This window comes from Coturnix japonica, chromosome 3 (assembly GCF_054131305.1).
Source record: "Coturnix japonica strain WE chromosome 3, WE-NBRP24, whole genome shotgun sequence".
Lineage (NCBI taxonomy): Eukaryota > Metazoa > Chordata > Aves > Galliformes > Phasianidae > Coturnix > Coturnix japonica.
This window is the reverse complement of record NC_140665.1, coordinates 27,259,885-27,379,380: the sequence shown is the minus strand read 5'-3', so window position 1 is coordinate 27,379,380 and position 119,496 is coordinate 27,259,885. Positions and strand designations below refer to the sequence as shown.

Genomic DNA, 119,496 nt, shown 5'->3' with positions numbered 1-119,496 from the left:
GGACAGAGGAACTAGAACAGCCATGCAGTGATGCCAAGCCAGATCAAGGCAACAAAATTTATAGCAGCTATTATCCGCGTGAGGTATATTTATGACTCCCCTTCACATTGCTCTGATATCTCTGAATCTGACAATATTTGTATATTCATTCCCACAACATTCCTGTAGGTAAGGAATTTGCAAAACAAGGAGCCCAATACTGGAGCCTCTCCATGAAGCGTGGAACAGGATTTGGAAGGTGGAGAAACTTCATTGTCCCTTCAGCAGTTACAGATATATCCAGGAAAATTAACCAAGTAATGTGATGTAAGTGGTTGAGCTACCTACAGGGTAACTCACCAAGTCCCTCTGGGCTGGGCCATGAGAGAGTTCAGACTAGCTGATGACAGTGAGTTTTTATCACTGTAAAATATACCTCAACTTGCAACCTAAGCAGTCCTGACCTGAAATGTCTTGATGCAGAATGGTTGGAGGGAAAGGAAAAATGAAAGCATTCTAAGCCTTGAAGCTGATAATAGTAAAGTGAAATAACAAGCAAGGTTGTAAAACCACAGGTTTGATTGCTTCAGTTTTAGAATATTCCTTAAGTTCTGAACCTGATTCCACGAAACCTGGTTTATCATCCATTAGTTTTAGGAACTATTGATCTTGTAGAAGAACAACAGAAGATCTTAATGTGGGATATGGGGTGAATGAGAGGACAGCCTGTTGTTCGGAAAGTTTTCACATAGATAAAGGAAGTTCATACTTTCTTGCCATTTTTACCTGTATTTTATTTCATGAAATCAATCTCTTTGCACCCTAAAATGAAAATAATTCTGTTCTTCTGTCCTTTGAATGCTTTGACCTTCAAGGGGAAGGAGCCCCCGAGCAGAGCCCAGCAAACAGGGCTGGCTCACAGGCTGTGCTGCCCACAGGTTTGCTACTGGGGCCTGCCGCTGGAAATTGCTCTTCTTCTATAGCTGGTTGGATGCTCTTGGGCAAGCATGGCCCCAGTTTTCCATCCTGCTCAGTGATAATTATTCATACTTGCCTTGGGGGCAGGGGGGAGGTGAGCTTAATTAATACTTGTGGAGTCCTTTGAGATGCTCGGATGAAAGGCAATGTTGATAGACAAAATATTTTCACTGTGACTATCTAATGAGTGTCCTCTGCACTTCCTCAGCAGCAGAAAGGGTTAATTAGAGACAGAGGAGCCTGCCAGCCCCAGTAACTCAGGATCGTGCTGGGTCATGGAGCCCATCCCCGGATGAGGGGAACTCCTTCCACGCTCATACCTCAGCATTAGGAGATAATGTACTTGCGTCACACAGGGCTGTGTCGCAATCGTTTCCTTTTCCCCGCGCGTTTCCCACCTCCCCTGCCTGGCTGTGTTTTGTAAAGCTGTGGATCTGTGCTGTGGCTGGTGGAGACTGCGTGGCCTGTGGCTGGACGTCCCTGGTCCCCTGGGGAAGCTCTTTCCTACGTAGATAAGAAGCTCTCTATACAAAACCAAGATGTTAGTGCACTGCGACCCACAGGTGAGGGAGGTCTTCAGCTAGCACAGCACTGCTGAGCTTGCCGGCAGGAAACCAGCTGCGTTTCCTGGGCAGGTCTGAAGCACCTCGGTTTTCATGGGGGGGGAGAAGGCACCGACGAGCAAACCCTGCATTCAGCGTGTGCAGTGTGGCCTCTTTCTATAAACATTAGGAAAGTTCAGCCCACACGTGGGGACACCTTGAGCCTTTTGGTCTGGAAATCAGCACTGATGACTTCAGCTGAGTGGAGCTTGGTGATGGTTTGTTTTTTGAATGCTAGGGTTTTACCATCAAAATTGTGAGTAAAAGGTCACAGCACGTTGTGCATGCTTTACCCTTCTCCACATCACAGCAGCTAAGGGTACCCAGCTGGGGCTCACTCAACACCACATCAGCCCACAGAGATTAAACACATCCAGTACATGAGTAAAACCTCGTGCCCTGAGTTTTCACAGTGTTGTGCTCATAGTTGTTCAGCTCAGCACAAAACAAAAGCTGTTAGAACCTGCTGTCCTCACCAGCAGAAGGGGCAAGAAGAGCATCCCAGGGAGTGTCACTGCATTGGGCACCTGCGTGCCTGCAGCCTGTCTGTCTGCTGACAGGGACACTGCCTGCGTAGGGAGGTGGCAGTCAGCAAGTTTCCACTGGCTGTTGTATTTATTTACCTCCCCTGTGTACTTTTGAGCCAGATGGGGAGGTTTGGTTTGCCAGCTTCCTCTCTCAGCTCTCTGTCTCTGCACTAACACACACTGTGTGTCCGGTGTGGTCAGCCTGCCTGTGGCTCGCCTCACAGCTCTCTTCTCACAGAGTGGGTCCCTAGGCTTTGCCATACTGATTTTCGCTGTGACAGAGCATGGGGATCTGCTTGGCAGCCCTGATCCTTTCGTCTTCCTTCCTCGCAGGAAACTCACTCTCCCAACTGAGCAACACTACACCTCCAAGAGCTCTCCGAAACTGTTGGACAACAAGGCAGAAAAGGACAAACCCGATGCTTAGAGCTCTGCTTGCTTTCTGTCCAGCCTTTGCTCAGGAAAAATCCCCACCAAAATCAGTAACTTGTTTTCCCAGGGTAGGAAATACTGAAATCTGACTCACGGGATTTTATACCACACTTTCAGATGCCTCTGTGTGCTGAAAGGCAGCATCTCATGCCCCAGCTATCTGCCCTTTGAAGCAGCCTGAAGAAGGAGCGTGAGGGTTTCTTAGAACATTAAAAGTAGTAGTGAAAGTCACAGGGCTTTTTTCCTTTATACAATTGAAGCTGAATATGAGCAATAAACCTCCTGATTTCTCTGGGGGAGGAGATGTGACGTCTTGAGGTAAACCACACATCCCGTAACTACCACTGTGTCGTTTGTAAAAGCTGCCTCTCCACAGAAGTGGCAGAACTGCTTTTCAGCAAAAGTCACCAAATTTTCAAGGGGAACGATTCCAGTCAGAGAAAGACCGGGCAGCAGAAAGGAAGAAAATTCAACCACAATAAAGCTGCCATTGAACCTGAAAGGAAAAAGACGTCAGCAGCCCAGGCAGGGGCTCTCCTTTTCCTGGTACCTAGTGAGCTATAATTATGTGGAAAGAAGCCGTGGGTTGGACTATTACTTACATGCTAAATATTGTAAACCAGAGCCGTGACGTCAAGAAGGAAGAGCCCCCTTCTCTCCAGGGCTTGCTGGGACCTGGGAATTTGGGATGGTACCTCAGAGGGTGTCACAGGATGTCCCGACTCACCTATACTCTTTTGTGGTGCTTCTCATGAGATGGGAGCTGGAGCAGTGCTGAAGTTAAGGTTTTGTTGGGCAAGGACACTGCATCCCCTCGGAGGGACACTCCTCCAGAGCAGGGGTATGCTCCCAGGGAAGGGTACAGCAGGTAGACAGAGACTTTCAGTTGCCAGGAGAGGGAGGGAAGTTCAGAAGGATGTGGCCAGAAACGGCTTGGGTGCTGTGGAAGCAGAGCTCCAGCACAGCTGCTTTGCTGAGAGAGACCGATATGGGATTGAAAACCTAAGGGAAGTATAACATTGAGTGTCCAGGCTGCTCAAACACCCATGGAGGAGAGCCAAAGGGAAAGCTGGCACTATGAGCTGCAGGTAAAGACTGAGGGAGCCTTGCTGTTGAGTCTGCACCTAGTAGAATCTGGGGTGTGCAATGCATCTTGTGGAAACACCAAATCCCTTTGAGGTGCAAGGTCTGACCCCTCAGTGGGCATGGGAAGGAAGGGCCAGAGCCAGCAGGATGGAAATGGCAGCCTTGAGGAGAAGCCATGGCCTGGACATGGGGCTGCTCCAGGCCTCCTCAAACTGTGGCTGTCAGGTGGCCAGCCAGAGCCTGGTGCAGGGACAGACATTGGCAGAGCTTCTCAAGCCCATGCTAGGTCATGCTCCACCCTTCATCTGTTTAAATAAACATTAGCAGAAGAGCAAGGTGGCCAAGGAATGACTATAGGCAAGGTCTGAGGTGTGCATCTGGTCTCTCTCCAAGTCTGTGACTGAAATAGAAGGCTAAATATATCTTCAGTTGAGGACTGAGGTGTGCTGTCCAAATTAAATAAGGATATACAGCCCGGGTATGGCATGGCGAGCACTGGGTTAGGCCTCACGCTCACAGGCAGGTCTGTGCTGAGGCAGCACCTATGGCTGTTTTATGGAACTGTTGCGGAAGCATCTTCCTAATTCTCCCTTCAGCTTTATGAATTTCGGACCCTCACTCTGCCTTCTGATAACCGTTCTTTAAGCAAGCTGGGGGGAAAATGAGAACGATTGCAAATCCCATTCTTCTCACTACCCTCCTGGCAGAGAAGCACAACGACAGTCCTTCAGGTCTAAAGGCCAGATGGAATATCTTTGGGGCATCCCAGCACTGACCGCCATCTCCTGTCACTGGAGGCAAAGCCCACTTCTGCTGGTGCTCCACAAAGGGTTGGAAAGCACCTTTCAGTACTGCAGGACCTGTAGGAGCTGGCAGGATTGCCGTGGCTGGCACCAGGGCCCTTCTGCACATTCTGGAGCCATGGCCACCAGGCTGTCTTGCAGCAGGGCAAGTCACCAGTGGTGCCCACAGAGTTGAAGTGTGTACTCCTCAGCTCCCCAGCACGCAGGGATGTTAGGTGGCTGAACCTACTCGTGTTGTTTTAAGGGTTCTGGCAAATGTTCAAGAACAAAAGCTAAGACAGCCAGTTCTCATTTGTGGGCACGTCCCTACATTTCAATGTGGCAAACCTTGTGATTTAGCAAGTGAGAGCCTTCTGCCCTGGGGCTGTTAAAAGCTTTTTATTATTATTATTATTATTATTATTCTTAAAAAATAAAATAAAAAGAAGAAAACAAACCCCTCAAGACTTCCAAGGAAACACAAGCAAGACTCGGACCGGATTTCTGAATATGCCCACACGTGGGGAAAACTACAGGCTGAGAGCTGGGTCCTTTGACAGCTGCTGGGGGCTTTTCGTTTGCTTTTTGACGTGCTTGTGCTTATGAAGAAAGGAAGATTGCCAGAGGCTTTTGCTGCCATCGTGAATAATGTTTTGTTCTGATACCATTTCATTCTCTTCTCCCAAAAGTGAGCACCACGCTGTCTGAGGCGGAACACGTTGGCTCATAGGACAGCACTCATCAGTGGAAAAGGACCAATTTAGAAAACCCATTCATAACAGTTTCCACAGCGGCGGGCCATGGAGGTGCTGAGTGGCAGGGTGAGCCTGCAGGGCAGTGCACCTACCCGTCCCCACATGAGAGGGGCAGCAAGGCTCTGCAGGCCTGCGGGGGTCATGAGCCCACTCACGTCACGAGTGGCAGCGTCCTTATGTGGCAGAAGAGAGACCAGTCACTTCTCTGGGGCCCTAGTGTGTCTGTCCTTTGGAGAGCCCGGTGTCACTTTTTGGCACCCAGGCCATCTGTATGTCTCTTTTCTGCAGCTGCCACGTCCTCCCACCTCGCCTCCCCAGCATCGTGGTTGTTGCTTTTCCCAACCTGCACCAGTGTCAGTGATGGAGTGGGGGCACTTCCATGGGGCTGGGCTGGGTATGGAGCAGCCCTCAGCTATTTATTCCTGTGCAGACAGCAGCAGGGGACACTTCTTCACTTGTCCCTCATCACTCTTGCTGGTAGGGACTTTGTCCCTGGAGACCTGGCTGTGAGGGTCAAACTGGGCACCTTAGGTGAGAAACACAGCATGGGTACCGGTCTCCTTAACCCATACATATGGTGATGTCAGCAGCAGAGATCTGTGGCACACCACCCCACCGCCAAGCTGATACCCAGAAAGCCACGGAGCAATCTTCCTCTTTGTTTTACAAATAGGTACAGCCTTTTGAAGCAGGATCGGTTGTAACATATTTATTGCACGAATGAAAGACAAAAACCAGAAGTCTTTGCCAAGAGCAAGTGAAATGGGCATGCCTTTCAAACAGCTACCGCAGGACCGATTACCTTTCCAAGTAATTAAACATTGTGAAAGGTTATTAACGTGCTGATAATAGACAGCTTTGCAAACTGCCAGCACAGCACGATCTAGCAGACGGAGCTCAGCAGAGAGCTGAGCTCTCGCTCCCTGGGGGGCTTGGCAGAGCCCCAGCACCCCGAGAGCTGCGTGTAACGCAGCCAGGCCGGGTTGGACACTGCCACCCCAGGCCCACTTCTGTATGGTGGCAGGGCTCTCCCTTGCTGGCAGAGGAGCAGGGAAAGATGGTCCCTGGGCATCCTCCCAGTGCTCCTCCAGGCAAAGCAGCAGGTGTCTGCCAAAGCCTGGGCCTGCCCATGCAGGTTACCAACTATTGTTTCTCTTCAAACCAACTTGCATCCACAAACAACATCTCCTGCTGTGAATCCTCTGGTATTTTAGTGAGTGTTATTAAACCTGCTTGGAAAGCGGGCTGAGCTGTAGGGTGGGTTTGCGGCAACCAAGCAGGTGGGGATATATGTAGCGATGCAGATAGGGATGCAAGTAAGGATGCAGGAAGGAATGCAGGTGGGGATGCAGGCAGCGGTGTAAAATGCAGGCAAGGATACAGGCAGGGGTGTTAGATGCAGGCAGGGATGCAGGATGCAGGCAGGATGCAGCTGGGGATGCAGGATGCAGGCAGGGGTGCAAGCAGGATGCAGGTGGGGATGCAAGCGGGGCTGTGGGATGCAGGCAGGATGCAGGTGGGATGCAGGATGCAGGCAGGAATGCAGGACACAGGGAGGATGCAGGCAGGAATATAGGATGCAGGCACGATACAGGCAGGCATGTGGGATGGAGGCAGGATGCAAGATGCAGGCAGGACGCAGGATGGAAGGAGGATGAAGGCAGGATGCGGGCAGCACAGAGCCAGTGCCTTCAGTGAGTGCAGCAGCTGCTGGGCCGAGGAGGAGTTGAGGGAAAGGAAGAGGCAACAAGAGTGTTTTGTCTGGATCAGCTGATGGGCAGGGGGAAGGTGCGTGGGTAAACAGTGGTGCCAATAACTCCAGCATGGAGCTGCCTGACAGGGACAGCCCTTGTCCAGAGCAGCCACCTCCTGGTCATCCCCTCAGACCACAGACGGAACAGCTCTGCTCCCCGCAGTTCCATACATAGCAGCGAGGGGAAGGAGACGGAAAAAGCGCGGGTTGTGGTGGAAAGATGGAATAACATCCTGGGCGAGATCATCCTCGGAACTCTCAGTGCTGCCTGGAAGCAGCAGCGCTCAGCATGTTTTGCTGCGCTCGGTGCTGTCCGTGCGGTACGGAATTGCTTTCACGGAACTTCGGCCGCCTTTGCACGTGTGTCAGGTGCCGCAGGTCACCCCCTGCTCCCCAGAACAACGGGAGCCGGGCGGGGGGTCACTACGGGACGCGTTTACAACGGGCCGTCTGAGGAACAGCGCACAGCCACAGCCCGCACCGCCGTACCGGGGTGACGGGGGAGCTCACACGTTCCCTCCGTCTGTCTCACAGGGGGCCCCGCGGCCGGGTTTGGGGCAGGGACGGGTTGTGCGGGGGACAAGCCCTCGCTTGTTCCGTCGGGTGCAGGGAGAGCCCGTTGCACAACGGAATTCATCTTGTACGTTCGTAGGGGACGGCGCACGGCGTTGGAACCCGCGTGTTGCCGAGCGCCCGGTGCCGGTGGTCCCGCTATGTTGGAGGGCGCGCTGCCCCTTTAAATGGCGTCGGTGCGGAGCAGGGAATCCCTCTCTGGGCGCGTCATCCGCGGCAAGGAAACCCGCGCTGGCGTAGTGCGACGCAAATGCCCATTTTTGGCAACGTGCGACAGTGGACGGCACCAAGAGGCCACGGCCGGGCGGGGGGGCGAGACATCGACGGGGACCTACCGGCAGCCGGCGGGACGGAGCCGGGGGCGAGCGAGGGAACGACGCGGGACGCTCGGGCCGCCGGGGGCCGCTCGGAGCGGAGCGGAGCCGGGGCGGAGCGCGGGGAGTCACCGCCCGCCGGCCCGTCCCCACCCGCGGGGACAGGTGGGCGGCTCCGGGCCGGGGCGGGGGGGGCGGAGCGGCAGCGCCGCGGGTTTGACGTGTGCGGGTGCACATGGTGCGGCGGCGGCGGCGGCGCGGGGCCGGATAAACGGCGCGTGGGGCCGGGCGCTGCCAGTGCCCTGAGTCACGGCGGGCACCGCGCTGCTGCTGCTGCGGCTCTGAGTCACCGCGCGCGGGAGCGCCGCTTTTAGCGAGGGGCGTTCGGGGGCGGGAGCCGCTCCGCCCGCAGCCCCAGGGCCGGGGCCGCGCCGCCGGAGGGGCGAGTTCGGGCGGCGCGGACAGAGAGGACGGGACGGGACGCAGCGCACGGGGCTGCGACTGCCTGAACCCCGCTCGGCGCCCGCTCAGCGCTCCGCCGCCCGCCGTAGTTTTTGGTCGGCTTTCCGCTTTTTCTCTTTTTCTTTTTTTTTTCCTTTTATTCCCCCCTTCTTCTTCTCCCGCCGCCGACTCTCTCCCGCTGCGGGAGGCGCGAGGCAGAGCCCGAGAGGTCGGCACGGAGCGAGGGGCGGGGAGACGGCGAGGGAGCGGCGGCCGCGGCGCGGGAAGGCGGGGACGCGGCTCCCCCGGGCCGGGCTCGGACCATGTACCAGGACTATCCCGGGAGCTTCGACACCTCCTCCAGAGGCAGCAGCGGCTCCCCGGGACACCCCGAGCCCTACTCGGCCGGCGCGGCGCAGCAGGTAGGGCCGCATCCGCCGCTTCTCGTTCGGGCGGGGTGGGCGCCGTGGACTCGACTCGGCGGGTGGAGCGCGGCCGGAGCCGAGCGATCGCATCCCGGCGGTTGGGACCCACGGGGGTGCGGGGGACCGCGCCCGGAGCTCCCGGCGGGGCGGCGCCCCTGGGCAGCGCGGCGGTTCCCCGTCCTTTCCCCTTCCCTGTGCCGGGAGGTTCTCCGAGCGGTCCCGCGGCGCTCCGGGCCGTCTCCCCTACGGAGCACACGAGCGGACCGACTCTTATCCCCGCGGCTCCCGGCCGTTCTCTTTCCCTGCTCCGCCGCCCCGGCGTCACGCTCCGGCTCCGGGCGGTGCGGGGCTGCGCGCTTCCTTCGGGGCCGCTCCGCTCGGCTGCGGGGCTCGGGCGGCGAGTGGGACGGCGGGGACGGGAGCGGCTTCCTCGAAGCCGGGCCCAAAGGGCGCGACGTTCCTTTGCCCGTCTATCCATTTTTTTTCGAGAAAACGTTCAAAAATGGGTTCTTCGCCCATATAGCCCCAATCCACCACTTGGGTGGAAGGCGTTACACAACCGGGGCAGTTATACAAACCGAAGTTATTTCATAACTTGTTTACATCGACCCGCCTCTCCCCACTCTTTGGCTTTTTCGGAGTCGCGCTCCCCCTTTTCTCCCGGTATTATTCTTTCTCGGGTGGGTCTGTGCGATCGGGCTGGCGGCGGGTGCGCCTTGTTGCCTCCCATCGAGAAGCCGTAAGATCGTCAGGAAGGGGGGAAGAAGAGGGGGAAGGTAAAAAAGAAAGACCCAAAAAGAAAAAAGTCCGGTCTCAAACTTTGCCAACCGTACCAGCCCGTGACATTCCTCCCATTAAAGAAGTTTTACCAGAAATGACGCTGCGGTTCCCAGCCGCCTCCGATCGCATCTCTCGGGTGCCCTCTGCGGGCCGTGCCGAGCTCGCACATCTATCTCCGTGTCCGGCAGCGGGATCCGGCGCTCCGCATGACAGCGGCCCCTGCGCTCCGTCCTCCGGCACGTGCCCCGGAGCTCAGGCCGGCCGAGGGGTTCATAACTGTTCCTCTCCTCGTCCCTCGTGTGCTCTGGCAGTGCCCGAACTCTGGTGCGTCCCACGGCACGGCCCGGTCCCGGAGGTGATGGACCCGGAGGTGATGGACGCGGGCTCAGCTCGGGACTTGGCAGGAGCATTCGGGATTCGGAGATATCTCGAGGCGTCTTTCCCTCGGTCCCTGCAGATGTTGTAGATTAGGATCACATGCGAGTGCTGCCTTCCCCCAGGAATGGGGCCGTTCTGCTGATTCCGGGCTGGGCAGATCTGCGGGGCTTTATCGCCACAGAAAATATGCATTGCAGAAATTTTTTCTTCGGCTTTTTTTCTTTTTTTCCTCTTCCCAAAGCAAGGGAAGACGCACCAGTCACATGCTTGAGTGGAAACTGTGTCTGTGAGCCAAAACTTTGATGCTTTTTAATTATTTTTCCCATACAGCACAGCACTGGAACATTTTTCCTTTCAAGTTGCGTGCCGTGCTCTATTCCCCATCGCTGCCTTGCCATGTGGTACGCACAGCCCCTCACGGGAATAATTTGTGTGCTCTCAGACTGGGCAACTCTCCCCTGATATCCCAGCGCTGTGTCCAGTCCTTCAAGGAGGCGTTCAGTGTGGGACAACTGGTGGGGCCTTTTATTTGTTAGAGGCTTTGGCCCTATGCTCTGTACTGGATAACTGAGTGTTAGTTAAGACTCTCTAGGTGGATTTTTGGGGAGGTATTTTGGTGTGTGTTTTCCTTCCTCTGTTTCCGAGCTGGGCAAGCCCTGCAGCGTGTCACTCCCAGCAGGGCCAGGGCCTCCTCGGGGCCGGCTCTGGTGAGGCAGAGCCAGGGCTGGGCTCAGCTCTTTGCACTCCTAACAACAGGCCTCCTCCTCGCTCCTTGTTCTGCTTGTGTAATGATACCTGTGTCCGCGTGTTGCTTGGGTCGGGTGGAGAGCAGCAGCAGAGTGCGTGCTGTGCGTGCGGCCCCACAGTTTGGCTGTGGCCCAACCTGTCCCTGTAGATAAGGAGAGCTGAGAGCTGGTGGAGGGGTGCCCCTGGGAGCAGGAGCAGCGTATGAGGAGGTGGGGCAGGCACACGGGGCATGGCTGTGGTGAGGTGTCCTGGTGGGAAGGCTTGGCCATGTGGGAAGCACAGCATAGGGAAAATCCAGCAGCAACCCTGGTGTCCTTATCTGCAGGCTCAGCAATGTGCCCCCCTGCTTAGGTATCTGGGGAAAATACCACTTCTGGAGAGTACAGGATGCGGGTTTGAGGGAATTCTTAAGATACTTGGAGGGATGAAAAAGGAAACCGGTGGCAGCAATGGGGCATGGCACAGACAGGCTGCAGCCAGCATGGCCTCGTACCCTGGCCTGAAAGTGAGCAGAGAAATGTGGTTGAGCTGAGCACCTCTCTTTGCTGTCCAGGAAGCCTGTGCTGGGGGTGCAGAAACCCTCTGGGTGAAATAAAGGGGTGTTTGCCAGTGGCTTCTACAGCGTTCAGATGGTGACAGCCACTTGACTAGTAACTTGGGGCTGACTTGTGTCAGATGTTCGTATCTTACATGGCTGATCTGGTGATGGGTCTGACTCTCCTGGGCTCTGATGGGAGTTTGTAGCAGGTCAGTGGGTGGAGGCTACAGTGGTGTTACACCACCACAAAGGTCCTTATCTCTGGAACACAAATGCTGTCTTTGCATAGCAAAGCACCAAAAAATCTCAATACATTGTGCAGTCATAGCTTCTAGCATCCGTATAAAGAAGGCAGGATGTTTCTTTCTCTCTGTTGGGGTGCAGGAAAGGCTGGTGGTGGCACAAGTAGGCAAAGGTCACAGTGGAAGGCACTCGTGGAACTGGCAGCAGAACTTGCACCTCTTGATTTCCGCGCCTGTGGTTTGTCTTGCACTTTGTCCCTGCTGTGAAGTTCAGATCTTTTCATAACGATGTGATGGTTGTGGAGTCACTGAGCCATCCTCTTGCGGGCCGTGTGGTCACAGCCTACACTGGGCAGAGTATAAAGAAGGGGATTTTCACCAGTAAATTCCTTTGAGGTGTGTACAGTGCTCAGCTCTGGGCCTCCATTGCCAGTGCTCATGAGGGTAGCATTTACTGATGTGTGTGGTGCACTGAGGTTGCATTGGGCTCCAGCTGCAGGTGAGCTTCAGAGGTTCTGGTGAGGCTTCTGCCAAGTCTCAGTGCCATCCTGTTAGCATTGTTTCCCCACTCCCTTCAGTAGATGCGCTCCTGCCTTCTCTTGTCCTTTCTTGTTAGATTTAGGGCTATCCAAAGCTGTAAACTGGCATTTATCTGCGTTCAAACTGGATCTTCTGGTCTGCAGGCTTTGGCAGCTGGGTGTCTTCTGGATAAAACTAGCCCAAAGTGCTGTTGCTATCAGAATGTGGAACACTATTTGCAGTAGCCTTGCTTTAACAAAGCATTTGGGCACGGTGCTTGACTAGGCACACCCTGAAAAGGAAACCTGTGAAGTGCTGTCCCTTATCTAGGACACTTACCTGGGCTGAGGTCAAGCTGATGCAAGGGCTCTCGTGTCCCTACGAGGCTGCTGTGCTGACCTTAGAGCGGGTGTTTTCCGCACGACCATTTAAATGCTGCAGGCTGCGGGTCCTACGAGCTCCGACCCTCCGCAGTGGGTGCGGAGGCAGCTGGAGCAAGGCGTGCCTGTTTGTAAGGCCCGGTCTCACCATTGAAAGTCTCCTGATGGGAGCTCTTCATAGACAAAAGCATTCCTCCTCCCCTGCTTCCCCCTCCGGGGACAAGCAATTGTTTTCCTGGCAGTTTAGTGCCAGCGTATTATACAGATGGATTTACCTCTGTCTGAAACTAGGTGTACGCGTATTTTGGAGATCATTACCTACTGCCTTGGTTTTTACTGCTGCCTTGTTTTGTCTAGACAGTGCAGAGAGCTGCAGGGAACTTGTCCGATCTCAAACCTAAGAACTATTTTATAGGCTGCTATTAAAATACATATCCCTGCACGTAACCATCCCTGGGCTGGGCTTCTCACACTGTGTGTGGCAAGTATAGAACCTCTGAGCAAGAGGTGAGCTGCTGCTGTCGCTGTACCCAGCTTCATGCAGACCAAGCCAGGATTTTGGGGGAATCCTTTGGTAGGTGGCTTTGTTCTGTTTAGTAATGGCACTTCAGAGCCTAAGTTTCTCTTCCTTTTCTTTGGACTGACAGTGTGTTTTTCTAAAAACTCCTTAATTCCCCTTTTGCCCTGTGCTGGAAGGAGCAGTGGGGATGCTGAGGAGGTAGTGAACAAGGACAGGGCTAGGTGAGGGTGCTGCGAGAGGAAGCTTACAAAGCCAAATGCTTGGCGCAGGGCAGACTGGGATGCAGCAGGGGCCAGGGCTGGCAGTGCTGTATTTACTTCAGGCACTGCTCTGGTCCTTGCTGGGGACACTCCTGAGGTCTTGGCTAGCTTCTGTGGATATGTCATGTTCTGCTTTCACTGACAGTTTCTTCTCTCTCCCTCTCTTCTCTCCCCCACCTTTCCTTCTAGAAATTTCGAGTAGATATGCCAGGATCAGGCAGCGCTTTTATACCCACGATCAACGCCATCACAACCAGCCAAGACCTGCAGTGGATGGTGCAGCCCACTGTCATCACCTCCATGTCCAGCCCGTACTCTCGCTCGCACCCCTATAGCCACCCGCTGCCACCGCTGTCCTCTGTGGCCGGACACACAGCCCTTCAGCGACCGGGTGTCATCAAAACCATCGGCACCACAGTGGGACGGAGACGAAGGGATGAGCAGGTAACTGCGTGGGGAGGCGGATACAAGGCAATCAATGGCATGTGTACAAATTCCCCTATGCAAAGGGAGTCCCCCTGCTGCCCTCTCACACTGTCACCCAGCCCCATGGGGACAGCAGAGGTCTGCCCCACTCTCTGTACGTGTGCTGGTGTTTCTCAGGATGATGCACAGTGTGAGCTGGACTGTGGTTTTCTTGCTGCTTCCTCAGTGTGTGACACGATTCATCCGCTCTCCATCACAGGCCTTGTGACACCAGGCTGTGTTGCAGCTGGGTTTCAGGAGCAGGTGAAACTCTCAAGTTGAGCTGTGGGTTTCGGTCTGAGTGTCTCTGCTGCTCCAGGCAGAAGGAAACCCCTGAGCAACCAGAGCTTTACATAGGTATCAGTTTTAAGAATTACCTAGGTTACATCCACTGGTGTTTTCTGTTGTTCTGTGACACCTGCGCTGCTCCAGTCTCACTCTGGGTGATACCACAAGTGCCAGCCAGTGTCATGCAGGGAGGAGCAGCTCCCCAGAACACATCCAGTGTCACAAAGAACCTTTGGGATGCATTGATCTACACCCACCTCCTCACCCTGACCTTTTCAAGGCAACAAAATGGGTATCCTCCATGTGCTGCCATCCTGGTGGCATTCGCATAGTGGGGTGGGGTAGCTGGTCCCACTTCTGCCCGTGCCTTCGTCAGGCCAGTCTGAAATATCTGAAACTCCGCAAATTGCTCTTAAGCAGCAGTTCTGTGGGTTGCCACAGAGAAATGTAACAGGATGCGCTGTGCGCCCTCAGTGTATGAGCACACTGCTGCGTGAGGCCTGTTCCTAATAAGATGCAGCAGCCCTGCTGTTATTTCCATATCATCTGTTTGGATTCACACTCCAATTATCTTCTGTAGTGTGGACCTCTAAAGGACCCAGTAGGGACCTGAAGGACTCACTGCAGGCCTGTGTGCGCTGGGCAGGATAGGTGCTGTCCCTTCAGCCAGGCCCAGCCACCTACCATCCCAGCATCCAGGGCTGGTGTCCAACGCTGGGGGAAGCTCATGAGAACCAGGGGAATAATTAGCAGCGACTAATTTGTTTGACAAACGGCTGCCTCTGTGTTCACAAATTGGCCGTGAAGAGATCACCATATTCTCTGGTTTATTTGTTGTTCAGAGTTATTTGCAGAAGGATGCCTGCCAAGCAGTTCCTGGCCTGTGGCTTGTTTGCAGGCCATTTGCTATGGGTCATTCCGATCCAAGTCCCTTTGATTAGACACGTGCTATGGCAGGACCTGGACTGTGTGCAGTGACTGTTTGGCTCAGGTTTCCACTGCTGGTGCTTGCCTTTTTGGAAAATGTTGTGTAACATAGGAAAGGAGCCTGTCTCGATAAATGGTTCTGCCAGTGACTGCGTGCATGGGGTTTGGACAAGAGACAGCTATAGTTTGTGAGTGCAGTGGGGACACCGGGAGTGCCAAAGCAAACTTCTTGTAAACAAATTCAGTGCAGCTTACAGAGTATGCCATTTGAGACCTGCTTTAATGTAGAGTAGGCTCAGATTCACCTCTTCAGCCCCATCTATGAGATTTAAAACAAACAAGTAAACAAACAAAAAAAAAAAAAACAAAAAAAAAACAACATCTGAGATAGGTAACTTGCAAATGACTGAAGGTCCTGAGAAGGCTCATTTTGGTCCCAGTGTCTTTCAGTGAGATCTGTGTTCCTGAAAACTACATACACAGGCCTGGAGTCATCCCAGAGTTTGCGTGCACGTCTTATGCTTTGCCTTATGGATACAATTGCGCAAATACACTTTATCCTGCATACCTACAGGCCACAAATGGAGCAGGCAGTGCCATGCTGGGTGTGCCTGCTGGGGCTCCTTATAGGGCTGAGGGTACCAAAACCCACAGGGGGAGGTGCCCCTGTCACAGGACAGGGCATTGTTACCTGCAGGTAGAGGAGCTCTCAGGCCCCAAGTCCTCATTGCAGAGTCCCAGCTAGCACCAGAAGCTTCTCTGTCCCTTAGCGTGTGCCCAGAGGTGCGCTGCCTGCTGGTGAAATTGTTGCCACGGTGCAGAGGAGCCTGCAAAAAGCAGAACAGAGAGAGGGGAATGCCCAGCGGCTGAAGTAAACTCCCTGAAACTGCGGAGATCAAAATTAGGGAAATGAACTAAACCAAAACAAACCAAAATGAGGTTAGAATAAAACTAACGCTAAAAGGCAGCAGGAAGACAATCTCGTTTGCAGTTTTAACATCTCTGAAGATACTAAAACTGAAAGCTTCTATGAGAAGAGGGTTTTCTTTTTTTTTTCTTTTTTTTTTTTTGTTTCTTTTTCTTTTTTTTTTTTTTTTTTGTTTCTTTTCCTGTCCCTTGCCAACAAGTGCCCTGCAGAGCACTCATCTTGGTTCTGGGCTCGGTCGCAGTAATGCCAGTGTAAGGTCAGACTTAGGCAGAGCAGGACGTGGTGTGGGTGCTCTGGTTGCCACTGCTGGGGTTTATAAGAGCTCATCTCAAATCCCCAAAGCTAGGCCTGACCTCACCAGATCCTGTGGGCTCCTGCTCGCTTCCTCTGGTGTCGCAAGAGTGTAACTCTGGGTTTCTATGGAATCGCTCCTGACTTACATCAGTGGGGATGTCAGCTGGCCTCAGGAAGCCCTTGGTATCACTGGAGCCTTGCCTGCTGATGTGAAAAGCAGTCTGTTATCGCTCCAAGTGCTTGAAAATCTGAGGTCAGATTTTGGGATGGTATAAATAATTGTTGCTTCACAGACATCATGAGAGCTCTGCTGATCTCCCTCTCCCCCTACCCCATCCCCGACCTTCAAGTTAACAACTATTTTTGTGTGGGAAGCAGCAGATATTTTCTTTCAAGAAAGAGGCGCTTACAACATCACACTCTGGTTTTGCTTAATGTACCACCCAAGTTGTGAAACAATCAGAGCATCTTTTATCTGTTGGGCCTTGTTGCAGATTCACTGTCCTCTTACACAATCTCCCCCCGCTGCTCCCCACTCTGCCTTCTCCTCACCCTTCTGCTAAGACCTGGTGCTCGCAGAGATACTGGGCGCTTTCATCTTCTGCTGACATCAGTGGAGAGGGGGAGTGCTGAGCATCCTGCTGGATCAGGCCTTCTTTTCTTTGCGCTGCGGTTAAATCCTCACAAACTTCAAGGAATGCCTTGCTCAGATCTGATTGTGGGTTTTCTTGGCACTTGCCCATAGCTGTCGCCCGAGGAAGAAGAGAAGCGAAGGATCCGGAGAGAGAGGAACAAGCTGGCAGCTGCTAAATGTCGTAACAGGCGCCGAGAGCTAACAGAGAAACTCCAGGCGGTACGTGCTCTGCATGCATTTCTCCCTCCTTGCTGCCTGCCCTTTGGACCAGCTTGCAGGGTGTTGTTCTTTCTCTACCAACCTATCTGGGGCAGATGCTGTAAAATGCATGCTGCCTTCCCCCTCCAGGGCTGCCCAGTGGCGTTGCTCCTGTGTCAGCAGTGGTGAGGGCTCAGCAGCCTAATTTCTTTTCGCTGGCTGCCCAAAACATCCTAGGAGGTCTTTTCTCATAGAGCCTGCTGACCAACGTGCATCTCCCTGCTGTGAAAGCACATCGGTGAAATGTGCTGCTGACTCAAATCTGGGAGGTATTCTCAGTGCAGGGGAAGCTGGACAGTTTATAGGAAGAATGTAAGGATTCTCATGACTAAACTAATATTAAGTGAGAGGAGTACAAACTGGGAGGTCATATCCTGACAAATTGAGGGTGAGTACTTCTGCAAGCTCCTCACACAGGAAAATACTAATTGCTCGCAGATTGACTATGAGCCATCAGTGTTACGTGATCAGGGGAAAGGTAAATGGAGTAATCCTGGGATGCATCAAGGGATAATCCAGTGGAGGTGAAATTGTTAATCTTTTGCACAAGTCACAGGCAAGGCCTCATCTAGGGTATGAGATACAGAAAGAAAATGAAAACAGCTGAGAGATAGCTTTATACTATCTATATCTAGGAAATGAAAAGAACATGACTTAACCTTAATACAGAACCCAGTGGTAGAGGATCTGAGTCCTCCCTGCTAAGATGTCTCTCATGTAGGTAGCAAGGGCTATATTTCCCCAAGAGTTGTAGTAACTGTCCATGATATAACAAAGGTGGGCTCATGAGAAGACTATTTATTTCCCTTAGATTAGTGAAGTTTGGAAATAGCCTCTAGGTAAACACAGGAAGTGCATAACGCTGAACTAGCAAACACCTGGTGCTTGCTCAGCTCATGAAGAGGCTGGGGTGTATCTGCCCACACCAGCTGGAAGCTGGACTTGATGGCCATGTTCTCGGTCAGGAGCAGTGCTAGAACCTCAGATACTTACTTATTCCCTTTTTGTCTGCAGGAAACTGAGGTGCTGGAGGAGGAAAAGTCAGTCCTTCAAAAAGAGATTGCTGAGCTCCAGAAGGAGAAGGAAAAACTAGAGTTCATGCTGGTTGCTCACAGCCCTGTGTGTAAAATCAGCCCCGAGGAACGTCGGAGCCCACCAACCAGCAGCCTCCAGAGCGTTCGGACTGGAGCGAGCGGAGCAGTGGTGGTGAAGCAGGAGCCCGTGGAGGAAGAGATCCCATCTTCCTCCTTGGTCCTTGACAAAGCTCAGAGGTCTGTCATTAAGCCCATCAGCATTGCTGGAGGTTATTATGGGGAGGAGGCACTCAACACTCCCATCGTGGTGACCTCAACACCAGCCATCACTCCTGGTTCCTCCAACTTGGTGTTCACTTACCCCAACGTCTTGGATCAGGAGTCTCCTCTCTCCCCGTCTGAGTCCTGCTCCAAAGCTCACCGGAGGAGCAGCAGCAGCGGCGACCAGTCCTCGGATTCCTTGAACTCTCCCACCTTGCTGGCATTGTAATCCCCTGAGGCCCCCCATTGCCAGTGTGTTACATCCCCTGCCCAGCTCCATGGGGAGACCCCTCCATGGGATTAGAGACAGGCACAGGATCGTTCAAGCACAAGGGCAGCAAGAACAAGAATGGGGAAATGCTGCAGCTCCAGGAAAGAGAGTGAGGGCCAACGCCAGCTCTCTGGAGGCAGGAAACGGCAAGGGTGGGACTGATGCACCAGGACTGATTGTGGAGAGGGCAGTTTCTCCTCTGTAGGGTCTGCCGGTGGAAACCTCATCTTGGCACCATAGTGGACTTGGAGAGCACTGCTGGCCAGGACTGAAGGCGAGCTGCAGACAGTTGCTAGCCATCCCTTTGCTTTGTGAATTGATCTGATCAGTTATGCTCTGTGCTTAGATCTTTCTGGTTAGTTACCTTACAACTTCTTCTTTCCTCCCCTCTCTTTCTCTGCCTATAATTTCCAGTGTTGTCGATCCTATGACATTTCATCCAGTTGTTCTGAACTCTAAAGGATCTTTCTTGGGATGGGCTGTGGGAAACATGCACAATTGCCTTGTTGGGAAGGGGATGCCTGGGAGCTGGTGAGGGGGGACCAAGAGGAGCCCAAGGGCTCATTGGCAAGGGCAGAGCTCATTACCTGTGACACAGACACAGTGAATGGAGAGAACAGGAGGCTCACATGGAGGACTTTTTTTTTTTTTTTTTTTTTTTCCTCTTAACAAGTAGATATATTTATCCCCTTGGGCTCCTCAAAAGCCAAGTTAGCATCTCAGGGCCAAAGTGGCACCAGAAAAGCTGCTGAGTTGGCACTTTGTGTCTTTGGCAGGATTTTGGCTGCAGTTTGATAATACCAGATCTGCTGCTGGACTTGTTTAGTTCTTCTGGGCTGCTCGTTCTCTAGGTAGTATTTCATCTTCCTTCCCATCAGGGCCCCTGACTCAGATGCTGATCTCTTCCTGTTAGTTAAATTGTCCCCTGTCCTTTTCAGAACATACTACCGAAAGAGGTGGCACTATGGAGACTGGCAGAGGTTAGAAGGGTGAAGGGATCTTGTGCCCTTTCCTTGTTGGGAAACACAACAGCACACTTCTGCACAGTTGATACTTGCTGCTGGAGTTTACTCGGAGCTTCTCAGTTTCTGAGGCTGGAGGAAGGCAGGAGTCCAGCCTCCAGCACAGCACAGGCCTTGAGGTGCTCCTGACCAGGCGGCAGTGGTGTAGCTGAAGTTCTAATAACATCTGGTGTGACTGACAGGTTGACATTGGAGGAAAATCAGTTACCATTTTTTGCACCTTAGTCTCTGGCCTCCGTTGTTTTTTTGTATTTGCAGTGTAGTTGATCTGGTTTTGCTGGGGTTGACTGGCCTAAAGGCCAAAAGTAAATCAGAGGGCTCTTCCGCCAGCATTAAGTCCCTGTATTCTCCAGTGTGTGGGCTTGGCTTCTAGCACTGAGTGCTCACAGAGGGCACAAGTGCTGAAGTAAGTTCACTGCTGTGAACAGCAATGTGTGAAACTTTTCCTGCTTGGAGCCAAGCTCAGTTCCTGTAGGTGTCAAGGCACTGATGAACCATGACCTTGTGCACATGAGGATAGCTAAGCTGCTTAGGGGATGGCTCTTCAGTCCAGGCTGTTGAAGCTGTGATGGCAGCTATTTATTGTGAGATTTTCTTCATTATTATTGTATTTAAATTGGCTGAAACTTGGGAATTTCTTGGTCAGGCTGGACCTGGAGAAATACAAAATGTAATGACAGGGTCAGTGCTGTGAGATGCTGAACTGCTGCAGCTCCTGCCAACTCCACTGGGATTTAATAAGGCTCAGACCTTTCCTCAGCTGGTCTGGATTCCCTCAAACTCTGGTCACTGCCTATTCTTTTAATCGTTTCAAAGGGACACTATTTGGCTGTTTTTGATTTTTAAATTATTATTATTATTATTTTAAACCGGGGTATCTGTAAGAGCTGCCAGCAATAGAAAGATGAGTGATCTTTTTCCTGTGTAAAACTGATTCAGTAATGCAGGTTTTTCCTTTATTGCTTAAATATTTCCCTTGTTATACTAGTGCTAGAAGTTTCAAATCGAGCTCTTTCAATAAGTGAAGTTGATAAAGGAATTCTTCTCCCCTCACACGAGCATCAAAACTTGTTTGTTTATTTGTTTTTCCTTAAACTGACAGTTCTCATGCTAGACAGGAAGGTTCCTGACCAGGACTCGCCACTCATCCATGCCTGCTCCCCATCCCCATGGGAGAGGCATGTATCCCAAGGAAGTCAGTGATTCCTACCTTAGCTTTTTGCTCACTGAATTGTTGCCAGAAGGAGCTGCAGCTGGCCCTTGCCTACTGCACGTTGACCTGTTTTTGATCTTCTCAGAGGTAGGACAGGAACATCCCCTTTACTATCCTGTGATACTGGTGAGGAGCAATTTGAAACTGCCCAGAAAAGAGAATCATTTTCTGCTACTTGAAAGAGCCCTGAATACCTTGTGCCTGCCTGTTCTCTCCCTCAGACCTCTTAGAGGATGTCTGTGTTGGCATCGCCAGTCTTCTGCCTTTTGTATTTAGTGAATCAGCATTGCCTTTGTTTAGTTGCTGGCAGACAGGTACAGCTTGAAGTCTCCTGCTGTTTTGGTCTGGCCCTGCATAATTCCTTACAGGCTTACTGGTGTGCTTTTGGGAATCGAGTGTCTTCCTTGCTCCATAAGTGGTATTTGCCTGAGTACCTTCCCCAGTGATTCCTAAATGTACAGTGTCTCCACGTTCTTCTGCACGTACTGGGGATGTTGGGTCGGTTTCTGAGCAGAAGTTGTTGAAGTTGATAGAAAAAGGCCCTGGGAATTTCAGCTGGTATTGAACTGACCCCCTAGTGACTGGCCCAGTGAAGCATCCAGCAGCACCTGAAGTTCAGCAGTGCCCAACTGGGAGTGGCAGTAGCAGCTGCTTGAAGGAGACATTCAGCTTCTAGGCGATGCTCAGCATTCCAATTTTGCCCTTGTTCTTTCTTCCTCCCTCTCTGGTTGTGGCACTGCCTTCATCCATTCCTTTCTCGTAGGTGTGGAGACAGGGTTAGTCTCAAACTGCTTGTGGTGTGATGGTATTTGGGACCAACCTGCTGGGGACAGTAGCTCTCTGTTGTGTTTTTTTATAATTATTATTTAAATGATCTATTTAGTTCATCTGAACCTTTAATTTTGCTGCTTACTGTATGTAGGATCCACCTGGCCTTTATCCTAAATGAAAAGAAAACAAAAACAAACCTAAGACACCCCTCTCCTCCCTGGTATCTTATTATTTATTGGCAGGCAGCCGTTCTGTGCCTGCTCCAGCAGATCTGCCCGCCATTAATTTAACATCCTCCCAACTTGCATTCCTGGTGTCTGGTTGTTGCTTTTCTGCTTTTTTTTTTTTTGTTGTTGTTGATTTATTATTATTATTATTTTTTTTTTCTCATTCCAAGAAAGACTTCTGAAATGTAAGAAATCTTATTGTTATGACACTTAGAAGTTCATTTGCATTAGGAAGGCCAAGTCAAACATTTTAAGAGGTGGGGGGAACAATCTACATTTTATTTCTTATTTATTTATCATGTTTACATCTTTTTTTTTTTTTTTTTTCCTTGTTCAAGACTTGGATATAATAAAGAAAGCATTAAAAATATTCCAATTTTCTTCTTTTTTTAGGCTTTTTTTTTTCTTTAAATAAAAGATTCTGGGTTTTGCTGTCTGTATAAAATGTAAAAAAAAAAAAAAGATGTTTCTAAAGATGCATTATCATTCCTCTGTGAACAGTAGGTGGAGTTGAGGAGAAACCTCAGAATACAAGATAATAATAAAGTTCCATCCTGTTTTACTTAATTGTTCCCCTCCTATCCTGTATGATTAAAGGGTTATTCCACTTTCTTGTTTGTGGTTACTTGATATTAAAACCATATTAAAATGTGTAGAAAATAAGTATCCAATTGTTTTTGCTCAGTGAGAGGATAAAATGTTGTATATATCTTGATATACTGTGTAGTTCAAAGTAACATCAATAAGGGATAGTGCATCTTTATTAGAGCGATAGGTTACTAGTGTCACTGAAGTCTACTTTGAGATCCTCAGACAAAAAGGGCCTGATTCCGGTTCCACTTCCCTGTGGAAATGTAAAGCATCAGTAGCATTTTGCTGCTGCACAGTGTATGCCAGAGATGGAATTGAGCCTCAGCAATTAATAAGCAACCGTGAGGATTATTGAAGGTTTGGGGGCACCATCATCTTTTTTTCCTCAAAAGTTTTAGCTCATGGTTTTTCTTTTTTTTTTCCTTTTCTTTCTTTTTTCTTCTTTGTCTGCAGTGGAATAGTTTCTGCCAAGGAGGTTCTTAAAGGCGAATACTGAACTGGGACCCTTCTTTGCTCGTTGTGATCTTGGTATCGTTCTTGCAGCCCTGGAGAATCTCATCTCTGAGGTGTTCTCTCTGGTGTTGTCTCTTCTCTGCTCTTGTTACTTTACTGTAATACAGGCCTACAGTATTTGCACTAAAACAAAAAGCTTGTTAGAGAAAGCTTGCTGCTATGGAAGAAAGAACATATTAAAAATGATTTTGCTATTACAATTTTAACCGAGTAGCATTTTGTAGAATAAAATCGATTTAGACTGAAAAGAAAAATGACTTTTCTTTTTTTCCTCTGCACTCCCTCCCCCATTCTCCTTTCTTTCCTTCCTGTTACTCGGTGTGATGGTTCCCCCCCTTCTCCTTTGGTGCTCAGTTGTAATGATTGGCTGTATTGTTGACTATGCTGCTGAGAGTTATGACACTTGTAAATCTTGTTTTAATGACATTGTGGACACTTTTGTATAGCAAGAGCTAACTGGAGTTCTCTCTCTGTTAATTGAAGTCATTAAAAAGCTCCCTTTGCCATGAACAATTAAAAGCTCGCATGTTCCTTCGATATGAACAAATGGGTACAGCATTGCCAGGTGCCCGGCTGTAGTGCATTTCAGTGCTTCTTTCATTAGAGCAGCTGCAATCTAGACAGCTGTTAGCAGCAACAATGGTAAATGGGGCAGAGGCTCACAGAGCAGACCACCTGGGCTAAAAGGCAAATAATGCATTAATCCTTTCTTCTTTGCTTCAAAAAGAAAGGGATAGAGCTAGAAAATGCATGCTGAGGTGACCTTATTATTTTATTTTTTAATCCACTGCTTCAGCCAGAAAGACTCAAAGCTACTGCTCCAATAGCTTGGGGTGGGGTGGACACCATGACAGCTTCGCTGGCAGAGAGAAGGAGGTTAATACAGGATTGCCTTGCTCACCTGGGAAAAGCTGCAGTCTGGAGTGGAGGAAACCCAGACACCACAGGTTAGGAGTGGAGGATGTCATATTCAAGTAAAAATACTCTGGTGGGGAGGAGATGTTGGGTGAGTCATTGTTAGCCAACATGGCGTCAGGCCAAGCTGCTCGTTACTCATGGGTTTCCTTAGGAGTAATGTCTGCTTTGGCTTCCTGCTGGTCCCTGTCCTCTCTCTTTTTTCACGCTGTGTTCTCACAGTGCCATAGGGGAAGGTGATGAGAGATGTCGGTGCAAGTTATGTGGCTTGTATATGGAAATATTTGTGAAGTCATGGGGATTGCTGAAGGTATCAGTCACCAGAATGGAGAATACGTGCACATGCCTGTGTGAAGTGAGCTCAGCGGTCAGGCATCCATGTTGAAGGAAAGCTGACATGAAGTTGTAGGACAGCATGGGCTGTAGAGCTGGAGATGGCTTTGGGCTGCCCCATGGTGCTGAGGGTGAGGAAGAGCCTTTGGGAGGCTTCTTCCAAATTTACTTGTCCTGGTGGGGCCAAAGGAACAGTAGTTATTTTGGGGGGTGAGGAGGTGGCAATTATAAGGATATTTGCTGAAGGACCCATCTTTTAATATCAGTCTCCACAGAGCCTCAGGCGTAGGGGAGTCCCCATTTGATCTCCTACTACATGCAAGATTTCTTGAAGGGCAATGCCTGTAGCGATTCCTGCCTCACCAAGGGATTTGCCATTACACTGGTGCATACAGGCCAGCCTCAAGGTCTGTCAAACCGGCTCCTCTGGCAGCTTCCCCTGTACCGTCCCCAAAATGACAAGCAGAAGGATACATCCTTGCCTGCCTCCTGCCACCCTGAAATGCTCCCTAAGCTCCTGGTAGCTGCCAGTGACCTTCCAAAGGGGTTAATGTTGCTTGTGTGCAAATGCTATTTGCAAGACTAGGCCTCCTACCTGATTTCTTCCCAGCACCAACTGGTTGCAACTATTTTTTGTCATCATTAGCTCACAGGTGCTGGAATGTCCACACCAGGTGCCATGAATTGGTTTTGAAGGATAAATTACTCAACTGAGCAAACCATTTTCCACCAGTCTTCTGGCTTGGGGAGGCTGAATTCTACCACACTAACACAAAAGTTGTTTTTTTCTCAACACCCTCATCTTCTTTTATTTAGATCTCCACTCCATGTAGGGAATTCCCCCTCATTTGGAAACAGGTTCGACTCCCCCCACCCTGTAATGCCTGGATCTTGTTGTGCAAGTGAGGGACCTGGGTGTTATCGCGGGGCAGCTGTTTGCTCCCTGGTAGAAGAGGAGCTGGACAGGAGGGTGCCTGTTCCTTCTGCAAAGAAAGGACGCAGAAACCATGTGTGATAACAACACTTGTGTTGATGAGTTGATGGTCTGATAGTATATTTATTGTGTACGTGCATTAAGAGATGATCCCAGTTCCCTTCCTTCCCCATTGCACAAGACTTGTCCCTGAATTTTCCTCATTCACATTTTTCAGTGAAGTATCAAGAAAAAGGTTCTCTGGAAAGCATGGGAGGGCAACCTGATCTTAAAGGTTCAGAGGTTTCTTTCTACACACACCTGGTGTAGTTAAGCTTGTGCTCTCTGCTGCTCCTCAGTGGAAGAGACACCTTACCAGAGCTTTTATGGCAAAAACAAACCCAGAAGAGTGACCTGAATGTATCAAACCAGAGGTGGCAACGTGACATCAGATGAGGGGGTTTTGGTGGCAGTTTGTTTTTTCTTTTTCCTTCTTTAGCTCAGTCTAGAATCTGCAGGAGCAGTTACAGGAATACTGCAGAAATTCTGCAGCCAGTGGAAAGAATAAGCATGTGCTAAACTTTAAGCAAGCTTAATGGCAAGTAGAGCTGGAGTGGGAGTGTGGGGGAAAGGAGAGCATCCAGAATGCTGGTTTGAAGTGATGTTTCCACTGTCATGTGGGAAGGATGTGACAGAGGAAAACTGTGACACGGGTATTGCATCAGATACCCTGAAGTGGAACAAATGATGCATTTTTGAAAAGGAAAAAAAATAACTTATGTTCCTACTGATGTCTGTGACCCAATCCTCTTGAAGTTTCATGTTGTCATAACAAGTTCTTGAGTTCCACTGCAACGGCGCTGGGTTTTTTGCTGTGCCTCATGTGGCACTAGTGAGGCCATGTTCAGCAGTGTTTGACCACTGTTAGCATAAGGAGCAATACAAATAGATTATCACCTTGGGTGGAAGCTGTTGGCACGCTCCCATAAGACTGTTTAGAAGGAGGTTTTTCATATGAGGTTCCAGGGCAATGAGATCCAGAACACCTCAGGAGGCTTTTCCTTGCAGACGAGAGGGCAAGACAAGGAGAAGAGGCTGTGGGAAAAGAAAGATCAGGGAGGGTCTCACTGATGTGTGTGAGTACCTGATGGGGAGAGGGAGCAAAAAAGATGCAGTCAGACTCCCACTAGGAGTACTGATGGTCACAAATAGCTACAAAGAAATGAAAAGAGCTTTTCCATTGTGAAGGTGGTCCAACACTGGCACAGATCTTCCAGGGATCTTGTGGAATCTCAGCCCTTGGGGGTATTCAAAGCCTGAATGCAAATGACTCGGAGCAACCTGCTGAGCAGAGGGTGGACTAGGCATAGCTAATCTCCAGCACTGTGTCTGCTTTTCACCCCACATAGTGCAGAAGTAATATATCACAAGCGCATTTCTTTCTCCTTTGCACTATCACATTTGAACAGTAGAATTCCTCTGTACTAAATATCAGCTTTTTTGATGCTGGCTATGTGAGGTCAAACAGATAAGAACTAGGCTGGGAGGAAGATATCATGGCAGACAAGAATGTAAACTGTTCAGCATACCACAGCGTGAGTCTCAGATTTCTCATTTTACTTTGCATGCTCCATTCCACAGATGAGTGTGGGGGAAGACAGGGAAACAGGCCTTACATGGCTGTGATCTACAGCCTGCATCCCACAAATGACTGTTCATAGGCAGTGCCAGTAACCGCTGCCTGTTTGCCTTTTGCAGGCTTTCCTACTGTTTTTCTTCTCTTGGGAAAAGTTGTTTTTCAAGTTTCCTGGAAAGGTAAATGTGGATCTGTAGCCTGTGAGCCCAGGTGAGAGCATGGGCCAGCCAGAATTCATCAGTGCACGTGCTACCCCTGGTCCTCTCACCCTCTTTCTGTAACCCTAACTGGGCTCCCAGCAATCAGACACACTGGCGGTGGTTATAGATGTGAGCGTCCATGGCAGGGGACGATATCTTTTTTGGGCAGAGGAAAGAAATAGGTCAGTGCTTTTCCCTTGAGGGGCTCAAGTTATTCAAGTGTCGAATGCTCTAACATGGACAGAAAAGCGCATTCACTGAATTCATATTTAGCCTGTTTATGTCATATTACTACTCTGAAATGCACTTAGTTTGGAAACTGTTTATCTCATGTTAACAACAGTAGAACCAGACACCAGCCTGGGGGCTTAAAAGAAAAGATATAAGCCAGTGACCCCCCAGATGTCTCCAGTAACCTAGGGGGAAAGGTGAGCACATGGTTTCTCCATGCTTTGGATCACTCTGCCACTCATCTGGGCACAGCTCTGCTTTGACTTTCCAAGCCAAGGCTCATGAGCATCAGCCATGTGCAACAAGAGCAGGAGCCAATCGCTATAGCCTTCATTCTGGGCTTGTGAGATCTCAGATGGCTTCAATCATCTGCTCCTTTCTACCTGCTACAGGTCATGGGGGTGACGAGAGGTGTTACCTGCCTGTTGTGGCCTTGATTTGAATGTTGTTTTTATACGCCATGAGGACTGTGATTAAATCTCTACTCTGAGCAATGTTCTGAGGCCATACTGGTATCTAATTACCTTCTGCATTTCTTTCAACTGAGGAAACGGAGATCTGTCTGTGACACTGTCTGTGGAGTAAAGGAGAGAACAGGAAAGGAGAGTGACGCCTTCAGAACTTCAGCTTCAGGTGCTTCTCCTGACCTTGTGTGTACTCTCTGGTCGGCACCTGCAGCTGGGGTGGGTGCTTCTCCTGCCCTGGTGCTCCTCTTCCTTTCTGCTCCTGTCATGCTGATGTGAGAGGAGGTTTGCTGCAGAAAAGGTCGCCTCAGGCCAGACCTTCCCCAACAGCTGCAGGGATGGAGGTTGCGCTGTGGTGGCATGGAGGCAAAAGGGCTGTGAAGTAAATGTCTGGGCAGCCCACAGCCCCAGAGATGCACCTTGTCTGTAGGGTGTCTGTGACTAGATGGATCTGCTTGTCCTGGGGGTCTGAGCTCCCAGGGAATTGTTTTTCTGAGTATGGTTGAGTGCCATGGTAGGGCAACTGTTTTTTGCTTGGCTCCAACTCTTTCCCTGTGCAGCTGCTGCCCCTGCTCCAAGAGCACTTTCCTGGTGGTGGGGAGGGAGGAGAACTGTTTCCACCACAGGGCAACGTGGAGGGCTGAATCGCGTGACCCAGTGCCACGGGGGAAGAAAGCCATTACTAATCCCTACTGGGGCCTGGCTCTGCCTGCCCAGCGGGATCAATGGCGCCACCTTGGCCCCATTATGTTGACTCTGAATTAGTGAGGAACGCCAAGGAGCTGCGAGGAGGGCTCCTCCCAGTGCGGGTAATGCTGCCAGTCTGAGACAGGCTGGTCTTCCTTCCCTCATCTAGCATTTTGGAAGAGGTGGTAAAGCACTTGGCTGCACTGGGGCTGGCCCAGACCCCCAAGATGGGCAGAAACTTACACCAGACTCCCCAGCCTCAGAGCATGGGGCGTGCACAAGTGCCTTCCTGCTGGGGCCAGCCAGCTCTGTTGGCAGGTAGAGGCATGGGTGGGTCTTGGAGCCACTGCCAAACAGTAGGCTGTCCTGAAGAAGGGGCCAGGGTGATGAGGTGGAGGTGCCATTGCTTTCCTGGCCCCCACCTCCATGCCTCGCTGTGGGGTCTGGCCTTTGCAAAAAGGTCTTGACAGGCATTCAGCCATCCGTCCCCTCACTGCTTTCCGGAACAAGGAGAGCAGGCTTTGGAGCAAGACTACCATTTAAGGAGTTCCTCAGCTGAGTGAACCTCAGCTGACCTCAGGGCACTGAGTTTCCAGAGCAGCCACAGCATTTCAGTTGAAAGCACAGCTCCCAAAGCTCCCCTCTCACTTCCTGAGTTGGGCCGCAGTGATGGGCAGCAAATGGCCACTGGCAGAAGCCAACATGGCATTGAGTTTGCAACTCCAGGCCACGGCGATGCCCCATCTGAGGAAGGAGGCTGCTGTGCAGCGGGAACAGCCTGTATGAGGAACAGCTTTTGGCAGGCTCCCGGCCCCCAGAACTATTGGGTGCTGCAAGTTGGGACCCGGGAGCATCGCCCCAGTGGTGCAGTGTTTATCGAGGTGAAAAGCATTAACAACATGCACTCTGCTCCTCCTGTTGTTTCAACAAGATCAAGGTGTGTTCAGGAGAGCCTGTGTGTGTGTATACATGTGCATGCACACGCACTTGTGGCAGCTGGCGTGGGGTGCTCTGTGGTGCAGACATTTTTCCAGGCAGGCTGCAGTCAATACTGACAAATACAGAATGGGTCCCGTCTTGCCTGCAGTGGCTGGGCACTTTCCTCCCTGCTGTGATAGCCCTGGGCAGCTCTGAGTAGGGCTGCTGGTCCCAGTGGAACATGGTCCAGTCACTGCTCTGCTGCCAAATGGGTGCTTCCCCCCGGCTCAGCATGCTGCACAGGACAGAGGCTCTGTGCAAAAAAAAATAATAGAAGAAGGGGAAAAAAAATAAATAGTATGTGAGATCATATAATTAAAGATGGTATCAGAATGTCTAATTAGGATGACTGAGAGAACTTGGCTGGGAGACGCAGCCAAGAGCTGAGTTAGTGTGTTTGCCAGTCCAAAGCTCCTTAACAGTAATTAATCCTTAAATGTCCAATTGTTCAGAGTTCAAGGAAACACCTCCTACTACTGTACTTTGTGTTCCTGTTAAGCAAGGAGACACAGCAGGGCGTGTGCCCTTATTCTGTAAGAGCGACACGCCTAGGGGTGTTGTTAGGAACTAGACCGAAGGTTGAGTATAATTATTAACTACCTAAGAGTTCCCAGCATTGCACAATTACCCAGCCCGCCTTGCAGCTGTGCGTTTGCCCGATTATTATTATTATTATTATTTTTTTTCCAAAGATAAATGCTGAGCTTTAGTGATGCATATGTACAAATCATAGCAAAGTGCCGTCTGCTCCCCTTCCAACACGATGCAGTTCACACTGCTGAGGCAGGAGGCACTAATAAAGGAGCCGGGGGAAGCACATGGTGATATGTACACACTGTACATGCAGCTCTTCACTGAAATTCAACAAGCTGATTTACATCAGTTTGTAAATTTGACCCAGAGATTTTTCTTCCATTGTTTTGATGCTCTCAGTGAGCTGCATTAACATAAAAGCCCTGGTTATTTACTCTTGCGGCCTTCTTCATTCTGTTTGCATTTTTGAGGGCTGATTTCGTTGTTGTTGTTTTCTCTTTCTTTGTTGACAGTAGGAGGGGGAAAATGCTGAAGGAAAGAAACACAGGTTTGAAGCAGGAGGTGAATGAAGCTGCTTTTCCTGCTACCAGCAGTAGTCAGTGGGTGAGCAGGAGGGCTGCTCCAGGCTCTGCGGAGCTGTCGGTGTCAGCAGTACTATCACACGTTGCTGGCAGACAAAAGGGAGTCATGTTTCATTTCCTCAGATGCAGCATCATTTTTTTTTAAGTTGCCTTTCTGTGTTTTTACCCTCTCCTTTCTTTAATTCACCCTCTCTGGCGGGTGTGGCAAAGGTCCGACTGGCCAAAGTCACTTCTGCAGGGGATCATTAACTGGGGCGTCAGCCAAGGCCGCACAGTGTTTATAAAACTCAGACAATTAAATGCCGTCGCAGCCCTGAAAGGCTATAATTGGAAAGCAGTATGTGACGACGTCCACCAAGAGGGACTGGCACTGAGGCGGGCTGGGCTGCGCCATCCCGACGCTGTTTGCCCAGTGCAGGTGGCGGGAGGCCAGCCGGGCCACACCAGGATAACGCCCAGGCGGGACGGTCCCTGCCCTGCCGAGCTGACATGCTACTTACTCGGAAACAAAGGCAGGGGAGGGAAGCAGGGGTGAGAAGGGTCTAGAGTTTGGCTGAGGTATGTTGGCTGGGTGCAGGCCCCCGCCATGGCAATGTGGGTCTCCATCTCAGGCTTTGGAAATGGCCCTCAGTCTGGCCCTGCGCTGCAAGCAAGCCTTGGGTAAATACCAGCAAGGACTGGTGTGGCTCCCTGGCTGCAGAGGGAACCAGGAGCAGAACCCAAGGGCAAGAAAGGCTTTCAGTGGCAGACTCTTAGCAGTGGCCATGCCACTGTCTGCTTCTGGTGTCTCAGCCTTTTGCTGGTGCCATGCCAGTGCCGTGTGGCATGAGCCCTTGGAACTCTGTCCTTTGGGTTTATGCAGTGCTCCTTCCTCTACTCTTGGCCTGTTCTGGGGCACCCTGGTGCCAAATGCAATTGGGACATGTCCCCTGTTGTGCATTGACTGGCCTTTGGGATCAGTGTCAGGCAGCTGTTGAATGTGCTTTCTGAGCAGATTCTCATCCGTGATGTCCTATGAGTGGGGAGGATGTGGAGTAGTACCAGGCTGGGAGCACTACAGCCCTGCTCCATGCTCTGTAACTGACTCAGTGCTGCTCTGTGAATACATCCCTTCACCTTTTTGTGACTCAGAATTTTCATCTATCAATTAGGGATTTATGAGGTTTAATTAAGGCCTGTGAAGTCCTTTAAGATCCTTGCTTAAAAGATGCTGTGCAGGCATAAAGTGTTGTACGCAATGAAGAAAACAACAGAAATTAAATGCTCCAGACGAGAAAGAAGAGAGGGCAGGTTTCCCACTGCTTGGTCTCCCAATTACATTCTCTGTCTTTGGATGGCAACCTTACTTTAACCTGTGGACAAACGAACTTGTTCACCCCTTCTTGCAGCAGACAGGCGATGACGTGCAGCAGCGCCTTAGTCATTAGTTAGCCCTCAGTCATCTTTCCAGAAGTATGAGCAACTGGGGAAGGGGGAAGGGAGCGAGGGCGGGTGAAGAGTATGAATTCCAGAGAAAAGGGAAGTATCAGCAAGCAAGCTAGGATGTGCAAAGGTCTTTATCGCTGCTGCTGAGATCTAGCTCTGCATAGTAACTAACAGGAATAGATCTCATCTATCCCTAGAGGTACGTGCCCTGGAGCAGGGAAGAGCTGATGAGTTACAGCAGAGAGGAAGCAAGAGTCTTCTTATGCAAGGCATCTATTTCAGTGTCAGAGGGGTGGTAGACTCGACTTAAAGGAGCCTGAGGAAAGCATTTGAATATAGCTGGAGTGAACGATCATTTTATCTATGCGTGTATTTTAAGGCTAAGGCCTCATTTGCAGAAGCTGCTAAATATATGCTTTGTTTGAAGCTCGCGCTCAAATTTAAGCATGTGTTTAAGGTCTTGGCTGAATGCGGACATGCCCAAATTTGTTGAGGTGCTTGATGGAAACCAGGTCTGAGTGGAAGGAGTATGACAGCAGCTGTGAGTCTAGAAGGACTACAGAAGTCCTCGGGAACTACAGAAAGCAGCAATACATGTACAGCCTTGTCATGCTATTCATAAGGTCAGATTGACCTGAGGGAAGAATGGGCAAAAAGGAAGTTGCATCTCCAATCTCTATTTTCTCCTTTGCTTGCTGTACAAACAACCCAGTAGAAGCTGGCTCCAGTAGGTGTGGTCTGTATGCATTGGGTGTGCCACTTTGTTGTGTTAAAAGGACCATTCCTTCTCTTAAAGCGAGTTTCCAGCTTGTCACCATCAAATCAAAACTCATGACCCTTCCCATCCCCCACCTGTGTGTCTTCCCTCTTATGTAAGAAGAGATGCCTGTTGGGATGAAACCCTGACAGGCACTTTGCTTAGTGTCTTGTATTTGTTTTGCAATGATCTCAGCCCCTCTCTGTGTCATCTGAGTTGCTAGGTAAAAGAGACCCATGTTAATTGCCATTTACTAGAACAGCTCCCCTTATTGGGAATGGCTGTCCTCTTTCTCAGCCCCCTTCTGGAAAAGCACAATTCAGCTATCCTCATGTCCTCATGATTTCATAAGATTCCTTCTGGGCTGGTTGGTCTACTCTATCGTCCTAAAAGTGCAGTGCTCCACATTTGGTGCAGCGCTTAGCATCAGTGAGCACTCACTGGGATAAAGCATAATAATGACCTTCGGTGACATACTTATGACTCCATTAACATATCCTGAAACATTTATTTATTATTTTATTTCGCAATAGCAGTGTACCATCAACTCATATGTATTACACGATCCGCTCTCAGACACTTTTGTGTACTGCTGCTGCTTAATCCATTTTTCTTCAGTCGTTCATTTGTGTGTTTCATTTCTCCTTCCCAGTCACAGCACTTTGTTGTGTTTTTATTGAATTTTATCCAGTTGATTCCAAGCGGCTTTTGCAATTTATTGAGATCGCCTGAAATAATAACGTGCAGATTAATTGTTCAGAAAATCCTATGCACAGGTCCATGCCTGCAGCCCTAGCTGTTTCCAGAGCCCAGCCTTCATGTCTCAAAAACAAAGGCCTCTAGCGTTCGATGGCATTCTTGCAATATTCAGCTGAAATGTCACGATGAAGCCTGGCAAAGCTGTGAATTTTGAAAGGCTCTTTCAATGAAAACAGGGAATAAGAGCATCTGTTCAGCTGGCAGTGGCTTTTGGTCTCTCTGATCATCGGTTTGGTTTGAATCAGTGATATCTTCTGCGTTATTACTGGCTTTTAAAGCACACGGTCCCTGGAAATACATGATCTTGAAACTGGCTTCCAACTGTAAGGGCAGACACAGAACTATGGCTGTCGCACCAGTGGACAGCAGTGGGTTCCCAGTTCTGGGCTTCCTCTCCTGAGGGCCTGATCTACAGCTCCACTGCCAGAAGAGTTTTTCCCCATTCCCAGCCGAAGGGGCTGGGTAAGTCTTGTTTTCAGAAGTGAAAATGTAGGAATTTGGTGTCCTCTGGTGGTAACTGGGAGAGTCACAATTGGCAAAAGGAAGTGAAACCCTCGAAATGCAAATCAGGCTGAGAGCTGATAGTCCTTTCCACCCTGCACTGTAAATATTTCTATGCCTGTCTGCCATCTATTTTTTTTTCTATATGGACGCCTTTCTTATTTACTTTGCACCTGGGTAGCCACTCCCTGTTCGAGAGCACCAAGGTCTGTGTGTCTTTGGCTATAAGATAGATTTTGGTAGCATTTGCTCATTGCTTCACTGTGATTTCTTTTCCATCCAAAAGGAAATACAGCTTTTTCAAGGCCCTCTGCGCAGTCAGTGGAGGTCTTTCTGCTTGCCTTTCCATGGTCCCTAAGAAAAACAGCTGTTGCTGGTTCCAAAGGCCTTTTAACCCACTTCTCTACAGGTGCTGAAGTTTGAATCCCCAGGCTCGTCCAGATGCTTTACCACTCTCTGAGTGAAAAAAAAAACTGGCAGACAAGAAGGCACTAAGCACCTGGACAGGCCACGTTTTGCTCTTTTTTAGCCACAAAACAGGTGAGAGCAGTTCAGAACACTGTGTTGATGGTGAATACTATGGTGGGAGGATGTGTTTTGCCACAACTTGTGGTGTGTAAAGTACGTCAAGGGAGCAGGCTAAGCCTGAAGCTCCAGGTGCCTCTGCTGAATGTGTACAAAAAGACGATCATTCCATGGACCTCGGAGTTCAAAGGTCTGTGTTTGGTGCAGCTGCAGCCAGAAGGGTTAGCAAGTCTCATTGCTGATGAGGAAAAGCAACCTTACACCCTTTCCTTTCACTATCTCTTGGTAGCCTTCTCTTTTTCAAGGGCAGAACAGGCATTAATGATTCAAAAGGAATATAGTATAGCTGAGGCTGGTTCTCTGAGGTCAAAGGGATGTATTTCTGACCTGTAGAGACAGGCTGAGAAACTTCTGCAGGGGAGCCAGGTAAACAGGAAGGTGTGAGTACATGAGCCTGGAATGCAATGGGACCTATGTAGGCTTGACCCTACAGAGTCTATGTACCATACCTTCATGTGGGAAGAGCTCTAGATAGCTTTGGAGTGTTGAGAGCTTCCCACACTGCTGCAGCAATACAGCTCTGGCTGGAAACAGAGCCCCTTTGTGGTGTGAATACAAACAGCAAGACTCTGATGCTGCTCTGGGGGTTTTATAACTTAATAGAAGAGAATGGGAGAAAGGGAATGCTGGCACTTCTATTTTACAGACAATCTCAGAGCTTTGAGACTTGGGCTTAGATTCAACATTTCTTTTGGTGTGTGATTCCCATGCACATCTTTGATTATTAAGAACTTGGGATCTGAGAATGAATAGACTTATCCTGAGACTCACAGGAAGAAAATCTACATTTTCTGGTCTCTGCTGTAAAATGCCATCACTGTGCACATTGGAGTCAAATAGACTGCACCTCTTTGCTGTCTTCCCACTGGCACTGTCCTCTGGATGCTGTGCTGGTGTTGTCTGACTCTCCAAGGGCTGCAAACAGGGCTCTTCAGAAACCAGCACTATCTCATTCTGGCCTGATAATTGAGGGGCCAGCTAAAGATATTGTCATGGGAGGTATCTGGTCATCTTGCAGCCTACAGACTAAACAAATCCTTGCACTACTCTAAAATGAGCAAGGAGTGTTTTGCAGAGGCTATCCAAATCTTGAGTTGTGCTGTTAAGAGCCATTGGCCAAAGCAAGGCTTCAGCTGGCCAGCAGAAGGGCAGGGACCAGCTGAGGGACCCCTCCTCACCTCTGTGGGCCTGGGGGATAATTTTAGCCAATCAACCCAGAATCCCCCAGATCTGAATTTTAGTTTTCAGTCATATCATTAATTATTAATATAAAATTGGAGGTCCAGATGCTACTAGTAAAGGTATTGAAGGGCAGTTCCATCTTCCAGAGCAAAGGCACTCCATTTTAGCTGTGACAGACAAAGGGGTGTGAGGGACTGTACCAACTCTGCTGGCTGCAGAGGGAGGCTGGGGTGGCACCAGCCCTATGGGGAAGTGCTTTGGGTTTTCCTTCCATGCCAGTTGCTAGCGGGCTTGTGCCAAGCAATCAGACAGTTGTGGTGGGAGGTTGTCACCCCTGCAGGCTTAAGGATTAAATTCTGAGTTTCATTCATTTGTGAGGCCTGAGGTTTCATTGCAATACTGCTGCCTTGAGCTATAGCTGAGTGTTTGCAGGTGGCTGCTGCTTTGTAGCTTATCTAAAACATGGGCATAACTTCCATGGTGACCTGGCTTTTTACCTATTGCCACAGCTCAAGTTTCTGTAGCAGCTTTGCCAATCCCAGATATCCGGGTGAAGGGTCCAGGGCTCCGGCCATGTGCTCGACTTAGAAAGTTCACTTTGAAGAAAAGCATTTGAAGCTTTGTGTTTGCATTTTTATTTACAGGTATTTGCAAGCTATCTTAGAAACAACTGCAGTTCCAGAAGCTGGTGTTTTAAGAAGGGAATTTAATATTGGGAGGCCTGCTTGCTTTCAGTATCCTGACCATACACAGTGGAGCCCGAGGTGGCTCGCTCAACCTTCGGTTTCCCCTTTTCCATTTCCATTTGCACTCTCTCCAGCAGGTGGTAGCAGCCTCCTTTAAACTCTGCAGCGCTCCCGCTTGCTGCTGTGGGATCCCTGCCCTACGTCCCATGTCCTTGCTTGCTCTAGGCCTCACCTCATCCCCTGATCTCTTCTGTGGAAGAAGACCTGCTGTTTAGGTCCAGGGTGTGCGCTAAGTTTATCAGCAGTGTGAACTGCATCAAGTGAAGGCATAATGCCATGAGGAAATATACAGTGACTCACTGTGGTGTATGATTTATTTGAAACCGTTTCATACCACTGTAATGTTCTACCTGTCCTGGGCTGGATATAATGGATGGGACAATTCAGGGATGTGCTTCCTAAAATAAATAAATATATATATAATCAGGATCTCAGACTTTGGCTAGGCAGCAGGATTAGCTGAAATATTGATGAGTCACAGCATGAATCTTCAAATGAAATGGAGAGTCATTCTGCTTTCTGTTTCAGCAAGTCCTCTGCTATGCTGGTGTAATACAATAGTTCTGTGGGCACAATTGCATTACTGTCTGATATATGGCCTCTGCCTGTTAGCAGCTGAAGAAATTACTGTCCTAACAAACAGTAAAATGTTGTACTTGTGATGGCGAACATTTTGGGTTCAGTTATAAGTGGTTGAGTGTTGTGGTGGTGTTTGTTTGTTTGTTTTTCTTTTAATGTGCAGCAATACATTCATTATTTTGTATTTTTAAAGGCTGGTCCTATAGCTGAGGACATAAATTATCAAGGTTTCTGATTTTCCTGTTTGATTAAAAGAATTGCAGGAAAAAGCTCATTTAAGTGAGCAGATAAGGCAAAACTTAAAGACAAGGTAAAGAAATCCATTGGCTTTCCCAGCTGTAGCTCATATGCCAGGTGAAGAGGTAAGGCAGTAATATATTACCATGTTTCCATACTGTCAGCTAGGTTATAGTTGGGCACTGGAGTAGGCTGACCAGGGAGGTGTTCAAGGGACGTGTAGATGTGGTACCAAGGAATGTGGTTTTGTGCACAGTATTGGTGGTAGGTGGATATTTGAACTAGAAGATCATAGAGGTCTTTTCATACCATAATGGTTCTAAGATTATTATAAGTTACCTAAAAACAGCAATGGGCCAGGAACATTCAAGTGCTTGTATCTGAAAACATGTTTGGGTGCTGCTTGCTTGACTTTTGTTTTTGTGACATTATACTATTTAGGGCCAAGACCTGCAAAAGAGTTATGGTTGCTGTAGAAAATACAAAGGCACAAAACTGCTCTTAACCATGATATTCCACACAGAGTGCTTCCTTGTAGTTGTGTCATCAGCTTTCTCTGTCCAGAACTGCTGACAAGAAGACGGACATTGCTCAGGCAGCATTAATGATGAAGTCCATCCAACTATCTATGGTGCCTGAGTGGCAGCATTCAGGCAAGGCAGATGTTCTGCGTGGATCATTAGGTAGTTAGTTAAATGCCTGCAGTTCTGGGGGGTGCTCCCAAATGCTGTCAGTTGCAGCTTGGCTCATGGGATGGAGCTCCCCATACTTTCTGCAAGATATGGCTTTGCCCTTGCAGCAGTGCAAGGGATTTGGTTTATCTCTGACACCTCCCATGACTGTGAGAAAATTTCTCTCTTCTGCCAGCTTTTTTGATGGTTGCTGCCACCTGCTATTTGCTATTCAATTTAGGAGCTATTTTGATGCTTTAGTAGTGGGAAGAAGTCTTTACAGAGGACTTACAAGCCTTAAAGTTAGTACTGTTCTCCTTCTGGAGCATGTCACAGAGTCTAAAGGCTAAATTCTTCTTTGGTTTATTGCAAATGTATGAAGTAATGCTACCTCCTTTCCCTTTTCCACCTTTTACTTGGTGTATGGTAAAGAGACATTCTAAGATTTTAAACATTTTCAGTTCACTGGTGAGGCTGTCTCTCAGACTTGCTGATAAAGAGAACTTTCTGTTGAGGAAGCTACCACAAACCCTTGTGCTTAATGACAAAGACCATTGAGTGTAACTCTTACATCCACACAGTGCTATGCTGATTCACATACCATAATGACCTTGACCAGCCTCACCTGGGTCTTCATCAACCCTGCCAGTGGCCTCAGGAACCCTATTAAAACCCAGCCCAGGGAGCTACTGGCCTCTGTGCTGATCTGACAGAGCAAAAGCTTCAAGTTTTTCATTACTTTACTATGGGTAAAAGAAGTTAGCATCAAAACTCATTTCAGGTTATGAGACTCCTAAGAGGAACAAGCTCTTGTCTTTCAAAGTTGCTGCTGTGTTGGAGGTGAACAGTTGTTTGGGCTTGTGAGGTCTCTAGTATGTTTGTACTGGGATGAGGTTTAAGATCAAGCAGTGGAGGAGCTTTTCCCCTGTCAGTGCAGACTCTTCTGTCTTCTTAAGTACAGACTCGTTCTGTGAGTGTACAGTGATTTCTCTGCACTACTGGAGTTTCTATGTTGCTCTATAATCTTGGTATATCCTGAATTGGACATACTGTGCTTTAGCTTTTAGGTCATGGTTCTTGTTCAAACTGGGAAAACTATTATATGAATCTGGTCAGCCTGGGCCTTAGAATCACACCTGTTTGTGGTAAACTTGGTGTGAAATTCTGTTTGCTGAGTGTTTTCTGAATGAGAGCAGGGTTACCTATACCACTTGTCAACAGTGCTCTGTCTTGGCAGATACCTGTGAGGAAGACTATGATGATGGAAAATTCTCCAGAAGAATGAAGAATGGCTGATATTCCATGAGCTGAAGTTGTAGAAGCTTTCTTTAATGTGCCTACTGCCAGATGTGATGGTATAGTACCAGCTTTGCATCACTTTCCTCTCCACTTCTGCTTATTCTCCTCATTAATTCTATTCTTTCTCTAGTCAGATTGTAGTCCACCTGTTCTCTTCTGTGGTGCCCTCTGATGTTCTTCATTGTCTTCTGGGACTCAATTTAACTTAGATTTTTGGAGTGTCAGTGAGTTTAACAATCTTTTAGAAATACGTGGTGGTTACAAAGCTAGTGGAAGAGAGAAAAATGCAGCACAGCTGTTTGAATGCTATGAAGGAGCAGAGGCAGGGGAGAAGAGTACAACCACCTGTTTTCTACTTAGGGTTTAGCTGCTGTGTAGCCCCAGGAATTGAGCCTCCTTCCACATGTAATAGGGATAGACTGATAATGAATTACTGTGTTCTGTGGAAGACCCTTGACTGTACTGGAAATTGACCCACGTGTCTTATGTGCTGATACTTGCTGAGATGGCTTCCCTGCAAAGTGGCCAGCTGCCCCTGAACACAGGGAAAATCCTTAACAGGACACTTACTTTCATTATTTTCTATGAGAGAATTTGCATGACTTGCACCATGTGACACTAATGAGCTTTTAAAGTGTTTTAAACGCGAGGGCAATATCTGCACTATATGATAACTATGGAAGTCATTACTGAGAGCTCATTTACTATGTGAGCAATGCAGTGAATCCGGTAGTCACGTGGTGTTCTATGTATTCCCTTTATCATTGGAAGAAATCCAAAAAGTACCGTTGCTCTCAGCTGCCATCTTCTAAATCACACGGTTAATTCCTCATAAATAGAAAAGATGAGCAAAAAAAGGGGGGTGGGGGGGGGAAAGAGAAACGTGAACTGCTGTGCCACTTCATTCCTTCTTTGACCTGTGAATGGGGCTATTCATAAACTAAGATTGCAGAGCTCCTTGAAATAAGAAATGCAAATGTTATCATCATGGCTTTGCTTTCCAAAGGTAAATAGGCTAATAAATTTTATGGCTGCTGAGTTATCAGCTTGGTAGAATATAAAGGAGGAAAAAGAAGAGAATTTGTTTCCTAGCAGCCATAAAGTAACCCACAGCACTCCATTTTACCTGCTCATAGAAGCACTTATGAAGCTATTGTTAGGCCTGTTCTTCTTTTGGTGTCTTTCCTCAGAAGGTAAGAATTGAAAGGTCCTTTGGAAATTCTCATTACCCAGCAGTTAGGAACCTATATTTTTAGTTGTTGCAAGGTGGGTGTAAAGCAGAAGTCTTTAAGCAGGGTGAAGAAAATAGGGAAGTAAAACTGTGATCTTGCATGTGATTCGGGGATATGTTCGATTATTTTAGATACAGGTATGTGCATTGATTTACACAGCTCTGGAGAATGATTGCATCTTAGGTAGATGCTGAAGTTTATTTATGAGAAAAGCATCAACAAATAACTAGTTAATGGTGAGATCTGTTCCAAAACGGTGCAGAAGTTGGAGCAAGAGACAGAGGTTTTTCTTTGAATTGGTACCTCTGATTGTTTTCTTTTCAGTGGCATAGGATCCTTTGGATGGGTTGGCCATCTCCTGACACCCAGGGCATCATTTCTCAGATTTCTGTTTCCTCCAGACTTCCTGTATAATCTGAGCAAATTGTAGCAAAACAAAACAAAAAAGACAGAGAAAAAAGGAGTGTGTGGGGTGAGGGGTAGGGGGGTGGAGTTGGAGAAAGCATTGTACCCTTACTGGTTAAGTGAAATCCATACAGTGGTACCAGATGCTGAGTTTTGTAGGTGATCTAGGTCTACAGATGTCATGCCTGTCTTGGCTTTTTGCTTCAGCTTCTTGCTAGCAAGAAGGCTGTGATAAATAACAGCAGTGCTCTATGTTAACAGTAGGCTGTGAGAGTAAGTATCTTTGGAGGACTGTCAGGTTCTCTGTTAAAAAAACTATCTGTTAGGAGGCTTTGGTTCCTATTATAAGTGGAAGAAATGATCACGCTTTGGCTTTTTAATTTGGAAAAAAAAGATGCACTGTGACTGAAATTCCTGAAAAAACTTGATGTGGGAGAAAATGTGGATTGATAGAGCCTGTAAGAATTAGCAGGAACAGGGTAACTATGAAATCAAGGGAAGAAAGAATAGAGATTTTCTTCCAGATTTTAGAAAAAATTTTCTGAAAAATATTTATTCTGGGGAAGGAAAGGAGAGAGAATTTGGAAAAAATTAGAAATACAAGCTTGAAATATTAAGTGGTAGTGTCACAGAATAACTAATACTGGGAGCAGCGGGGGTCAAAAAAACATCCTATAGAAAGCATAAATCCAAAGCAAACAAAGAAAACTAAATGTATGCACTGGTTGGTTAAAGTATAATCAGGCAAGCCAAAATGAATCTGAGGGGAAGCAAGGAATCGTGTCCAAAGGAATAAAAAATAAGAGATTCTCTTTCAAGATACATCTCAAACAGAGAATCTTAAGTCCTGATACATACAGAAAATAAGGTCTGAAGCTCAACAGAAAAGACTTTTTTCTTCTATTATTTATTCCTTCCCTTGTGATGTGTTTAAGCACTAGAGCTTAAAAAAGACCTTGCACTAAGGTCCTTTCTGGGGAGGGGACAAGCTGGAGGAGCTATCAAATCCCCAAACAAATTGATAATGAATAGCAACAAACTGCCAGAAGTTGATGATATTCACCCAAGGGAGTAAACTAAACAAATATGAATGTGTGTACATGTTAGCAGTCCTTGTTATCAATCAGCATTTATTCAGTCAGCATTGATGTCAGGAATTAAAAGTGGCAAATGTGAAACTAGATTTTAGAACGTGTTCTGCGTTAGAAGGGTCTGGGGACCTGCAGCTATTGAATTTCTGAAAATCTTTTGACCAAGTACTCCTAAAGAAGCTAAACTGTCACAAGGACAAAAACACTTTTGAGGGCTCTAATTAAAAGCTCTGGAATAAAGAAATGAATTATAAATCTTCAGACAGAGAAGAAAGGAGAGGGAGCCTGCTGGAATAGGCTGTTGCCTGTGCTGGAGCAGGTGCTTTCAGCTTATTTCAGCATCAGGCAAGGGGACAGGCTAGATGATGTAAAATGCTCAGGATGCTCAAACTGAAAAGTAATGTACTGCAGGCAAAACTTGTTCACCATTATCTGTGCATAGCTAGAACACTAAATTAGATACTGCCTCATGGTACGTAGCTCTCTGAAGACATCAACACGGTGCTACCAGCAATCAAGGAGCCAATTTCAGGAATCAGAGAGAGAACAAAAAAATGCATTTGTAGTGCTGTGTGTAAGTCTGGTTCACTCACCTCATGAGGTCTGCCTGGCCTTTTTAAGTCAAAAGTAAAATGAGAAACACTAGGAGGAGGATAAAGGGGAAGAGAGTCCTGAGTTAAGAAACAACTTCCACGTGAGAGGAGATCAAACAGTCTGAGCCTGGATATCTCCCCTGCTGGGCTAAGCTGGCTCTCCATTTACTTTTTGATGTGGAAAGAAGGACATATCAGCAGAAGCATGCAGCAGGACAACTAAATAGTCTCAGGTTTGCTTCTGGATACTAAAGGAGAAAAGACAGCAGGACTTCTGAAACTTGCAGAAATTTGGTGGCTTTGGTGTGGCAAGCGGGGACAGTTCTCAGCATACTTTGAAGTTCTGCTGAAAATCCAAACCCAGATTCCATGGCTTCCTTTGTGAAGATCTTAGGATAACCTTAAATCGATGCTTACAAATCCAAGTGTACACTCAAGGAAAGAAATGTTTGTTGAATTAGCTGCAGGCCTGATTTCTGGCTCTAACAGGCTATGTTATCTGTCAACATTCTAGCACGAGGAGAAATGGTAGATGTTTCTCTATCACTATGGCAATCACATAACAGTGTGATGTTGCTCTGTGGCTGTGGAAGATGTAGATTAATGTGAATTGCTCCTTTCTGAAGGAGTTTCAACTTACACATGCTAATGTAAGCCTTGGCTGCACTTCTAAGGCATAAAAACTGGGAGCTGGCTCACACATGAATTTGTTGGTGTTTGCAAAATCTTTTTGTTAATAGGAATTACATGTTTATTAGTTGTCCTGAGTATTTTGTACCTCTCACAATGAAAGCAGATAGGCCCCTCTTTTTGAGAAACAAAATTAAAATCCATCATAATACAGTAGAACAGTAATACTCCCTCTTTTTTCTGCCCTTGTAGTATGGGGCCCCGTATGGAGTACTGCTTCCAGGCCTGGGGCCCCCAGCATGAGAAAGGCATAGTGCTGCTGGAGCAGCTCCAGAGGAGCTGGAGCACCTTTCTTACAAAGAAAGGCTGAGGGAGCTGGGCTTGTTCAGTCTGCAGAAGAGAATGCTCTGGGGATACCTCTCTGAAGCCTTCCTATTCTTGAGGGAGACTTATAAACTGGAGGGAGGCTGACTTTTTACATGGACAGATAGTGACAGGATAAGGGGGAATGACCTTAAACTAAAAGAGGGGAGACTTTAATTAGATATTAGGTGGAAATTCTTTACTCCAAGGGTGGTGAGGTGCTGGCACAGGCTGACCAGAGAGGCTGTGGGTGTCAAGGCCAGGTTGGATGGGACCCTGGGCAGCCTGAGTTGGTGGGGAGCAGCCCTGACCTCAGCAGGGTGTTGGAGCTGATGGGCTTTATGGTGTTTCCAACCCAAACCATTCCATGATTGCTGAAGAGGAAAACTAGAAAAACTAGTTCTTAAGGCTTGTGGAAGATGAGGTTCATCATCTATGTATATGACTTAACTGTAATTGGCTAATTTCAACAAATCTCGTTGGACTATAATAACTAAAATCTTACATTAGTATACCCAAAACCAAGAGAATATATTTGGTGTTGGAGCAAGCTTTACCTTTGGAAAATAGGAAAGAGAAGAAAAGTTACTTCTCATAGGGATTGTGTGGTTTTAGTTTTATTATGTTTTCTGAAGTCTTTTTCTAAGCTTAAAAATTGTGCAATTCCCTATTCTTTATTTTATTTTAAAGGAAAGACAGATGATCTCCTGGAAGAGCTGGGGAAACTAAAGGTAAATTATGTGAACAGTGTTCTTCCTTCCTTCCTTCCTTCCTTCCTTCCTTCCTTCCTTCCTTCCTTCCTTCCTTCCTTCCTTCCTTCCTTCCTTCCTTCCTTCCTTCCTTCCTTCCTTCCTTCCTTCCTTCCTTCCTTCCTTCCTTCCTTCCTTCCTTCCTTCCTTCCTTCCTTCCTTCCTTCCTTCCTTCCTTCCTTCCTTCCTTCCTTCCTTCCTTCCTTCCTTCCTTCCTTCCTTCCTTCCTTCCTTCCTTCCTTCCTTCCTTCCTTCCTTCCTTCCTTCCTTCCTTCCTTCCTTCCTTCCTTCCTTCCTTCCTTCCTTCCTTCCTTCCTTCCTTCCTTCCTTCCTTCCTTCCTTCCTTCCTTCCTTCCTTCCTTCCTTCCTTCCTTCCTTCCTTCCTTCCTTCCTTCCTTCCTTCCTTCCTTCCTTCCTTCCTTCCTTCCTTCCTTCCTTCCTTCCTTCCTTCCTTCCTTCCTTCCTTCCTTCCTTCCTTCCTTCCTTCCTTCCTTCCTTCCTTCCTTCCTTCCTTCCTTCCTTCCTTCCTTCCTTCCTTCCTTCCTTCCTTCCTTCCTTCCTTCCTTCCTTCCTTCCTTCCTTCCTTCCTTCCTTCCTTCCTTCCTTCCTTCCTTCCTTCCTTCCTTCCTTCCTTCCTTCCTTCCTTCCTTCCTTCCTTCCTTCCTTCCTTCCTTCCTTCCTTCCTTCCTTCCTTCCTTCCTTCCTTCCTTCCTTCCTTCCTTCCTTCCTTCCTTCCTTCCTTCCTTCCTTCCTTCCTTCCTTCCTTCCTTCCTTCCTTCCTTCCTTCCTTCCTTCCTTCCTTCCTTCCTTCCTTCCTTCCTTCCTTCCTTCCTTCCTTCCTTCCTTCCTTCCTTCCTTCCTTCCTTCCTTCCTTCCTTCCTTCCTTCCTTCCTTCCTTCCTTCCTTCCTTCCTTCCTTCCTTCCTTCCTTCCTTCCTTCCTTCCTTCCTTCCTTCCTTCCTTCCTTCCTTCCTTCCTTCCTTCCTTCCTTCCTTCCTTCCTTCCTTCCTTCCTTCCTTCCTTCCTTCCTTCCTTCCTTCCTTCCTTCCTTTTTCCTTTTCTCAACATCTATCTTCATCGTTTTGGCTGTCACTTCCTCTGAGGCAGGTGAAAGAAAAGCTTAGAGTGCTGAACTGCTGAATTCTGCAAAGAAAAAATGCAAAGCAAATGATTCGATGGTGTGATACCACAGTTGCAAGATTACAGTACCTCACCAGGAAATAAGTTTCTCTGAGTGCCGCTTGTTATTAGGTTGCACATCCTGTACATAGGCTGACTGTGGTTAGTACTTGTTCCAAGAAGCTCTGTTGCTCTTTTAGAAGCAGGTTGTTGTCTTTAGTCTTTCTTTAGGGTATTAGAGATGGACCATACCTATTTTCAGGATGCAGGAGGGCATGAAATAATTGTTCCTAGAGATAGTCATCTACCTCTTGTGCTGAGTTTATTCAGATCACTCACATCCTTGCCCTAAATAAAGCTCACTCTTTATTTTCCTCTTTGGTATTTTCTGTGTTCACATGGGAATTCTGCCTGTTGCCAAGAGCTCAGAATATGGGTGATATATTTGCTTCATTTTTCCTTTCCTGCTTCAAGCTTGAGCTGTGGCTTTTTGTTTTGTACACTGCGTGCCTCGTGGCACACAAAGATGCATGCAGGAGCTCATTTTAGGGATCTTCCAGATTAAGCATTCTCCGTTCACAACAATGAAAATTACAGGGTGTGTTCAGCACATTTTACTGTTTGCTCAGTAGGAATTTGGTAAGAAAGCTGAGCAAAAAGTGTAGAGTTTGGAAAGAGTGAATTTAAAGAGAGCTACCCAGAAATGTGTTCCCATATGTTTCTAGCAGAGGTGTGATTGTTCTTTAAAGTTTCTGTTACATCAGTAAGAGTTTTGTGTTGTTTGAAAATAGAGCCTCTATGACCTCTCATTCTGCCAATTTCTTTGTTGGAAATAAGCGATTAACCGTATTTATTTATGTCAAAGGCTCTAGGAAACTTCCAGTTTTCATGTGAGCATGGGACGTCAACTGAGATGCCTTCATCATCAGGTTTGTGCTTAATATTACCCTTGTAGAGGCTTTCACTTTCACAATTGTTAGAGAATTGACATGGAGGGAAGGAAATCAGCTGGTCTGAGGGGCTATGTGTGTGTCTGATGTCATTAAAGTGATTGAAAGGGGGCTCTGCAGGGCTTTTTTTGTGTTCATAAAAATACCTTTGTTTCTTCAGTTGCTGAGGGTGCTGGTAATTACTTAAATATTCACCACTGTCTTTTGTGGTCTCTTCTTGCTTGTTGGTTGAATATTTCAATGCATCTGAAGCATTTACTGAACGCCTAAGTGAAGTTTCTCATTTTCCCTTCCTGATTTAAGGCTACCAGTCCAAAAGATCAGTACAGACTTCTTCCTGCATGCTTTTAATCAGTTTTACCTTGTTTTAATATACTAGTGAACATAACTTTCTTTCAAATTTACTTCTTTTTGTTCTAACCCGATTTTCAACTTTTCTGCAGTTCACACTCTGAGGCCAGCTGACATTAAAGTAGTCACTGCAATAGGAAGTTTGCAAACAGTAAGTACATGCATGAACTGTGATGAATGTGACCCATTTCCTCTGTTCTGACTCCGTGATGAGGTAATGGTGAACTGAGCTGGTGGTAAAATTCGAGGTCCCAGTGAGGGCATTTATGACTTGAAACTTTCCAAGAGTATTAAAGTTTTCTGCTGAAAAATGGCTGGAAATAACTTCTGAATGTTCAGTGTTTCAGCATACTCTGAATCTAAAAATAGCCAGCTGACTTCATGAAGGAGAAATTTGATCACTGCTCTCTTTCTTACACAGAACCGTGATATCTGATTAGTCTGCTTGGATTTTCCTAACAATAAGCTGAACAGATCAAATGACTGGAAGAAGTGTTTAGGAAAACTCAGACTTGGAAAATGTACAGTTTTGGCGATGACTGCCATTAGGACAAACTATCAAGAGATGCAGTAGACTTTTGATCCTGTTGAAGTGTTTCTATTCTGCAGGAAAAAGCTCTGGATGAATAATAAAGATATAAATTCAATGTATAAATCAGTGAGTAAGGTTCTCCTACCTCTTCTGGTAGTTAGATTTGGGTAATCTTAACTTGCCTTAATAGTTGGAAGTAAGTATCTGAAATAGATTTGAGGCCTAATTAAAAACATTTTACTACAATTGCCAAGCTTTGAGGAAGTGGAAAAGTGTATTTATTGGGCAAAAGCTGGGAGCTGTTGTGGAGTTACAGCTCCCAAGAAATGGGGAAGGTTCTCCCTTATCACAAAACAACTTTGTAATTTGAATTGATATCATATTTTGCCTTTTTTTAAAGCTTTCCATAAAAAACCCAGCATCCCTGGACTTTCTGCTAGTACCTCCCTCTTTAGGAGAAAAGATTTGCCTTAAATGTGAAGGTTCTTTGCCCATATTGGATGTGTGGCACTTCAGAGGATGTATTTTCTGTGATGATAATTTTTTTTGTTGACTGTGGGTGGTGCAGTAAGAAAATGTATAAATGAAATTCTGCTAATGAATGTCTACTTTTTAGAGCAAACACTTCACTGTCTCCTCCTAGACTCATTGAAATCAGCGAAGTTCCTCTTTATAAGGAGGCTTTTTTCATCAGGCACCATATTTTCAGAGTGCCGTTTGTGTAAATAATCTTAATGACTTCAGGTCACATCCCTTGTTGAAAAGAAATATACTAAGAGAAATTCAATATGGTTTAGAACAGCATTTCATTTGACTGAATCTGAGTTAATTTAGTCACATTTTATTTTAAGCCACATGCAATAAATTCATTAATGAAAGCAATACCTAAGAAAAAAAAGACTAGACTATGAGAACACATTGTAATAAGGAAGTGCTGAAAATGACAGCTCTGGCAAATAATCTACATCTGTGACAAACTGAAGCATAATGGAGATGAGTATATAGAAAACATATGAGAAAAGAGTACAATAGGGAGCAGAGTGTGTACCTTTGCTTAATGACATTCTCATTGTCTGCTTATTCACAGCCACTGGGATCTGGCATCCATCATGAAAATTTACTCCAAAGGTAAAAATGAGTTGCTAGCATTAATTTGTTTCATGATACCAATTTATACTGTATTAGGCACAACACAATTTTTGTTGTTATCTTGAAAGAAGAAAGCCTACTTAAATAGAAAAGATTTTGAGGCATTGGATCTTCCCCCTTCCTTAGTTATAAGAAATTCTTTGTCCAAGATATGCAACTACTTTAGGGTTGCCATAACCATAAGAGTTGTTACTCTAAGATGAAACCTATGTAGTAAACGTCCTCCACTAGCTAGAGACTGAACGTGTACATTTATTGAAGTAAAAAAGGAATGCAACAGCTCTGATACCCTGTCTGTCCTCTGCCTGAATGATTCCCATTGTTCACAAGCAAGTTCCACACCATTTTCTTCTCTCTTAGCAGATATAAATCATTGAGTAGAATCATCTGGTTGAGCCTCAGAGATGCAAATCTGTGTAACTCTTTTTGAGGCATTCCAGATGAGGATTTGGCCCTGCAAAGACAAACTTTAAAGGACTGCTGTTTTTCAATAGTTGCATGAATGTCTCTGTCTGCTTGTGCACACACAAAGAGAGGTCCTGGCACTGCTTGTGTATATGCATAAGGACAATTATTGCAACATGTAGAGTGAAGAGAAAGAATGAGATCTGAGACTCAGCAGTCTCTGATGACATTATGATTTTAGGGAGAGAAAGGCCTCATTCTTGATTTCAGCAGCTGCTGTGAATACATGCTCCAAGCTGTAGCCTAGCTAGCAAGATGCTGAGGCTGTGCTGTAATGTAACTTTTCTTTGAGAAAAGGAATAACAGCGGCTTCCCTTTTTCTCTTCCCTTTCTACAGCACAGGAAAGAGCCTCCCTGAAGTGAGCGTGGAAATTTTGGCAGGTTTGTTTTTCTGTCACGCAAACTTAAACAGATTAACTGAATGGAGTGCTAGCTGACATTCAAGGGCTTTGCTGGGCTGCAGTGTGTGTACAGCACAAGTGCAACACAAGACTATAAAGGGAGCCTGGGGGAAGGTGCATTGGGTGAATGTGAGTGCAAGACAGGCTGGGTTACCTGTGCTGGCTTTGAACAGGCTGTCTGGATAGCCCCAGTCCCTGCTGGTATGTCTTCATTGTGCGTGCTGCCAGTGCTTGCCAAATGAGATCTTGTGTGAGTTTGTTTGTCCAGTGCTCTTTCTGCTGCCATATGCTCAGAGGCTTATGCTGAGGCTGCCTTAGGTGCACCACATGCAAATTCATCATCTATGAGCTGGCTGTTGTGAAGGGAGTCTTGACTTGCTTCCTGTTCTCAGTAGGTTGATTTCTACAGCTGCTTGTATTTAAATCTGCCCATACTTGTGGCTGATGTAAGAGGTGGGATGAGTGTTTCTCACCTGGGTCTGGAGGCAAAGTCAGATATCAGAACTGTAGTTCATAGGAGCTGCACCAGCAAAACAGCTGCAGAGCAGCTTGGGTGAGCCTCTCATGCCTGCCAAGAGATCCCTTAGATCCTACATTTTCTGTTCCAGTTCAGCTTTGTTTATAGTGCTATTGCAGAGTAACAGTCTCGTGTACATAGAAATAGCCTGACCTGTGTATGTCATTCAGCTCTTATTAGCAGTTTTAATCCCTCGGTCCTGCACCAGTCTCCTCTGCCTGGCACAATGGAAGCAGCATCAGATGGTCAAACAATGTAAGTTTGAGGGGTTTTTGGCTGGGCTGTTCTCTTATATCTGCAGAGGTGGAGGGTAGATGCATTTGATGCTGGAGAATTTCACTGAACACAAAATAAGCTCAATGCCAGGCTGTGCCAGCTCCCCAGGGTCAGACCCTGCCATGGATTAGAAATGTGTCTGCTCTTTTCATCTCTCTAAACGCACATCTGAAAGTGAGACATCTGAATGTGAGCTTATCACCCCAGGCTTTCTGTATAACTCAGACAAGAGTCTAATTTTTACACGTTCAAGAGTGAAAAGATGAATCCCACCTGATGTTTCAAATGTTGACTTTGTAATAAAAATCTGCCAAAGCTTTACCCTTGCTGATGCCTTGATAATTTTTCTTTTTCTGATTTTCAGAGGCCTCTTGGATCAAGCTGGAGAAATAGTGAAGCTCATGAAAGAGAACCAGGTGTGTTTAAAGCACAGAACAGTTAAGAAAGTTTGCTCTCCAAGCTGGAAAAGGGAGAAATGTGATGAAATACCTTAAGCACCACTTAAAGATCTCAAAATAGGACATCCTGTTTCTTGAGGCTAACATACCTTGGTCTATCTGGTATAAACAGAATCAGTTCTGTACTCTTTTAAGGTACGGAGTTTTGTTCTTGAAAGTACCTCACCTGCTTTATGTTTGCCAGAAGAGGATGGTGAGGTTGGCATGGAAGCCAGTGTTTTTGTTTTTGTATTGCTTAAGGATGTGAGACCTCTATCTACACTCTGTAACTGTGCCAGTGTTTCTGAGAAGCCAACTCAAAATTGTAATTCTTGATATTTATCTCTTCCTCCTGCTATCTTAGGATCATATTTTCAAAAAGCTCGCGATATGCTTTGGCTGATATTAGTGGTTGATGCTGGTGAGAACTGTCTTACCACTCATGGCTGAGTGCTTTGAAAATCCCACCCTGGAGTTTTAAGCACTCATTTATCTTCTCTTTTTAAGCCTCAGGCATGTTATTTTGTAAAATGATCTTGACATAACTTGCGTATATAACTGCCAAAATTATTCGGCTGTTACCTACTCCCTATGCAGGGAGCTTGTGAGACTGTATGCGAATGAACTTAGCACAAGTTTTTATGGAACTTAAGGCTTCTAATCAATGCTCTTTGTGATTGGCAGGTGTTGCCTGATGGACTTAGGACAGCTGGACAGGGCTCTAGCCCTTAGATTTTTGCTCTAGTCTGCATCCCACCAGGATGAACCAGTCTCAGCAGTTCAAGAATGTTAATCTGTCAGTAAACTTCATCAGGGTTAGAAAGAAGCAGCATGCAGCTTCATGCTGAGCAGTGCGTGCCCATTTCCAGTGAACTCTTCAATGGCAGCTGCGATTTCTGTCTTTATCCTGAATTTTTGTATTGGTGTGCGTTCAGCTTTAATGGCAGGGTTTGGTCTGTTACCATCTATTTGCTGCCTCCTCTAGAGGGAAGCTGATGAGTCAGATGGAAGGGATCAAAGCATCTGGGGTTGGGCAGTGAGCTACTGTTTTGTCTTGATGATTTAAATCTTGTGTGAGAGAAAGGACGGCAAATAGGCCTCTTACCGTCCTATTCCTTTCAATTTACTTATTTATTTTTTTTTTCCAGATGATGGACTTCCAAAATGATTGGAAACTGATCACAGTTTTCTTTAGTGCTGAAACCCCGTGCTCTTCTTGTGCTTCCACACAACCGGTAATCTTGTCATGGGGTCGTTTAGCAGTCAAAGTGTGTGATTCGATCACTTTTGCAAGCTCTACCCTTTGTTGTAGTGAACCAAAGCAGTAGCTGGTTCCAGAAGATTGGAGTGATTCTATTCAGTAGCATGAGCTTCTGGTCCACAAAGTCTTTTGTACTTAGAAACATGTACTTGATTTAGAATTCCAAATCTGAGATGCAGTAGTAGAACAGTTCTGATTCGTTTTTAAGCTGTTTCTCATCACATTTATAGAAGAACTGCATATTGGACAACCTGGAAAAACTTCAAGAAGTCTTGGACTTTTTATATAAAGAAGTAAGACTTATTCATCAGTTTTCAATACCTGAATCCTCTGCTGATTTATTTATTTTTTTCTGTCTTATTGAACTCTGGCTTGTATCAGTGTTCAAGTGATTCACAACACAAATCTCACTGACTTTAATCCTCTAGCACTATTCATTGCCAGTAAGTGTTTTATTTGTGCTTTAAAAATCTGATGCATATGAAGAGAAAGGACAGACAGGTAACAGCTTAGCTTTGTTACTTGGACTGATGTGCTACTTAATCTAGGCTGTTTATTTTTAAAGTGATTTGCATGAAAAATGGGCTAGATCAATCTAAATCTAGATGTTCCTTTCTAATAGTGGTCTTTATGAAAATAAATGTAATTATTGGATATGTGGAGCAATCCATGCAGTGTACAGAATGCTAAATGCCTAGTGGAGACTTGTTTATACCAGGGAAAAAAAGACAATCAAGATCTGTATAATATCTGTTGGGTATTTGTTGGTTTTTTTTTTTCTGCCATTGTGTGTCCATTTTAAGACCTCAGCATTTCTATCTGGCTGAACTAAAGCTGATCTGTGTCTCAATGGATGATTTTTGGGAAGTGTTCTGTCCTGAATATTAGTCTGCTAATGAACAGATAAGGATGTATAGCTACTACGACAGACTATTTATCTGAAGTGTTTCAATAGCTTTTCCCAAGAATTTTATGTTACTAGATTGATAGACTGAAGGATATTCTACATCTGCTCCAGTTTGATTACATCAGGACACAGGCACTCATTCTTCTGAGACTGACAAATATTGCATTTCTACCCCTACATCTGCTAAGACTGAGAAATATTGCATATAGGTGAAGTTCTACCCCTACATCTGCTTCAGATTCCCTCCTCTATCATTTCCAGAATCAGTATATGTGCACTCATGAAAGTGAAATATCTTTATGTAAATGGAAAGCTGCTTTATCCTTAGGGGAGAGGCGAGGCAAAATGTGTGTTTGTGCTATTAGACAAGATATTTCATCCTCGAGCGTTGTACTGACGTATTGACACAAAAACAGTAGTTCCTAGTTCATCTGAATTCAGTTTAGTTGGTTGATGCATATGATGTGGTTAATGTAAAAATGAACTAGATCTCAGTGAAGAAATCATCATCATGAGTGCTTCACAAATGATGACTCAGGTTATTCTAGATGGCAGGCATAGGAGTAGGATTCAAGAAGGAACTGGTAAAGACTCAGATCACTGATTTTCTGAAGACAGAATCCTAGCTCTGAGGTAACAAAGTTGTAGATGCCAGCAGGTTGCAGTAACAGTGAATTATGATTTCCAACAGCAGATATTAATGTGATTAATTTTAATTTACTATTGCAGGTTCCCAAAGCATTTGTAAATTTGGTAGATTCCACTGAGATGACAACTTCCTTTCTCATGTGCCAAGACCTTCAAAATGCCAGGTAGCAGAGGCTCCTTTAAATTCTTAACACTATCTCCTACTATTGTTCATTGTCCAGTGTGTGTACTGACCCTGTACCAGTCGGGTAGACTTCTGAACAGTTTTCTGCCTTTGATGCCAAAGAATGTCACAGACTTTTAGATCTCGACTTTTGCTGCTGATGCATTCTCTCTGCGGGCATGGATTTACAGGAAGTAGGTGATTTAACTTAATCAGTTTGGATGCTTTGTATAAAGAGTGCATACTGCAGCAGTGGTGAGTTGACACCAAGCAACCACACAGTCTCTCTCTCGTTTCCCCTTTTACCACTCCTTAGAAGGACAAGAGAGAGAAAAGGAAGAACAGAAGCACAAAACCATGTGGCTTAAGATAAAAGTTTAACAGATTAAAGGGAACGTTTAGCAGATTCAGGAAAGTGGGGAGGGAAGATGTGAGGCTTCATTTTCAATGAGTGGTCTAACATCCACTCTGTCTCCAAGCAACAGTGGCCTCAGAATCCAAAATGCCCCTTTTCATCCTCTACCTCAACTTTTATTTCTGAGCATGACGCTATATTTTGTGGAATATCCCTTTGGTCAGCTCATGTAATCTGTCCTGGCCCTGTTCTCTCCCACCCTTCTTCCTCTCCCCTTCCTACTCACTGGGTGGGATAGTAGGAAAAGACAGAAATCTTTGGCACTGCAAACACTGTTCAGCAATGACCAAAGTATTAGTGCGTGATCAACAGTGTTTTAGTCACAGGAAGTAAAGGTAGTGCCATATGAGAGTTTTGAGGAAACTGGCTGATGTAGTTGCCAAGCCATTCTCAACTGAAAAGTCTTGACAAGGTAAAGTCCTTGGTGACTGGAAAGAAGGCAATGTTACATTAAGAAGAATAGAAAGGATGATTCAGAGAACTATAGACCTGTTCAGCCTTACCTCTGTGCCAGGAAAGATCATGGAACAGATCCTCCTGTGAGCCCATGGAAGAGAGAGAGTTGTAATAAGACAACTAGCATGGCTTCACCAAGAGCAAATCCTGTCTGATCAATCTAGTGGCATTCTATGATGGTGTAGCTACATCAGAAGGCAAGGAGGAGCCACTAATGTCATCTGTCTGTTGTTCCCGAGTAAATAATTTGTCACGGTCCCTCATAAAATCCTTCTCTCCAAATTGGAAGAATATGGATTTGATAGGTGGACTGTTGAATAGACAAGGGACTGGTTGCAAGATCATATCCAGAGAGTGATGGTCAATGGCTGAATGTCTGGGTGGAAATCAGCAAAAAGTGATGTCCCTCAGGGGTCAGTACTGGGACAGATGCTGTTTAATTTCTTCATTGAATTACATAAACAGTGTGATTGAGTGTACCCTCAGCAAGTTTGTGGGTGACACCAAGGTGTGTGATCAGCACACGCGAGGGACAAGGTACCATCCAGATAGACCTAGACTGGTTTAGCAGTGGGTCCAGGAGAACCACATGAAGGTTCAGCTAATCGAAGTGCAAGCTCTTGCACCTAGGTCACAGCAACCTCCACTACCCATACAAGCTGGGGTATGAAAGGAATGAACAGAGCCCAGATGAAAAGGATTAGGAGTATGCTGATGAATGGCAAGCTGGACATGAGGGGGCCTGTAAGAAAGAAGAGGTGGCCTGACTCTTTAGCAGGATCTGTTGTGCTAGAACAAGGGAAGATAATTTCAAACTAAAAGAGGGGAGTTCTTTAACGATAAGAGTAGTGAAGCACTGGACCAAGCTGCCCAGAAAGGTGATAGATACTGTGTCCTTAGAGGCGTTCCAGACCAGTCTGGATGGGGCTCTGAGCAACCTGATGCTAGTGGTATGTGTCCCTGTTCATTGCAGAGGAGTTGGACTAGTTGACCTTTAAATGCCCCTTTCCAACTCGTAGTATTCTACAATTTTATGGGCTGCTGTGAAGAAAGTTAACTCCACCCCTATACAATCATTATGATCACAAGACTGCAAGGTCCACTCACCCCCTGCTCTTTAGTCAGAGTTGCTTCTGCCCTGCAACTCTTGAACTGAAAACTCTGGAGGGTCTTTAAAAGCTTAAGTTTCTAGGTATCAGTTCTCACAATATTTGTAGAAGGAAGAACTGGTTTTAGAAACAGTTATGAAGCTAAAAGAAAGCTACTGTTTGGGCTTAGAGTGAGGTGGAATGGAGAACTTCCAACTTGCTAATTCCTCTATGGTAACGACTTGCATGGATGCTTTCAGCTATCTCCTCTCTCAGTACCTTTAAAGAAAAGTGTGAGTAGCTTATGTCCCAATTTAGCAGGGAGTAGGAGTTTGCACATGGACAGTTATGATAGAGTAGTTTACAGCTGATGAGATTACACTCTGTTTCACCTTAGTAATTTTTTCTCGTGCTCATGACATGAGACACCGTATGTACTAATATATTCATTCTGATGATCTTCACAAGCTTTGTGCGTATACAACTCAGGAGGGGGAGTCAAGGAGGGGGTCTGTCTGCTGTGTAACCATGTGCTTAACAACAAGCATAAGCATAAGCAGAGAAGAAACTTTCCCTGTCAGAAGCAATTGCGTGGAGAATTCTGGCAAGCTTACTTATCAATATGATCTTGAATCTATGTTTATCTGTTTGAACAGTTCCACCAGTCTGTATGCTTTGTGCTTAGGTATGAAAGTTCTGGGCTCATCTCAATCTCAGGCCCAGATAGTCTCCCAGATTAAGGCCTTAGCATTTGGTTAGCAAATCCTAATCTCTGGATTCTTCAAGGAAAAAATATGATCTCTGGCCAAAAGAGGAAGCCTAAGTATCTAAGAAGAGCATAAGAACAGTTTATGAACTCTACTTTTAGGCATGCAACTCTATTTGTATATTGTATGAGGTTCTTAAGTGAGCCCCCTTCATACTTGTCGATTGGTCTGTGATAGGATGCTGGTCATGAGTTCATTATTCCTGTCTACTGCCTTGGGGGAGAGTCTGAGTTTTCCTATGAGCTGCAGAAATATGCAGTATGGAGATCTCATCTTGTAGATCAGAGATTTGACAGAGATTAGCGAGCTGCTTGATAATGCCTGGCCACTGTTTAGTGTGATTAAGAATTTTTAGCACTGAGCTTCTAGATGGTGGTCTTGTTGCCAAATACTAAGGCAAAAGTCCTTCTGCTTTGAATGTGTTCAGTTTTCTTATGTGATGATAGAAAAGAAAGTGTTTGAAAACTAGTGCAGCAGTTTTAAGCCTGAACAGGCTGCTGGCTTGTGAAACCCTGTGCTAATCCAAGTCTGGCATATTTGCCAGCTGAATAGGCTTTCAAGCAAAGTAGCAGTTCAAGGCTCTGGACATGGAAATATTTATCATTCTGCATTTAAAATAGTAAAACATCAACATGGAGTTTCGTCAGTGTATGCAGCAATTTAGGCTTCAGTGTATGCTTGTCAGCATCTTAATAGTTTGTGCTTTCTATCCAGTTTATCTAAAGTTCATAATTGTCCTTTTTTCATCTTCTCTGCAGCAGTTCAACTGGGGACCAGTGCACTTGTATTCATGAAAACTCTACGCTAAATTATAACATTCTGAGGTGGTCCTATCAGGTAAGGCATTTTCTGTTGCTTGGGGCTTGTATTGATAGATATGTCTGCCTATTCATTTTCTAGATTAAAGAGAAGTGAAGAGCTGTGGGAGGGTTAGTGGTGAGGAAGATTAGAAACTGCTTTGGTTCGGTTTGGTTTTTTTTCTTCACTATATTGGCAGCAATCCTGATCCCATTTCTCACATTAAGAACAATGAAGATGAGTTCTCTGCATATCTGAGTGACTTTAGCATCTCTTTCAGTTTCTAATGACTATTTAGCTTTCAGAACCTAGGGTTTGTTATAACCTATTAAGGAAATGGTTTCTTGTCCAGTAACTTGGCTGTTGATGGCATATAACTTAGAAAAAGGGAATTTTTCAGTAAGACTAAGGCAGCTGTGCAGGAATTTATTTAAGAATGATGGGGAGGCAAGTAAGTACAATATGTCACTGCCATATTAAACTTGCCATCCTGTCAAAGAAAATGATGGTAATTCAGTGTATCTTTTTCATAGCCACAAGGACTTTCTAACTATTGCATAAGATGGCTTCATTCAATTACACCCTTTGTTCTGAATTACAGAATTTGATTATTATGGTTTATTAGGGATGGGGATAATCCAAGTTCACTTTAAGCCTCAGTGAATTGCACATGTGTTACACTCTTTACATAATAATGCTTACCTGATTAAATGGTTGTCCATTTAGGATGCTTGGGAAAAACTTCTCAAGTCTAAGAGGTATGATCAAAAGGATGATTTCACTGTCGTTCTTCAGCCTTCTCTCCAAGAAACAAATCTTTTGCTCAGTCTGGTGAGTAAATGCATGTTTCTTTGTTCTTTCTGAAGTGTGACTTGTGAGATTGAGTGCAGTGTTCAGCTGGTTCCTTCCTATCTAAAAGATGAAGTTAGTTAGGCATGTAGAACATACCTTGATCTGGAGGAGGGGAAGGTATGATTTTGTAGATAATGGATCATTCAATAAAGTATCAAAATCCAATATAAAATACTTGGTGGCTATTTGTATAATAGGGTGGTGGTAGGTAATAGTCCAGTTCACAGGCACTGTAACAATTCCTTGACCATATCTTAATTCCATTGCTTCCCTCTGTTCAGTATCAGAGCAAAGTGGACTGGGAGAAGGAAATCTGTCTTCAGGCAGTTTGGGTCTGCTATGTTGCAAAACCTTCCTTTGCTGTCAATTCATCTTATGGCAGGCTTGTTTTCTTAACTGCTGATCTGTACACAAATGCCAGACTTAATTTCCATGACATTACTTTTCTTCTCCATAAATTGCTCTGTTATTTTCTCCAGTGCCATCTTATGTTTTTATGTTTATGTTTTCGGAGCCTGTAAGTGCTGGCTAAGACAAGTGTTTATTCCAAATTATTCATATGATCGCATCTGCACATTTCCCTGATCTCCTGTATTGCCACTATTGTGATTATGTTTTGGTTTTTTTTGTTGCTCTGTTTTGTCATGCTCTCACTGGTTTCTCAGGGCAGGGATGGTTTCTTCAGCACATCAAAGACACAAGTGGAAACTCTGGAAGAAGATTATACTTTCATGACTTTGAGCCTCTGGAAGAACATGGTGAGCAGTACTACAGGTTTTATTGCTTTACTGGACTTAGTACAGACACTTGGTAGCAATTCCACACTAGCCAGGCTCTGAGTAGCTTGGAAGATAGGAAGGAGGAATGTAGGAAAGAAACATCCCATGATTTATTTTCAGTGTGAAGAATCTACTCTCTTATTATCCTAAATGCCCCGTGGCTGCTACTTTCTACCAAGAACTTTTCAGAAACTTTTCCAAAGTAGCCCTACTCCCAGGGAGTACAAGAGCTGTGGCAAACCCTTTTGCCTAGCCTTAGTTCTGTGGCAGAGTGTCACAGCGACAACTGAGGCTTTTCATAACCCAAGAATAAAGTGGTTGTACTATTTTGTTTTATATCCACCCCATTTTTCACTAATGAGTCTTATAATGTCTTTTTTTTTTTTTTTTTTTTTTTTCATTCTGCTAGTCTTGCTTATAGTAAAAAGTTGACAGGCAGAATTGGGGAATTCCTATTGCTTCCTCTAGATCTGGATGTTCCACCCAGCTAAGAAAATCCAAACAGTGGTAACTTAGAATGGGAGAGAAAGCACATCTGAAAAATACATGTCCTGTTGATCACTCAACCTTTAAAACAACATCCAATTCTGTATGAGGTTGTTTCCTTCTGCAAGCTTGAGACAGTAACACGTAGCATTTGTATAAGTAACTGGGTGCACGCTCATACAACTGGAGGAGTTTGTATTTCATTGATGGAGGAGACTAGTGAAGGAATGGGAGCTGTTTTTCAGTGAGACAAAAAAAAAAAGCAGACAGCTGCATTAACGCTCGCTAGGGCAGAGTAGGATGTTACTGCTTAGTGCATACCATGTTTAGATCCGACTATGATAACAGTAGTTTTGACTAGGATGTTGGTTTTACTGTTCATTCTGTATTACAAGATCTGTTTTCTGCTTTTTTTTTTTTCCTAACAAACTTCTTATAACACACAGCATAAGCTACACACACAATCTTATTTTAATTAAAAAGAAATCTGCATTGGCCAATGAAGTTAAAGACTAAAAAGCAAACAAACAAAAAACAACAACAAAAAACTTTTTTGCTTGTTTAGCACCACTCTTAAAATAAATCCATACAAATGGATGTGTACTTGTTCCACTTCATGCTATTTCTGGCAGTAGTAATGCTGCTGTGGTGCTGACCATTTAAAGAAGTAGGATTTGCAGGAAGGAACTCTCTCTTATTCAGCCTGATGACATAGCTAGAAATAATAGTTGTACCAATAAAAGATATCTTTCTGTGTGCATCTGCCATTTTAAATAGATAGTATGAAGCTTAGAGTTTAAAGCTGATCAAGCATTGAAGCTTTAACCTTGACCACATGTGCTGCATCTAGTCATCTATTTTGCTGTTATCTGTGACACTCCTTTCCACGATGTTAAAGTTCCCATCTTGATTCTTCTATTGCAAAGCAGATGCGATGATAAGACTTGTGTTGGCCTCTATATCATTCTTTTGCTTCGGTCTCATGAAGTAACAAGCTTCGCTAATTGAATGAGCACAGCAGACACTGAAAGTCAGACTCCTGAGATCTGAATTAAATATGTTGTCTCAGTTCTCTATAAAAAATGGGGTGAATTACTTAGAATGCCTGTGTCTCAGTGTACTCATCAGTAGTGACAGTATTTATATGCCACAGTTCCAGCTCTCACTTAAACATGATTAGTAAGAAAGTAGGAAGAGGTGATGGCTCCTCCGCAGATATTAATGATTATAAATATTAAACCTAGACAGGAAAAAGCCATATTATGAACATCTGATTTTCTGAGAAAAATGGCCCCTTTCATTTTTTTAGCACTGTGTATGCATTTTCAATTTTTCGAAATGAAATCCTGAATTACTTTTCCAACTAGTGCAGAAAATGAAGATTTCTGATGGGAAGGACCAGACTGCTGCCTGTTTGCTCGCCCATTTTGAGCCCCTGCAGCAGGAATTGTCTGGGGCTAACTGAACCAAGATTATGAGAATCTGAGTCATCTAGGTTCAGATCTAACCATCTAGGCTGATCTATTATGTTTTCCAGGGTTTATCAGTTGGAAGATGACCTCTAGATTTGAGTTATATCCATCTTTTAAAAGACTGTGACATTATCAGAGGTCATGTGCTTCTAAAGGGCTTCACACCTTAAATTACACTTTTTTTTTTTTTTTTTTTTTTCCTAATGTCCTGTGGCATAAATTTGTCTTTCTATGGCTTCCTACTGTTCAGCTTTTCTGATTTCACATTATGTAGAATGTCAATACTAGGCTTCTTGAGTATTCTTTTCAATGAGTTATGGTAATATTAGCCACACTCTGTAAACACCTATTCTGCTTCTTCACAATCCAGGCTCTGTAGAAAAGAAGAGGCCAGAACTTCTTTTCTGAAGACTTAAAACTACTGCAAACATACTCAGTTAACCCAACACCGATTTCCCTTTTGTGCCCTTCCAAATTCTTACACTCAGCTGGTAACAGATTCCTTCTGTCCCTTCAGATATGTTTTTTCTGTGCAGCTTCTGCCTTGTGAAGAGCCTTCTTTCCCTCTGCTTTTTTCTCTGCATGTTTTCCCCATTTTCCAACTACCAGCTTTCCCGTATTTCAGTGTTTTTCCCCAGTATGAGGGGACAGCCTGGATGATCTGGATGAAGATCAAGATATGCCAAAACTGCATGTTGCTAACAGTTTGTAAGGAGACTGGAGGAATTGTAGTGTCCCTCGATAACTTCTTTCCCCTTTGATTTCCCTGCCTCCCCTTTCATTCAGGAGGAGTTTTCTTAACATAAATGGTGATTATCAGAAAGGCACCTCCCTGGGCAGATTCCTTATCTGCCTGTGATAGTATTCTGCCACTGTGTCAAAGGAGATGATATGAAAGATGCTTTCAGTATAAAAAGCACTGGGTAAATGAATTTATTGGATAAGGTTCACTCTAGCTGTCCTCTTCAGTAGGGTTAATGGTTTATACTGACAACATACAGTGCATATTGGGAACTGATAGGAAATCAGGGTTGTGATTTATTGAGCAGCAAACAGCAGAATGAGGAGGTGCTGAGGAAATGTGTTCAGTGTGTTTCCCTTCTGCTATCGGCCCAACTGTTCTTATGTTGACAGTGCTTGTTTTGAGGCTTGATACTAGCCTCTTTCTTTGATTGATTAGCTGCCTGTAGGCCAAAGGCCAAAACCTTGAAAATCCAATGGCAGTTGGCAGTAGCACTGGACTTCAGCCTGACGGAGAAACTGAGCTTGCTTGTGTTCTAGGTATAGCTGAAATTTTTTTCTTTAACATTCCTAGTTATGTAGGAGCAGTGCAATTCCAATGGTAAGCACATCAGGTGAATGACATGAAGCTGAGAGAGGCTGTTTGCTCAAACGGTTTTGATGTTTACCACAGAGAGTCTGATTAATTTTGGCAAATGCCTACAACTTTATCTCTGTAAATATATCGGAGGGCAAAGCTCCTTTCGTGTGCGTAAAGAACTTAGATAAGAAGCTCTTGTGTTTGGTGTGTAACAGAGAAGGCTCCCAAAAAAACATCCTGCAACTCAGAGACAAACAAACCAAAACCAGGTAAGAACTTCAATGAGAAGAGCACCCACATGAGGCTGTACCTGCCTCTCTCCGGCCTTCAGTGATTTACTGACTTAAAAACCACTGCAGTCCTGAAGCAGACCAGCCCACTAACCTGTCTACTTGCTAGGATTCAGGGTAGGTTCTGGCAGACTACTGTACAGACTCAGTGCATGGCTTCCCAGATCACCTGCATGGAAGCTGCCCATTTTTCCTGGGAGAAGTGTTTCTGAGCAGTCTGGAATGAATCTCCTGGAGGAATTCATTCTCATTACCCAACAACAGGCAAACATCTAATACTTATTTCTAGTTCATTTGTAGCTGAAAAATACCACTTTTGTACTTTTGCCCCATGTACTGTAGCATGATTCCATGCTGGAAGAATATATCCTTTTAAGAATGTTGTTAAGCAGCTGTTTTTCACTTGTTTTTTGTTTCATCCTATGGGATGGAAAATGACCAGCTCCCAGCACATTTTCTCTCTGAGCTTTATTTTGTCCATTTCATGGATTCTTTCAAAAAAAAAACAAAAAAACACCAAAAACACAGGCTTAGTTTCTTCGAGTCCTTCTTTGAAAGAATATCCAGCTGTAAGCCCCTTTTCTGTTTCTGTTTATTTGTTGGTGGTGGTGGTGGAATTTTTTCCCCTCCACGTTATCTTCATTGACAGAACAATCAAAATACAACAGTACTCCTGCCCGGCATGTATCAGTGACGTCAAGCCTGTTACTGCCTTATTTCTCAATGCCTTCAGTCCTGTTTCTTAAGATTCTGGCAGCTGCCACTGTTGATGCAAACTGGGCCGAGGTTCACTGAGGATTTTAAAACAGTGACCAACTCCTTTGGGTGTGCCTGCCATTTAATTTGCTCCCAGCAAGGTGTATGAATAGATGAAATGATTCTTCATAGTATTTACCTCTTTGTGCTGTCCGTACTGAGTTTTGGGTTGCACAATAATTTCTTACCTACCTGTCCTGTTGGAAGGCAAATAAAGGCCTGCAAATATAAGTATTTTCAAAGCCTCTATGCAGAGTTGGAGTGCACCTTTTGATGCTGTATGGCATGTATCAAAATATAGATAAATAGTTACGGAAATGGAGTCCTTTAGCATGAATCCAGCTGAGTGAGCTACAGCCACCACAGAATTGATGCATGGTTTTTTTATATTCACTATTTCTGAATGTTGCAAAATGAGTCTGCAGCATAAGGAACACTAAAGCGTAATGTTCACAAGACAGAAGGAAGGGGTTGATACAACACAAATGTGTAGCCCAAAGGACAACTTTTAGTTTTCCATTTATATTAGGAATTTTTTATTTTCTCCTTTTGAGGTAAAGCAGTGTGGTCTTCAACAGGCCCTCTGTATAATCTGGCTCAGAGCTGAGTTTTCTCAAGAGGTTCCGCAACATTATTTTTACTGTGGTAACAACCCTTTTGCTTTCTTGTACCTGACCAAACTGGGAAGTGAAAGTGACTTCTTAATTGCAGCCAAGTGTAAGCTACATAAGAGGAGGGAATGAATCACAAATATGATTGAGGCTATGCTCTTCTGGAGAATGTCCACTGTTACTGTGGTTGAGCTGATAAACGCCTCGATTACAGATAGTCAAATGCTGTGGTTCAAGGTCCATGCCTTGCAGCCAGCATTCCCAAAGACAGAGTTAATGTGTGGATGGTTCTTCTAATGATGACAAAATGGCAATCTGATCATAGGAGTTGAAAAAAGGGCCTCTCCCAGATTTTGTAGGTATGCATGTAGGATGTAAATTAAAATCACTCATGAACAAAACAAGTTTTTAATATGTATTAACTTGATGGATAACACGAGGCACTAGAGCTTCTGAGTTACTGCTGCTATCCCATCTTGCATATGTGTAAGTGTTGTGTCTCTTTCCAGATGGAACCAGTTGGGCAGAAAAAGCCATATGACTTCACAAAATTGCATCAGGTCCCATGTCCAACTCAGGTAAAAGCATTTCCTTATTGCTGGGAGATTTAATTACTCTTTGTAGAGTTTCCAAGTTTTCAAATACTGTCATCTTCTGAAGCTTTTAGAAATGTATGCTTTCCTAAGATACCGCACTATGAAAAGTATGGCATTCCTCAAGCTAATTGACACAGTTTTTATTGTATACAGATGAAACTGAGAAAACAAGAACTTCTGATAAAGTTAAATCATCTTACTGTCAATTTTTATTTAAAAACCATCTAATCTCAATAGTTAAATCGTGAATAACGAATGGAGAATTATCAGTATCTTTCAACAATAAAATTGAATCTGTGCATTTTATATAATTGGATGTTTCTGTTATTTGATTCTGTTTTTGCCAGATTTAAGTATTTTTGTCTGTGAAGTTCTCAGTAACTCAGTAGCATCTTCAGGGTCTGCATGTCTCTGAGGTTCAAAGAACAGATTCTTGAATGGTTTTGCATTTAACCATTGGCTTCAATAATTTAATAGTGATAAAACACTGCTGGCATCACAGCACTTCACTAAACAGCAATCAAAGCATAAAAGAACTGAATTATCTGTTTTGTTTGATGTTAAGTTTGAGGCAAGAGGTAGTGTTGTGCCTACGGCATTCAAAGTCTTAATTTTCAGGTCTAACCTGGATTACTTCACGCATTCGATGTACGCTCAAAGACTAATGTTGTCTATATTTTCTTCTCATGTAAATCCTGTCCAGTATAATGTCATATCAGCTGTTTATGTTTTCACTATTGTGGGGGGTTATTTGTTTGTTTGTTTTGTTGTGGTTTGTTTTTTGTTTTTTTTTTAACAAACTTCTCTTACTTCTGCAGGAATATCCATATTTGTTCACATACAGAAATAGTAACTACTCATTTTCCGAAGGCATATCAAACACTAAAGAAGCACTGCAGGTAAGGCAGAACTGTTTACAGCGTATGGACTAAGTGTATTCCAGTGGGACAGGTGGGTGGAATTGCATTGGAGCCTAATTAAACAATGTTACTGAATAAAAAGCTCAAACATTATTTCCTGCTTGACTAAACAGTCAGATACTTAATACATTTTCTTCCTGATGAATTTTGTAGATTGTAACTGGTGGTAGACGTCTTCAACCAGCTGAAATTAAGCCTTGTGTTCACTGTTAAGAGTGTTTTTTAAACATCTAGATAAGCATTAAGTTCTCTGGGATGAGGAAATAGTGAAAACAGGGCCCTTTAGTTTGTGGAGGAAACTAGATCAAATCAGCATGATATCGCTGTGTGGGTCTGATTTCATCTGGTGCACTCCATAGCAAAACTGATGGAACAACAGTTCTTTCATTTTTGTTGTTGTTTTGTAAGTTGAATATTAGCTGCATAGAGGTAAGTAGCCATGCTTTTTTAGTCATGGTTCTCTGATTCTGAGCAGAATTTGGTGCTCCCAAACAGCTACAGAGGGAAAGCATGAAGCTCATATTTGTGCCCCAAAATACAGAGTCTATATCAAAATACAGCGGCTATATCTGCACTCAAAATGGACCAAATGTTTTTGGAATAGTAATGAATGTTTCTCCTCTCATTTTAATGTATCTCCAAGTGTTTTGCTAGCTATAGCATTCACTTTACTCCTACAGCCTAATAATTGTGTTGAAGGCCTGCACGTTGAGAGGACAGGCTTGTGGGCTGCTGGCAAAGGTACAGTTCAGTGCTGGGATGTTCCAGGGGTGTTCAAGCACAAAAGGGTGTGAGCTCACTTAGCTGAGAATACAAAAACATTAAAAATTGCTTAGCTGAATTTAGCATGGCATGGAGTCTGAAATAAGATGCCCTACAAGTAGGCAAGAGTAGTGTTGTGCTAATGTAGACGTGCAATTTCTGAGTGGTCTGAATGTCTGTCTGCCTTCAGAGGGTTGGTTTTAGCATGGCCTGAGGAAAGGCTGAGGTGATAGATGTGCACAAGTATGTGGGAAATCTGCTGAGATAATGTTCTGAGTTATGAATGGTTAATCATGACAAGTACGATGAGTCTGATGTTGAGTTGCACTGTCTGCTTTTCCAGGAGAGAAGTTATGGAACAAATGTTCCTTGTTTCAACTATGGTCCCTCTGATACAGTTCCAGATTCAGGTACAGTATTATGCAATTTTATTTTTTATTTTTTTCCATAGATCCACTTCATCTGATAGTTGAAGAGAAACAAGGACTGGTTTTAGTTAGGAAATGTGCAGTCTTCTGTGAAACAGTATGTTCTATTGATCATAATTTAAAAAAACCTTTGAAACAACTTAAATAATTGTGTAGCAAGACACAAGTTTTCCCTGAGGAATGGTGAAAACTTACTGGAATGCACATTCCAGGTACAAGCAAAGAAGTGACAGTGGAAAAGTCAATAGGCTGTCATTGCAAAGAGCCATGTGGAGTCCTGTCCCAAATGGGTTTCGTCTCCTCTTGGAAGCTATGACAAGCCTTAAATTTTCACCTTGTGCTGGCACTGGAGCTGTGCCTGCCTTTCAGCAGTTTCCACCAGTTAGAATGAATTAGAGAGGACGGATGTGAAACTGATATCTTGCTGCTTCCCTTGTCAGTGCAGCTAATGTCAAATTAAGGTACCATGCATCATTTTTTTGGGATGACTTGGTATCTGTCATTCTGAGCTGTTGTCATCACGATTATTATGAGTTTGCAGTACTTTATGTTTATACTAAACAAAAGTTCTGATAACTATCACAGTTTTAAGTTTTCTTTATCTTCTCCTTCCTGCTGCTTTTATTTTTATTAGTTCATAAGTTGAGACCAGCAGATATTCGGGTGATTGCTGCCCTGGGAGATTCAATCACAGTAAGTAAAATTTGCTGGTTAACCACCATTAAAGCAAGTAATGAAAGGCCATTTCTGAATTTTAGCTTGAGAGAGAGTGCATACAGATATGCTTTATTGAGTCAAATGCAGTTTTCTGTTATTTGTTTCAGCACTCACCTTGACTGACTGGTAATCAGATAATGAATCAAATGTATGCATGGTTCCCATTTAAAGTCCACAAGAGTGCTGAACAAGAAGTAACTGCAAGATTGGGTTGCATAGCAGCACAAATACTGTGCTAGAGTGGACTTGCAACTTGCTTTTCCTTATTGATTCTATGCAGCAGTCAAGGTGTTGTCCTTTAAAGCTATTAGTAAGTAGAATAAACAGAAGATTCTGCAGCTAATGTGGATACGTAAAATAACACTGATGTCTAGAAAGCCATATTAATTTTAACTGACTAAATATTTGAGAAAAATTACAATAGATTATCAGGTATAGCAAGTAACTCATGTAAAGAATCTTTTAGCACTACTTCTGAAGGTAAATAAAAGGGCTACACATAGAATGGCTCTGATTCTCCAATCAACAATGACTGTTCCACAGTTCATATCATAATTCATGTTTCTTATTTCTATAGTAACTACTGTATTTAATCTTTTCAACCCCCTTTCTTGGGGAAAATGGGAGAAGGAAGATGGAAAATCACTGTACCATGTTTTAATGAAATGAGCACAAAAATGAATTATTCATTCAAGGCCATTGCTATTTTATTTATTCCTTATGCAAATTTAGAATTATATGAACATTTTGAACACACTCAACCACCTTTCCCTCACTTGATCTAATCAAGAAGTTGATAGAAGTGGGTAATTTACTAGAGCAGAGTTGAAATACCCTCAGCCATTGATCCTCTTGAGAAAATGATCTGTTATATTTTGGGAAGACGATACAGCTTGCCTCGTTAACATTCTCCTAAATTATTTTCACTAGAATAAGTCAGAGAACTAGTTATTGTAGCAATTCTTGTTTTCAGAAGGATATCTCCGTTTCTCTTTCCAGGCAGGTAATGGGGCAGCATCCAATCCCCATGATGTTCTGGATGTCCTGACTCAGTACCGAGGTATTTCTTGGAGGTGAGTACCAAGAATTCCCACCAATGGGAGGGAATCTGTTTATTAGAGTTACATGTATACACTTGCTTTTAGGTGACAAGTGGAGATTTTGTGGAGAGTGATTTTGACTGTTTTATATAAAAGTGTTTGTGATTTTACTTATGATAAATAAAATACTCACACCAGTGACTACCTGAGGCATGGTGTGGTGTGGCAGTTCTAAGCTTGTATGTGCAAATGAAGTAGAGTCATCATCAAGATGACCCCTTTCTACTCTCACAGCTGCAGCTGTTGCAAATCCCCGATCCCAGTTCAAATGCCTCACTTAGGCATTCTGCATTTCTGTCCCTGCTATTTCAATTGCTCGTCTGTTCTTCCCCACTGTAGCCTATGTCGTTCATATTTCCCATTTAGAACTAATGGTCTACCAAAAGTCAGAACGAGGTCCTTTTCTTGCTGCTCATTCATCTGCAGTCAGTATTTCCTCAGCCATTCCCCAGTACTGTTTATGTTAAGCAAAGCACGTGTCAGTTATTAGTACAGACTTGTACATATGCAACATTATAATAGAGAAGTTAAAAAGTAATTCAAAAGAAAGGTCATTGTGTTCACTTAGTACTTTGCAAGTGTTTGACTTGACACCAAGCCTGCCAGGTTGATTTTCTGCTCGTCAAATTATTACCATCCTGAGAAGCTGCAGACTTACAGAGTTTTAAACAAGTACTAGGGCACTTCACAGTATTCTATAGTAAGTTAAAGGGATTCTAGAGAGTTGTAAGTCCCTATTTTAATATTTTGATCTTTAAGGATAATTTACTGATTTTCTGGGGCAAAAAAAAAGACGTATGCTAGCATTCTGTAGCACACAGATGATAAATATTATTAGCCTGGTAGGGTGAAGGGCTAAATGCATGAAGGGATCTCTCTTACTTAGTCCACTGCATTAAGAAATTCATTGTATTTTGGAACATTTCTTGTATTATTATTTTTTTCTTTTTAAGTGTTGGAGGAAATGAAAACATCAGCACAGTCACAACACTAGCAAGTAAGTGAATTTTTCCATAAACCTAATAAAAATCTGGAACTGTTTGATAAAACATCCTTTATTATTGATCAAATAAAAAAAGTTTTTTTGAAGGAGGGCTTACTATTTGTATAGTGACAGGACCAATCACTTTGTATTCAATGTCTGGTGCTGAGTAGAATTTGCTTACCAGATGGAATGTAATTTGGGCATGACTTAACCATGTATCTGTCATTCTAGAAGGCTGATTGTTTCTGTATTCTTCTGCTGGTTGTAATTATATCCCAAATGTGTTGGGGTTAGATGAATCAAAGGCACTAGATCATAACCTAAAGTAATCGGCTTGACTGCATTGGAAAGATGTTTTAGGCAGGTTTGGATTTTACGTGCATTAGATATCAGAACATTTTAGTTCTGTGGTGTTTGTTTGAAATGTTGCTCTGCAATCCAAGATTGGGTGGACATTCAGGTCTTTGAGTTTATGAAATCTGGGGAGAATGAGGCCAAAGGCTTTGATTCCTACCCATCCCCATTTAGCAAGACAGAATGAGTCTCTTGAATGAGTATAGGGTTACACAGCCTGAATTACCAAGCCAAAAGATATTTTCAGCCATGCGCATTTCTTAGGGGTTAATTTTTTACAGGTATCTCTTTAAGCTTTTAAATGTTGTTGTAATAAGATCTCATCTTTATGACTCCCCTTGTTATTGCTGAAGTAAGCAACGTTTCATGGCATTCTCTTGCTCTGCAGACATTCTTCGCGAGTTCAACCCATCCCTGATAGGATATTCCACCGGCACTGGAACGCAAACTACGGAAAATGCTGCACTCAACCAAGCAGTTGCAGGGGCTAAGGCAGAGTAAGATGAAAATTACTCTTATTTTTATTATTTTTTTATAAGTTGATTTTTCTTTTAAAACTTGCTTTGAATCCTAGAGTGTGGCAGATAAGTCTGATGGGCAAACCCAGGTGTATTTCTTTACTCCATTTTTAGCATGAAAGCTGATAAATGTGGTGGGGGCTTTACAATTTTTTTCTGTTTGCCAAATAAAAGTTTTCTCTAACATTATCAACCAGTTACCCAAAGCACTTCACAGGCACTATTCAGAAAGCTTCATATCCCAATTGTGAACATCTCCACTGTGCTGAAGCTATATTCCAGCCCTCTTGTCAGTAGGACTAAGATTCCACATAGAGAAACCAAGATTTAAACAAAAAAGGTGGACTGATTATGGTCAGTCTGTGGTGGAGATGGGAATTAGCTAGAGACCACTACACTCCATCTATGTGAAATTCATACAACATCCTTTTTTTCTTGGGAGCACTTCTTATAAAACATGCATCAGTGGCTTGAGGCCATGTGATAACACTGACGCGTGCATGGCTACTTCAGTGATATGTATGTTAATAGCATCTGTCTGATGTTGGGAAGGGGCAAAGTGCATTTAGTTTGTGATAGCACAGTGTGTTTGCTATGTATGCTGCTTATAGAAGCGTAACTATGAAGCATTTGCAAAGTGATCAAGTGCTTGTTGTATGCTGTTTTCTCCCTCTTTTCATCACTATCTCAAAATACAGCATTTTCTGGGTAGTATCACACCTCTCATCCTGCATACAGCAAAAACTGGAGTCTCGGTATTGTTTTAGTTACAGATGCACATTCATCAGCTTTCTCCTTGGCCTTGCTGTCTATGCAAGATTTCTTTTTTATTTTTATTTTTTAGGGATGTTCCTGCACAGGTCAGAAGATTGGTGGACCGAATGATAAATGACAGTGTGAGTTTAACATATCATGAATATCTTTAAAAAGATGAAATAATTGGGCAATATTTTTAGTAACAGTGTAACACACTACAGCAAATGCTAAACATGAAACTATGGGTACAGCAGTGCACAGTGTAATGTTTGGTATTATCCATAACTTTGTCTTAACTGAATTTTTATCAGTATGAGATGGATTGGTTGTGGTTTAACCCAGCAGGAAGCCAGATAGCACGTGGCTGTTCACTCACCTCACCCAGCTGAGTGGGATCAGGGAAAGAATTGAAAAGTGAAAGAACTCATGGGCTGAGAGAAGGAAAAATTAATAAGACATGGAAAAAACATACAAAGGTGAGGGGAGGAGAAAGGAAAAATCAACAAGAGGAAGAATAAACAGAGTGTGTACAGTGGCACTCTCACTGCCATCTGACCCATGGCCCAGCCAGTGTCTCAGCAGAGGCAGCAACTCTGGTCGCCCTCTCCCCCAGTTTTAGTATGGAGCATGGTGCTGTGTGGTAGGGGACATCTGGTATGGAATGTCCCTTTCACCAGTTAAGGTCAGCTGTTCTGGCTGTATCCTCTTCCATCTCCTTGTGCACCCACAGCTGGCAAAGGAGCCTGAAAGGCCCTGGCTCTGTGCAGGCACTGCTAAGCAACAACTAAAACACCCCTGTGTTAACAACATCATTCTCATCCTAATTCTAAAGCACCATAACAACTGCTAGGAATTAAAATTAAGTTGAGAACTGGGGCACGTTTTTGTTTTCAAACCCAAAAAGTTGTAACCTTTGTATTATTTTTTAACTTCACTGGCTGATAAACTCAGTACAGGGACCTCCCCTCTCAATCTACTTCATTCTGTAAAGTTTCTCTGCTAGGATATTACTATGATGCTCTTAATTGTTGTGTAAGTGTATGTTTTTGCCAGCTGTGAAGATGCTGGATGTTGAGGACAAATTCTTTAAATGGCAAGTCATACAGAGTGAATATGGAAGGACTTGTTTTCATTCAAAACACTTTAGTCCCTTCTCTGAGTTAGAGCTGACTTCTGCCTTTCACACTTGTTGTTAGGAATTATTTGATTAATGATCTATAAAATGCATATTAGGCTGAGGATTATTTACATATCTTTCACCTAACTACTGCCTTGAATGTTTGCCATTTGTAATTTGACATATGTGCTATGCAATCAGTGACCTTGGTTGCATGATATTATTTTGGTATTCCAATTGTGCATTTGGAGAGCAGTCAAGAAGCCTTCAAGATAACTGCGTACATATCTACTATGAATAATCAGGTGAACACGTACTGGCAAAAATATTTGCAGGCCTTCTTTGTGTGTGTGTGCACTTTGTGTATAAGATTCTACTTTCACAAGATGGCTTTGCAACTCTGGCTTTGTCTAAAATGAGGTTAGAAAGGATATCTTTCACAAATGATTCACAAAGAATCATTTGGATAGTTTTTATTCACACCAGTATTTGCCAAGGCTTGCAAGAACTACACCACTGTACTTATCAGCTTGGAAACATCACACCACAAATGAATGCAAATACTTTTTACATAATGAATCAACTAGAAAGAATGTTCATATTAGAGGTAATATATCTTTGATTTAAGAGTTCTTTTTTTTTCTCCTTGTGAACCACCTGTTTGGTGCAGGAGGAAAATTTTCTCCTTGGTCTTTTCATTTGAACAAGTACATTTTGGGACCAAAATACTCAGCAGTGTGTTCACCAGCTGGGATGTGTTACCTTCAGCCTTTGAAGACAGACACTTTTAAACCACTTGAGGCTGATGTATTCCTGCTTTTTCCTAGTGGTGCTCTGCACTGAAATTGAAGTATCGAGGTATTGAGTGCAGTGTCAGCTACATGGTACTAATCACATCAGAAGCTTTTCTCAAAGCTAAAAAGGTCTATGTTTACTGTAGCATAATTACCTTGCATTAGCTATTGCCTGGCAAGAGCTGTTCAGAGAAAAATTAGTGTAATTTTTTTTACTACTATTGTTAAATAGTTGATAATGCCCCTCTATTCTTTGCAGTTTGTCTCACTGCAGTATGTCTCACTGAAATATGTTGCCCTCCAGGGTTTTCCAGCAGGATAGCTGCATTATTTATGACACAGTAAAACACATACCATCCTTTCTGCAATGAAGATGTATTCCCAAAGCTAAAGGAGGAGTCGGTGTATACAAGAAGCTAAAGGAGGAGTCGGTGTATACAAGACTTGTATAATGGTGTATACAAGACATAAGAAAAAAAAAGCACGCAGATGGATTTTTGAGCTATAGTTTTCAGAAACCAATAATTCTGCATGATATTGCTGATATTGTAAATCTTATTTAGATCATAGTTTTTTGTGCATCCTCGCAGTTGTGACTACAAATTCTTTTTGTCGTGAAGACACTTAGAGATAACACCAGGTTGCCTGAGAAATGTTATATTTGTGTTTAGTCTATCGCCTGGTCTTCATTTTACTTTACTTTCTTCCCTCATAACTTCCATTCCATCTCTTTCTGTGCACAGAGAATAAATATGCAGTCTGACTGGAAGCTTATAACGCTTTTCATAGGAGGAAATGACCTATGTCAATTCTGCGAAGATCCCGTAAGTCACCCGCTGCCCGCAGCACTGAGACTGTTCACCTTAATGATATGATAAACGAAGGGATATCTTTAGAATATTTGTAAATTATATAACTGTGGCTGCTTTGTTTTGTTGTTAACTAAGATTGCCTTTCTGCTATCTAGTTACCTGTAGATAAAAGATACTGTCAAGGTTTTGCCCTTTTCCTTCACCTTGTGCACAGTCATGCTTAAAGCGTCTCTCTTGCCAGCTTCAGTGCTATGGCAATAGCTCTACCTCCAGCTCATGGTGACGTGATTAAATACGATACAACATAGCATAAAATATAAGTATATAGATACTATGTGCAACCTTCAGACATCTTGCATAGTGAAGAGATATTTTTATCTACTTACAAACAGTAGAGCATGTACTTCTGTGTGATTAGTTTCACATCAGCCAAACAACAACAAAGCGCAATAAAATCAGGACCAGTTTAAGCATTACTACCTTCTGCTCCTGATTTCAGACAACACGGTGTTTGCACATAAGGGTGGGTGACTGGGGGATATCAGGCTGGCATCCAAAGATCAGAATAATACTGCCTTTTTGAACCACAACTATAGATAGTGCTAACTGTACTGTTCTTGATGAGCTTTGATTTAGGAGACAACAAAGTGAGCTGGAGCTGTCTGGTTTTGTAGAGTAGGCAGGTGGAGCTCAGAAGGAATTTCTGCTTGAAATTAAATCAAGGAGAATTAAAGCTGAAAATGAGGAAGAAAGAAAGAAAGAAAGAAAGAAAGAAAGAAAGAAAGAAAGAAAGAAAGAAAGAAAGAAAGAAAGAAAGAAAGAAAGAAAGAAAGAAAGAAAGAAAGAAAGAAAGAAAGAAAGAAAGAAAGAAAGAAAGAAAGAAAGAAAGAAAGAAAGAAAGAAAGAAAGAAAGAAAGAAAGAAAGAAAGAAAGAAAGAAAGAAAGAAAAAGAAAGAAAAAGAAAGAAAGAAAGAAAGAAAGAAAGAAAGAAAGATTTCTCATAGGGAATTTTATTATGGAATAGGGCCACAAGTGAAGAAACAGAAGTCAGCTTGAGACAACTGAATGAGATGATTCAAACCACTCAATCTGAACAAAGATATTTTGCTGCTAAGTGGCAAATATGAAGTGATTTGAGACTCCTTAAGTTACTGTGGTACATTTTTTTCTGTACAGAACTCAGATGTGCCAGTTAATATTTGTAGGAGGTAAGGAGTACATAGCAGGCATGTTGCTAATGTTATGTGCTGCAGAAGTTATCTTACTTTTATAAAGGCTGATCTCTTCTAATGCTGGTCTGCTGCATTTAAGAGTGGCCTAGACCAGCATGAGGTAGAGGATGTTGTGGTGACTGATACTGTCTCCTGAATTTGCTCCCTCACCACCACCTCTTTGATTGTGAATAAATAAGACAGTTGTCATGGGAAAGAAGATAGTTTGCATGGTACTCTATTACCAGTGATCCAGGAATTAGAATGTGAATGCCGCTCTGAAAGATGCCAAATAGTCACTGTTATGCCTGCTTGAGCAAACTGATGGACAATAAAACTCAGTCCTCTTATTTCAACAGGTACGCTATTCTCCTGAAAACTACACCTATAATATTCAAGTAGCTTTGGACATGCTTCACAAAGAGGTAAAACAAACTTTTCCAGTATGTGTGAATGGGGATTGTGTCCTGTTTGTAATGCAGCCACTGGTTACTGATTGAGAATTCAGTTCCTTGCATATAGGAAAATCCATGAAAAGCAGAAAGGGCTGCAGAAATATTTTACAGAAGGAATAAGGATGTTCTGACTTCTAGCTGAAGTTCTACAGGCAAATAATATAGAAAGTATAACAAATCTGAGCAAAAACGACATTCAGTGACTATAAAGTGCTTTGCTCATTCATCATATTAGAAACAAACTCACTTTTTTTTGTTGTTAAAATCAATTCTGATCCTGCTGGTGAGGATGAGGGTGATGGTGAGACTACTGAGAAAGTCAGCCAGTATTTGAGCCATGCTGGGGCCCGTTACACTTTGTTTGGATCTTTTGGATGCCATCATTTTCAAGTGACCAGTTCATTAACATTCAAAACAAAAATAGCTAGTGCACACAGGAGCTGTAATTTGGTACTGTCTGAGAGGGGATTAATTATTAACAAAGTACTTTGCACGTTGCTGTTATAAATAATGTAAGCTATCTGAATCAGCAGGCTGCTCTCTGAGGCCTGCTGTGGCTATGTAAGGGAAGAGATGGCACCCTGCTCCAGGCATCAGCTATGGGTTTGCTTGTTTCTTGGCAGGTTCCACGGGCGTTTGTGAATCTGGTGACAATCCTTTCCATAACAAGCCTAAGGGAGTTGTATGCAGAGAAAAACGTTTCCTGTCCAAGGCTTCTTATGAGGTTTGCAGATGATTTCTATTGCTCTCACTGTTGGTCACTGAAGACTGCAAGGTCTTCTTGGGAATCTTCCTAAAAGGAAAATGTTCTACTACTTTATCTGTGTGTGCACATGTACCTAGACAGGAATTTCCACCTGGCATTAAGAAATACCTCTGTCTCTGTATCTGGGTCCCACTGTAACCGCTTTTAGTAGAGCTGCCATTTTAATGACTTATGCTACAAGGGAGTTCAGGCCAGAGCTGACAACTCAGCTGTGCATTCTGTGGGCAGAAACAGGAAAGAAAAAAAGAATCATCAAATCGTAACGGTTGGAAAAGGCCTGTAAGGTTATCTATCCAAATGTCCACCTACAACCAAGAATGACAGGTCTCTTTGTTTAAGTTGATTGCATTAATGTTGTTTTATTTGCAGATAAACTTCTCTACAGTCTTAACTCTCCCTCTTTCGTCCTTTGTTTCTTATCTTTATAATCTCATTATAGAGATTATTGGAGGTTTTTAGTTATAATAGAGGTTATTAGTTTCCCTGTTAGTCTCTCAAGACGCACCACCTGTTGCTGTTTGGCTGAGTAATCCTCCCAGGTCAGTGCCAATCTAACACTGCGGTGTGAAGTCTGTGCTTTAGCAAGCTCATCGTGACTCAGATGAGGGCTGCCATCTCCCCCTAGACTTGCTCCTGTCAGGGCTTGCCTGGTTTTGGAAAAGCTAGAAAGATCTGTTTTCTAGACAGACAAGCAGATTAGCTTTGTCCTGTGAGTGTAGCCAGCCACTGCTCCTCCTGCTGCTTAGGTCAAGAAGCTCATGCTGTTCAGCATGTGGTTGGCAACCCTGCCCTCAGCAGGGAGGTTGATATTAGGTGATTTTTAAGGTCCTTTTCAACCAAGGCCATTCTCTGATTCTATAAGACGGCACAGAGTGCAAGAGGTCCTTGGAGACTGGAACCACAGAAGAACTGCAGGGCTTCCTGTACCCAGCTGCTTCCCTGAAACATCTGCCTTGAATTCATCGCACCAAATTACTGCCCTCACAAGGGAACCAACTGCTGTTGTGACAGGGCTGGTTCAGAGGCCTGGAGGACCCTATGAAATTAGGTGATTTTCAAGGAAAAGTGTAAATGCAGCTCCCTCAGTATGATTTAGGGACTCTGTGTTGGCACTTGGTAGGAAAAAAAAACCTTCAGCTTTTAAATGTTAAGTTCTGGTGCTTCTGATATCCAGTTGCCATTTCTTTTTAACAAAGGTTACAGAGTACAGTGCACATAGATCTCAAGATCCTAATCACTGGTCAAGGACAGTTAGCAAAGGCAGTAAGATTAGATCAAAAATACATATACCCTTCCATCATTTGAAGAGCACACTGAATTTAACATGTGTCTGTCTGAGTGCAAGCCAAGTTTACAGCAGACTCTGTATGAAATAATTAATGTTCCATGGAAAAGGCTTTTTGACCTCAAAAGGTTGTCTGTCTTTCCTGAGAGCAGTACATAACCTAAAAAAAAGATTGCATCTTCAATATTTTTTTCTTGCTTTTGTTACTAAAATACTTTTGAAAATGCTATTTGTTAATTTTATTTTTCATATAGAGTTTCTGTTGAAGTAGAGTCATGTTGTTTTATTAGTTGCTCTCTATTCAGACAAGTTTGGAGGTAGGGACACATATATATCAACTACCTCCCTATAGGAAGGTACTTTAAGAGCACTCTCAGGATTGACCTGCTATGACCAAAGTAGAGGATATTTAAAAGGAGTCATTTGTTTTTATTTGGGTTTGTCAAATCATACCCATATCATATATTCCAATATACCCAGGAAGCAAGAGCACCTGAAGAAAAAAATCGTGTGTGTCCAGGCAAGTTCTGAGTCTCTCTAAGAATGAAAATTCTGGCATCCCTCTGGGTATCTGTTGATGCTGTACCAGCCTCTACATGCCACAGTTTGAGTCTAAATATCCACTGGGAGGGTGGGAATTCAATTCAATGTTCAAGCAGCTTTCCTCCTGCTGTGTTATTGTTAGAGGTGACCCTCAATCTCTTTAGTGGGGTAGCAGGTGCCTCAGGGCCTCTGGCCAAGACATGGTAGCTTCTATCTTCTACTCCTTCTTTCTCTTGACTGGCTATTTGTTTGCATGGAGCCTTTTCCTTATGTTCATAAATCCCTAATAAACATGTTTCTATTCAAGAGTTGGGGCTGTGCAGATACACAGAGATGAGGCTATGTGCTGTGATTGAACAGTCAGAAAATTCCCCCTCAGAGGAGCTTTTTAACCCTGCATCTTTGCAGCTAGTGAAAGGGAAAAGGACCAGCTGGTCCCAGTGTGGTGCTCTTATCCTGCAGAATGATGTGCCCCTGTGTACTGAACTACGATGACAATTCCAGTGAGTATGAGCAGTTGGTCTACTTCAACAAAAGGTATCAGGTAAGGCTCATGCATTTACCTGTTTGCTTATTTACTTTTACAGATTTGATGTGTTTGATTTCTCCACCCAAGAAATAGGGGTGTTTTTTGTTTGTTTTGGTTGATCTGTTTATTTTTTTGCTGCAAGTAATAAATAGATTTTTATTAATAATAGCAGGGTTGATGGAAAGGAATTTACCCAAGTGACCACAGAGCGGGGAATATTTAGAGCTGGAAAGCAATTTGCACTCAATTTGATGACATGTAGTTGTGATTTAACTAAAGAAGGGGGGTGAAAAGGCAGGGGGTAGGGTGCTGGTGAGGGAGATGGGAACTCGCTCAAGATCTTTGCAGTTCTGGCTTGCTAAAATTAAACAAACAAACAAAACCACAAAAGCAGATGAGAAAAACATGTTAAAGAAACATAGAAAGTAGAGTTTGTCGAAGTGCCAGTGGTTTCCTGATCACTTGTTGGAGATGAGATTAAGACAAAGTACATGATAAATCAGCACTGAACTTCAGGCAAACTGAAAATGCCTCAGTGGTTCTAGAACATCTTTTTAGAGAAAAACTGATTATTGAACAAGTCCCCTGCCTGTGCCACTCGGGTAATGACCCACAGGCTGCCTTGCTGCAATGAAGCTTGGATTGAGTCTCCCTAAATGACCTCAGTGTTTGCTGCTTGGTATAGGCTGATAATCATGGCTTCATTTGGGTTTCTGCGCAAGTTACAGGGAGTCCCTGGATGGAGGTGTGCAGTAATGAGAGGCCAGTGAGCTGGAGGTAAAATAACAATTACAACTTCTTTTTTTCTTGGACTCTTTAAGGAGAGGACTCGTGAGTTAGTGGAGAGCGGGAGATATGACACTAGGGAAGATTTTACAGTGGTCATGCAGCCTTTTCTGACTCATATCAGCATGCCCAAAACACAGGTAAGTACAAACAAAGCCCTCACTAAATCCTGGTGCAGTTGAGCTGATTTTTTTCAGAGTTGTACTGACTTCTTTTTGGTAAATGTGACAAAGCAGAATTCTGACCTAATAGTTATTGTATTCAGTTAAGATAACATCAAAAACTGCAGGAAACACTTATGGAGTAGCTTGGAGGTAATGGGATGATACTGTTTTAGGCACTGAGTCAACTCCCCTACAACTACAAACTGTGTGCTAGATATTTAGTTCAAAGTATTCACTGGGGAGCATTCATCCTACATCCCCCACACATTGCAGTGCTGTCCAGTGCTTTGGTAAACCTAACACTTCTAGTATAAGAACCCACTTTCCATGAAAGGCTATGTGTGAGTCTCAGGGGAAATAAAGAATCTGATCAATGTCTGTGCACAACTGCCCTCTACCCAGAGTCATAGTTGCCTGTTTCTTAATACTTGGAGATCACATATTTAAAATGCTTAAAAGGCTTCTCAGTCTTGAGTTACCAGTGTTCTCTGATCCTGTTTGGTTCTTCTGATCTCAGAGGCCTTTAAAGCTACTTTAGTCTGGAGTCAGCTGGGATTTTTCAAAAGGGATAGTGCATGGCTTATTGTGCATTTACTGCTCTCTGTGATGGTATCTATCTCATCCTCTAGGAGGGATTTCCTGACAATTCATACTTCGCCCCAGACTGTTTTCACTTCAGCCAGAAGTCTCATTCTCAGGCTGCTCGTAGTCTGTGGAACAACATGGTAAGATTTCTAAGTAGTATTTGTTACTCCTTGTCCTCTTCAACCTGCTCTTGGCAGCAAAAAGAACCCCAGGGAGAAACTATATAGCTAGTCTTCTCTCTTCTGAACTGCTAATTATGATTATAAAAGGAAAGAGCATTCATACAAAGAAAAGTCACCTCAGCTATTAAGCCAGTTGCATCAAAACAGTAAATCCCAGGACACATTAAGGCTACAAGTGTTGGGCTTCTCTTGGGAGATTTTGCATACCTGGTGCTGATCATCCAACTGCATTGGTAACATATGGGGGTTAGCCTTAGTATGAAAAGCAGCAGTCGGTGGTATGGGCAGAGCAGGTGCAGCACATGGCATTTGCTTTGCTGCAGAGGTGGTTTCTAGTGACTGTAGTGTAGGGTTACCCTCTTTTCTATGATGCTTATTTGCTTTTTGCTTGTGCCTTCCTCTCACACCTCTCATTTTCTCACAGTTGGAACCTGTAGGGAAGAAGACAAATGACGAACAAATGACAAATGAAATTGTCCTCAAATGTCCAAGTGAGGTAAATCACAAGGGTATCTGTGTTTGTGCATTTGTGCTGGGGGTGGCTGGGACTCTGGATGATCTTTCACCAGCTGCCAGGAGTAAGCAGTGCCACATCCCTGTGTAGTTTGTGCTACCACCACTGGTAGCAGTATAAGAAATTGGCACCTTAAAATGAAGGTCTGAGGGCCGACTTCCTCGGTCAGCCAAAACACTAAGGCAGAGTATTTGCTTTCCTGTTATCCGTGTTGAATGAAAGCTTCACCAGAGGAAACGGAACAGCACTGACACTAGTCAGCCCAGCTTGGCTGAGAGTTATTGAAACTGCCTCTGGCTGGCACAAGCCTGGGCAGTGCCTTTGATGGCAAGTCCCTTGCTCATCACATGCAGCAGGGTCCTGAGAGCATCCTGTAAATTCAGCTGTCCAGAAACAGTCCCCCTGTTATTGGATGCTTAAAATGCCATTTCTTTTATTTATTTTTTTTTTTTATCCCTGTGATTTGTTTGCATCAAGCTGCTAATCATCTACAGAGATCTAAGAATGGAATCTTGATGAGTGGAAGTTTCCTCTGATGCTTTGCATTGATTCAGATTGTCTCATTTTGCAGGCTGAGCCATTCCTGAGGACATACAAAAACAGTAATTACACGTACCCTAACCAAACTCCAGTAAGTGTCAACCTCAGCATTTCACTGCATATGTTCCTGTATATTCATGAATCATGCTTTGCACCCCAGGTGAAATCAGTCTTCGGCCAAAGGGCACAGAACAGGAAAGTACTTGCTTGAGTTAGGCAAAACACATCAAGAAAAGCTGTAAGAACATGTCCTCAGACAGCGCAGTTATCAGTACAGGATGCTAATCCAAACTACACTAACTATGTCAATTGAATTGGGCAACCAAGGCCTGTATATTTATTTACAAGTTAAACATACTCTGTTTTATCTAGTTGTCTTCTACTACAGAGACCCTAGTTACTACAGATTGCATTTCCTACCCAAATGTTACTCATCTTTCTTCTTTTTAGAATTATGGAAGCCAGCTGCTCTGTGAGGACAGGTCTCCATCCTCCCCTTCTCCAACTTCAGGTAGTCTTTGTTTTCAGATATAACAGTTTTCACTTTTTCAGTTCATTTCATATTGTCTTCTCCTTAGACCTTCTATGCCTTCTTAAAGCTTTTAATATAAAATTTTAGCTTTATCCAGTATTGCATTGTTTTATCATCTTGGTGATGGATATTGATTGCAAGGTATCATTATTCTTTCCTTGCTCTTCTGTCTTTCCAGTAATGATGTTAGTGACTGAGAAAACTGGATATTGTGCAGATTCTGCTGCTACAGCCATTCAAGATGAGCTGGGGATTGGTCCCGTTTAATGACCTGAGTACAGCAAAAGCAATGTGGCTGAGCAATCAGATTGCATGATGGCATGTTTTACATATGCAGTGATTGAAAAACCATGGCTGTTCTCTATCCAGTTTCAATTACATCTCTTTCCTTTGCAGTGCATTCCCTAAAGCCAGCTGATGTGAAAATTATAGCAGCCCTTGGGGATTCTTTGACGGTAAGAAGACAGTGTTTTTACTGTTCTCTTGGTAGAACTACAAACATTTGCCTTCTCTGGTGGAAGGGAAATAGCTGTTGTACCTGAAGTAAAGATTCATTCACTCACAGATGACAATAGACCCAGCAGTTAGAACAAGAAAGGTATCAGTTCTCCAGCACTGTGTTCTCCCCACGCATATTTTCACATAATTTTAAACACAGGCAAAAATACAGGCAAATCCTTTTAAGAGATGCTTAAAGGTTTGCTGAGTCAAAGACAGGAAAGATCCCACCCTGTTGAAACTAATAGGACTTAACACAAGCATTATGTTACAGCATGTCAAGCTTTTTCTCAGTGTGATCAGATTAGTGAACCTGTCCTTTTGCCTGGTTTATTTTTCTGGAACAGTGTGTGATTAAGGAATGCTGGATAATAGCATTTTATTATATTTATCATTAATGGGGTATGGATGTGAAGTGGTGCCCTCCAACTTTGTCAGTTTCAGATACTCGGACTTCTTATTTTGTCTGTATAACTCATAGCTAATTTCTTTATCAAGTTGTAGATCTTGATGAGGATGGTAACCTTTGATAGGCTGGAAAGAATATCCAGATATACTAAACTTCTGTAACATCATTATCCTTAATGTTTTTCTACTGGCAAAAGACTGAAACTTTGCAACCAGCTCAAAGGAAATACTGGGCAGAAGGACGTGATTGGAGTACAGGATCTCTGAATATGAACCTTAACAACTAAGATATTGTGCATACAAATGATGCAGCCTTTACAACTCTCTGGCAGGCATGTTGCCAAAACTCCTACATGCAGGAGGCAACCAAAATAAATAGCAGTATTTCAGTGCAAGCCTGTAATGTCGACAAATGCAAGATTGTATCTAGCTGCAGTTGTCATATTATAATATCCTAGACCCTGCATGTGTTTCTGCTTCTAAGTATAGTCTGTAGAAACTGGTAATAAAATCTGTTTTTGTAGAAAGAGCAGTTGTACGTTGCTATCTGAACTGCATTTGGCACATGGATATTTTTTTCCTGAATACCAGTCTTCAGTTAATTCAAGAAAGCTCACATAGAGGAGAGAAACGTAGAATCATTAAGGTTGGGAAAGACCACTAAGAGCATCTCATCCAACCATCAATCGTCCCCATTGTGCCCACTAACCATGTCCCTCAGTGCCACATTTACACTACACATCTCTTGAATTACTCCAGGCATAGTGACTCCACAAGCATCCTGTGCTGGGCAGTTTGTTCCATTGCCTCACCACTCTTTCTGAGAAGAAAGTTTTCCTAACATCCAACTAGATGTTTTAGTTTGGCTTAATCTGAGGTAGCAGCAAATAATCTGCCTGGTATTGTGCTGCCCTAAAATGCTACTTGGTATCCCATTTTTGCATAGGGCTGTAGTGTCACAGCTGGCAGAAAGTCTGATTCTGAATCCTAGTGTTGTGTTAAAGAGGGATGTTGTTACCAGCTTGTCCCTTTCTTCATTGAAAATGTAGAGTGCTTTCCTTCTTGCTCTAATACTACTATAAATAAATCTGTTTAGCACAATACTTTTCAAATCAGTATGAATGTATTACAAGACTTCCTTCTGAGATGTTTGTTTTCTGTGATGAATTAATGTTGTGTGTTGCTTAAAATTACCCTGAAAGTTTTACGACTTTGAGATCTTTTCATCATTTTTGAGTAATGCAATGTAAATGAGTTACTCAGATCACCCAGACTCATGAGAAGAAGGCCTTTGTTTCATTGCTCTGTCGTTTATTTTGTGTGTCATACACAATATGATGTTTGTAGATAATTACAAAAACTATTGATGCATTTTTCAGGAGGGAGGCCAGATGCTTTCTAAAGCTTTTGAAGAGATGCATTCAGAAGTAAATAAAATGACTGTGTATGAATGACTATTGTGTTAGTAACTGTGTTTTAATTTCATTGTATTAATGAAAAATAATGTCCAGGCTGGTACGGGAATTGCCTCATATAGTCTCATGGATTTGGCTACTCAGTTCCGTGGATTATCGTGGAGGTAAGTATTAAGCCAAGGTAATGAGATGTCTTCTTTACTGTGAAAATATCTTCCATGTTTTCTGGGGCTTTCAGCTGTCACGAAGTTGAAAAAGTTAACTTTTCTGTCTAGTGTTTCTTTGGAAGCTGTATCAAACCTGTATCTGTCACAAAGCTGGCTTCACACAAAATGTTTTCAGCAGCAGATCTTCAGCAGATAGCCTTGTAACTGCTTTCATTGCTTTTCTCTTCAGCTACTTGTGACTGGAGCAAAGTCACTGGTACAAGCAAGTTAGGCCCTGTTGCTTTGGGAAAATTTTCTTGGTGTTTGATGCTTCGGAACTATTTGTAGGACTGTGGAGAACAGTGTAACAGCACAACTTCTACTACATGCAACACAAAGTCATAAGGACTAAACTGGAGGTTGGATGATGATGTAGCTCAGCTGACACTAAATGAAGTAATTTTGTGCTGTCCTAACCCCTCTACATAAGCCAAAGTGTGACCCAACAATTGAAAAGTTGGAGAAAACATACTCCTATGAAGGAAGTGGGAAAATAGATGAAGGAGCTGCTGCTACAGCCCTCTGTCACTGAGGGGACTGGCTGCTTGGTGCTGCCTTAGAGTGGCTTCTCAAGGCTGGAACTGGTCTTGAAGTCTGTCCTTAAGTCTGCAGTACTCTGGGGCTTGATCATTTAAATATGTATCACTCTCATGCACTTTTCTGCTTTTTCATAATGACTTGCTGTGCCCCTGCACAGCTGCATGCATATAAATCCTTCTGACAGGTGACTCTCCAGCTGAAACCTCAGCCATGTTCTCCTCAATAGCACTTCACTTCTGTCCATATGTTAGATTGGTAGTTACCAAATTAATCAACCTTTGCATTTTCTCATGATGTATAGTAGGTTTTCTCTTTCCTTATTGCTTGCATCCAGCTAAAAGATGAACAACTTGAATTTCTCTTTCTCATTTTAGTATTGGAGGGGATGACTCATTAGAGAACGTAACAACTCTGCCTAGTAAGTAAATGCTTCTGCATATCTAACTCAAAAGACCAGTGAGAGGGAGCGTGCTGATTAGTGCTAAGTTGAAATGTCTCTAAGCCACTCAAAAGTACTTTGCAACACTTACCTTTCAAAGAAACAATATCCTGGATCTAATGAAAATGTCTGTTCCCTCAGTGAAGCTGAGGAGCAGCTACAAATTTCCTTCCTTTCTTTTCCCTCTCCCCTCTTAATTTAGGCATTAAAAACGTGGTGGGAATTCACTGGAGCCATGTTTGATGCTTTCTTCAAATTTATCAGTAGTGTGAGGTGTTGCACAGCTGCAAAACAGACCTAGCTGAACACTGGCTCCTGGTGGGCTGAAGTCCCTCTGAAACTCAGTCCACTGCCGCTTGGTGGATAGAAAAAGCAGATTGGAGGCTTGTAGCAGCTGTAATGTGGTGGTGTTGGTGTGTGTCAGTCCCTGTATACAGGGAACAGATGTGGTTATTTTCATTGCTGTCTTTCAGATATCTTTCGAGAGTTCAATGCTAAAATCAAGGGCTACTCAACTGGCACAGGGAGCGAGAATGACCCAAACGCATTCCTTAACCAGGCGGTTCCAGGAGCACAGGCTGAGTATGTGGCTTTTTGTTTTACCTTTCTAGGTGATGGATGCTTCATCTAATTCACTTTCAACTATTTCAAACGCTGTCACAACTCGCTCTGAACAGCAAGCAAAACCAGTCTAGTTGGAGCTGAAAATTAGCTCAGAACTTATTAAATGTATGGGCTTATTTCATACCTGCACTTTCAAATACAGCCAGCTGTCCTGGCTATGACATTCACAAACAAGAAATTGACAGACATTTTTTTGGTGATTTATCTGTGTCTCTGTCTATATAGTTTTGAGAGCTAGGATGTTCTCAGAAAATGAGCATGTAGTGAATCAGTAAAGAATTACTAGGATAAAAAAGTATGTAGAATCTCCCATAAGTGACCTCAGGCATCTGGGTAGACAGGCAAAAGTGATCAACAGAGATGGGGAAAGTCATCCATAGTCTGGGCTCAAAGGAGAACTGCTTCTGGTCATAGACAGGTTTTGGTGCACCGCAGATCTTGTGCAGTTGCAGCCAGTATTGCTAGTGTAATGGGAGTTGTTATGCTTTGGTTCTTTGCTTTTAGTCACACCTGGGAGACAACAGAAGTTGAGCTTTTATATACTGCTGATCCTAGAAACTGGCTTCCGATTGAAAGAGCCATTGCTGCTTAATTAACAAAACAGATGGCTGCTGGAATTCGGTCACAATTTGGGCACAGGTTCTGGCAAGATCTTGCCTGGGTTTGACATTCTTAGCTGATAATACCCAGAACTGAGTAATTTAATCTTATGTTTGTTGGAAGAAAAAATTCTCTAACTTCCTAAAGAGGTTTGGGAAGTTAAATTCAGTAGCAAGGTGAGGAGTTGGGAGTTTGTTGTGTCTGAGCAGTGATTATTAGGATTTATCAAGATCTTGTAAGTGAAATCCAGAAGCCAAATGAGGTCTTGGAATTTGCTGTATCTAAGCAAAGATTATTAAAGCCTTGGAAGTGAAATTCAGAAGCCAAGCAAGGTGTTGGAATTTGCTGTATCTAAGTAATGACTATTAATATTTATCAGTTATTGTTTATTACTCCTGTGGATCTTGAGTAACTTCTGACTCACGCTAGCTATCTCAATAAATGGCCGTATTTTCCCGCCTTCTAAGTGCCCTAACATATCCTACATCCCCCATACTTGAAGGAATGGATTTTGTTTCCTGACAGTGACTGAATTACCTGTTTCTATGTATCACTGAAACACTCCCAAGAGCTAAGGCTCTGATTCAGCCATTCAGGACAGTTTATCAACATGCTGCTATATGAAGCATATATTCAGAATAACTTTAGGCTTTGCTTGTTGTAGGGAAAAATGAGATTAGCAGTTGCCTTGCTTTTTGTATCAATTAAATCCTAAACAGGTGTTGTGGTTTATTTGTTAATTTGGAGTGGGAGAACTTGAAACAGGAGATACAACTTGTAAAGTCACCAACATTACTTAAAGAAGTTTGTGTCATTAGTGACCAACGCATTACTATCAGATAGTTATTTGGTAGTAGTCAACAAGGAGATAAATAAGACAGTCATCACAGACCACTGCTACTTTTCTACTTATTCTGTATCAGCCAAAAATATCCCTTCTTCTATGGTCCAGGGGGAAAAACAGTCTGTGAAAGAAAGATAACTCTGATGTTTCAGAATCATTGCCTGGCTCATACTTACAGTTGCTAGTCTAGGAACTCTTCCAGGCTGTGCCTGAAAGTGGGTAGTTCTGCACCCATATCAGCTTTTGAAAACAGATGTAACAGTTCATTCAAATGAAATCAGTAGCTGCTCTGTTTGGTGAATACAGCAGTGTAGACAAAAATTTCTTGGGCCCACCCCCATTCACTGCCAACGTGCTTAAGTGCATGCTGGAGCTAAGGACATGTCTGAAACATGTTGCTGAAGCACAGCCTGGCTTACATCTCTGATTTCAGATGATGAGGTTAAGAACTTAAGATTGAGAGGAAAGAACAGGTGACAAGAGCTGTGAATATCTGTATTTCACATCAGCAGACTGCTTCTGTTGCTTAAGATCTAATTTTGGTGGAGGCTACAGCTTGAGAATGGAAGCAGTACTGCCACATCATTCAAGATGTTCAGTCTTAATGACAACATCAGCTCAGGATGCATCAGCACTTCAGTGACTGCATGAGATATGAAAATTGTTGCAGTGTCAGCTCCATAAGAGATGTTTTCTTCTGGATCAGTACTGAAGTTGGTGCCCTAACTTAGGCGTTCCACAGTGAGAGCAGAAGGAAATTTCAACTACCAATGGCTTGTGATAGCTTTGGGATATAAATAAGTAGGTTATGACTTTGGACAAGGATAATGATGAATTGAGCTTTTATGTGTGTGATGCCTGTGTCCCAAGATGCTTGACAGGAGTCATTCCCCAGTAAATACTCATATGTTCATGTTAGATCAGTATTCATTTGAAGGAGGGTGGTGAGAGTCCTGTTCCTGCATTAAATACAGCATTGCAAAAGAGAGCTAAGCTCTGATTACCATACAAAACAAGCGTCATGCCTATTAATGTCAGCTGGTGTGCTTCCAGAAATGATATGCAGTCTCTGAAGGGTTTCTAACAAGAGCCTGGAGGGAAATGCAGCCCATCCCATGCTCCAGAGCTGCCTGGAAGGCCAACGTTTCCACATATGTTCTCCATTCTCTTTTGTATGCATATTTGAGTATCAGCATGTCAGGGCAGTCAAACAAGGTTGAACTGTTGAGCCTAGGTAACCCAGAAATAATGACAATTTTGTGTACACATTCATGCAAATAAAGATATGTATATATACAAAGGTATGTATATATGTGTATATAGAAGGGAGTGCTTTCATGGCTGTTGGAAAACAGTGAGGCTGTCATCTTAACTTGTGTGGGAGATCTTGGAAGTTACTTGGGTTCTTAATTCACTTAGAAACGTAAAGTGCACAAAACTGTTTTACACAATTGGAAATTAATATTGACTAGGGGTGCAAGCTGCAGAGATGAGGAAGATTTGCACAGTGAACTTCTAAATGCATCATCTTTGCAATGAGTGAGCTGTGGTGTGTGCATAAACTTTGCTTAAGAGACCAGTTAAACACAGGGACTTAGGATTCCCTTGTCATTTCAGTTCATGAGGAATAGATTGATAGCACCCCAATTCTAAACAGCCCATCTGCTAACAAGCATATTTCTGTGTCTGCATTCCAGTCATTGAACTTGAGTAAAATCCATGTTCAGGTTTAATTTGTTTTTTACTTTTCATAATGATGTGAACATTGTTTGCAGTCACTGTAAAAGGGGGATTGTACCGCATCATCATTTAAATCACCTGATATTTGACAGCTCATAGATTTAATGTGTCCAAAGAGCATTAATGTTGATCTCTCCGCAGAAGTGCTTCTTTCACTCACTGGTTGCTTTTCTTTATAGGCACTTACCAGCCCAAGCAAGAGCTCTCCTGAGTCTAATGAAAACTGATTCCGTAAGTTGTCTGGAACTCTAATCTTGCAGCATGAAAAGAAACCGGTGCTGCTTCACATGAAAGATCCATCCACAAAGATGCTACATGCATATCAGTCAAAGACGTTTTCTGCTTTGTTACACAGAGAATTGACTTCAGTGCTGACTGGAAAATCATAACAGTGCATATTGGAGGCAATGATCTATGCAACTACTGCAAGGACCCTGTGAGTAGCAGAACTGGTTGGCTAAGACTATTGGGGGACTGTCATGTAAGTGTAGAAATGCACAGATCCTTAGAGCCTTCACAGCGATGATAGTGAGTGCTCTAATAGAGCTGCTGTATATGTTGTGCCCAGATATACAAACTGTTACTGGCAAGCAAGTAGGATGATTATGTTCTCTTGGGTTTACTCCAAGATAAAAACACTAGTCTTCTCTGACCATGATAGAAGATCCAATCTGGTACCTGCTCCTGTGCTAGCAAAGCCTCATTAGGCATCCAAGAAAAAATAATATTGTTTTGAACTGCTATCAGTCCAATCCTGCAATGTCTGTCATCACCTTATAACTCTTAGTATAGGGTGATGCTAGGTACAGGAGAAGTACGGATAAGTGAGGTTGTATGAGGGAACATGCTGCTAATTGACAAGCTGTGTTTTAAACCCAAATTTTCACCAAGTCTTCCTATGTTTTAGATTAATTGATAACTGGAAAAAAGGAAGAACTTTATCCTGACCACAGGAGTATGGCAGAAAAGGAAGTGAATTATTCTCCCAACCGAAATGTTTTGTGTCCCCATTTAGCAATAATCTATTCTTGTCTCCTTCTATCAGGATCACTACTCAGCTGTAAATTTCACCAGCAGAATTCAAGAAACTCTTGATATTCTGCATGAGCAGGCAAGTACTGTGAAATTGTCCTGGCATTCTAGCCTGGACTGGTGTCTAATTTATTGTTACTAGCTCTACTGATTTCTTCTGTTCTGGTACCAAATGTACTTGAGTGACTTTCACAGAAACTATTGCTTGTGTGTTATCTAAGACTAGTGAGATGCTATCTGAAATGACAGTGATATTGAATCATGGTACCAGAAAGAGTTCAACACCTGAGTCAAAGTTTTGTGAGTGGTTTTGTTGATATATATGCTCTTTTCTTCTAAAAGGGGAGAAAGGCAAGGAATGTTAAATGGCTGGACTTTGGGGACTGTGGGCTGTGCATATAGTTCCTTTGAAGCTGAATTCTGACTTTCCTTTCAGGTACCAAAAGCTCTGGTGAGTTTAGTTGGAGTCATGGACATCCTCCGTATGAGACAGTTGTTTGTGGATACTCAAGTTCAGTGTCCCACTTACATGTCAGAGTAAGGCTTGTTTGACTTTCTTTTGTACTTGAATTTACTGTCTGTGATGATAAAGTAAGTTCTCATTCCACACTTAGTTAACTGTATTAACTGTATTAACTGTCCATAACACAGCAGTCCTATGGACAATACATCCAGTGCTGATGTGATCCTGCCCAGTGGGATCACAGTGGAAACAGTAAGTTTCCTTATCTTGGCTTTGACCTAAAAGGTTCATAAGTACATTCATTTTATTGGCTGCAAGTGTTTCAAGCAGCTCCTTACTTTTTGTCTGTAGAGTACAAGTAACATCAGACCAGTGTTGGTGCAGTTGTACAGAGATTTTCCTTGATCAATATCGAGTCTGGAGAACTGAGCTGCCTGTAACAAGCAGTGATGAGGTTATTTATTTAGGTAGCTGTGGCATATAAAGACTTCTGATGTTACAGTTATGTAAAATAAGGCACTCTGAGCTACTATTAGGAAGCAGAAGTTTTGGATTCCTGAGCTATGCATCACTTAAGAATAAAAGTGTGTGAGACTGATTAACACTGGAGAGAACATGCCTATCCATCATAGACAACAGGGCTTGCATGGGATTTTGGCTGGGGTACTGGAATGTCCTAGCTGCTCTAGGATTTTGTATGGACCTGGGAAGACTTACCAGGATTAGGGGTAAATTCAAGTTTGGTTGAAATGTGGGCTAAATTGTGTCATAATCTATATAAACTGTGCTTCAATGTGCTTGGATTAAAGTTACCGATACAGGATACCTCAAGATGGAGTTGAATTGCAAAAGAATTTAAATTTTCTAGCATTTAGAGGAAATACGGTGTTTTTGCAGAGTAGACAGGTATCTCTTTTTTTCAGAGGCTTTATTGAGGTATATAATTACATTCTTTACTCATATTGATGCCCTGAAAAGATAACAGCTCAGAGGTAGCATATAATCAGTATATTTTAATGGTATCTTCTCTAGAACCAGAGGGAATGGCATGGACCTGTGTCAGAATGCAGGGACTTTGGATGCCTGGATGTAATGAATGGAACAAATTGGCGTTAGCACAGTGTACAGCACAATTCACATGAGGCAGTAAATAAGACTGAGGTTTGAAAGTGTAAGCAATGATGAGGACAATAAGATATTTCACAGATACAAAAATGTACAAATGTCCTTGTTGCCCCCATGTCATGAGGATGTTGGGTGGTGAAGAATCACTTTTGCAGTCTCATGTTTCTAATTCTCTTTGTTCTTTTTTTCTCCTCTAACTTCTCCCACAGTTATCTGTGTGGTTGTGTTCTCACAGGAGAGGAAAACTCTGAAAACTTAACAATGGTGAGGGAAGCCACTAAAGCTTACCAGGTATGTTTATCAAGAATGGTGCAGTTACTTTGCTTCCAGTTGAGATTCACTACCGAACAAACTGTCTGTTTATAGCAAATCATAGCAATACTTTACCTAGGAGAGCCATTTAAGTTATAAAGGAGTTAATCTGATGTTATTCAGAACACCATACGATGAAAATTATAAGCTATTTTTTCAGAAAAATGCCATTTCCTAATGCAGATGGATAGGCAGGAGTTCAGTCACCAAAATCCTGTTTCTCACAAACAATTGCAGTGCTACGTTCCAGTTCTCTTAGCCACTTTTGCAAGGCTTACCTTTTATCAGTGTCTCTGGTTATTTCAATTAACAAGTAAAAGCTTCCTCCTGATTCTTAGGGGTTTTTTTGGTTGTTGCTGTTTGTTTGTTTTTGTTTTGTTTTTCTTTTCTCAAAAGCAAACTTAAAAAAAAAAAAGCAAAAAACAACAAACATTGTTATGCACAGCTGTTGATGGAATATTGGTGGCTGTTTTTTGGCTCTTGCAGCTTGGTATTCAAAGACTGGTGGAGTCTGGCAGATACGACACTCATGACAGTTTCACAGTGGTCGTCCAGACTTTCCTCCACAATCCCAAGATTCCTCTTGATCAGGTATGGTATGAAGAGATTTCTGCATGCAGTGGACTAAGTGCGGGCATCCAGCCTTTAGAGACAGTATGCGCAATTATTTCAACTTGTCATGTGCTTTTCTTACTAGAACATGCTGCCTTTTGGCCCAGTAGATTAGGTTATTTGTTCTTCGTTTTACATATTGTGCTGTTAATGAGTTGCTGTTTTGGAAAATGAATCAAAAGCTGACTTAAGGGGTTGGTTTGTGTGTGTTCTCAAGTTATGTAAATATTTTTCTTTCTCAAAATATAACATGATTAATAAAATGCAGAGATATTTAGTTACAGTTCTTAAAGCAACCTTGCTGTGTTATTCAATGGAGACAGCACTTCGTGTTCTAGAATTTCACTTTGTCTGAATCTGTAGAATGAGTTTACATACAGACTAGAGGTAGTAGTAGATCTTACCTATTATTGGCAACTATATTTCAGTTCTTTGAGTAACCTCCCAGCAAACTATGAACTGGGAAGTGACCCAGACCTTCTCTGAAACTGAAAACTCCCCTTGTTAGTTTCCAGATACAACTGTACTTCTTCATCTCACCTGGAACAAAATACAGATGGGGCAAAATGTTTAATAAGGATTAAACTGGTATTACTGTGATCCTGAAAATGCCAGCAGCAGCTAGTGACTATTTTGAAAAATTCATTTACTGCTACAGACAAAGCTTTTGTATCTGGAAAACTGGTTGAAAACTTTACAGGGGAAGGGGAAGGAAAAACAGGCTTTAATTTTTGATGAAGCTGGCTCCTGTGAAAAGCTGTCCTTAGGGGCCTTAGCACAAAGGTGAGAAACACAGAAGTAAATAGAAAGGAAGAAAAATACTTCTGAACATTCTTGTATAATCCCACAAGCATTAATTCAGATTTTAAGAAAGTACAGGGTGTTGTTTTTTCTTATCTCACACAAAATTCAGAAGTTTCTGAACTACAAACTCTGCCTCTAGAACTCGGCAAAAGATCAAATATAGCTTCAAATTTGGGTAGTAGCTTGCCCAAACACACTGAATCAACACCTGGCCAAGTTTTGAGAAAAGACTGTGATGACCAAAAAGATGTTATTTCAGGAGCTTATAATTAACTTCTTTTTTCAATACTTACGAAGAAGCCAAGTTACTTAAATGTCCAAACTTCATTTCCTTAAGATTCCCTAGTTTCCTCATTAAAGTATGGGTGTGTTCATAAAGGAGTTTGTTTTGGTTTACTCGGTCAGTTTGGCAGCCTTCTCTTAGATGCTTCCTGCTTTTTCTCCTCTCAAACTTGTAGAACCAACACAACTGTGAGAAGGCAGATGGGTTCTTTGTGTTCCTTCTGGTACAGCATCCATAAAATACTCATTCACATGTAAGGATACTGCAGAGCATAATGGTGACTGGGTAGCCAGATGTGGTGATGTGTTGAGGAGGAGACCCAGCTTAATCACAGAACCTAGAGAGAAAATAGGGATCGAACTCAAAACTCTGGTTTTGCTTCTTCCTTGTGGATCTGATATTGTATGTGCATAAGCATTTCTACTTAAGCATTTCTTGTAGCTAGCAGGCCTGCCAAAGCATGCTGTTCATCACCTGCTGCTAATGAGGTGTTTTCCTTTGGAGTGGCAAGGACAAGTAGAATGCATCTTCCATTACTTATTCTGATCCATCCTCAGCAATCCACAGTTGGAACTTGGTGAATTCTTCTGCACTTAAATGTCCCTTATGCTTTCATTTGTAGGATGGGCATCCTGATATCTCCTACTTTGCACCTGACTGCTTCCATCCAAGCCAGAAGGGCCATTCTCAGCTTGCCAAGGCTCTCTGGAATACTATGGTAAGATGACAAGCTCTGCCCACAATGCAATCTTTAGCTTGACCCAACTACCGTTGAAATGTTGTAATAAACATTGCTATGAGTATCTGGATAACTCAGTAACTTGCTAATGGGTCTCCAGTGCTTGTTTGTTCTTTTGAAGTCAGGTGCTCCCACATTTCTGGCTGCTCTCAGCCTATAGATGCTCAAACTTCTTAGAGTCTGCTGGGAAGGGACAGGTGCTGTCAGTGCATGATCTGCCATTCCTGACTTCAGCCATGCAGCTTGAAATCCATTTCACTCATTGCCATGATGTCAGGACACTATTTAATAATGATGATATTCCTATGGTCTTAAATGAAAAACTGCCAAATAAAGAATTGCTAATGGTGTATGTCAGTTCAAAATGGATTACTTAAAAATGTTTTGAATCCTTGTATTGTGAGTGTATCACTCAGAATTAAAGTAGTTTTAATTCAAATTAACTTTACTAACTTTGGAAACAAATAAAATCTAGCAACGATGGGTTGTTACTGATTGCTTAGGCAATCCCATTTAGGTAGTGTTGCAGTCCAGTAGGAGGATTCTGGATGCTGTCTTCTATGTACTTCCAGGTAATGTCTTAGCAGCTAACATGATTGTCTGCAATCATCAAGTAGTACCTCTATTTAAATTTTGTTTAATCTTCTGCACATAAACAGTCTTCTGCTGGAGACGCCATCATGCAGCTTAGCAATAAGAACAGAGGGATTCTTAGCGTCTTCTCTTTTATGAGAGAGAACAGAGTTTACAAGCTTGGCTTCTGGCAACATTCCAAGGAACTTCATGTGCCTGCCAAAATCCTCCTGGAGTTTAAGCTGATCCAGCGTAGCTTTCCACTTCCCATTTTAAACTTCTTCCTAGACTTGCTGTTTTGTTACGCAGTTGCCATGTTCCTTCTGAGTAGCGTTTCAGCCTTGGGTGAATCAAGGTCAGTAAATGCAAGCAGTTTCTTAAAAATCTGAAAGTGGTGTTTAAATTCCTTTGATGAGAATTGTTATACAGATGTAAGATGAACTGAGACAGCTACAGCAGTGTGGGGTTGTTTTGTTTTGTTTTCCCTCCTAGTTGCATCCTGTAGGCCAGAAAGCTGACTCATTTGACTTCGTGACTGACATTGTCCTCAGCTGCCCGACTCAGGTAAATAGTCCCATGTTGTGAAAGCTGGGTATAAGGCAGCTGTACATACCTGTGCTCCCTGGGATGAGTTTGCTGAAGACTTTCCTTCTCTGCTGACCTCTGAATGAGCAGACTTTCTTGCTATATCTACTCTGGTATCCCTTTACTGTGCAGCGAATATTGATAGACAGTGTGCTGATTTGTGTGTTTTAAGTTGTAGCAGAAAATATATATTTTTGAAGTACACAAGCAGCTCAACAGCAAATGGAATATTCTGAATTAACTTTCCCATTAGAATCAATGTGGGTTTCAGGCACCATAGTGACTCTGAAAAATCCCAGTATCTATTATACCTTGAATTAGTGGAAAGCTGGTTTTGCTGACCTGGCCCCTAACAGGGATGCTTTAGGCTCTTTGGATACTTCTGCCTTCATAAAACAAGCTGCTGAACTCATGGTACAGTTGATAGGTATCGGCACGTGGAAATGACCCCCGCAGTCAGCAGTAAATAACTCACTTTTTTCAGCAGTTTCAATGAGGAGACCAAAGAACTGAACAGACTGGGGAGCTGATTTGTACAGTAAGGTCTGGAGACAGTCATTGAAGACATAAAGAACGATTTTGTCTATATTGCATTCATCCTGTTAGAAAGGAAAGATCTGATGGGTTGTTAATCAGCATGTTTAAAAAACAAAAAAAAAAAAAATTAGTTAAATTGATTCTACCTCTTTTTTTTGCAATTTTTTGCAAAATTTTAGTGCTTTGTTAGACCTCTTTGTGGAAGGAATTGCTCTGGAACTGTTCTTACTTGAGACAACTACATATCCCTGCAAAGATTTTTAGCCTATGTGATGTGCCTGTCTTCCTTGATGCATGTTGCTTTTGTTGTAGAGGACAAAAATAACAATGCAATTTGTACAGTCTCTCTCGGAGGGAGGAGTGATTCATACAGTAGTCAGGCTTTTATTACTCTCTGCTGACACAGGATGATATTTCCAGGTTTCTCCAGACTTCACAACAATGTCTTTTAAAGGGACTGAACAGCTAATAAAGGCTAAGTAATTTGTGGAAGGCTTAGGAGAGGAGAATGTTATACAGCTAACCAGGACCTGACATATCTATCGTTTTTACCATGAGAGACTAAAGAGGAAATATTGCTTCTGAATTTTAAGATGTGGAGAACAGTTTTGAAATCCAGATCCTTGTTTTGCTGCTTAGACAACTATATAATTGGTGATATCATGTCTTGACATCACTCGCTATGGTGTGTGTCTCATGTCTATTGCCTAATTTCTCTAACTTTTTAAATTCTCTTCCTTGTCACAGGATAACCCCTTCCTGATGACAAATAAAAATAGCAACAACACAAATCCTCCTGCGCTTCCCACCAGTGAGCCAACAGAGGTAAATGTTGCTTCTTTTGCTGCATCTTAGATAAGCTGTGCAAAACTGTCCCTGTTTCGCTGTTGGCACATCCTTCTGAGTTTATAAATGTGATAGCCTATCACCAGTTTTCAGACAGAAGAGTCTATCTTGCATTGCATTGTTTCCTGTGTAATAAAATGTTAAACACCTCTTGTCCTAAAAGCCAGACAAAATGAATTGAATCAGGTGCAATTGTATTAAAGCTGTTTCCTACATAAAATTGCCTGGAGTGCCTCCTTAACTTGTACTGTAAGTACCTCACAACGTGGGGAAGAGAATTTAGGATGCTGAATCCCCAGATGATCTAAGGAAGATTTGTATGTTCTTGAGCCATTATATTTCCATGTCCTCAGGTAGATTTAACTTGCAGAGGGTAGACGTATTTATTTATAGCATATACTGCCAAGTGCACAGGATGTGATGGAGATCTGTTCGCAAAGGGGTTTATTTTTCATGATGAATGAACAACATCCATAGCAAACTACAGATTAAGCAAACTTTGTGTGGGACTTGAAGAAACGGTGCAGAAACTTGCTCTTAACAAATGGCTGCAGGCATGCAAGGAATGCTCAGCTTTGGTAATGTAGCTATGATTAGAGACAGCAGTCAAAGTTGGCCATGTATTTGGACATACTGGGGCGTCCCTGTGCCTGTCTAAATCGTGAAAATCTCCTTGTGCCTTGAGGGTTACAAAGAGAAACAGCTAATATTGTTTCAGCAAGCCATAGTTCGCGATGTTGAAATGGGTTTTTTAATCTGTAGAGCTAAGTTATACTTTTAATGGTAATCATTATGCTTACTGAATCTCAGTTGCGGTAAGTTCTGAAGTGATAAAGTGAAGGAAAGAAATAGCAGAGAGAGTATATGGGCACCTGCCTGTCTCTCCTGAAAATAAGCTCAGCTTTCTGTTCTAGCTTCTGGAGGCAGCCTTTTAACTACATGGTTGATAGTAGAGACTATTACACTGCTATATAGGAGAACAGACAAATTTATCTTAATATTAAAATACTAACCATGCTTTCTGAAGACCACTGGCCTATGTTTATTTATTCTCTGAAGGATAGCATTCTGCACTCATAGTAATAACTCAGGTTGGAAGGGAACCTCAGGGCACCCCTAGAACAACCTCCTGCTCCAAGGTAAGGTCAGGTCTGAGATCAGCATAAGCAGACAACATTACAACAATTACATATTTTCAAGTGTAACAATGCCACCTCCCAGATCTTGGGTGAAATCTCCAGACTGTAGAAAGGGCAAAAAAGTATCCATTTATGGAACTTTGTTATGGAACTAAATGGTATATTTTGGCTAGAAAATTGCACCAGGAATAATGTAATATTTGAACAGCAATCCACAAAGAGGGAAGGACTCTGATCTTAAAGGTCTTTTCTAACTTGAATGATTCTATGACTGCTGAGCTGCATAGGCACCAAACTAGGATCTATTTTTAAATTTGGTCTTGTTCTTCACCATACAATTAAACCATATATGTTTTCCATGTTGTCTTCTACCCAAAATGTGATGCAGTTGTATTAACTGTCATTTCAGAATTGGGGCAGTGACCTGTCATGTTCTCAAAAGACTCCATCCAGTCGTGTCCCAACATCAGGTGAGAATGGACTCATCAGCTAAAATCCTGAACAGGAAGGTTATTGCCTTGTGTTCTTGAAACAGAACCTCAAATTCTAGATAGAATGGGAACAATAAAAACTGATATATTGAACTGCAAAGTAGGAAAATCCATCCTGCCACAGACAGCAAGTTCTACAGTGCAGCAGGTGGATAAGTGCAGTCCCATTTACCATACATATATATCGTGTATAGCGATGAGACAGATTAAAGTGTCTAGGTAGGTTATTTGCTCAGTAAGTTTGACCTGCCTTGCCTTATCAGTAGTGTAGTAGCAGTCTTGTGCATAACTGGAAGGCATCGTGGGCAGATTGCTAATGGGAAGTATTGATCTATGACCCAAACCTTAAAAATAAACCCTGAACATATCCATTTTCCTTATTTATTTTTTTCATAAGGTGACACTTGAATAGTTGTTCAAGGTTCATTTATTTCCTTGTTGGTTGAGTAAAATGTTGCAAACAAATGGCAAGAGGTTATTATATGTTTTGCCTGGCAGAAACGTAGAAGTTGAAGCACTCTCTCCTTAAAAGTCTGTAAAAATAACATCAGGTTGAAACCAAAGACTTGGATCTTGACTCCGATAAATAGCATTTTATGTCAGTTATCAATTACTATTTTTTTTATTATTCCTACTCTTTTCTAGTACATGAGCTACAGCCTGCTGACATCAAAGTCATTGGAGCATTGGGAGATTCCCTGACTGTAAGTACTGCTATATCTCCAGGTTTAGAATGAGAAGAATAAGTGTTGATTTCTGCCTCTATGTTATGGTTATGTCAGTCATCATCAGATAGAAAGCAAATTGTTTTGTCTGGCAAAGAAAAGCTCATCTACTTGTGTCCCTTTGCAAAGACATAGCCTAAAGGGATATGAATGACACTGGCACTGACAATTGAGTAATCTAGTAATGAATAATTCAGGCCAGAACAGAAATTGGATCACACTCTCTATTGCACGCAGTTTATTCAAGTGTTTTAGGAAAGGGAAATGTCTGCCTTATAGTAGCAGTATTTTCTGACCTAAGAAAAATGAATTGCCATTTTACATACAATGAGAGGTCTTGATGAAATTTCCTAGAGAAATAACTGATTACAGACCAAAGTGTTTCTCACTTGAGATAATTATGACACTTCAGTATATCAGAAGTTTGCTCTCAGATGTTGTTTGTTGGGTTAATTTTAATTTTTACTTAGAACTATGATGTATTTCATGTACCAAGAAATGCAAACTGAAAAGAATAGTCTCAGAAAAGAAAGGCCCAAGAATTCCATTATCCTTAATGGAATATTTCTGATCTGTGCTGAAGTTTTCTGAGAAAGAGTTTCAGAATTGCACAGCGCTACAGAATTGTTCTGGCATGGAATGAAGGCAGATATTGGTGTCAACATGAGTTTTAACTCCTGAGCTACACCTGTCTCATTCCAGCAGCTTTAGTTCCTGCAGTGTTCAGAAGGAGCTGAATGGACTACAGCTCTCAAATGATCAGGCTAATTGACATACATGTGTGTATGTATTCCTAATCAAAGGGTCCAGACTCTGTTCCTTGAGGTTTTTGTCCCAACAGCAGAGAAAAGCAGTTTTCATATTGCCATTATTCATGCAGTTCTTCATTGCCATAGCAAGGTGCAACTGGATGGGATGTAGTGTTGGTTGAGAGGCATGGAGAGAGAAGACAAAGAGAATATTTCTCACACATAAGCACATAAATAACATTTTGGCATAGCCAGCAGAACAAATACTTTATACTTCATCCCTGGTACAGAGGAACTGTAGTAAAGATCTGTCTTGGTTCCCTAACACATTGATTTTCCTCCTGGTATTTCCTTCAAGAGCCCTGTATGCGGTCAGTATTGATGGCTTTGTTGATATCGTGATGTTGCAGCTTAACCCAGGAGGCAGCTAAATACCACAGAAGCCACTTGTTCATTTTCCCTTAGGAAATGAACAGGGGGAGAGAGTTGAGAATGGTATATGAGAATTTGTCTGTTAAGAACAGTTTAATAAGAAATGAAGGAGGAGAAAAGAAAATAGAAAAAAAAACAAAAACAAACAAAACCAACCAAGTGATTGGTGTACAACGCAATTACTCAGCAGTGCCCAGCTGATGCTCAGTCAGTCCCCAAGCAGCAGCAGTGCCACCCCAAATGAATCCCTGAGTTTTATGGGACAGAGCCATGTGGTATGGAATATCCCTTTGGCTAGACTGGGCCAGCTGCCCTGGCTGTAACTTTCCCAGCTCCTTGTACATTCCCAGCTCCCCAGTGGCAGTGCAGCTCAAGGAGCAGAAAAGGCCCTGACTGTGCAAACACTGCTCTGCAACAATGAAAGCATCACTGTTATATCAGTGCTATTTTCATCTTAAAACACAGAACCGTACCAGCTACTATGAAGAGAAAGAGCTCTTTATCAGCCAAAACCAGAGACGCGTGGCTTTTTGAATAGCTCAAAATGAAGTGAAACCATTAATAAACTAAAAAGCTGCAGAATAACCTATTTTCATTATTGCTGTCGTGAAAGTGAGTCAAGCTGCTGACCTTGCTAGAAGATTTTGAAAAATAAAATAATAAAAGCATTCTATCACAGTCCTGTGAACACTCAAATCTATCACCGTGTTCTTTGTTCTGGTGACTTCCCCCCATACTAAATTGTAATAAAGTTCGCACTGCAGGAAGACTGTTCTCAGCCCAGATGCAGTTGGAGATTAACGAAACATTGAACAGTTTAGTCACGTCACTGGCTAGAATGCATCTGTCCAACCTCTCAGCCACAGTGCGTGGTGAAAGAGATAGATGTGCCAACATTTTTATCTGTATTGGCAAAAATACAAGATAAAAATCCTGCCTACATCTCACGAAGTCTGTGTGTTCAGCTTCCAGATTGGCTCCAACTGAGAAAAGTGGATTGTGCACCAAAGATTTGTTTTCCTGGCAGTTTAAAAAACAACCTCTCTACTGATTTATTTACTGTTAAAACTGGGGGTTTTTCAGCTATTTTGTTTTTTCCTGCATTATTAAGCATCCCAACATCAACTTTCTTCAGGACATGCCGGAATGAAGCAGCTTCAATCAGAAAAATCCAGACAAATACAAGGCTGTAGATCAGAACCTGGTTCTCCTTACTTTGTTGATACTATTATGAGAGTTGTAGTTCCCAAGACCTTACAGTCTGATGCCCACTGGTTGGACTGTGTTTCCCTTGCTCCAAGGTCTGCTGTTTAGATGAGCTGCCTTCATACATGAGGATAAGGCTATGAATTTGAAGCACAGGAAATGTAGGACTACCCATAGGCCAGTGTGTGCTGCTGAATAAGGACAAGGAATGCTTTTGCTGTAAAGGAGATGCTGGAAAAGCTTAGCTGGATTCAGAATGATGTTGCTAAATTTCTTCAGCGTTTTGACACTTTCTGTTCTACCTGTACTTACAGCACCCTGTTCTAGTATTTTGTAAGTTATTCTTTTCATCCCTTTTCAGACTGCAGTAGGAGCCTGCACAACTGACCTACAAGTGGACTGGAGGGGATGTTCCTGGAGGTAACTGTGCTCAGTTTTCTCTCTGGTATTTTCATCCTCAGACGCAGTTGTAAGTGTGGGTCACCTGGTTGTGTAGTTACATCCTGAAGAAGATGGGAATGGGGTATATCAGACAAAGAGATGTACTGCCACAGGTTGAGCAGCTAAATTCTGCTCCTGTTAACCAAACTCCCCTCTACAGAGAGTAAATATGGGGGCAGGTCGCTGAGATCGAGTATTGCTGGGTAAGGGCTTGAGAAAGTCAGAGTTGGAAGAGAAAGGGAGCAATTTTTGTGGTGCTGGGTTTTTGTTTGTTTTTCAAATGAGAACTGCCTGCTACCAGCAGGGTCCTGTGCCTCAGACTATTGCTGCTGTTGTGATAATCCAAAGCGGTGTTTAATGCTAGAGAATCTGTGTGAGCGCCCATTAGCATGAACGCGGTGAGAGCACCACATGCATATTCAGTGAAGATGTCCCAAATAGATTTGCAATTACAAAGCAAGCAATGACAATATATGCTAGAGTAGATGTGAATTTCAGTGTCCACGTTAGAGTGGAAGAAAACTGTCTGCTTCATACAGGCATAAGTAAGAATGGTAGATATGATAAGCATGTGCATGAATACACTCCTTTCTTCATCTATCTTTCTCTACTCTGTGCTTCACCCATGTTAGGGCCTGACAGAGGTGGTGTAAGGGAACACTGTCTGTACACATAGATGTCTATACACATTATTTGGGTGGTAGTGATACCAGTTGTAGCGATACTGTTAAGCTTGCTAATGCTCATCGATGAACAGCCCTGTAGTTTGTGTAGAAAACAGAAAGAATCTGTGCCCTTGTACCAAGCAGATAACGATGATAAACTGAACTCCTTGTACCAAGTAGATAAGGAAGTTCTACTTGAATCAGCTGATTTTGTGAAAGCAAGTATTGTGCGATCAAGGCAAGGAGCTAACCAAGTGTGTGTAAAGACTGGGTTCATCTGGCAAACACAGTAAGGAAGGGTACTGACTTCATCTAGAATGTCTCAGAACCACCACCATAAAAAGAGCTTGTGTAACCCTATGTTAATGATTTTGGGGGAAGTACTGAATATGTATGTACTGCTTGGGTAAACCTTTGTGTATGTAACTCAAGTAATGTATACAAGTTGAAGATCTTTTGTACCAGGTATGCACAATTAGATGGAAGGATCCATTTGTGCATCCAGCACCGAGAATAAAGAATACCCACTTTCTAACGCTCTAAGCTAGCTTGAGTTTTAGAGAGTTCCACGATCAACCGATTTATGATAACAGTAGAGGCAGAGGCTTATTTCATTATCAGCATTGCAAAATCCCAGATGGGTAGATAACGAACATTTAATGCAGTCTGTCTTCTATACATAAATGCACACAAATGTATTTTCAGCAGGGTCACATGCCTTCTGACAATGGGTGCTCCAGCATGTTCATGTGAAAAACTGATTCTTCCTGTATGCTTCACTCCTAGTTTATAGGCATAGTTTCTATCCTAGCTGAAATCCTGTTTGATTTAATCTGAAATCTCCTTTCAGTACCTTTCCTGAATTCTTAACTTGTCTTGTGGTTTTACTGTCCTAGTTCAGCCTGGGGTGAGTATCCCTTCCTGGGCTTTAGCAGCAATGTATGTTGACAATAAGAGGGTTGCAGAATTATTGCTACCCAGTAATTCTGTGCTTTCCCTTTGTAGCATCGGAGGTGATGGCACCCTGGAGACCCAAACCACTTTACCCAGTGAGTATCCTGATAAAATGGCATGAGTAAGGGGGAAAGCACGTTATTAGTCTGAAAGCAGTCCAAGAGGATGTTCAAAAACATCTGGAAATGATCACACTTTCCTTGCAAACGATGGGCATCCCCATCCATTGTGAATGGGAGCAGCTCACTTGACTCACAGCTGAAACCCAGACTGACCTTCCTAGCTGCAAAGCTAATTTAGCCCCTCCACATTACAGGATCTGCATGTGGCCAATGCATCCTTTTGACAGAAATTATGAAGAGTAAATGTACTGTAGGTGGCAGGACTCCATGGCAGATCAGTCCCTTCTTCATTTCATTGTGTTTTCCAGTCACCAGCTGTAGTGCTCAATGGCTGTGGGCAAATGAAGGTTTATGAAACAATTAGTTGTCCATTTAGTAAAGATCATTGGCAAGGTTATGATTTCCTGTTGGTTTCTCTCAATGCTTTCAAGCTGCTACACTGCACTAAAAAAGTCTAAAAATACTATACGTCCCTCATCTTAGCATTCTGTGTAACCGGTCCCTGTAGTTGCCATAGAAACCACTAAGTGGTCAGTGTGACCATAAATTAGAGGGGAATTGGTTCACAGTGGTTCATCTATTTGTACGTGATCTGTGCTGTGGAACAGGCTGACAATACCTGACGCTGCTTGTAACAAAAACCGATATGCTTTGTCTTGTGTCATGAACACCATGCTTAAGGAAACACAGAAAATGCATTTCGTTATGCATGCAGCATTGTAAACGAGACTTTATAAAGAGGTTTCAGACGGCACTACAGACACAGTAACAAAAGCAGTTTTCAGGCATCGCACTTTGCTGCTGAGGGTTTCACTGAAGCCTATAAACATGAATGGCATTCACTTTCCTGCTATAAATATTATCTTAATGAGTAGATGGGGGACTGGGAGAGAGAGGGTCATCTTTGGAGCATCTGCTCCTGGTATGTGAAGGGAAGTTATCATAATTATTCTGGCACTCACTGTCAGTAACAGCGAGTTCCCTAGGACCTGGCTGTCATCGGGGCCACCAGGCCCTTCTCCTTGAGGCCACAGGGAGAAATACTCGCAGTACTGAAGTCTCCAAAGCAGGTGTATCTACTGCCAGTTGTACCATGGATAGTTAAACGTTGTGTCTTCTCTTTTTAAGATATCTTGAAAAAATTCAGCCCAAACCTCTTTGGCTTCTCCACTGGCAATAGTAGGGAAGCAGCTGGATTCAATGCTGCAGAGAGAGGTGCGACTTCACAGTAAGTACGACTGAAGCCAAGGATGGGCAAAGGGGTAGGAAAGAACTGATGCTCTGGCAGATTGTCTTTGAGCTGCGTGTAATGCTGAGTTAATACCCACAATCTGTATGTAATGCACATGTTTCTGTGGTCTGATTTCTGATTACATTTTTTTTTTAAGATAGTATTTTATGATTTAATTTTCTTCTTCTTCTAAATCAGAGACAGAAATAGAAACATAAATAAGGCATCAGCTCAAATATGCTGTACAGAAGACAAATGAAGAAAGGAGGTTTCTATCAGTACATTTTTTTGCTCAGCCTGCAGTTTGCTGCTTCCTCATTCACTTTCAGTTTGTTTGTAATGAGAAGAAGCTGATGACCCTCTCAATTATTCCTTGATTTCTGGGAAATGTGCCTCCAACTAACAAATAGAAACTCGCTGTCACCTAATTGCACTAAGAGCTTTCCTCGTTTGCAGTGTAAAGAAAATGAACCAAGTGAGCATCTGGAAAAAGAATCTGTTTTCCTCTTGAAGGAAAACACTACTAGTCTGTTAAGAACAAAAACATATGAGTTTGTATTGCATAAGCTGTGCTTGCTCTGTGGGTACTCATGGAATTTATTTTCAGGACTTTGTGACCCCTTTAACAGCCATCAAATTTTCTGCAAAAGGGTTTCAGGGTAGCAAAGACTGTGTAGCTCCTGTTCTGTGAGTGACCTGAGCTCAGCGTGGTTCTGGGAGTGCAAATAAATGTGGCTATGTTTGTGTAGCTGCTGGCAAAATGCGGGACAGGATTAGCTCAAGTGCAATCTCATCTCAGTATGTCAGGAGCTCAAGTCTCCAGCTGTTGTCTCAGCATGGTTTGTGCTTTGCTCTATGGATGTTGCATCCTGCACAGATCTGAGCTTCAGCCCCGTGGTTCCCCAGCATAAGCAATATTCTCCAGACTAGTGGTAGGAATTGAAGGCCAAATCAGGAAAGTTGATTAGGTGCCCAGCTTCTGTGTAAACATTACTAGATGTCAAAAGGAATTGTGCAGCTAAATATCTCTGTACATCTGGGCATTAGTGTTTTTTCTCCCAATAAAATGCACTTAATCTGCTCTGAGATGGGAAGAAGCCATCCCAGTTGACTGCCACTTGGCAGCTGTCCTAGCTGAAACCCTTTTAGATCAGATAGTTTGTGCAACTGTTGCTGCTCTGGTCACTACTCTTCCTTCTGAGGCATCTCTTCCTCTGTGTGGGTTTCTGCCACTCGTAGCATTCCCTGAAATGAGGAGTGCAAGAGAAAATGATGATGAGCTTTCAGAGCATGCATCTAAAATCTTTCTGTCCTCTTCCTGTAGCAATATGCCAGCCCAAGCACGTGAACTGGTGGAGCTAATGAGGAGCAGCTCGGTAAGTAGATTGCTCCTAAGAAACAAAGCAGAGACTTCAGATTTGAACCTCAGTGCTCCCATGATGCCAGTTCAAGGGGCAACAGAATAGAATAAGTCAGTGTCCTCTGGTGTGTTTTCCAAGATAAGCAACTAAGGAACAGTCACTATCATCGAAAGATTAGAAGTTACCTATGCAAATCCACCCAGATAGTGTGCAAACACAAAGGGCAGCAGCTGATGCATCTGGGAGTTGTGAGAATGGTAGTGGGGAGGAGGAGGAGATCTGGAGGCTGAGTGAGCAGCAGCATTCACAGCGGAACTCATAATGGCCAAGCACAGTGTCGCTGGAGCAGGGGCCTAGTGACCAACATCAGCCACATTCTTTGCTCTGGCTTTAGGTCTGGGGAATGGCAATACTGGGGAAGGGGAAATGAAATCCTCCCAGGAAACCCCCTGAAAAAGGCATATGAATCATTGGTGGCTAAAGTCCTCATGGTGGAGAGAATCCCTGCCACATCTCAAGCTTCTAGGGAACTGGTCAGGGATGTAGTATTGTGGACCAACACGCTGTTCCTGCTCCACTGAGGGCTGCAGAGGGCTTTTAACACAGTGGCTGGTGCTGAAGTTTGGGGTGCGTGGGTAAAACGTGGGAGAAAGCTGAGACTGTCCTGCCCCAAGCGTGGTCTGAATTTGTTGTGGTAGTGACTGTCAGTGTGATTTGTTGCTTCATAGAGTGTCCAGTAAGGGAATAAGAGAGCCTGGTGCTCCTTGGCTCAGACTGAATGGGAAAGAAAGGTACTGAATAAGCAGGATTTGTCAGAGCACTCATCCCTGTGTGCCAGCACTCCTGATGGATGCTGCGTGCTCACCGTGCTGTCAGTTACTCTGCACTACCAAATGTTTGGCACTGAAGGGAGCTGCCGTGGCTCTTTAGCGAAGTACTACAAGGCTCTAGATCTGTTTTATTCACTGCTATTTATGCATCTTTAAAAAGAGGGGGAAAATCCCCGCCACGCTCTGTGCAATGATTTCGGAGCAAAGCGTTGCTTGAGGAGGAAAATTCAGCCCCGTGGGTGATTCCCAGGCCCTTTCTCTATTTGCGGGATCCTTTCGCAGCTGTTTGTTATGTAAATGTACCGCTCTAAAAATAGCTGCCTTTGATTCCTTTCTTTGTTCAGAACCTACAAAATGTTTTGCTGAGCTCCAGCTCTCAGCAGCGCCTATTGTCAGCGAGGTGACGTGGGTGCTGCAGCTGCCCTTATATGAGCTCGGTGAAGTCACCGGCCTCCCGGACTCTGCTATTTTAATCCACTTTCTGGTCCCCGGGGTGCCTCTCTCCCTGCCTGCCCGTGGAGCAATGCCTTCTCAGCTGGCAGGATCCCTAGCAACTCACTTTCCCGGCTCTCGACAGCCACTCCAGCAACCCCAGCTCTGTCTCCACGGTGCCCCAAACCCAGTATCTGTTTCAGCACACCTGCTGGCACATCTCCATGCTCAGCTGCCCTGATGGTTCTTGTTTTCTGAAGGGGATTTCCTTACAAAAGCCAAGGTGAGCTGCAGCTAGACTAGCAAACAGTTCTCATGTTCCCTCAGACAGATGCTTGTCTTTGATAGGACAAGAGGGAATGGCTTTAAACTAAAAGAGGGGGGGTTTAGGTTAGATGTTAGGAAGAATATTTTTACTCAGAGGATGGTGAGGTGTTAGCACAGCTGCCCAGAGAAGCTGTGGGTGTCCCATCCCTGGAGGTGTCAAGGCCAGGTTGGATGGGACCCTGAGCAGCCTGAGCTGGTGGGGGGCAGCCCTGCTCACAGCAGGGAGCTGGAAATGGGTCCCTTCCCAACCAATTAAGGTCCCTTCCAACCTAAGCCATTCTGTGATTCTGCTGTCTTCACTCACTGTGCCTCTTTTGGGCTGCTCTGCTGCGCAGTCTGTACCTGCTCTAGTCCTGCAAGTGTAAGCGGCTAACACAGAAATCTGTTTATTTTATGTGCCACCAGAAGATTAACTTCAAGGAGGACTGGAAGCTGATCACTATCTTCATTGGAGGCAATGACCTGTGTCAGTACTGCTTGGATAAGGTTTGTATCTCTGAAGCAGGCATGCTTGTTTGGGCACTTGGCAGGAGCCCAGTCCTAGAAATTTAACCTTTCTCTCTCTCCATGAGCCAAAGCTCCTCTTTGTTTAAAAAGCACTTAGGACTACAATTCCTTTCATCTGTGTTGTATATGAAAGAAGTACACAGCTTTTAATTTTGAGGCACTGCAGGTCTGGAGTAATGCACAATTTAAGCAGCAGCAATCTGCCCCACACTTAACAAAAGTGTAAACCAAAGAGCTCTTCCAGCTTGACTGGACAAAAGCACTCAAGAAGTGGGGTGTCTTATGTTTGTTGTTACAGGGACACAAGTGGGCTTTTATTCTGGAAAGTGTCTCCATGCAATTACTATTGGAGATGTCTCTTTCTTGCTTCAGAGTGACACCAAATGAAGTAACATCAGTTTATGGTGGAAAAAGATCTCATATCTAGCTGGCAGTGCTCATTCCCTCTGAAAAGACAAGGTTCTCATAGCACACACTGAAGTCTTGAGCTCCATCTCATTGAAATTACTGAGGATTGTTCTCTCAGTTTTGGTCTATTTCCTTCAAAGACTGCTGAGTGGAGTCTTCGTCCCGGTGGCTAAACCTCTATAACCACACTCAGAGTCGTTTTGCCTATGGATTTTGTTTATTCATTAAGGAAATATTTTGCTGAGATCTCTTACATACCTCTAGATTTTCTGTAGAGATTAAGTGAATGTGTTTGTGTTCCTGTGGCACTGTGCAACCTGGGTGCGTGTGGCAGTAAACCTCTTGTTCCAAATATATATCTGCCATCAGAAGCAGAAAGCAGAACAGGGACTCCATTGTGTGGATAAAACAGTCTAAACTTCTGGGTTTTTGAAAGAAGACTGATCTTGCTTTGTTTTATTTTAATTACATAGGAAGCTTATTCAGTACAAAACTACGTAAAGCACCTCCAGGACACTCTGGATATTTTCTACATGGAGGTAAGCTTTAAAGATACCCCAGCAAACTATGTTCCTGGCAAGCACGTTTGTGTTCTTCTCACCTCTGGTAGACTTTCAGTGATTATGTTTCATGCAAGATTATCTTCCAAAGAGCTGAGATCATAACGCAGCACTGAGGAGCATTCAAACAACTGTGTTAGATAATGCCCTGAGAAAATGGACTGTAGTTTCAGGACAACTGAGCTTCATGGTGTTTTTGCTGTGGATGAAGCATATCACAGCATTACTGCTGGTGCTGATGGCTGGACCAACTATGCAAAGTTTCATTTACTCTACAGAAAATGGAAATGCCCCAGGGAGTGAAGCAGCATTTCAGCTAGTTTGTACTAGCTGCCAGGAATTTTTTGGCTGACATCCACTGTATGTCTCCCTCTCTTTATACATTACCTCTGTACATGCTGTTGGCTGCAGTCAGTGTGGTTCTGCACTGACTCACTGACCTACGGATGGCACTTCTTTCTCCCTTTGTAGTGGTATCATGTTCTCTGACTCGGTATGTCTGCTTATTATAATCCCTGCAGCTCCCAAGAGTCTTTATCAACATGGTGGAGATACTTGAGATTTCTGGACTGCGTCAGGTGGCAGCAAGCTCTTCAAAGTGTGTTTTAACAGAGTAAGTGAACGCAACAGATCTTCACATTTAAAAGCCTTTCTTTTTTGTTTCTGTTTGTTCTAAACTGTTGCTGCAGTAGGGATAGCCACGCCATTCTGAACTCCTTTTATTGCTGCCTTTACATGAATACACTAGTTCACATTGAGTTTCTATTGCTTCTTCCAATACTTCAGCTAAAGGGCATGCACCTGTAGGCTGTGGTCAGTCACTGCCTTCTTAGCTCTAAGGCAGAATATCACAGCATAAATCACCATGCAGCTGCCTTACTGCTGACCTTGGTGCCTTTTATGCCTACCCATTAGCTGCTCAGCAGCTCAGGCTGATATCCCTGATGCCTCTCCATGTATTCAGTGCTGTATTACCAAATGGAGGAGGCCAAAATTATAACTCTAAGAAGACTGTGGGACTTGTTTTAAGAAGTAGCCGTGCCTTCAGAGGAGTCAGTATGGATGTATTTTATGTCCATGTAAAGTGGGTGTATGGCTCACTTTATAACAAAGAATGGAAGATGATGCCTGATAAATTCAAATGAAATAAGGCATGGATTTTTAATGACAGAAGTGATTAACTACTGGAACACACTAGAAGGAATATTAGTGAATCAACTGACTTGCTTGATGTTCTCATATTAATTCCTTCTTAGAGAATACATTTCAATGAAGCATGAGTTACAGCTTGATGTGAGAGTAAGAGAAGGAAACACAGTAGTCTGAGGAGTCAAGTCACACAAATGATTTATTTTCTAAACTTCTAGACTTCTGGACCTCTCCTACACCTATGTGTAGGGTGTTTTTACTCAGACTTAGTGGCTGTGGCAGGTGTTCAGTGAAAATTTTTATTTCCTGATGTATCCACATCTAAGTCAGCAAGGAGGTTCTCCTGCCTGTAAGCTTTGGGCAGCTATCCTGAGCTTCTTGTACCAGACACATTACTGAAGTGCTGCACAGACTATTCTATGTTGGCTTTTAAATTCAGTATTTCTTTCATTAAAGGAATCTTTGCCCATGTTTCCTAAACCCCAAAGAAAATTCTTCTGATCTACAAGAAATTAAGAGAGTCAACAGAGATTTTCAGGTAACAATTTGATTCTGTAACTAGTCGTCTTCATTTGTGTTTCTTTTTTACCTCTTCCTTCAGTCACCTTTCTTTCACTCAAAACCTCAGAACTGAGAGGAGTGATTGGGGAAACAGCTTGGCTACAGTTTAATTAAAAGCATAGCCTGCAAGCCGATTAGCAGCAGTGCAAGACTTTCTGCCTTAACGTTTTGAGCTTAGTTCTGAGCTCAGCTAGTTGTGTTTCCCATTGCTGTTTGGACATTTGGAAAGGATTTGCTGGTGACGGCTGTTTTGTTGGTGTACATTCATTACAAATGCAATGGATAGCTCACAGGAGTTGACATGCTACTGCAAGGATAAGAAATTAACTTCCATCGTCAGTTTTGTCATCACACTTGGCAAAGGAAATGAATTAAACTAACCTGATATTCTTTTCTTTTACCATAGGCTGAGAGTTAGCGCTCAGCTTGCTATGGGGCAACTCATTATCTGAGAGTACCTTTTCATAGCCTCCAGCTTAAGATTCACTCCAGTTTAACAAGGCCTATAAATAGCCATTGGAACAGAAGATTTTTCCGTCATTAGTTCTGTGAATGCAGGGATCGCTATCAGATCACAGTATGTTCTCCAGTCCTCCTGTTCTTTCTATGGCAGTAGATGTTGTCTGTTGGATCTCACAAAGCTCAAAAAATCCATCTTGGAAAACACTCACATAAACTGACCCATGTGGACATTTTTCTTTATTAGGGAACTGGTACTAGAGCTGTTCTGGGATATAACCAGGACCTTTAGTGTTTATACCCATAAGCTGGAAAGTATTAGGAAGATAGCTTTATTATCTGTATGGCAGTGTGTATGTCTGTAGGCAGTTTTCAAAAGTAGCAGGTGTTTTTCAATGCTTCTATTTTATTTTACTTCCAGTACACCTTTCACATGTTCCAAACATCTCAAGTTCATGTTCCCAATCACCTGTCTCTTCTAAGAAATTTGGCCTTTTTCCTTTTTCTAATTCTCTGTACTTTTTTTCTTCTTGTTCTTAGGAACTATTGATTTCTATAAGATACAAACCCCATTTTTTTTTGTCAAAATTAAGCAACTTCACTTTTCCAAATGTCTTAGCTTCTCCACATTTTTCTCATGAAAATCTCTCCCAAATTATTTTCTTTGCCACTCTCTGAACCTTTCAGTACTATTTAGCAGGATTTGTATGAAGTTATGCCAACCTATGCTGTAAAAAAATGTAATATCCATGTTTTTACAATAGCTGTTAAATGGTAGATGATTCTTGCATGTAATTTTCCTGTTTCCAACCATGTAACTCCCCACAGGCTGAAGCCTTACAACTGGTCAACAGCGGTCGGTACGAACAGCGTGAGGACTTTGCAGTTGTTGTGCAGCCGTTTTTCCGAAACACCATTTTGCCTCTGGACAGTGTGAGTCTCATTTTTCTTTTCCATCCTGCATGGACCAGTATCTTCGTATGAATCCTGGTCAGAACCATTCAGTTTTGCATATTACTCATCTTTTTGTTATAGCATCCTTATTTGGTTTTGCCAGTCCAAATAACGGTCACAGTTTTAGTAGTAATGAGGTGTATTTTCCTTAGTAGTGACATTTGCCCCTGATGGATAATCCCCCAGTTTTTTATATTTTTCTGACATCCAGCACAGATTTGAATACCTGAAAGAATCCGAATAGTGAAAGCTTATCCAGCAAAGATAAGTAAACAGTTTTTTTTAATCTGTTCAAGGTAGAGTGTGGGTCTATGGCTGGGTCCATATAAGAGCTGTGACTATTGGTTTAACCATGAGTCTAGATTTGTTATGGAAGTTACTGTGTGAAGTTGAGCAGGATGCATTACACAGGAGATCTCAAAGTATAATAATATGTGCATAGTTATGAGTACCTAACTTTGTCTGCAGTGTCAAAATGTGCATAGATTGCCTTTAGGAAGTTCACAGAATCGCAGGGTTTTGGAAGAGTCCTCTGAGATAAACTAGTCCAACTCCCTGCTAAAGTAGGTTCCCTACAGTACATTTCCCTACAGGAAAGTGTCCAGGTGGGTTTTGGATAATTCACAGAAGGAAGCTCCACAGCCTCTCAGCAGCCTGTTTCAATTTGTTCCCACTGCTCCTTCTTTTGTCACTGGGCACCACTGAAGAGCTTGGCCCCATCCACATGTCTCCAGCTATTTTGGTATTTATAAGCATTCATAAGATCTCTCAGCTTCTTCTTCTCCAGGCTGAAGAGCCCCGGGTCACTCAGCCTGTGACCCTCCTCTGGAATCTCTCTAGAAGTTCCCTGTCTTTCTTGAACTCAGGAGCCCAGAACTGGATACATAACTCCAGTTGTGGCCTCACCAGGGCAGAACAGAGGGGAGGGACCACCTCCCTCAGCCTGCTGACTCTGCTGTTTGAAGTGAACCCCAGGATAAAACCAGCCTTCTTGGCTGAAAGTGCACATTGGTGGCCTATGGGCAACCTGTTGTTCACCAGGACACCCAGGTCCTTCTCTGCAGATAAGTGTGAAGTGGACATGGCAAGTACAGTGCACTTTCAGATACAGTATATCAAATCTTAACATGTGAAATGTATTTAGGATTTTATTTTGCTTTTTATTGCAGAATGGCAAGCCAGATCTGAGTTTCTTTGCTGCAGACTGCTTTCATTTCAGTGAAAAAGGCTATGCTGAGATGGCTATGGCTCTCTGGAATAATATGGTAAGAGGCTGCTAAATAGATCCCAATGTGTTTGTTGTAGGAGTCCCAACAAAAGACTGTGAGGAAGTATATTGGTGTGAAACAAAACAGCAAACAAGATGAAACTGTTATTCTAACGGGAGGAGGACTATTGAACTCTGAGATCCTTCTTTGTCTGCATTGCTTGGGAACACAACTGACAGCGGTTTTGTTGCCTAAAACAGTATAACCTTTTGCTTATCACCTTTGCTTATGAGAAATTCTGAGTATTTCACCATACTCTGAAGAAAAATTCCTTTCTGCTTTGGTTATTAATATACACTAAGGCAAAAATCAGCCCAGTTAAACATACAGTCCTGTATGTTTCCTGGAAAAGCCTGTTCAATGAGCTTACCTTTCTTCATTGACATCTCCTAGACTTATTATGAAAACGCTTGTGATCGATTTCTTCTTTTTCCCTACCATTAAAAGTGTTGTACCATCCACTCAGATATCTGAGGCAATCCTGTTAGAGTCACTGAAGCTAATGGAGGACTGAAATCACACCTTTGATTCCTCTGCTTGCAGTCATGTTCCTTCTGTCATTTTGAGGGAAACAGTTTTTGAATAGTGCTGGCACAGTGTATAAGAAGCATATGCTAGACTTGGTAACTCCAAGGTAACAGCCACTTTTGGAATGATGTTATTTCCTATAGTCAAAAAAAGACCATGATGCTTTCATGCCACAGCAACATTTCCTCTTCTTGTCTCATTAACACAAGCTCTCAAACACATTGTGCCAGCAGAAATGCTGTGTCCTGGTTTGTGCAAGAAACAGACATACATGGAAGAGAAACTTTGCATTTTAAGTAAAAAACTGAGCAAGATAAGGAGCTTACAACGTACTCCATAAGGAACTTCAGCACAAGGACAAGGACATCCTGGGCAGAAATCTGTGCAGTTGCTCACTATAACACAAGCTGTTAAGTCCAGGGTTATGGAAAACAATGTGTGTGCTTGTGCTGAGTAATTGATTTGTGCACACAACAAATCTGGCCTGTTTTTCAACATCAGGCTTCACTGTGTTGGTCTCCAGATGATGGCAGCCTAGTAGGATGCTTTGTATAGTAGTCCTAGCAAGGCTCACTGTGGTTCATCAATCCCCTGGCAAATGTAAATAACATTCAAGTAGTGCATAGCTGCAGATCCAAAGAAAAAGAGGCAATATCTGGGCATGTGGTAGCCTTAACTTGGGTTTGTTGCCACATGATATTCCTATTAGGCGTTACTCATTCCTGAATCACATCAATCCTTTTTCTCTGCCACTGGAGTTTTATTCTGTCCAGGCTGTCACTCATTTCCCACATATAAGAATATTGACACATCTTCCTACGGCATACTGGGGATCAGATTCTTAGTAATGTAAACTCTTCACTTCCACAGAGCTGTCAATTCATGTTGATCAGACTAGTTCCTAGTGAAATCTACTTCTTGTAATACATCCCTTCTTTTCACTCTCTGTCCATGTATGGAGAGGTTGTGCAAGCTTACTGTAAGGCCGTATTGTTTTGCTGTTCCCTGAAGAGCTCAGCAAGAAGTAGGCTTATTGCCAAATGACATGTATTCTTGTCAGTCCACACAAAGGGCTAGACTGTGCCTGGCCATTCTGTGGGTATAAAAGGATGGAGATGGCTTAAGGAGCCTCTTCCTCACTCTGATGCTCTCTGCCCTTTCTGCCTTATGCAAAGCAAAGTGTACTCTTTATACCTTGTGAAGTCAGAAAACTTTAATCTTAACAGTCTCCTACCAGTCCCAAATCTACCCAGTCAGTCCCCTGACCCAGGAGAAGAGCACACAGACAGTGTGTTTAGTTTGCATTATGCCTCTGTGTTTGCTACATGCTACCAGAGGATCTGCATGTGCCTTCCAGAAATTGCGCTGTGCATTTATGGAGATGCTGTCATCTTCAGAACTTAGAAGATGATGCTCTTGATGTATGCATCACATAGAACCAAAGTGAAAAGGATGGGCTATAGAATTCTGCACCTTATTTTCCTTTGCCTGGGTGTTATGCCAGACCCCTTGTCAAGTGTTCTGGCACAGAAAGTGTTAAGTTATCTACAACTAACCAGTCACACTGCAGACACAAAAAGTGAGCCACGTATGTTTCAAATAATTGCATCAGAACTTGAGTTTTTCACTATAAATGCAATGAAACTAGCAAATTCCACCTCCACAACATTAGCAAGAAGGCAGAACAAATGATTAGGACTCATAGGTGTACAACAGGACCTCATGACAACCAGTAAAACCTTACCCTCTGGTTTTCTTCTCATATTCTCCATGCTTCTTAGATTTATTTTCTCCTCATATCTTTAATACATGAGGCATCAGCTTCTTCATCTTGTGTTGGTTCATCTCTCCCCTTTGATTTTTTTTTTTTTTTTTTCTGTGTCTATTTCTATTTTGTACTAAGAAACCAGAGAAATTTTGGAATTTTACCAAGACGTTTTCTTCATCTCGTGTTGGTTTCGTTAGGGTATTGTTTCTCTCCAGCATACAGGTGACACTCTAGTCATGTCAGACAGTAGATGCGTGTACAGATGACAGCAGCAGCAACAGCTGCCCTCAGTGCTGTATACCCAGAAGTGCTGGGTGACAATTCTGCAGTTCCCTTTGGGCCAGCCCTCAGGTCATTGCTTCAGGCAAGTCCATACACAGTTGTAAATGCTTCAGTCAACATGACTGATCAAGCTTCTACTGGTTAGCTTAACTATGGTAACGCATGGCATGTGCACTCCTAGCCATCCACAGGTACTGTGCCATTAGCCTGGACATATTTTATTTTGCAAGTGAAATGGGCTCAGGGAGAGCCTAGGGTCAGTTAATACGGCTTAGCTGACAACCGATGATCTAAAAGGTTCTATTTAATTAACTTCTTGCAGTCTGGTGAACTTGGCCTTAGCTAAAACTCCCCGGGGATTTCTTGTCTGAGTGTAGACTGCAAAGGGTTGTACTGTCTCCTCCTGCCTGTGCAACTCTGCATCATTTCTAGAGGCACTTCCATCACCATGACACCTAAGCTGCTTTCTTTCAGTACCGTGCTTAGTAATGTGACTAACATCTCTCATGCGATTTTTTTTTTCTTTGTGGTTTATACTGTCATTTGAGATGTCCATGTGGGAGAACTGGGTGTATAGTGCACTGCTTTGTTGTAGCAGAATATTTAAAGTATGCGGTAGTCAGAGCTATTTTCTCCTGCACTCGGTGTGAAAGCAGGAAAGGCTTCTCCTTCAGTTTGCTTCCTGAGTTCTTTTTCTGCAGACAGTGAGTTGGATTCTCAATGTCTTCAGCTCCTGAGTGTTAAAATGTTTGGAAACTCTCCTATGATGCACCTTCTCCCACGTTTCTTCATTGCTGCAGGCACCATAAGATTGGATAAAAGCTTGTAGGCACACAAGTCAGGAGTATGAGAAGAAAACATCTTCACTGCTTACTATTGCTTTTCTCTTCCTCAGATGGAACCAGTTGGTGAAAAGCAGACTTACAACAACTTTACCTATGACAGATCGAAACTCAAGTGTCCAAACCCTGTAAGTAAAGGCCGTACTCTCCTTTAACCACATTTATTGTTTTCCTCTTTTCCGATTGTTTCTTGTTTGTTTGTTTGTTTGTTTGTTTTTCAAGAATATCTTTGTAAAGGTTTTAAATAGCAAAAAATAAGCTGCTGTTTATTACACTCTGGGAATTCTACAGGTTTAATGCCATAGATCTATCCTTACTGCAGTGGAAAGTCTCTGCTTTGAGCCAGTTTTAATGAGTGTACATATTTCCATTTGGTTGTCTGCAGCAAACAGATTTGGAAATGGAGCCATCACTGATGTTTCTGAGGCGGCTTCTCTTTTTCCTTTGAGGAACTTCAGGCCATGGGGCAGGAAACAGTTTGGGCTAAGGCAGAAGGCTGAACAGTAGATTGCTTGTCTAGAAATTGACTCTCCTCTCTGAGAAGGGGGATGTTATGCTGTCTGAATACTGCCTGCTATTTGTCTGCGGTCAGTAAAACCTTTAATCTCCCTTTGTAGGAGAAACCCTTTCTTTCCACACTGAGAAACAGTGGATTCAGGAATTCAGCTCTCAACTTGGAGAAGACGCAACCTTCAGTCCCCTACTGGGCTGTCATTGTGGCGGCAGTAGCTGGAGTCCTGGTGGGTTCTTTGCTCCTCTGGGCCGTGTCAGGAAGAGCCAGGAGACACCGATGTGAGATTGATGCAGAAAAGAACATGAAAACGACATCTCTGTAAAGCCAGTGGAGCAAACATCTGTCTCTGCAGAATTAAAGAACAGTTGGACGTTCATCAAGCTTCATTTTTAGCCCAGGAATTTTGGGACCCACTGCTATTGATCAGAACTGCACTGTAGGTCTAGCAGCTGCAGATCAGTGAGGTGAACTATGGAGTTCAAAATGTTAAAGCTTTTTCATGCTGGGATGTGTTTCTCAATTTCTTGAATAGTACATAGGACTTACTCATGCACCTTTGCACCTTATTTGTCCCTTTTTCCTGCAAAACTCTGCGTATAAAAGTTAGATGTCCATGATTGTGACCTGGTGTTCCCCAATGGTAAGGTGTGATAAAGAAGAAAAGTAGCAATTTCACATGTTAGATTCCAGTCAGATCACTGTGCTGAAGGCACTATGGTCATACTACAACCTACAGGGAAGTGCAACACCAAGGAAACATCCTCTAGCACCTTCTGATCAACCATGTGACAGAACAGCCTGGCTTACGTGGGACCTGTGATGTGTTTAGTTGTCCCTTTATTTCATGTGCCAAATACTTTTGATTTTATTGAAACTAAAGTGTAGTTTGTAATGGTGTGACTTTTTTATTTGCTTTGGTTTGGTGGGGTTTTTTTTGAGATTTCTACATTTCCATTCCAGAAATGCAAACAAGCTGAAAATTAAAACTGTTTCAGGGAAAAAATAAGTGTTCTGGGTTTCATAAATCTAGTTATTGCACAAACATAGAAGGTATTCAGACTCTGTTTCGGTTATTCTTCTGTCCAAGATAAAAAGAGATGGATGAAATACAACGTGTGCAGTCAGGAGCTGTAGCTCCATTAATCCCTCCTTTGATCTGCTCTCAAAAGTTGGACTATTAGTGGTAGGGTTGCTGTTTGCATAAATCAGATCCACAGGTGCGTCTGAGCACAGTGGCTATATATGCAGCCCCAAACAGAGATACATTTGAAATGCAAAACAGAAGCACCTGTATCTTGTTGCAGTGTGGCTCACGCATAAGCTCAAACAGCTCATCTCTGCTGCTCTTCCTGTCCCCATCTTCAGTGTGCGTCATTAACCATTTACCTGATGTCTGAACTGCTGGTATTTATTTAGTTCAACTATTGGAAGCAAACACAGCCTTGTAATGCAAGACATCTACTATATTCCAGCACATTCCACAGCATCATTACCTCAGACATATTATATGGTGCTGAGGATCTGAGCAAATATCCCAGTGGGTCATGAAGGTGACAATCTCATTCCTGAATGTTATTCTCACAAGTCTTCTAGCCACAAGATTGTGCTGCAGATACTCAGTTTCCTGAAGCTTTATGAGAAATGCTGCCTTTACTGAGGCTTTTGGGAACTGAGCCTGTTGAGCTTAAACTATCTTGGCTCTGTGCTGCTTCTGCAACTGGAGCCTTTTCCTCTTGTTTCTCTGGGTGCAGCTCTACTACACTATTACAGCAGGAGCACATGGGAGATGGAACTGGAAACTGTGTGCTCCTTATTTAGCCTGTGGAAATGTTTTCTGGCATCTTGCTGGTGTGGACCGAGGAATGTAATGAACTGCATGGGCATTTCAAAATACAATTAAAAACAAAAAACAAAACAAGCAAGGATCGTGCTGTTTGCAGCTGTTTCACAAGCAAAATTATTTCCTTGAAAATACCGATGCCAAGCACTCATTAAGTAGAGGAAGGATTAAGTTGAAATGAATGACAAGTTATTAGGTCCAGATCTTTGTCTGCATTCAGAGTAGCATTAAATCAGGATCTGTGCATCCTGTCTGCTAGTTGTCTGTTTTCCCTCTTTCCTTAATAACACGCCCTTGGTTTCATTGCCCCATGGCATGTTTCCTT

General features: G+C 43.4%; 2 protein-coding genes across 4 annotated transcripts; both read left to right on the top strand.

The window, feature by feature from the left end:
• Positions 1–7,997: 7,997 nt before the first annotated feature.
• Positions 7,998–21,974, top strand: FOSL2 (FOS like 2, AP-1 transcription factor subunit). Its single transcript, XM_015857524.3, has 4 exons — positions 7,998–8,644; positions 13,201–13,455; positions 16,659–16,766; positions 17,820–21,974. The coding sequence occupies exons 1-4, from the start codon at positions 8,546–8,548 to the stop codon at positions 18,327–18,329; spliced, it is 972 nt and encodes a 323-aa protein (XP_015713010.1). The 5' UTR covers positions 7,998–8,545; the 3' UTR covers positions 18,330–21,974.
• Positions 21,975–38,859: 16,885 nt separating this feature from the next.
• PLB1 (phospholipase B1) lies at positions 38,860–118,334 on the top strand. 3 transcript variants are annotated; one of them, XM_085543124.1, is made up of 58 exons: positions 38,860–38,977; positions 43,926–43,966; positions 45,968–46,031; positions 46,496–46,554; positions 48,023–48,063; positions 48,887–48,930; positions 49,638–49,722; positions 50,108–50,159; positions 51,329–51,415; positions 51,672–51,734; positions 53,078–53,160; positions 56,644–56,722; positions 57,410–57,514; positions 58,201–58,293; positions 63,760–63,828; positions 64,665–64,745; positions 65,872–65,938; positions 66,591–66,649; positions 67,673–67,746; positions 68,727–68,770; positions 69,501–69,609; positions 70,475–70,526; positions 73,041–73,121; positions 74,680–74,745; positions 75,399–75,499; positions 77,832–77,913; positions 78,720–78,824; positions 79,478–79,573; positions 80,040–80,111; positions 80,701–80,760; positions 81,120–81,180; positions 81,598–81,656; positions 83,619–83,686; positions 84,643–84,686; positions 85,181–85,289; positions 88,695–88,746; positions 88,871–88,951; positions 89,561–89,626; positions 89,984–90,084; positions 91,345–91,426; positions 91,934–92,038; positions 93,769–93,864; positions 94,951–95,022; positions 96,328–96,405; positions 97,975–98,035; positions 98,702–98,760; positions 101,530–101,588; positions 103,280–103,323; positions 104,479–104,578; positions 105,906–105,957; positions 107,937–108,017; positions 108,920–108,985; positions 109,528–109,619; positions 110,612–110,693; positions 112,004–112,108; positions 113,299–113,394; positions 116,871–116,945; positions 117,435–118,334. In XM_085543124.1, exons 3-58 carry the CDS (start codon positions 46,016–46,018, stop codon positions 117,651–117,653), a joined length of 4,290 nt encoding a protein of 1,429 aa, XP_085399250.1. In that variant the 5' UTR covers positions 38,860–38,977; positions 43,926–43,966; positions 45,968–46,015; the 3' UTR covers positions 117,654–118,334. The 3 variants fall into 3 exon arrangements, with proteins under 3 accessions (XP_085399250.1, XP_085399249.1, XP_015713019.2); XM_085543123.1 differs by lacking the exon at positions 38,860–38,977 and adding an exon at positions 40,011–40,114 and having other exon boundaries at positions 107,940–108,017; XM_015857533.3 differs by lacking the exon at positions 38,860–38,977 and adding an exon at positions 40,011–40,114.
• The last annotated feature ends 1,162 nt before the right edge of the window (positions 118,335–119,496 follow it).

Bases quoted from the DNA above. Each gene is read 5' to 3' on its own strand.
- FOSL2 (XM_015857524.3), top strand. From the start codon at position 8,546: ATGTACCAGGACTATCCCGGGAGCTTCGACACCTCCTCCAGAGGCAGC. The intron at 13,456-16,658 runs GTAACTGCGTGG...ACTTGCCCATAG, and splicing joins GGAGACGAAGGGATGAGCAG to CTGTCGCCCGAGGAAGAAGA. The intron at 16,767-17,819 runs GTACGTGCTCTG...TTTTGTCTGCAG, and splicing joins TAACAGAGAAACTCCAGGCG to GAAACTGAGGTGCTGGAGGA.
- PLB1 (XM_015857533.3), top strand. From the start codon at position 40,066: ATGAAGCTATTGTTAGGCCTGTTCTTCTTTTGGTGTCTTTCCTCAGAA. The intron at 53,161-56,643 runs GTAGCAGAGGCT...TCTTCTCTGCAG, and splicing joins CAAGACCTTCAAAATGCCAG to CAGTTCAACTGGGGACCAGT. The intron at 74,746-75,398 runs GTAAAACAAACT...GTTTCTTGGCAG, and splicing joins TGGACATGCTTCACAAAGAG to GTTCCACGGGCGTTTGTGAA.